Source organism: Anticarsia gemmatalis, chromosome 4 (assembly GCF_050436995.1).
Source record: "Anticarsia gemmatalis isolate Benzon Research Colony breed Stoneville strain chromosome 4, ilAntGemm2 primary, whole genome shotgun sequence".
Taxonomy (NCBI): domain Eukaryota; kingdom Metazoa; phylum Arthropoda; class Insecta; order Lepidoptera; family Erebidae; genus Anticarsia; species Anticarsia gemmatalis.
Window position 1 is genome coordinate 7,884,365 of NC_134748.1, and position 106,889 is coordinate 7,991,253.

Sequence of the window (106,889 nt, forward strand, 5' to 3'; positions counted from 1 at the left end):
TTCATTAAATTTGACTCTAAAGAAACATCTGGTTAACTGTATTTTTTATTTTTAGAAACAAAAATATTTTTAGTTCAAGACTTTGAACTATAATTTCCCCCCATTTGTATCGAATTTTTTATTAAAAGTTTATAATAACTTAAGTTCAATTGTTTTGATTGCGTAGGATGCCCAACTGATAATTATTATTTATAATAAGAATGTTACAGTAAATAAATATTTGAGTATAAAATAGTTTATAGTTTCTTAGCTTTAAGGTAGTAGGTACACATCACCGATTTTTTTGTGATTTTACGCATATTATTTGATTCAAGGTCATAATATTTATATATATTTTTCTTTATTTTTTTATTTCGACAGTGCGAGTTACTCATTACTTTACAATATTGTGTGTTAAATGGATTAGAAAAGCTTAAATGACAAAGCAATTATCATGCCGATCATTTGATAAGTTTCTGGGAAACGTTACTGAATTTGTCAGTCTTAAAGATCTTGGGTTTTCTAAGATAATTCTATATTATAACATCGCACCTCCGCTCAAATAGCGTCATAAGTCCAAAAAACAAATTGTCGAGTAAAATGGGTTTAAAGTTGCTCCTGCCAATTTTTTTTGCTTTTCGGGCCATAACTTAAAAAATATTTTTTTTTGAGTTGCAACACTATTTGAGCGGAGGTGCGACATGTTTTACAGTGAAGTTTAAGTGAATCTATTATTAAAAATAGCTGTAAATATGGGGACCCACTCGTTATCCATATAATCGCAAGATATCTACAAAGTACGTAGGTTTATGATAGCGTGTGTTTGTTTACAATAACCGAGCGTACGAACGTGAATTGTAAGTTTTCATTGAGTGTTGAAGTTGCAATAGGTTGGTAATCGGTCAAATAGGTGGCGTGGTGTGCGTGCGCGCGGGGCGGGCGGAGCTGCGGTGCCACGGCTGGTCGTCGAACCCGACACGACCATAATGCTCCGCAAACTGACTCAACCAACAACCTGTATTGCTACAAATTAATTAAGTCTACATGCAATTTTTCAATCAAGGCCCGATCGATGAGTGAAAACAAAATATAGCTTTTATTCTGTATTGAATTTGTTTACTGCGTAGCGAATATAGGAATATTATTTGCTAAACAACTTGTTTTTGTTTAGATAGCATACGAATTTCATAATACAGACAAATGGTCACGTTTTTCTAAAGCGTAATTTAATTAAGTAAACAATCTGGACATAACATTTTTGGATAAAAAAAATGTTGTTGTAGGTAGGTAGGTACATTTTAATAAGTATAGCTAGCCTTCCTGGTACTTATCAATTCTTGGTACATATTTTTTTCTTTCTACGTAGATATCTTAAGGGACTCTATGCGCAAACTCGGAAACAAGTCCCTAAAAGCTTCTTGAAATTTTCAAGGTCTGTTGTTTTATGGGTGATAATACATATCGAGCTCGAAAATTATATCTAGAAATGAACCCACGGAACCCTACACATGCCTAGAATAGGAACTAGATAAAATTCGCCTCAAAATTACTTTTTAAGAAGTTATTAGGTTTAATAAGGTACATTGCTAATACATTTAGGCGTAATAACTTCATATACGTACACCTAGTCTTAAAGCACACATCGACGAACAATAAATTGTGTAAATACATATAACAGTATTTACTTAAGGAATATAGGTATAGTATGGGGACATCGTGACAGGTTTGCAGTTCGTCACGGGTTTTATTATCTTGCCGTAACAGTAAAATGTCTGATTGGTATTTGTAACCAGAGTGGCATCAAGGTGATGTGGACCTAATTAAGTGGCCATTTTGGCTAACGACCGTCTGGCGAGAGGTTAATCGTGGTTCACCTGCGGTAACTGTCGGTGTGGTGCGACAACGGCTTTGTTCGCCGTTGTTTGGTAGGTGTTTCCGTGACGCTGACCGTGAACGTGGTCGATCACCCGCGCGGCGCGCACTAAACTTGCGAACTTTATAGGGCGGGGGCGGCCACCTGTCCGCAAGATTTGTGTAACGTCCCCTCAAACAGACAATCCATCCACGAGTCGATGTGTGCTGCCACTGAAATAAAGGTAGCCACCACATATTGACTCACCAACTTAACATAAACCTTGTGTAAATAGCAACTCTTAATATCCATACTAATCCGTGCTCAATAATATTGTTAAATATAATTTATTTATTTATTTATTTATTTAAACTTCTTATACATAAATTGTATAAAGGCGGACTTAATGCCAAAGGCATTTTCTGCCAGTCTACCTTGGGGTGATGCAGAGATTAAATGAAGTAGGTGCTTAAATAATAAAAGAGGAAAATTAATTTGAGAAAGAGGTTTACAAATAAATAACAATGGTTCATGTGAGTGTACATAAATATGGATAAGTATATACATACATAATTATTAATAATGATAAAATATTAAATACGAATAAATCAATATATTATCTAAATAGACGATATTAAAAACATACTATAAACTAAATATAATACTTATAAATATATATATATATATATAATTCATAAATACAAACTATGATAAGTGTGAAGTTTCTGCAACTTGTTTTAACAAGAGATCCCGAACTTTGCTCTTAAACGTAAGACGGTTAGTGGACATCCTGATTTCAAGAGGGAGCGCGTTCCACAATAAGACAGATTGGACAGGAAAAGAAGAGTTGACAAACCCAGAAGTGTGTGAAGGGCAGAGAAGAAGAAGATTATTAGAGGAACGAAGGTTACGGTTGTGATTATCACACAGATATTGAAAGTAAGGAGTTAGGTAGGCTGGGGGAGTAGAAGAAGTAAGGAAAGAGAAGAGAGTCGTGAGTGCACGTAAATTACGACGCTCACGAATGGGCAGCCACCTAAGCTGGGAGCGATATGTAGATATATGATCATACTTGCGGAGGTTGAAGATGAATCGAATGCAGTTGTTGAGGAGGCGGTCAAGTTTATTGAGGAGATCTGCATTCAGGTCGAAGTAACATACATCACCATAGTCAATCAGTGGAAAGATTAAGGTCTGCACAAGCATTGCTTTAGTCGTGGATGGGAGAAAGTTTTTGAGACGATACAGAGCCCGCAGTATACCAGTGACCCTCTTGCAAACGTTAGATACTTGAGCAGTCCAGCTCAGAGTTGAGTCCAAGTAAAGGCCAAGATCTTTCACAGTAGGGGTCAGTTCTATTATTGAGCCATCAAATACTACCGGTGGTACTGATACGTGACCTAGCCTACTGATGCTGCGATGACTGCCTACGACTATAGCCTGACATTTGTCAGGGTTAACAGCCAAACCGAACTTCCTAGACCAACACTTAATGTGCTCAAGGTCACTGTTGATCATGCCGACAACTGATGCTATCCCTTCCACTGTTCCTTGCGCGTAGAGTTGCAAGTCATCAGCGTACAGATGATACGCACCCTGAAGATTTTCGGTTAGGAGATTGATGAAAATAGAAAACAATAACGGAGAGAGGATGCCGCCTTGTGGGACGCCAGAATCGAGTTCACGCCAGCTCGATGATGAGTCACCGATGTGAACCGACTGTTGGCGTCCTTTAAGATATGAGGAAAACCAATTCAGTGCACCAGAAGATATATTCAGGTGACGAAGGATGGAAAGAAGGATATCATGACTGACGGTATTGAAGGCGTTCGAGAAATCAACCAAAGCCACCACGGTGACTTTAGTGTCCTCCATGCCCGCCCTCATATCGCCAGTCACTTTAAGGAGTGCGGATGTAGTGCTGTGACCTGGTCTGAACCCAGATTGAAGTGGGTTAAGCAGGTTGTTGTTTAACACAAACTGTGTTAATTGCTTGTGCACACAGGCCTCAAGCACCTTGGAGAGGAAAGGGAGAATCGATATGGGTCGGAAGTGAGCTGGACTCGATGGATTTGGGATTTTAGGTAACGGGATAATGTAGGCTTTGCGCCACAGAGAAGGGAAAGAACCGGAGGTAAGGGAGAAATTTATGATATGGGAAATGGCGGGGAGTAGGTGATCCAATACTGTGACGATCATATGACGACTGACGTCGTCAGCGCCTACTGCATTGGACTTAATTGAGAGGATTACCTTCTTAATATCTTCCGGTGTTACTGGAGCAAAACAGAAGGGATCATAGTTGGGTCGGGGTAAATTATTAACGGAACTGACAGTGTTGCACGTGGTTTGGTGATCTAAAGGTACGGTAGAAGTGAAATGAATGTTAATATCATCCAAACCAACCGTGCACTGTGGGACGTTATTTCGGTCTTTGCCGATACCCAGGGTCCCTAGGAACCTCCAGATATCGGCCGGGGAAGAGGAAGAAAGATTACTTAGAATGTGTCGGCGTTTAGCGTTGCGTACCATCTGATTGCATCGATTCCTTGCAACTTTGAACTGAACCCAGTTGTCGTCACAGCGGTCCCTACGGAACTTTGCAAATGCCCTATCCCTACGTCTCATGGCAATGCGAACTCCCTCAGTCATCCAGGGAGCAGGCGGTCGTTTCCGTCTCACTCTTCTGATTGGCGCGTGGACGTCATACAGCCCAGTGACAGCGGTGTTAAAAATTTCGATTTTATCGTCAATCGTAGGGGCTGACGTTAGCTGCTCCCACTGGACGGTAGCAGCGTCCTTACACAATTTAACTACATCCATACGCCCAAAACAGCGCCTGTACAGAACCTTGGGAGGGGATTTGGGAGGTTTAAGGGTGTAGGACAGATATATTAGGTCGTGATGAGAGAAACCAGGAGCAGGGTATTGACCTAAAAATGAGACAAGGGTGGGAGCAGACGTGATCATTAGGTCCAACCAAGTATCATCGCCTTCGGTGTTGTGATGAGTGGCATTTAGTGGTAGGACATGTAGACTGGCGGACTCAATGATGTCTAGGAGTTTACAGGAACGGAGTGAGCTGGGAGAAAGGAGATTGGTGTTGAGATCGCCCATGATGATGTGATGTGAGTAAGCAGACCCTAAAGATTCCAGTACCAGTTCAATACTGGAGAAGTAATCAATGGATGGGGGACAGTAAACAACGCCGAGAAGAATTTTGGCTCCTTTGACCCAAACCTCTAGGAAGAGAAATTCGGCGGAAGCGGAGTAGTTAGGACAGGAGGAAGCTACAATATGGTAAGAGAGGTCACTTCTGAGATAGATAGCGACGCCACCCCCTCTCCTGTCTATCCGATCATTACGGATAAGAATGAATCCAGGGAGGGGGTAAGAAGTTGAGGGTAGATGAGGTTTGAGCCACGTCTCTGAAATCAGGACGGCATGAACGTCAGCATCAGCGAATGCCTCCTGCAGGTCATTATAATGGCTAGGGACGCTTTGCGCATTTATATGACATACGTTAAAGAGGTTTATACCAGAACTGTCAAAAGTCCGACGCACAAAGTCTCCTAGCGTGCCTGTTATAGAGCAAAAACTATCTTTCGAGGATGTACTAATATCGTCAGCAGAAAAATAAGAAGCTTCATCATCAGACATATATAACAATATAATATAAGTAATAAATTAAAATATAATATATAAATAAATAATTATGATAAAAGATCAACAAAAATACTAAGGTTCAAAATGCATCTCTGCACCACCCGCCAGCTAACATAAGAGGAACAGAAAATACAATAAAAATGTAATACGTTTCCGAACGAAATTGTATGAGTCAAGTTGTCAGATTGACAGTTGACACTTGACAATCATTCAAACCAGTCATTAGCGTCATGTGTAAATAATGAAGTGAACAAAAAATATTAATAAAAATAGGGTATGGATACATAAAAATTAGAAGGTAAACGTTTACTACGTGTTACGTAAGATAGGAAGCGTAACAAGACTCAACTGTGGAGCGCGACACGGTTTCACAGTTCCGACAAATAACATAGCAACAACAATAATGCTACTTGCGTGCTTTCGAGCCTGCCGCAGATGTTCCCGCACTTGCACTGGCTGCTCCGGTCTGGGAAGAATGGGAAGAAGCGGCACCAGTCACCTTAGGATGCTTGGCCGCCAACGCGCTCAGCTCATCGGTTGTTATCAGCTTGTGGCGGCTACCGTCGGCGACCTTCACAACAATGACGCCGTCCTGGGTCCAACAGTCCCTCATGCCGAAGTGCTGACGTGCCTTGGCGAAAACGATTTGGCGGGTCCGCGTCAGGAACTCCTTCACTGCAATCGACGTTCCACGCAGCTTCGCCTTGGCACGCCAAACTGCGCTCCGGGTATCCGCACTCGTGAAGCGCACCAGAATGGGTCGGTGATGCTTACCTCCAGGGGCACCAATCCGGTGACAGTGTCTTATGGAGGCTGCTGAGATGTCCGTCAACCCCATCTTGGAGTTGAGTATGGTCGAAGCGATGTATTGTCGGTCGACCTTGGCTGACTCTGGGATCCCCAAGAAGAGAAGATCCTTTCTTCGGTGCCTAGTCTCCATAGAGTCCACCATCCGGGCACACTCACTAATTTGCTGTCGAAGCAACCCAAGCACACCAAACATTAGTTCGCGGAAGGTGCGGAACTCCTCAGCAACCTTGGCCACAGTGTCCTTGGCAGCCCCAGTTTGCAGCTGCGCCTCAAGTTCAGCCATCCTCTTACTAAATGACTCCTCTAGCTTCGCCTGTGTCATCTGAATGTCACTCAATTGAGACATTGTGTAGTTGTTAAAGGTGTGTAGTGACTTGCAGATTTGGTTAGTGTTCAGCTGGCAGGTGGTGTGTAGTATTACACTAATACTACATGTACTGGGTATGTACTAAATGTAGTAAATACTAATTATATATTGATGTCAATTGATTTAGATTAATAAAAACTGTTAAATAAATTAATTTGCAATTAAAAACTCAGGAGTGATTTTTTGTGTGTCTTACTTATTTTACACCTACCGCCCAAAAAAAAAAGCATATATATATAATATCTGAGTTCAAGTCATTTTCACGTTGATATTTTGTAGAATATTAAAAGAGTGGCACTCATTTTTCCGGGTAAAAACAGTGATCAAATATGTGAATTTAGCAGCAGAGTAATTTGCAGCTACTAACCAAAATTATCGTATTCCGACCAATTTCTTAATCAGTTGAATTACCTTCTCTAATTTACTCTCTGAGGGCTCAATAACAAAAAGTTCAAATGGTTTAATAATTTAGCCCTGGCAGTTTTCCAAAAACTGATAAATTGGTCATATTATACGTAAACAGAAAAAAAATCTGTATTGTTCATAGCATTAGTAACAAAACTTAAAAAGAAAATCCTATGAAAACTTTCTTGTCCTAATTAAATTAGATTTTTTTACCCAAAATAGGACTGGGCGATGAAGTCGGGTTTTATATTATTATGGCTAGCTGACCCGCGCAACTTCGCTTGCGTCACATAAGAGAGAATGGATCAAAATTCTCTCCGTTTTTGTAACATTTTTTATTGGTAGGTACTCTGCTCCTATTAGTCGTAGCGTGATGATATATATATCCTATAGTCTTCCACTGAACTTTAACACTGAAAGATTTTTTCAAATCGGACAAGTAGTTCCTGAGATTAGCGCGTTCAAACAAACAAACAATCAAACAAACTCTTCAGTTTTATAATATTAGTATAGATTGAGATTAGTATTGAAACTCCGACAGGAAGAGCCTAGAATGATTAGAAGGCTATTTAAAAGGAAGAACTAGCTACTATGACTGCTTCAGTGTATTCTCGTGAAACGATACAATACGTAAAGCGACTTCGACGGAACACATCTTACAATACGGTATCCGATCTAGGGTACGTAAAATCGTCACGGTACCGTTACATACCTACTTATGTTGATATATTGTTATGTCTTTAAAACTACAAAGTATATAAATCAGTACAAACTAGTACATCGTCAAATTGAACATACACACGCACTTTCAACACCATTTATCACAAGCTTATGACGTCACAGGCGGATAAATATTTACGTTAGGTTGTAGAATTGATTAACTTTGCAACATAATTAAATTATAGATAGACAAAATATTTATCAGTAGTTTAAAAAGACATCGCGGTCTTTAAATCACATAGTCGTACAGATCGAACATGTGATTTTGAAGTAGAGTTTTAGAAATACACCAGAGTTACCAGAGTTTATGTTAAAACTAGCTGACCCGCGCAACTTCACTTGCGTCACATAAGAGAGAATGGGTCATAATTTTACCCGTTTTTGTATCATTTTTTACTGGTACTCTGCTCCTATTGGTCGTAGCGTAATGATATATGGCCTATAGCCTTCCTCGATAAATGGGTTATCTAACAGTGAAAGAATTTTTCAAATCGGACCAGTAGCTCCTGAGATTAGCGCGTTCAAACAAACAAACAAACAAACAAACTCTTCAGCTTTATAATATTAGTATAGATATGTAATTAATATTAAAACTTTTATTTATTTTCTTAAACAGAAACAAAAAAGAAGAACAAAAAGATATATACAAATGTACAAGTGCGATTAGGGCTTTATTATAATAACCTGATTAATATAATCGTAGCGACCATTTATTTATTAGCAGATTATCTTAGTTATCGATATTGTTTTTGTCTAGAGAAAACAAATCACTACCCTAAACGTATGTTAAAACACATTTTTTTTCTTTTAATATGAAATTTGATATTTCATATTAAGGTCGATACGTAGGCAACCAAAGATCCAGGATAGTTAAGGCTGATAGTATCGTTTAAATATTGGTACTTTACACTGCTGTCTACTTACATGTCGTATGCAATTTTTGTTTTTGGTTACACCCTATCAAAATGTATCATAAAACATTCAATTCTGCACCTCGACATTGCACAAAACGCTAAAGACAACTGAGAAAAATATAGAATTGAAAATGCCTCATCGTGCTACAGTTTACGTAATAACCGTTTGATCTCGGTCACTTCACTGAAAACCTCAACATAGCGGATCAAATAATATGATAATGTATTGGGAGGCAGGCGAGAATCATTATGGAAGATTACTATAGGGAGGAATGAGTGGCGTGGTTGAGTGGAATGGAACCGGCGACCTTGTCAGAGCGAGGTCACACCACCCCGCGCCCGTACCCCGGCACCACCTCGCCAGCTTCTACCTGCCTTTACGGACGTCACTCCGAATCCACATACTGTGCTAACATAAATATCACCAAGTCGCTCTCAACGATCAATCGTTTCATACATACCTACCTATTACCAAGCAGATAGTTGTACTGCTAAAAAATGTTCCTACACTGTCTAGGTCTAGTACTGTTAATGTATTCTAGTAGGAATTACAAAATCTAAATGCTATTTCTTGATAGGTAGGTATGGCCACCATGTTACAGCATCTTACGTTTTATCTCATGAATTCAGTAAAGGCCATTACCTACCTGCAATAAACGACGAACTACGCAATAAGGTTTGTGTTGTATGTAGTTATGATTAGTTATAAACGCGATCCGCGGGTACAGGGCACGGACGGTCGGGTCGGAGTCGGGAGCGATGACGGCGGTGCGCGGCCTTGGCCGTGATCGCGCGCTCGATATAGCCCGGCCGAGCGCCCCGCCTGCCGCCTGCCTCCTTCCTCCCACGTACCATCATCTCCTCCCTACATTCTACCTCATTCCACATTCTATTCCTTCCAAATTTCTGTTTTCTAGTTATTTCCGACTTATAAGATACAAACCTACGACAATTACTTGAAAACCATTCAGCCAGCATGAGCTTGAGACGACTAACATTTCCTGTAATATCTCTATTAAACTGGCCTGTAAACTTTAATACAAGTCTATTAACAGTAAACGAGCCTTAAGTAACTTGTGGAGATCTGTGAAATATTTCTTCTGGAGGTCAAATCCATAGCGATTATACGGCAACTGTGCATAAAGTCGCTCAGTGATACTTAGTAGGCAGACGGCGTAGTTAGAGCGAATCAGAATTAGACACCAAGGCCACCAAGCGAAGTGATATCATTTATATGGCGTGTCTGTCCCTGAACTCCGCCGAGTGACGCACGTGGATTCAAATATCACCCTGACCTTAGTCATAAAAATAATCTTGGTAATGCCACCTAATGGAACTACTTTCTACCTAAACACATTTATCAAGGGTCAACATAATTATAACAATTGCCTACTAATTCATTTACGATACTCAAATGAACTGACAAATTGCTTTAGTGATTAAGTACTTTTTAATTACAGATACTCTAATATCTCGTCATATCGTACATAATATCTTTACTTTTATTAAAAGCATTTGTTATTGATTCTTAGCGATGTAAAAATGTGTCAATAACCCTGCATTTAGACACTGTACCGATTTAGACGGAATTTGAGAGTGTGAATATAAGTCCAGGACGGAAACCAGTTTCTTTTTACCGATAAATATCACGGTCAAAAACTAATTCCTAGTCATTATTTTCCGATATAGCCACACAAGTCATAGTTGGAGTATGTTTTAATAAAATAATATTATAAGCTTAATATAATCACATATATTTTTCAGAAACAAGAGGCTTACTAACTTATCATCTTACTAAGATACATTTCAATTCTGAAATTACTTAGCCTTTTTGCCTTTCTTTTTTGGCGGCGCTTTATTGCTCTTAGAAGATTTGACCTTTTTACCGCGACCCTTGGTTTTTTCCTTGGCCTTTTGCGCGCGCATGTCTTTTTTCATGCGAGGGTCGACAACCTTGTAATGTCCTTTAACTCCTTGAGGTCGTTTCATCCGTTTAGCGGTGTTATGTTTTTTAGCTACCACGTACGTAACTTTCTTCTTTCCATCTGTCTGTGCCTTTTTATAAAGTGTCTTGATCTGCTGAGCTTTCTCTCTTTCGGACATGTCAGCATTTTCCATGACCGCCTCAACCTTCTTTTTAGCGCGTTCCATTTTCTTTATCATGCGCTTCTTCTTCCTAGCTTTGGCTTCTATCACTTTCTTAATAGGTCTCGCATTAATGTCTTGCAACCTGTTCTTGTATTCCTCTGTGTACTTCTGTAATGTGATACAGTCGATTTTAAAACCTCTTACATAAAAAATAACACAAAGATGATAAACATTTTAACAGCATATAAATGACAGATTACAGCTTTGGTTGTGACCTTTGAGCAAGAACCTTATTCTCTCGGAAAAAGTACTAAAATAGATAACCGAGGGGTGGGTGAAACTAAAGTGATGTTTGTGTATACAATATAGATCTGTACCTGAGTAAGCGTGTATACACTTACTCAGATACATGAAATAATTACACACATATAACTAAAGAGTGACATAAATCGTATGTAAAACTCTTCCTAGATTACTAAACAAACCATAAAACTCGTGCAGCCAATATTTCGCTGTTGAAAAACTGAACCGATAATACTTAAGGGCAATAGTGAAATTGTGTTAAACATTCAAATTACCTCTGGCACAATGACAGGTTTCTTCATGTGTTTTTTCTCATCATCAACAAACCAATCTGGCAGATTTTTATCATTGAAGGCATACCGATTCCAGCCGTCGTCCATCAAATCCCTTTTGAACTTCTTCGAAGTTGCTATCATAGTTCCTAACGCGAGGGTCTCGGCATCCATTTTTAAATTTTTCTTGAGTCGCTTTAAATCTAAAAAGTAATGTAAGCATAATATTATAAATATTTATTTTTAAGTGAAGTTTTATAATACGTTTTTCGAAGTTTTATGTAACGACACAAGAGCAAGTCTTAATGCGGGAGTTGTCTTTTCCAAAAGAAAGAATTTGCTTTAATCAATTAAGTCAAGTAAAAGTTAACACTCAATAAAGATCAATTCATAATGAATGTACTATACCTACACATTTTGGTACGCACTAGTAAAGTAATTTTTATAAAAAGTAAAAAAAATATGTTAATTCTATAAATACCTGGGTCCTGTGAAACTACTTCGAATCCATCTTTCTTATTATTTTTAGCACCAGCCTTTCCATCTGCAGGAGTGACATTATCTTCAACATCATAATCACTGTCAGAAGAGTCATCATCTGAGCTCTCTTCAGCTAATTTCCTCTTGATACCATTTGTTTTTCTATCATTAGTATCTTCAACAACCTGTTTTCCTTTTTCTTTGTATGTTTCAGCTAATTTGTCCAGATCAACACCTTCGTCGTCATCCTCATCAATATCCTTGAAACTCTCTTTTTGAAACCACAGCTCAGCTTTCATAGAACGCTTAGATACAGCATCGGTATTGTCCAAATCAGTCAATAGTGGATGATTCTTGGGTATTACTGCCGATTTAGTCAGCTGGCTATTGCGTAATGTGTTCAGTTTTGTGATTTTATCTATTTTTTTATTGTCATTTTCATTATCCGAATCTGAGAATGCTAAAACGAAAATATAAAATAAAACTATTACTTAGTTAAGTCATTCACCTGAAATTCGCATATACTATACAATTCGAAATTTAACTGATGTTGCAAAATTATTTTTACTATTACAACTAGTAATGAAACAGTTGATGTTTTGTGACTGAATAAAAATACTATACCTAATGACTCCTTATCTTGTTCAGTTTCAGAATCTGACTCCATCTCCAATTCACTGTCGGAATCCTTGTAATAAAGTCCTGAAGAGTCTAGTTTAGTTGATTCAGTGTCATATTTCACAAATTTACGCTTTACTTTTAATTCATCATCTGAATCATCACTTGCTTCTGCAACTATATCAGGCTGCTGATCCACCATACGAGCTAACTCCTGATAATTAAAGAAAAACATTAACATATTATAAAGATGAATTCTAGTCAGACTCAATCTCTTAAACCAAACTGGTTAAGCATAATAATATTATCATTTTGAAAATATGGAAAAAGTTCTAATTTTCTTTAAAAAATAAATGCTAGTTATAGGAGGATAAACAACATTTTTATACAGTAGTCTTCATTTACTATTACACAATTTATTTACATATAAAATAAGCAAATTTTCCTGATTTTCATTGCACTATTAATTAACGTTTTTGTGCCAATAGTAGTGTGGGACATTTAATTACAAAACAATGTGCATCATTTTCATATTTCAACGAATCAAACTTTACTTAGCTTACTGATACAGATTTATCATAAACACATAATTGTTCTTACCTCAGCATTCTTAATATCAGAGAGCTTGAACATGTCATGACTCTCCATAATAGGACCATCATCACCCTTGAGGACCATTTTCAAGTTCATTTTTTCTGCCAACTTTTGCCTCTGTTTGTTTAACTGTTTTCTCTTTCGCTTTGACTGTCGCCTTTCTTCATCCTGGAAAATAACACATTGATATTACAAATACATTCAGAAGTTAAAACAAATACATTCACAATATACTCGTAAAAAAAAATTAACCAACTTAAATAGGAAGGCATTCATCCCTTTCTTTATTTAAGCTAGTTGAGTAAACGGGAGATTATTTATAATTATTTCTCTACCTCAGGAATACATTTTAATAGATTTTGAGTGGGTAATTCAGGAGCAACTTTTAAATCCTGCCCAGAACCTGTCAACTACTTGTGCTCCACAAAGTCAATCACATTCAGTTATCAAACAAAAGTAAAGTGTACAAAAATTACCTGAAGTCCAGCAATCTTTTCATCAACATCATCTTCACCATCAGCATCTTTATCTTCATCTCCTTCCTCCTTAGTCTCCTCCTCATCACTCCCCTCTTTGTCTTCTGCCTTTTTCTGAAGAGTTTAAAATTATTTGTATCATACACATGACATATATTTTACAAATTAATTAGTTACATAAACATAATTATGTTGATAAATTAAATTAATTGTAATGTACCTCTGAGGCTTTCCATTCTTTCATCTGCTTAAACCAACTTAATAGGGATTTCAGATCCTTTCTGCCTAGAACTTTGATGTCTTTACAGCATTCCTTAATTTCAGCAGTAGTCTTGGGATGTTGAGCTACTGATTTATCATCTAGCACAATCTGAAAATCAAATACAAATTATTATTATGTTAAACAAATACACTACACTTAAATATTTACTATAAATGAATCTATGGGCTCACAATTGGTGAATCTGAGGGTAAGGCAATTGAGTGTTGATATTAAATCTTGAGTGCTGTGGCCAATAGATCTCCAATAATATTATTGCGCACATTACAAAACAGTAATAATAAATTACCTCAGAACACCCTTGTAGCAAGTCAATTGGGTCTTGGTCTGGATCCAAAAACTGAGATAACATAACTTTGTGGTGTGTGGTGTAATCATTTTCTAGATAACCCTCAGCTTTAGCTTTCTTTTGTTTCTCAGGGTGCATAATATTAAGATGTTGCTTCTTAACAATATCCAAATCTTCAAAGACATGCTTGGGATCCAGGAATTTGGGATCAATACTATCAGGAGCAATATATCCCTGACATACTACGAAAATTTCAGAGGACTCATTACGTGAAGCTTGAGGTTTTGTTGCATGAACTTTCTTGAAAAATTGTTTAAGAACCCATAACAGTGCATGGTAATCCTTTGATCTAAACACTTTAGTGACAAACCAACCACCCTCTCTTAAGAAATGTGTAGCCAATTTCAAGGCACTCAGTGTGAGACAAGCTTGCTGATATGCATCATGAATCCAATTTAAACCAACGTTTGGGGCACCGTCGTTGAGTACAACATCAGCTTTCCACGTTTTTATTTCCTTCTTTATAGCTGTTTTACATTTCTCTGTGGTGATATCTTCGGTGAGGCCAATGCAACCGGGTACTGGTTTGATTGGAAATAAATCTACGCCGATGACCACGCTGGAAACAGGCATATTCTGATGTGCAACCTGCATCCAACCGCCTGGGGCGGCACATAAGTCGATGCATACTCGTGACTTTTGTAAAAATCCAAATTTTCTATTCAGTTGAATCAATTTGAAAGCAGCTCTTGAACGGTAACCTACAATCAGATGAGACACGTTAATACTAATGCACATGAAAGAAGAGAATCATATTTATAATTTAAAAAAAAGATTTACCTGTCTCTTTAGCTAGTTGATAATATTTATCTTTCCGCTGTTTCCCTACTTTTGTTTTCTTCCCCATTTTGTTTTATTTTACTTGTTCCACACCTGTTAACACTGAATAAAATTCATGGAAATCAACAGCATGCAATCATGCATGTTTACAACCACATTTTAAGGTTATAATGATTGTCATTAATGTCAAAATCGTTCCATGCCTTGTTTGACGTTTGACGCACGCTGTCTCAATGCTCCTCATTTTGTTTTGACATGTTTTCTGAAGGCATGGGAAATCAAACTAACTGCGCGTAACAAATTTTAATACATGCAACACTATAGCTTAATCAGGCTCGTGGTGGTTCACGATTGGTCTATTTTTATTTTGAAATTACAGGAAAGTTATTCCCTAAGTGAAATAGAAGAAAAAATAATAACTGAGCCAACAAAAATGCATAAATAACTCCACAACTTTAACTTTATTTCGCACTTTACGTTACTTTTTATAACGAAAGACATAATAATGTTGTTATTAAGATGTACCTACTTCAAATCATAATGATGTTACCTACTTATCTTTGGATCAGCTGTGATAAAAAAATAAGAACAGTTTTCGTTTTATTGTATTTTCTTAGTACTACACAAAGATTTTATGTACCTATTTGAGGTAGATAAAAATTACCTCATGCATGTTCATGCCGTCGTCTGTGCCAATATGGAGAATACAAATCAAACACGTCAGAGTTTCCATTATTTTGTTCTGGCAACTGGAATTTCATCAAAATCACCATTGTTTCGTCAAGAAGTTATGGTTAGTGCGCATTCTAAAAATAATCCAGTTTCTAATCTAACATCGTGATACTCATAGTAAAGTGAATATATCTCACCGTGTTCCTCAACGATACTATTGCAATTGTAATATTTGAAATACCAAAGTTAATCTAATAATTTTTAGAACTCGTCATCATGACTCCTAATCTTCAAACATTCGTCAACAGCTTTCAAAATCGACTGTAAGTATTACGCTATATTTTTTGTTCATATTTTACTAGAATACTCTTAATGCAGAATATACATATAGGCCAGCTTAAATAATTTGTTATGTTTTACAAGGTTACTTCATCGTTCTAGAACGTTATGGTACAATGTACAATCAATACGATCCAACACAAACAATATAACTGTTTATTAATGTAATTTGTATACCTTCGATGGATATATTTATAGATATTTCAATTTTCCTTTTAATTTATACTCATGAATAACTAGGAAATGTATGAATTGGTATGATAATTAAATGGTTAATTGTTTACTTATATTGTGTTTATTTTTAGGGAACCTCCAGTTCGACAACATCTCAAAAATGTTTATGGTACCTTGATGATGACATGTGCCTCAGCTGTTGCTGGGGTTTATGTGGACATGTACACCTGGTTCCAAGCTGGCATCTTGTCTGCCATTGTTGGAGCTGGTCTGATGTTGATGCTCATTGCTACACCTGATAATGGCAAGAACACAAATCTCCGTCTTGGATACCTCTTAGGCTTTGGACTGACTTCAGGTAATTTTTAATGGTCTCTGGTAGCTTTATGCAAATACTAATAACCATTATGTAAGGTATAAATATCAGTCCATCATCAAAAACATTGTCTACCCTACAGACTGCTGTAAAACTGTACAAAAATACTGAAGTCAGCATGTATGATTGCAATTGGAAATTTTATTGAGTCATACTTACTTGCTGTAATTTAAAAAATAACCCATTACTGTCCCTCTACTGGCAAATGTTCTCCTGTGAGAATAAGTGATGATTTCATAACTTAAATAAAGCTGATTGTCTTCATATTACAATAACTATGTGCAATGGATACTTGGATTATCCAGAATGAATGGGTTTATTCTAGGGTTGTCAATAAAGGCTGTGAGTGGCAGAAAAACTAACATAATATGTTTTTGTTATATTCAGGAATGAGCTTGAGTCCACTGCTGGAGTATGTCAGCTTTATTGATCCCTCCATCATAGTGACAGCACTCCTTGGCTCAACACTAGTGTTTGTCTGCTTCTCTATTGCTGCTATGCTGGCTGAGCGTGGTAGCTGGCTGTTCCTGGGTGGAACACTCATGACTTTACTCACTTCAATGTCTCTCATGACTCTGGTCAATCTTTTCATGCAATCTCACTTCTTGTACCAAGTAAGTGTTATAAAAACTATTTATTCACTTGAATTGTATGTAATTAGAAATTTGAAAGACCAATAATCTCATTTGTGTTTTTTTTTATGATAATAAGAAACAGTAACATGACATTGCATTTACAGGCTCACCTTTACCTTGGACTTATGCTGATGTGTGGCTTTGTGTTGTTCGACACACAACTTATCATTGAGAAGCGCCGTATGGGCAGCAAGGACTTTGTGCAACATGCTCTGGAACTGTTCATTGACTTTATTGGAATGTTCAGAAGACTGCTAATTATTCTTTCACAGAAGGTATGTTAGCAAATGAACAATTATTTTCACAATCCATATTATGAGTTCCTAAGAATCTCTTACTTAAAAATGAAACTTAAACCATAATTTTAATAAAATAAACGCAACAAAAGTAGTTATTGTAGTAGAATCATAATAACAATATTCTTTGTTTTCAGGAGGAACAAAATCGCCGTCGCAAACGTGATTAAGTATTAATACTTGAAGCACATTCAATATTTACGCAAGACTTAACATACATTACGAAACAATGACGTGGACTTGTCATACAATACAATTTATTCTTTATTCTAAAGCAACAAGTTAAGTTTTGCTAAGTGAGGGAAGGAGAATATATTTTAATTTTTGTGGGGAGGGAGATTATTTAAATCATTTCTTTATGTTTATGAATTTGTTATGATATGATACATATTTAAGAAATTTACAAGTTATTACTGTATAATATGGATATAATAAATTAGAGCCGATTGTAAGCATAAGTCATTTTATTTTCATGTCTGTATGCCTCTGTCCATTGTCCTGAAATGTTAGAATTATTTAAAAAACAAAGCAAGTTAAAATGGGCTATTTGCGCTCGTAAATTGCAGACGTTGGCCTTCTGACAACCGAGTCATGATGTTAAAAGCATGCTAAATGCAAGCTGATCTTTATTGATTATTGCACTTCCTATACATGGAATTGCAATAATCAATAAATAAAGATCAGCTTTAGTCTTTAACACCCAGTGCAATCCAAAAAGAAAAATATTCGATTCATTCCTACGCGACTAAGTTTGTGTCTCAGCATTTGAAGCAGGAGAAAAGCACTCCTCGGCGAAAGCAGTTATTCTGTTTGTCGCGTGATATGGATGCCTATGTGACTGCTGGCATCAAAGCAGTAGCAATTGATGCACTTTTGGACAACTACCACATAAGTCGGTGGTCTCATCACGAGTCATTTCAAGTCTTAGTAGGACTCGTATAGTCCGCAAGCGCCCAAGAAAGGAAAAATAATTAAATTGAAATGCTTTCTTGGACCCTGTATTCTCTCAACCAAGCATCGAATTGTTTTAATTTTGTTAGCTATGCTATTAACTCAAAAAAATATTAAGGAATATCTTTCATTCTCCCTTAAACCTAAGCTGTGTTTGTGTTTCTGTAGAAATAGCTTTTACGTCGTGTATTAGTCTTAGGTAGGTATTACAATGCCAACGGGTAGGTAAACCTATACAGGATGTGTGGTTTTCATACAATAAGACAAATACATTTTATATTTCAGAAAAGAGATATATTTCATCCATAACAATCAGTATAAGTAAATACATCCCCAATCACACACGTGACTAGAGTGGACGACAATAACAATCTGTGATATAAAAATCATTTTATCATTGCAATGTTTTTATAATAAAAGATAATATACCTACTTAGCACTCGTTATCTTATCAACCACCATTTTCCTCGTGTGGATGTACTTTATTTTTGTCGTACATAAATTTCTTCTTAGCTCTGTCTAACTCGCTGTTTATCAAAATGCTAATAAAATTTATAACATTAGCTTCTCCTTCCTGAATCTCCCTCCGAGGATTTGAAATGTCCAATTTACTTGCTACAGATCCAGTTTCAAGGCTTTCTGGCGATTTTGACTTCTCTTTAGGCTTACGAACAACATACAATGTTTTTGATATATTAAATCTACAACATTTGCAACCATTATTATACTTGTAAGATGGGGCTTCAGGGTCACCACTCCTTACTACATATTCGTATGTTGACACTCCTAATATAGATATATAAACGTGAAAACAGCATAAATGTAATAAGGCACAACCTATTGCCGAGGCTATCACACAAAAAAATATTAAAAATATCAAAAAAGATATCGAACTTCTGCAGTAACTTGAAGTTGTGCTTATTAGAGAACTACAATTAATAAAGTTTTGTGCTTCCGTACTTAAATACATAGGATTTGTAAAAAATATCACAAGGTCTGCTACGCACAAGGAAGATGTAAACGTTGATATCATCAATGCGGTAGTAACACAAGCAATAAACGCTACGTAATTTCTTCTCCCGACGCAATTATTAAGCCACTTGCAGTGATGATCGAAGTAATCCACACATTTGTTGCATATACTGCAATGTTTCGTTTTTCTACTGCTGGTGTGTATGTTGCACAGGTGGCACCTTCCATTTTCAATGACGTGGGCGTGGACATCGCGATCGAACTCTGGCACATTATACACTTCAAGTTTCCGCAGTTCTTTTTCACTTGGATCTATTAGCGACGCAGTCAGATGTGATAGTATGTGACACACATACAACACAATGAATATCACTAAAGATATTGTCTTTAATTCATCAAACTGAATTTCAATAAGTATCGTGAAATTTAATGAGCCAGTGGCTATAAAGACAATCCAACCAATAACTTGCTGGTAGTTTAGAGGCAGCTGCAAACCGTTCAATCTTCTTTGAGGCCTCGGTGATGGATGTAAGGCACAGCATTTGTCCATCGGTTTCGACGATATCAATAATATATTCTTTTTACTAAGAATGGAAACAGATAGATAACTTTTTGTTTTACTTTATAGTAGTCTCAAGATGAAACACATTTAAAATATATTAATTTTCTGTTTACCAGCTAGGTAAGTATGTATAACAATAACAAAGCTATTCGTACAATGGTACGACTCCATAATTAGGAATTGCAAGTTAAAGCTGAATGCGCGCGCAACCTTCCCATTGTTTGTAACGATTTCACCTAATGAACATTTTAGTTAATTACCTTTGTAGGTTCAACACAAGCAGACATTTACTGGTGGTGACGTGATCGTCTCGGTCACATTAGTCATGAACTATCACGCACAGGACATACTACTTAAGAAAACAACACACCACACTTATTTATGTAGGTCGATATTGCCTAGCAAGTGATTCAGGTGGCTATTTGGGACATTTGCCAGACTTAGGATACGCTTAAACAAAAGTCGGCCTTTTCTATCTTATAATTCCCTAATACTAAATAATGCACGTAATTTTTATTTTCCTAAAAGTGCTTTAGTGGACTGTTAAAATGCAATTCACATAAAAATTATCTTAGGTACCTAGTAGTTTGGTTTCCAAGGAGATATTGTTATGGACTGTGTAGCCACAATAAGTGTGAGGTGTGTTGCCGCCTTCAATACAATCGATACCTAGATTTATATCCGGTAGGTAGACCAAGATTAATTAAACAGTAGCACTCAGAACCGCCAGTAAAACTGTAATAGTTTGTGATCAATTTAAATTCATGGGTGGTATAATTTTAGCGATACTAGCGCCGCTCTTTTTACGCATGTTATGGTGTTGCATGACGGAAAATAGAAAAAAGGTTTTGTAATAATTACAAATGTGGAGATTGTACTTAACGTCTTATAAGATAAAAAAAAAAGGGAAGACTAAAATACCTTTGTAAAACATGTAAACATTTATTTGTATAAATTTATATTCAAACTTATACGTAATTTGCTTGTAGCAGTATCGTACATATTCACAATTAAATTAATACATTATAAACAATCAATTACCTCACTCAGTACATTGATTGGCGTCAATTAAGTATTTACAATTTCTGGCTCATTTTCGATCTGTTTTGAAAACTTTTTAGCCATTTCGCGCCGAGTATGTACAAGTATCCTGTGTCCAGTGCAATCTAAGTCCTCTTCATAGCATTTATTTTTACAGCATTTCTTACACAGTTGGTAAACACACTTACCACCCTGAAAAATAAAAATAAGATATTATTGTATCTAGCAACATTAAGTGAGTGTGCTACTGATACAACCTTAAATAATACTATACTCACAAGAGGATTGGGACACTTTTCGTTTATACATATTTCACCACTTCTGCTTGCATTCTGTTGCATGTCTTGTTTTCCAGGTCTCCTCATAATTTTTCTTAACTTTTTCATTTTTTTACGAGATATCGTATTTCCATCAACATCTTCAAATTTTCTTTTAGCTTCAGCAACACTATCCTAGCAACAGGAAATATGCTAAAGTATATGACAAATATATTATAAAAAAAACTTTACAAAGGATAAAATAATATTATGCAATATTTTACCTCATTGTTGTTCAATCTTTCCATTTTTTGTGTGTGCTCTTCAGGAGACATTCTTACATAAGGTTGACAAATCCATGGAGGTAGTATCAGGTTGAAACCATCTCTGGATATATTTTGAGCATCTTCAAATAATATTTTTCCTTGATGATAAGGCAAGTATTTATCTTTTAAATTGCTACACACTGTTTTAAAATCATTGAGATTTTGAGCTGTAGCCAAAAGTTGTCGGTCCTCATTATTTTCCTCAAATAAAAAGCTACAAAAGAAGAAATTAAATTTAAATATTGTTGATCAGCATGAATGCATTGTACTTATCAACAATATTAAATGTTTTTATATTATTAATTCATTAAGTTGTACTTACACTTTATGAAAAATCTTAAACAAATGTCCTCTAATATATGAAGTTGGGCATGGATATTGCTCAACAAGATCCAGATATTCCTCTGCCATCTCCCATGACACTGGGTTGATTCCTTCAAAAAGAGCTGGGTTGGTGAGAACCCCTTCTGCACTCATGATGCCATCTACTTTGGTATAGTCCAAACATCTATACACATCCTCCAGACATTGAATGTTACCATTTGCAAACATAGGTATTGATACTGCTTCCCTATACAGAAAAATAAACACTATACGCACAAAAAATATAAAATATGATATACTAGCTGTCCCACTCAACTTCGCTTGTGTCACAAGAGAGAGTGGGTGAATTTGGGTTTTTGGGTTGGGTTGTAACATTTTTTACTGATTCTCTGCTCCTATTGGTCGTAGCATGATGATATATAGCCTGTAGCCTTCCTCGATAAATGGGCTATCTAACACTGAAAGAATTTTTCTAATCGGACCAGTAGTTCCTGAGATTAGCTCATTCAAACAAACAAACTCTTCAGCTTTATAATATTAGTATAGATTACTAAGCTATACAACAAGCATAACAATACAATGATTGCAAGGGCTCAAATTTATAATACTAAATTAAACTGCAGCTTACAAGTTTTGTGGTTATTTCAATAATTGTTGATGTACACACCTGACAGCTTTTATATGTTTCCAACTAGCAATACCAGTTAATGGGCCTTTTTGTTCTCTTGTCCTTCCGTGGACTGTGAGCAATTTGCATCCAGCATTTTGCAGCATAAGAGCATATTCCACTGAGCGCTCAATGTCCTCAAATATCCTCACCTTGCATGTTATAGGAACAGACACTGCCTTTGACATAGCACCAACTAAAACATAATCATGAAAGAATGAGATACATAGTATGGCATTATTATTTATTCAAAAATGTTTATAAAATTCTTATTTTTTTATACGAGAGAAGCACATGATCACACTCCCCAAAACAAAAAAAAGGAAAATTGTATATATTTTAGACTTGATTCTACAGTACTGTTGTTCTATGTGCTAGGTACACATTAATAAGTAGTATTAATTTTAAACATTACCAATTTCCTGTAGTAACTTCCACTCGTCTTGAAGAAATGATCCATATCTCCCTCTCTTAGCAATTGATTGTGGACATCCGAGATTTACATCAATTGCGTCACAATGTTCCTCTACAAGCTTTGCAGCCGCTGCCATTGTTTCTGGGTTGTTACCACAAAACTATTAAGAATAAAGAGATAAAATTAATAAAACTGCTATCACGTCTACTACTTAAATCATTTAGGATTGGGTTAGTCTCACCTGTACGATAAGAGGGCGATCCTCTTTGCAGGTTACCATGTTATCTTTCCTATACTTAGGATCCTTTGTGAAAACATTACTATGAAACATAGGGGTATAGCACAAAGTTGCACCATGCCTCCGACAAAGAAGCCGCCAAGCTAGCTCACTGGCATCCACCATAGGGGCAACTACAAATCGTGGTCGCCCTATCAATTCAAACCATTTATCTGACATGATAACTTAAACAAAACTTTATGAATAAAACTGACACCAGAATAATTCAGATATGTAGAGTCTAACTGAACAACTTTAATATAAATACTTATAGAAAATATATTTGAAATAAATACATAATTCACGTGGGGTCAATATGTTTTAGTACAAAATTGAAGAAATTCATATCGTCGTAGGCCTTCATGACACTAACGACATTAACATGACATTTGACAGTTAGGCCCTTCTCCCATTACGATACTTGTAGGGTACGATACTCGAGTATAATACTAGTTGGATACATGTTCGCTACCCGATGCTCGCATATTATGCAACTTAAGGCCCTTCTCCCATTACGATACTTGTAGGGTACGATACTCGAGTATAATACTAGTTGGATACATGTTCGCTACCCGATGCTCGCATATTATGCAACTTAAAAGTTACTAAATTCATCATTTGTGCAAACTCGTTTTTTGTAGACTGACGTTATGTCGAGCGACTCCAGTGACGATGAAGCTCTTGCAGTTTTTTTGTTTTATAGAAATAGAAGACGTCAACGCAAGAGTAGAAAATACTGGATTCATCCATATATTGAAAGAAACATAAATTGTAGAGTTTTTGTAGCCGCACAAGAACTACAACACGATGATAAGAAATTTTTATCTTTTTACCGAATGTCTAAAGAGTCCTACTTGCATCTTGAGCCGTTTTCAATCTATACATATTATTATAGGTAATAAAATCGTAGGAAAGTCAAAACTGTAGATTGCATATTTTTTATATTTTATCTCTTGGTTGACAGTCCTAAGCCTGTGTAAAGTATGAAGGTAAATCAAGGGATATTTTTGTCTACATTTATACAGTAACAAATAATGTATAAACTATAAAGCAGTTCTCAATTTCTCACAGTTTCTATAGCACCTAGGAGCTGTGAGGAACTGAGGAACTACCTATAAGTATTATCAAATGTTAGATTCTGTCAAACTTGAAACGTGGTGGAACTATATAGTTCCGCGAACATGTTTCCTGAACATAGTTCCAATTAGGAAATGAATGATTCCATGTTCAATCCGCTCCCGAACATGTTAAGCGCATGTCTACGCGAGACGCGACGCACAAGCGACCAACACGGCGGGTATCGCGAGACTAGTCGCGAACGCGTAGAATACCAGTATCGTAATGTGAGAGTCTCCATACAAATGTATGTGAGATACTTCGTGGCGACTAGTCTCCGAGACTAGAGTCGCGCGGGCGTATCGTAATGGGAGAAGGGCTTTACTGACTGCTGCAGGCGGCTGACCAAGGACAAAAAATAAAGTAAAGAGCCAGTGCTGATAGTCGATTACCAATGTTTAGTTTATTGCCCATCTATAATCACGCATTGCCATGAATGATCTATCGATGGGCTGTATGTATGTATGACAGAATGGATATCATCGATCGCTTATAATAGTCTTAACAGAGCAATAATTTGCTTCAGTGAGTAACTATCGAGACTAATTTCATTTAATTCATACTGGGTCAAAGTCGAATCTAATATCGATAGTACCTACTACATTGTAGAAAAAGTTTGAGAGTGGTTTGGAAGTTTGTAAAGACTACTCGGTTTAGAAAAAAGCGTGATATAATGTACCTACGTATTCATTATAGCAATAGGTTTTAATTTGATGTGATTGTTCTGAGTATATACTTATCGAGTTTATCGGCTATTTTCATAATCTAAAAATTATTACACTTCACTAACTGTAGCTGTCAGTGACAAATTGTCAATTGTGAATCAAATAACCTGTTTGGAGTCAGCCGGCCTTTGCAAATTTGACTGAAAGAAATATATTGACTTATAACTACTTGCATTGCAGTAGCTTCTAAAGTATCCACAATCCGCTGAACTAACTTATTCTTCATTGGTAGACACATTACGCCCTAAGCTATAACGGATCATAGGGCGACAACCTGTCATAAAAAGCACGAGATGTTGCTGCTGTTTTAGAAGTTATTTGAGTGTTTCCCTGGGCCAAATCAGTTTGTGATCAACTACCAGTTAAAAAGAATTAAAACCCTATTAAAATGGCGTACGACATCATGGTAATAACTTAAAATAGCTATATTAATTTAATGTTTACACTTGCCTGGTTTCACTTGGTAACAATAAATTATTATGTTTCAGAGTCAATTTTACACTAGTCTAAATCTACCACTTCAAGAAAAGCTGCTTGAACTGACCAGAATCATTGATCAGTCAAGTCCTAATAAAGATCTTCAAGCTTTGTTCCCTCAACTGATAAGCAATATATTTTCACCATCATTGAATAATGGCTGGGGGCTGAGGACCGTAACATGTGATATAAACAGATACGATTTTGATGCTTTGATAAGTTTCTTTGAACCTCTTGGTCCAATGTTCAGGTTGTGTTATAAACTTCTATCAGATCCACAACTCAAATATAATCTACCTTTGAATGTGTTACCTGTAAGTATTGTCTTTTTATATTTGCATCATTAAACACTGTAATACCATACCTATGCCTGTTGCAGAAAAATGGTCGGCATTCAATATGTGCCCAATAACTTTGGTTTGACTAAACTATTTATATATGTATTCAATTGAGACTATTGAATAACTACCTTAACTATTGCCCACATTCAGCCTAAGTATTTTCTTAGCTGAAAAATTCCAGTTTCATTTAAGATCTTTGAGCCACAGAGAAATTAAAAAAGATGAATTATTTGCATAGTCATGATTTTTAAAGTGAACATTTTTTGTAGCTGGACCTGAAGATCACTTTGGAAAGAGGGAGATGTCCACAGTTCTATGCAGACATGCTGACTACAGACTCACAATCTTTAAATGTTGTGGCACTGGCACTCAGTATCCTTTAAAAAAAAACATATTATGTAGAATATTGTACAGTTAAAAGGGGAGGAATAAAATACATAACTCTGTTTTAGAGTTAGAGGGGCTAATTAAATAAAACTCCTATTTACCATATTTATGTCATTAGTGTGTTCCTTTGAACTATTGCCATATTTTCTTACATAACATCTGATCAGATCCATTTGACTATTACATATTAAACTTTGCCCTGCACCTGGTGAACAACAGTCAAAACAAGAGCACATGGGAGAACTGGAACAGTGTGTACTTTGCTCTCGCATGTGACTACCTCATGCACTTCCTGCCTGCCGACCCAAATGTAACTGTGCTACCTTCCATACCACATTATACGGGAAAAGTGCCTATGGTTGCTCCACTACAGACTGCTAACAGGTTTGCCTGATATTATGTTATCAGTATTTTGTTTAAAGAAGAAGTGGTTTCTGTTGAATTACATCTAAAATGACTATGACTGAGAGTTCTAATTTCTTATGTTCAAGAGACAATTTCATCTAATTAATTATTAGTTATGAATTTACAAACTAATAAGCACTGTAAAGTTATGCTTAGTAGCTATATTTTTGAGATGCTAAATCCAATTCGTTTTATTCCAGGCCCCTGTATTCTCCATCACTGCTGCTAATACCTGATTTATCAGGCAGCAGCATGAGCAATCAACATACTGCACAGAACCAATCTCGTAATGAAGTGTGGAGGTCAGAAACAGTGCTGCAAGTCTTCATTGATATATGGATGAGTGTGGAACAATTTAATGCCAGAAATGTTGAGGTAAAATAAACAAATTTATGTCATTTTATATATTTAACCTGCTTCAGAAAAAGGAGAAGATTCAAAAGTTTTTTTTAAGTTTATTACTTCCTAATTTTGTCAGTTTTTGTTAGGTTGTTGGTTAGACCAAATTTGGTGATTTTTTTTTATTGAAACCATTTATGCATTTTCTCTGCTAATGAATGTGATGTTTTCATTTTCAGTTGTATCAAAGAAACTATCAAATCATATGTTCAAGTCCAGAACGCGTAAGGACAGTGCGAGTTTTAGTCAAACATTTGCACACATTTTCTGCCAAACATCTATCTGACCCTGCAGTAAGGTCGTCAGCCCTTCGTAAATATGCGCGACAGATGATGTGTGTTCGCGCTTATCACTACATCAAACATTTGGTGACCACATGGCCTCTTGATGCCTCCTTCAGGCTTGTGATGGAGCTGTGGTTAAGTTTTATACAACCGTGGAGATATGTAAACAATACAATTTCTCAGGACAGGTTAGTATTGTAAACAATCTTAAAAGTTTAATTTTGTTATCTATACTAATACTTAATATTATAAAGCTGAAGAGTTTGTTTGATTGTTTGTTTGTTTGAACGCGCTAATCTAAGGAACTACTGGTCCGATTTAAAAAAATCTTTCAGTGTTAGATAGACCATTTATCGAGGAAGGCTATAGGCTATATAACATCACGCTACGGCCATTAGGAGCGGAGTAACAAGGAGAAATGTTACAAAAACGGGGAAAATTATGACCCATTATCTCTTATTATCTCTTACTAGCTGACCCGCGCAACTTCGCTTGCGTCACCTAAGAGAATGAGTCAAATTTTCCCCGTTTTTGTAACATTTTTCGTTGCTTCTCCGCTCCTAATGACCGTAGCGTGATGTTATATAGCCTATAGCCTTCCTCGATAAATAGGCTATCTAACATTGAAAGAATTTTTCAAATCGGACCAGTAGTTCCTGAGATTAGCGCGTTCAAACAAACAAACAAACAAACAATCAAACAAACAAACAAACAAACTTTTCAGCTTTATTATATTAGTATAGATGTCACGCAAGCGAAGTTGCGCGGGTCAGCTAGTCCTTAATAAATGAGACGGAACCTGTCCCATTGTTGCAATATCTTTTACAAAATTAAATATGAGGTATATGAGTTACACTACATAATTTTCTTTGATGTTTGAAAGTCGTAATTTTTTGTGCTACTGATGTTTTTAGTGATATAATAATATCAATTATTTTAGATTTCCAGCAACTAATAACAATCAAGAAGATGCAACAAATACTCTGGATGCAAGTTTCACTCAATTTATTGCAGAGAATTTTCCATCATACACTTGTATCTTCCAACTCGTGTTGCCAAGGTTCATGAGGCTAGACTTGACTGCTTATAAGAATGCTGTTATGTTATTCAGACTGGGAAAGGTTTGTATAATTCATTATTTATGTAAACGTATATTAGCATTTTTACGAATTCCAATTTTCATTTGAATGTTTTATTTTGCAGGTATTTTCACAACAGCACCTTGTTCCAATATTACGAAACTTAGAACAGGGTATTACAGACAGTGGCTCGGGCAGTAATAGTCCAGATGTCAGTTTCAATAATTCTGTTATGGAGCAAAGGTAATTTGTGCTACCAACTGTTTAAGAAATAGTTAATAAAGAATATTTAATGGTAGCTGAGAAGAAGCATGAATGTATAATTGTACTGGACAGGATTTTATGCATATTACATGAATCTAGAAATGGATACCTGAATAACTTATCCATTTATTTATTACTCCTACTCTGCTTATGTTATTCACAGCTACACATACAATGGTGTTCCACTGCATAAATGGGTAACAATTGCAAAACAAGCCATTTCTGAATTGAACCTATCAGCTAACTATGAATATGAAGCGATGTGGGGAGAGAACACGCGCCATGTCGCTGCTGCACTGGTAAAGAGAATAGTTTCTGCGAAAATGACAACAGAGAATAGTATACAAGAGTTTAGCAGACGAATAAATCTGCGTAATCAAGGTAGGTCATTTATCTATATCTATACTAATATTATAAAGCTGAAGAGTTTGTTTGAACGTGCTAATCTCAGGAACTTCTGGCCCAATTTGAAAAAATCTTTCAGTGTTAAATTGCCTATTTATTGAGGAAGGCTATAGACTATTATATCATCACGCTACGACTAATAGGAGCAGAGTACCAGTAAAAAATGTTACAAAAACGCTGCCAATTATGACCCATACTCTCTTATGTGACGCAAGCGAAGTTGCGCGGGTCAGCTAGTGTACTGTATTTGAATCAAATAGTATAGAGACTATTAATTTTAGTTCCACCGTTAAAAATGTTTCATGTATTTCTAGGTATATGGGCAGGAATAAAGAATTTCCTGATGATTGGTAGTCAAGATGAAGATGAACTGATATTGGAGGAGTCAAAGAAAGTGCCAACTTATTTGAATACCAGTATTCATCACTTTTCTAACATATTCGGGGTAAGTTATTTTTTCTTGAAAGTTCCTATGTAGGACAAAAAGATACAATTAGTGAAACCATTTTGTCATTGTATAACTTATATTAAAATTTATATTTTTCCACTGGCATCACAGAACAAAAAATAACATTGATTTGTATACAAAATAATTCATTACTGTAACAGCCAGCAAGGCTCTCCTGTTGGAATGATGGAGGAGATAGGCCTTGAATCCACCACCCTGACCAAGTGCAGTTTGGAGACTTTGCAATTCTTCAAGAATTGTGATAAATTTTGATTAAAAAATACTTAATGATTTTTTATATTTTCAGTTGAATGAAAATGTGATGCATATGTCTGAACCTATAATAGAAGACAATTCACTGGAACATTCATCTTATGTCAACTCAACAAGCTTTCCTCTTTCAATTACTAATAAGGTACGTACTTCTATTATCTGGCATGGAATATCGAATGGCAGGAATATTCGTAACTTTATTTAGATATTAATATAATGTTAAAGTAAGTGCTGTTTAATGATAATATCATTTTTATGTGAATTCTTTCAGCTTCGCACCAAACCCACAGCAGTGCAATACATGGGTGATCCAGACCTAATGCCCATTACCTCATATGAAAGCACAATTTTAGTAAGAATGCTGTATCAAATGGCTTCCAGACTGAATGAAATTGTGAGTATAAATCTGTAGAAATAGATGTTAGGTTTATGTTCAATTTGTTCTTTGCTTTTATTGTAGGCGATCTCTTACTTATCAACGTGATCCAAAAATTAAAGCATTGTAGTATATCTAACTTTGACTAAACTTATTTCTTATATTTTCAGTACGGAAGCCAGTTCACAAGACTTTGGAACAGAAACGATTTGTGGGGCTACATGGCTCGTGAAGTATTACAACGTCCGTGCTCTATACAAAGTTATGTAAGAGATATTACCAACCATCAGAATATTGTGAGTCAAGAGCTCCCGCCGCGCTTGTCTCTGCGCCGACTTGGCTCCCACGCCTTCGTGATATGGGTGACTATCGGCTATTTCATCTTCAGGCTGTTTTCCTTCAGCGGCCTATTTTATATTTTTATACTAGTCCTTGTATGGATAACTTTTGTTTTTACAAAAGCAAGTTCTAAAATGTTAAGATTAATCTGAATCAGTCATTTTCATTATTGTAATTCAATAAAATATTTTCGTACAATTGTAATTCGTGCACTTGTTTTATTTATTTGACCCTTGTTTTTATTTTGTTTCTAATTCAGCTATATTAGACGCCATCCACGGCGAAGTGGTTATCGAAATACAAAAAATAACTGTTTTGAGTCCAGTCGCAGATTAATATAATAAATTAATAAATAAAAATAGTAATGATGCATTAGATTATTTTTTGACGCGATGACACCAACTTAAAAATATCGCTTTATGAGAAACTAAAGACGACTACCCACACAAGGAGATCGAATTAAACAGTATGAATAAATAATAAACAAAGTTTTATTAATTATAATAACAAAACGGTAGGCTTAACTTAGTAAGAGCAGATCGAAGATAGCGTGCTAGCAGTACTTCTTGAGCGTGAGCTTGGGCACGATGTTCATGGAGGCGAGCTCCTGGAACAGCAGCTTGCAGGCGTAGGGCATGTCGACGCACGACACGGCGGCCGACGAGCGGCACGCGTGGCACCACGCGCGCGACGCCATACCGCTAGCAGTACTTCTTGAGCGTGAGCTTGGGCACGATGTTCATGGAGGCGAGCTCCTGGAACAGCAGCTTGCAGGCGTAGGGCATGTCGACGCACGACACGGCGGCCGACGAGCGGCACGCGTGGCACCACGCGCGCGACGCCATACCGCTAGCAGTACTTCTTGAGCGTGAGCTTGGGCACGATGTTCATGGAGGCGAGCTCCTGGAACAGCAGCTTGCAGGCGTAGGGCATGTCGACGCACGACACGGCGGCCGACGAGCGGCACGCGTGGCACCACGCGCGCGACGCCATACCGCTAGCAGTACTTCTTGAGCGTGAGCTTGGGCACGATGTTCATGGAGGCGAGCTCCTGGAACAGCAGCTTGCAGGCGTAGGGCATGTCGACGCACGACACGGCGGCCGACGAGCGGCACGCGTGGCACCACGCGCGCGACGCCATACCGCTAGCAGTACTTCTTGAGCGTGAGCTTGGGCACGATGTTCATGGAGGCGAGCTCCTGGAACAGCAGCTTGCAGGCGTAGGGCATGTCGACGCACGACACGGCGGCCGACGAGCGGCACGCGTGGCACCACGCGCGCGACGCCATACCGCTAGCAGTACTTCTTGAGCGTGAGCTTGGGCACGATGTTCATGGAGGCGAGCTCCTGGAACAGCAGCTTGCAGGCGTAGGGCATGTCGACGCACGACACGGCGGCCGACGAGCGGCACGCGTGGCACCACGCGCGCGACGCCATACCGCTAGCAGTACTTCTTGAGCGTGAGCTTGGGCACGATGTTCATGGAGGCGAGCTCCTGGAACAGCAGCTTGCAGGCGTAGGGCATGTCGACGCACGACACGGCGGCCGACGAGCGGCACGCGTGGCACCACGCGCGCGACGCCATACCGCTAGCAGTACTTCTTGAGCGTGAGCTTGGGCACGATGTTCATGGAGGCGAGCTCCTGGAACAGCAGCTTGCAGGCGTAGGGCATGTCGACGCACGACACGGCGGCCGACGAGCGGCACGCGTGGCACCACGCGCGCGACGCCATACCGCTAGCAGTACTTCTTGAGCGTGAGCTTGGGCACGATGTTCATGGAGGCGAGCTCCTGGAACAGCAGCTTGCAGGCGTAGGGCATGTCGACGCACGACACGGCGGCCGACGAGCGGCACGCGTGGCACCACGCGCGCGACGCCATACCGCTAGCAGTACTTCTTGAGCGTGAGCTTGGGCACGATGTTCATGGAGGCGAGCTCCTGGAACAGCAGCTTGCAGGCGTAGGGCATGTCGACGCACGACACGGCGGCCGACGAGCGGCACGCGTGGCACCACGCGCGCGACGCCATACCGCTAGCAGTACTTCTTGAGCGTGAGCTTGGGCACGATGTTCATGGAGGCGAGCTCCTGGAACAGCAGCTTGCAGGCGTAGGGCATGTCGACGCACGACACGGCGGCCGACGAGCGGCACGCGTGGCACCACGCGCGCGACGCCATACCGCTAGCAGTACTTCTTGAGCGTGAGCTTGGGCACGATGTTCATGGAGGCGAGCTCCTGGAACAGCAGCTTGCAGGCGTAGGGCATGTCGACGCACGACACGGCGGCCGACGAGCGGCACGCGTGGCACCACGCGCGCGACGCCAGGCGCCCGCACGCGCCGCAGATGTCCGCGCTGAACGCGTCCGACGCCAGCATCAGCCGCTCCATCAGCAGCATGCTGACGCAACACGGAAACATTATTAACGCACTTACAACTTGACTAGTTTTTAGCGGTAATAATACGACTGCCGATGACCAGGTGTTTCGCGCATAATGCAAATAATCGGGCAGTGACAGTGAAAAACTTTAGAAAAATAATTCCAGGCTACATTCTCTATTTATTTCCGTAACGTTTTATACAGGGTGTCCCAAAACTCAACGATAATCCGAGACAGGATGAAAGGCCAAGTCATACCGGTTCTAGGAAAAATAAAAAAAAAAAATCCATATCACTTAGTTCAGCAATAATAGACATATTTCAAAAAAGTTGAAGTCCTGTGATCACCAATGTCACAATTTCGCTGTGTTTTTTTAAATTTCGTGATCTTCATTAAATATGCTATGAATCGTAAAACAAATTAATGCACAAAACACTGTTAATTTAATAAAAAAAGTTAAGTTTTAGTGAGTCATGGTTCACAAAAATATCGTTAGTTAACTTTGACGCTTCGTATTGAAAAAAAAATGTACTACACTACCCTTGGCAAGTTATTTCAAAAGTTGGCGCATCAAGATTTCAAAATGGTGCAACACTTGCCACTTTTCTTGATTATCGTTGTGTTTTGGGACACCCTGTATAGGGTGGGTTATGAAATATTAATTTCATAACTATACCAGTCTATGTTCATAAAACGACGGAATGAATAGATAATTATATTTACCTAGCACCATAACCGATGAGGCAATCTCGTTCCATCTCGCCCAATCGCAGGCCGCCGTCTCGCGAACGGCCCTCAGTGGGCTGACGAGTGAGCACGGCGCGGGGGCCGCGAGCACGAGCGTGCATCTTGTCTTGTACCATATGCTTCAGCTTCTGGTAGTACACCTAGAAAATAAGAAAAAAGTTACGATGTTACTGCTGATGATGATGATGAGTCGAAGCCCTTTACATACAATGAGCAACTGGCTTGATATTTCTTTCACTTTTACGTTTCGCGGTTTCTTGCTAACGCGTGTATCGGTGATGTTTAAGTGCAATTAATCTTTTTACTTACTGGACCGGAATAGATGTAAGCTTCCAGCGGCTCCCCGGTCAAACCAGAGTAAAAGATATCCTTGCCGTGATAGTTGTATCCGTGTTTTTCTAATTCTTTACATACGTCGCGGACCTTAGATCCTCCGAAAGCAGTTCCTATCAAAAAATCACATAACATTATAAATTGGATTTATTAGCTTAAAACAAAATGTATGTCAAGGACTGTATCAATTTACCATAGTGGAATTTTCCTTCCATGAGTCCCGCTTTTCCAGCTAATAATTCGATAGTCTTTCCTACTGTCATTCTAGAGGGAAATCCGTGAGGGTTCATAATCATATCGGGACAAATACCGCGATCGTTGAACGGCATATCCTCCTGTTGTACAATCAAACCGGTGACACCTTTCTGACCGTGCCGAGAACTGAATTTATCTCCAATTTCGGGAATACGCGTTTGCCGCAGTAATATTTTAATAAGAGATGCATCTTCGGAATTCGAGGAAACCATAACTTTTTCAATATAAGATTCTACAGGCCCCTTATATGTTACTGGCACATCTTTGTAGTCAACTTGCTGAGGTTGTCCCTGAGTGACCGGGTTCAGTGTTGCGGGAGGCATTTGTTTGTTAATTAATACTTGTCTGTTTTCTACCATCTCGCCCGGTGATGCTATTCCATCTGCGTCGAGTATTTCATGAGCTCTTACAACTTTGCCCGTCGCGGCATCTCTTGAAGGTCCCATAATTCTATCTGATGTTTGATTGCTGTATCTTTTCATGGTTGTTTTAGCGCTTTTATATACGAGACAACGGCCGTATCCACGGTCTATAGAAGCGCGATTGAGGATCAACGCATCCTCGATGTCATAACCACTGTAACTCATTACAGCTACTGTAGCGTTCTGTCCGGCCGGCAGTTTATCAAAATTCGTCAGTTCTATTGTTCTCGTTTTGACCATAGGGCATTGAGGATACACGAGATTGTACATGAGAGTGTCGATTCTATTCTTTTGGTTATAACCGATAGTGCCCATAGCTTGTTTACCCATAGCGCATTGATAAGTATTTCTAGGACTCTGATTGTGATGTGGATAAGGCACGAGGCCAGCACAAACACCTAGAATTGTGAAAGGTTCTATTTCTAAGTGAGTTGTTACATAGGGATCTATCTCTGTTTCCACTGTTGCTATGTAACTGTCATTTTCTTCATTCACATCTAAGTATTCAATGAGACCATCATTTAGAAAATCTTGGAACTTTCTAATCCCTCTATTCAATTCATTTATGTGAGACTGTTGAACTAATGGATATCCTTTTTCTACGATAATGTAAGGCCTACACAGTCTGCCACCGTCACTGCAAATGTAAACTGTTCTTTGATTATGATTTGGGTAAATTGATACAAAAGCTGATATGAGACCGCGCCGTCGAAACATTCTAAATACTTTAATTAGTCTCTTGTATTGTCTTGAAACTCCTAATATGTTACCTGAAAAAAAAAGTAGGATTCATTTAGTACGACGATACAATACAATATTATATTATTTCGCGTTTACTATCAAAATTGTATGAAAACATACCATTTAAGAATACCATGTAAACAGCAGGATGATTGATCTCCTCGCCGCCTAACAGACGTACATCTTCAACGCCAGCATTTCTCGCTAATCTAGCTATCGGCTCTTCTGAACATTCTGTAGTGATATGAGTCATCAAAGCTAAGTTCTTCACGAGCCCACAAGCCTCACCCTCAGGAGTATCAGATGGACACAACATGCCCCATTGCGAAGGCTGCAAGGAACGCGGCCCAGAAACCTTCCTAGTCTTTTCAAACTGAGAATTCACGCGAGTCATCATTCCCAGAGCCGATATATAACTCAATCGGCTTAGAACTTGCGTCACTCCATGCCTCTCCATTTTGAATCTTTTGATTGTCCAATTACCCTGAAAACAAAAGCGTAACAATGGTAAATTTGACAGATAAACTACACTCGTTTGTAAGAAACCCAATAACATGATTTTACATGTTAAATTCTTATGGTTGTGTTCTTTTCTCATGTTTGTATTCTACTTACGGAAGAAATTGCAGCAAACAATCCATTAGCTATCAAGTCTGGTCTCATATGTTTTACAACATCAAAAGGCGCAGCTTTCACTTTGGGAATTATTTTATCTGCTATAGATTTTAGTTCCCAATTAAATCTTTTGAAAAGATCTTCAAACATCAAGGCAAGTAGGGAACCAGCAAGCTCAAGTCTCTTGTTCCCATAATAGTCAGGGTCATCAATAGCAGCTTTATTTGTCTCTGCTTCTATTACTCTTTTGACCATAATAGCTAAATAGATCGCTTTCACATAGAAATTGTAGTTTTCCACTGCTACATGAGCCAGAATAGTTGTTGCGAGAAGATCGCGGGCTTCGTCAATTGGTGTACGGCTTTTGGCGTTTCCTGACTGAAACCTGTTAGGTAAAGAGGTATTTACTATGTTAATAATGCTTCTAATCCAGTTAAAAAAAAACTAATGCTTTGGATCACTCCAACTAGTTGGATTCTGAACTACAGTTATCTGTAATTCTTTAAGATTAAAATAATACTCTTGTAAAAATAATCTTACCTTTTCACTTTCAATTTACTTCCTATGTATGCAAGTGCCTGATTTTGAGTAAATATCTTTAAGTTATGGCAGTCCATAATGCAAGGTGCCATTTTCTTCATGGTTGTGTCATCGGTTCCAATAAGCTGCATAATTTCTTGATCACTACAAATGCCCATTGCTTTGAATGCTACTGCTATAGGTATGTCCTGCAAGCAGATAGAAAATAATACAAAAACTGTTCATATTCAAAAATGATGGTAAGAGATACCAAGTGAACTACATAAATGAAAAAGGATCAGAAAGTGACATACAATATTTGAACAGTTAATTATGTTGCTATCATTTTAGTTCTTACACCATATTTAATCAAATCTCTACTAATAATATAGATGCAAAAGTTTGTGAGAATGGATGATGTATGGATGTAACTCTAATACAAAAACTATGAATGGGTTTTGATGAAATTGGGTACACAAATATGGTTTATATTTAAAATGTTGTGAACTTACATCAGACAGAGCATTATGTCTTAGTACATATTTGCTGTTTTTAACAATAACATTGGTTCTTGTCTTCTTCTCATGTGTTGAACTTGTTACTTGACATTGTATTGCTCCTTTAAACTCATCAACTATCATGCGATTCCTGGACAACTGTTCCTGAATCAATATCACTTTCTCTTGACCTGCAAGTTTATATCAGTTATTAATCAAAAGCAATCACCATAAAATTATTTAACACTAGCCATAGCACAAATATCATTAAATTTGATTAATTACTCTCTCACAGATGAGCAAGGGTCTCCCCCCATAATGAAGGAGGGGCTACATCAGTTTATCATATTGGCCAACTATAGGTAGAAGGCTACATCATTTTTTAGTACTTTTTGGAGTGGATGATTTCATCCTTAGGTTTGAAATCTCAAGCACTTGACTGTGTTGGAGGTAACTAACTAGACCACTTGGTTTTCACTGCTACTTGTCATAGTATAAATAGGGCAAGTAATAATACCTCTAATAATGAAGTATCCGCCAGGATCATGAGGGCACTCATTCAGTTGTGCCAGTTCAAAATCTGATTTATTAGTCAAAACACAATTTGAGGATCTCAGCATCAGTGGCATCCTGTAATTATAATAATAAATTGTACTTATGATATTTTTTAAAAATAAAGTAGGTAGGTATACAAAATAATTATTTGATATAAAATTTTTGTTCATACAGTATAGCATAGTTAGACACACAACATTAAGACCAAGACCATATATTATGTTATTAATAACTTACCTTCCAATGAGTTGTTTATTCTTTCTAACTCTTTGATTGCCTCTTATGTACTCTATATCTACAGTAATGGGTGCCGAGTATGTCATGTCCCTGAGCCGACATTCATGAGGGGTGGTGGGTTTTGTAACATTGAACCCTTCTTCCAAGTCCGGAGTACCCACATATGCGTTCAGATATTTTATGTAAAATAATGGGTCTGAATCACAGAACACTTTTTCATTGGCTTGAACTATCTTCTTTATTTCAACATTTATAAAATAGTTGAAAGAGTCTATATGCTGTTTAACTAATCCCTTAATTTGTAAAAACGAAGGGACTAATTTCCATTTATCCTAAAAAAATATGTAAACAGTAAATAACATGCTGAAGTAGGAAATGTAATCTTACAATATGTTCAATTATTTTATATTACAAGAATTACAAGTATTTAAAGCTGATTTTAAACATATATATGTTATAATAGGAAACTTTGTATTGTACTATCAGTCTTCATGAAATAAGATTTATGTTTATATCATTATAAAATGGATAAATGCACAAAAAATGTGAGCTAACCTCAAGAGTTTTAATAGGATCTCTTGAACCTTTAGATGAATCCCAATCATTCTGTCTCTTATTTATCTCTCCCATTTTACCAAAACTGTTTTTAACTAGACAGTACTAAAAGTAAGTCAAGTTATATTTCCAAAAAAAACTTAATTTAATATCATTTTTGACGTTTTGCCGACTGTTTTTGAAACGATTGACCACTGAGTCTGACAGTCCAACTGGGTTGACACATTTGACATTTCTACTGAACGAATAAAAGAACGAGAGAATCAAAACACATAGACAAAGGCTTGATTAGAGATATGTTTTAGCAGATATTATCGATAGGGTTAAAGATAAAATAAGTTCATCACTATTTTTTACAATGGCAACATGGTAAGGTAGGTAACAAAAAAAAGTAAGAATTATTTAGTCTATGAATGTAGATTTGTAAAAAAACTATGTTCACCATCAATTTCGAAATTCCGGCTGCAATAATCGTGAAAGACAAACAAAATAAAGTGTTGGCCGCTAACATTTTCCTTTATAAAAATGAATTGTAAATAACGTAAAAGAATCTAAAAACACAAGATGGTTTACGAGTCCATACCTCGTACAGTTCGGATTCTTCTACTTGGTGAACCTGGTGTCGGGAAAACCTCTCTTATACTTTCTCTTGTAACAGAAGAATTTACTGAACATGTACCACCGAAAGCGGAAGAAATTACAATCCCAGCTGATGTTACGCCAGAGCAAGTACCAACCAACATTGTCGATATTTGTGGTATGTATTTAATTTAGTCTTTCTGGTACACATTTGTGCATGTTAACTGTTCTTTACTATATGTTATTGGGAGGCTATCTTTATTTATTGAATGAAAGTCAAAATTATATGAACAACATTTTTCAAGGTTAAGGATAAGAGTGTGAAATTGTTGGAATTTTTGTGCCAAGTTTTGTAGAAAAATGTTGTCAAACTCTAATCAAACACAACAATGGATTACATAACAGAAATTGTTGATATACATATACACAATCAAGCCTAGATAAAGGAGAAAACCTATAATTACACATCTTGTATCTTTTGAGGATCTCCATGAAGCTGAATTGAACAATGACCTCATCTCTATTCTAGTCTCCAATTTATTTTAGAATATGAATATTTATGAGTTTATTATTAATTTAAATTTAGCTAAATCATAAATCTCTACAATAATGTTCCTTATATTCAGAAATACTTATCATTCTTCTTTAAATTGTTAGCTGCAGAGCAGACAGTGGAACAAGTGGCTGAAGAAATAGAACGGGCCCATGTGATATGTATTGTTTTCTCTGTGGACAGACAAGAGACATTGAACAAGATAGCATCCTACTGGTTACCATTTGTTAGAGAAAACTGCTCTGATGATTACAGAAAGCCTGTCATTCTTGTTGGAAACAAGATTGATTTAATTGATTATTCTATTATTGATGTAAGTTATATTTTTCCTTTCTAACAAAAGATATTCAATTCCAGTTATTATCTATTTAAGCCCAACCTGCACTTGGTCGGTGTGATGGATTTAAGACCTAACCATTGCCTCAATCTAGGATTAGACCCTTGCCCAGCAGTGGGATATAAATGGGTTAAATTTATTTATTTTACTTATCTATCTTCTATTTTAAATAAAATGACAGTTCCTAATAAATTGTTTTTATTTGTAGAATATTTGGGATATAGCTGAAGAATATCCAGAAGTTGATAGATGCATAGAATGTTCAGCAAAGTCGCTTGTCAATGTATCTGAAATGTTTTACAATGCACAAAAGGCAGTTCTGCACCCTATTAACCCTATTTATAATATTGAAGAGCAAGAGGTAACTATTTAGAGCTATATATTACGAGGCATAAGGTAATCCTACTTGGATGTAAGTACATACAAATTGTGACTAACATAATAATATTTTCTAGTTGACAGAAAAATGCAAAAGAGCTTTAACAAGAATATTCAAGATCTGTGATTTAGATGGAGATGGTGTTTTGGATGATTATGAAGTAACTATGTTTCAAAGGAAGTGTTTTGATTCTCCTCTGCAATTACAGGTATGTTTTTGTAATACATTGCAACACTGCAACACATCAAGGTCTTGTTACATACACACTATAAATGTAGCATTATTTCTAGCTGTTTGCTAATTATTATAATAAATATTACTCAGTCAGTTCATAATTAAATTAACATAGGAGTGTGTTTCATGTGAGACTAAGTTTTGACTGAATTATAAATAAACCTTATTTTCTTTTTCCAGGTTTTAGATGAAGTAAAGTCTGTAATTGCTCAAAACATTGCTGGCGGAATAGAAAATGATTGTATAACAATAAAAGGTTTTATTTTCTTACATTGTTTGTTCATACAAAGAGGAAGAAATGAAACTACATGGACAGTACTTCGCAAATTTGGATATGATGAAAGTTTAGAATTGACTCACAGTTATTTGTATGCTAAGTATGTATCATTATAATTCTAGAATGATTACCTCATTTAATATTAGACATACTTACAAACCATCATAATATTAACTACAGTAAGTGTTATAATAATATAATGTACATTGTACATCAATTGAGAAATTGGTGATGTTAAGAATTTTTCGCAAGATATAGAAAAGGTCAGTGGCGTAACTACAGGGTGGCAAGTCGGCAAAATGCCACGGGCCCTCAACCGGAATGGGGCCCCGATCAGAGGAGAATCCCCACTCCCAATTTTTTATTTATCATACATTTAAGTTTTTCATATTGGTGGGAAGGCGCCCATCCAATGAATTTGCCACGGGCCTCGAACGGTATAGTTACGCCACTGGAAAAGGCCATTCTTAGTTCTCATACAAATTAATAAGTATGCATTAATATTTAATGTTTTTATATATAATTTTATTTACAGTGTAAAAGTACCAGTAGGTTGTACATCTGAGTTATCATACAAAGGACAACAATTCTTAACCCAGTTGTTTGAGAAGTATGATAAAGACAAGGATGGTATGTTGAATCCAACGGAACTCAAAAATGTATTTTCGTGCTGCCCAAGAATACCATGGCATAACTTACGATATACTGTGCCCACAAATGATAAGGTATGTTCTGAGAATAATCACAAACACTACACTTGAGCCAACTTATCTAATAAAGTGCTTGTTTCATGATATGGTGTACTGAATCAGTATTATATTGTGTATTTTACATTTGCCTCTTTAGTATGTTTACCAGGGATGAAATGTGAAACAATCAATGGTTGGACAATAAATCTGAGCTCTGATAATGATCCAATAATACACATAATTTTAGCCAAAATCTGATAACAATCGCTGATTGTAATTGACAACTACAAATTTACATTGAATAATTTATCAACCTTGCAGGGATTTTTGACTCTTCAAGGATGGATGTGTCGTTGGACACTGATGACTTTGCTGGATTTGCAAAATACAAGTGCCTATCTAGCTTACCTCGGCTTCAATTTTTTAGAAAATGAAACCCAAAAGTCTGCTATACACAGTAAGTTTAAATGTTAAAACATTACTATATTATCGAATTTTCAAGAATACTGTTCATTCAATTATATTTTTGCAGTTACTCGGGAGAAAAAGGTTGACATTGCCAAAAAACAGTCCAGTCGAAATGTTTACCAATGTCATATTATTGGCCCAAGGTCATGTGGCAAGACGTCTATATGTAGAAGCTTTCTCGGCATAGCACATAAAGTAAGTTTTTTTACTTAATAATTAGCAGATTAATGTAAATAGAGATAAATTCTCATTTTTTGTTTTCAGAAAATAAAGCCTCATGCTAACGAAAGGGGTGATAGCAATACTTTGGAGAATAGTTGTATAAACACAGTATTGGTGTATGGTCAGGAGAAGTACTTAGTTTTAAAAGAGATACCAATCACCCGCGTCTCAGATCCTCTGCAGCCGCATGAAGTAAACTGTGATGTCGCTTGTCTGGTGTACGACGTCGGCGCGAGTCGCTCCTTTGAATATATCGCTAGAATTTATATTGTAAGTAATTTGTATTAACAATAATATATTGTTTAGCAATAAAAATCCATCATGGTTTTGATATACATTCTCTTTTTTACAGAAATACTTTGCAGAAAGTCATATTCCAGTTTTAATAGTGGGCACGAAGGGTGACGCGCTAATCGCCAGACAAGAATATATCCTCCAGCCTGATGTGTTCTGTAATAAGTATCAACTACTGCCACCACAGTTCTTTAATATTAGAGAAAATAAACACGACGTGTTCGTCAAACTTGCCACAATGGCCGCATTTCCGTAAGTAAACATTTGGATATTTTGTTATTTTATCATTATTTCAACATTATATCATACAATACAGTTGTTATAGATTTTAAATTAGGTAACTTAAAACTTATCTTCTACAAAACGAGCCACCTCATATCTATCTGTCAAAACTTAATGTTTATGGTCAGATTCCTCAACAGTTTATGCATCTGCCATGTGTTGTATAAGTTTTACTGTATTACTAATACTGTTTTATCAATGGGATAACCAAGATCACTAGAATTAGGTACTTGTTTGCGATACTGTTATTTTAATTGTCTTTGTCAGTCAATTTCAAGCTGCTTGGATTTTATTCAGCAAGCACAGGTAAGTAAGCCGTATGTCAAAAATTTGTTAAGTTGTCTGGTGCTACCATTCAAGTTATTTAATCGTATCTATGCGTTTCCAGACACTTGAAGCATTTTGCCAGCCTGACGGGAGATACATCGTCCTGGTGGAAGGCGGGTATCGGCGTCGCCGCTGCTACCGTCGTCGGGCTCGTCCTTATTAAGATTTTTAGCTTCCAAAAACGTTAGACTAGAATAGCAGCTGCAGCTACTTTTATTTTGTTGTACATAAGTATTGTTATGTATTAAAAATAGTATTGAATTCATGCTTGAAAAATTATTTAAGACCAAAGAAAGTAAAACTTGAATACGGATAGTATATTTTGTTTTCAGTTGTAAATAAAATAATTTTATTTCATTTGTTATTTTATTAACACGCTAAAGCTACAAGTTTTTGTGGGTCAGATAATCTAATCTATTTCTGCCATCCCGTATGTCTCCCGGAATAGGGTTACTACGGAGGTTTTCCTTGCCTTGAAATACTACATGCCGACTATTTACATTAGTCCCATATAATTACATCGAGTCTCCTGTTATAATGGGGCACGTTACCAACCTCCGGGCTAGTATCGAGAATAATCTAATAAGTAGAGAAATATTATAAAACATTGACTGAGCCGGAATCGAGCCCGAGACCTCGCGGTCATAAGTATACAGTACCACCTGGAGCACAGATTCTGTAAAAGTTTCGTCTATTCATAATATTAAGTGTGATGAGACTGCGAAGATGTACGTCAGGCTGGCCCGGCCCCATGGAATTTAATAATGAGATTGTTATCAATCCAATGTACCCGGGTATACTAATATAATTAACACCTTCATTTTCAATGTAACTCTTTTTAAAAGAAATTACGTGCACTTCTTAGTGGCCGGGCCAGCCTGGCGTTTTCAGCCCGGCCACCTTGTTTCCCACTAATCTACAAAAAATACTGGCAATATTGTGCTACAGATGAAATGTACCCTATAATTTATGCATATGTAACACAAAATCGAATCCTAAAATGCAATAGCATACGAAATATTAGCGGTTGCAGGTGGCCGGGCTGAAATTATTTCGTTAATATAAAACAGTAAAACTGCAACACCTACCAAAAACTAATACCAGTACATAATGAGATATAGAGATATAGAATACATGTAACGCTTTCATTTTAAATTATAATACATATTTAGAAAGAATAATTACTTGAAATTATATTTCAGCCCGGCCACCTAAAAGCGGTAATATTCCCTAAAATCTTATGCCAATTTGTACAGTAAAACCTGATACAGCTATGCAATGAAAGTTACATTCGTTTCGTTTTAGTCGTATACCTTTAAGCCTTCTGTTTGACTAGATTATCAAAATCTGAGAAACTTGCCGAAGAGTGACTATCATTTATTAACTAATTTCAGGACATTTGGTTTGTTGAGTGAAACAAAATGCGTTACTATGATATTTTTATTAATAAACTAAGTAGTATAAATCACACATAATAATTGTTGGATACATAATACCTAAACCTATATATATTTTCTCCGTTTTTGGCTTCACAACATAACCATACAAAGATAATAGTTCACAGACGCTACCACCGATTTTTAGACGGCGCCTGTGTCGCGTCCCAACCTAAGTCGTGAGATATTTTCCCCGAGTAGACAGAATAGATGCGCAAGAGCCGTGTAGTTATCAACACTTCTGACATAATATTTTACGTTTTAATATTACTCTGAGTGTAAAAGGAGAATGCTCAAAAAAAACCCAGGCTGTACACAAAAGTTATGTAACTCAAAAAATTAGTTATACTGTGTAATTGAATTCCCAATGTTTACCTCCATCAAATTCGATGGCTGAACATACTATTTTGCTATAACTTTTCAGTAGGGGTTTTCAATATATTTTTATATTTTTTAAATAAGTTACCTATATAAATGTTTAATCTTTTTTGAGTCACACATTTTTAATATAGGTATGTAACTGAGTTACAAATTAAAAATATTAAAAAATATATTTTTGAAAAATGAGTCATCATCACCAGGTCATATATGTCCCCACCGAGGGGCACGAGCCTCCCCTCTTAACAAAGAGGAGGATCAGGCCTTAGTCCACCACACTGGTCTAATGCGGGTTGGCAGACAATTGGAGGGCTATTATAAGGTAGAAAAGTGTTGTCATGGTGGTAGATTGCTAGCCTATAGCCTATGAAGCACCAAACCCTTCCATCCCTCTACTGACTTTTGCAGTATGCACGGGAAGAAATGCAGCTGGCACCCTCTATGTACTATGTAGTGATAGAATATAATTATTTTATTGTTAATTATTTTTTAAAAATCACAGTTCCATTAAAATTAATTATTTATTAGTATTAGATATTTACTTATACAATTATATTATTCAAAAAATTATCATTGTGATGAATGTTTGAAAAATAATTATTTTTTAAATTCACCTTTTAAATAGTAGATACTTAATAGCAAAAAATAGTATTTAGCCATCGAATTTGATAGAGGCGAATATCTAAAATTGAATCACTCAGTATCACTAAAATTCTGAGTTACACACCGTTTGTGTACGGCCTGGGTTTTTTTCCCATACATTTTGAGCATTCTCCTTTGATCAGTTGTTGCAGTGTAGTTGTTTGTGAAACTGTGATTTTTTACCAAGGTATAATAAGTATTTAACCAAAAATTATCTTCTAATATTCTGAATGAATGAATGTTCGATGTTAAGGTAATATTGATATTACTATAATTTTTTGATAACTGTGTTATTATCAATGTGTAACCTTTTTTTACATTATTTATAATTAACAATTGTTATAGTACCTAATTAATATAAGTACAAAAGTTGTCTAACTAATTTCAAAAATGATTATTAAAAAAATATGACAATTACCAATTTTGTTTCACTCAACAAACCAAATGTCCTGAAATTAGTTAATAAATGATAGTCACTCTTCGGCAAGTTTCTCAGATTTTGATAATCTAGTCAAACAGAAGGCTTAAAGGTATACGACTAAAACGAAACGAATGTAACTTTCATTTCATACCTGTATCAGGTTTTACTGTACAAATTGGCATAAGATTTTAGGGAATATTACCGCTTTTAGGTGGCCGGGCTGAAATATAATTTCAAGTAATTATTCTTTCTAAATATGTATTATAATTTAAAATGAAAGCGTTACATGTATTCTATATCTCTATATCTCATTATGTACTGGTATTAGTTTTTGGTAGGTGTTGCAGTTTTACTGTTTTATATTAACGAAATAATTTCAGCCCGGCCACCTGCAACCGCTAATATTTCGTATGCTATTGCATTTTAGGATTCGATTTTGTGTTACATATGCATAAATTATAGGGTACATTTCATCTGTAGCACAATATTGCCAGTATTTTTTGTAGATTAGTGGGAAACAAGGTGGCCGGGCTGAAAACGTCAGGCTGGCCCGGCCACTAAGAAGTGCACGTAATTTCTTTTAAAAAGAGTTACATTGAAAATGAAGGTGTTACATATATTAGTATACCCGGGTACATTGGATTGATAACAATCTCATTATTAAATTCCATGGGGCCGGGCCAGCCTGACGTACATCTGCGAAGAGAGTCCAGCAGTTTTCTAAGTATCAGAGTGAATTCAAGTGTATCAAAACTAGATCAAGATCAGAAAAATAACAATCTAGGGATAACACTGTTCTCTAATGTTGAGGGGTTAAATAATTACTATTAAGACATTTTATCCTCAAGACGTTACAGTTATCGAGTTTGAAAAATAATAATAAATGTGAGTTCGTCATTTGTATAGTAAAATGGGGATGTTTAATAAAACAAAACAAATGTAAGTTCTATAATATCTTATTTACTAGATGCATTACAAGATTAAAAACACATTTCAACCCTTACATATCTGGTATCAATTGAAACAGACTGCTTGAGAAATTCATTTTAATCAAGATTTTTGGTTCTAACATATTCTCTATGTTAAAATCGTAGTCTGATGCTATATAGTAGAAAAAAGCTCATGTCAACATGTTATATAATTATAACATTATCATAATGTAATACAACCGTTGGTAAGATAGTCAATGAAATTACCAATTGTAAATGAGTAATTCAAATGAAAAGGTGGTGTAATTCATTTTCACTAAGCCTCCTACGATTTCTGTCAATCATTGTGAACAGTAATATTCATAATTGGTATTTTATTAATTCATGAATTATCAAGACTAGTTGTGTATGCAAAATAATTAGTTTTTCGAATTTATTTCTCATGGATTTAAATTTATAATTAGAAAAGACAGTAATCATAAGCGCCTGTGATATTGACTAAAACGCCACTTTACCTACACCCTTTCAGTCAAAAAATATACAAACCAGCTTAATTTATAGAATAGACCTAAGCAACCTACTTATTAATACGGTCTCTGCCGATCCCTTCCTCTGAAACAAGAAATAATGATTAAAATTTTACATCAATTAAAATTTAACCATCCAATTTGAAACAGTCTCTGTACAGTAACGTATAGTGAAATGATGATAATTACCCGCCCTCGCCTCTCATCGCACCGCCACCGCTGCCGCGGTCGCCGCCGCCTCCGCCGTACCCGCGCCTGTCGCCGCCGCGGTCTCCGCCACGGTCGCCGCCGCGACCGCCGCCCCACCCACCGCGGTCACCACCTCCTCGACCGCCGCGTCCACCGCGACCGGGAGGACCGCCACCACCGCCGCGGCCGCCACCACCGCCACCGCCTCCAGACGGTGGCGGACCACCACCGGCTCCTTCAGGTTTTTCCTCGTTGCACCTATTGCAGGACTTTCTCCATGAAAAGTTAGTGTTTCCGCAACTCGGGTTCGGGCATCTCCAGTCTCCTGCTCTATTTCCGCTGGGCGGTCCGCCTCCGCCGCCACCGCCAGCACCGCCTCCGCCGCCGCCGCCACCGCCGCCGCCTCTGCCGCCCGGGCCGCCGCCACGACCTCCGCCTCCTCCGCCTCGGCCGCCACGGAAGCCGCCGCCTCCGCCTCCTTTATTACCACCCCAAGTATTTTGACGTTGAGCGAGAGATACTTTAATCGTAGCTCCGTTGAAATCTTTTCCGTCAAACCACTGAATAGCTGAAGAAGCAGCATTCGAATCTTCGTAGGTGACAGTGGCTTCGCCCTTTGGTTGGCCAGTAGCTTTATCTTTGTACATCCACACCTTGGGTCGTTGAGTTTTCTTGTCGGTCTACAAACAAATACATATTTTTTATTATTTTGTTGTTACAGTATAATATACAACACAATTGCATTTTATGAAATTTGAATTAGTTTAGTGTAATGTCAAAATAAAGGTTTTACACTAAATGCGTATATTTTGAAAGTATTTCCACAATCAACCAAGACATAGCTGATAGAGGCGGCGGATATTTTGTTTTATTTTGTGTTGTGAAGTAAATTAAAGATTAACCTTAATAATGCCGATCGATCCAAAGTGCTGGCATAATTCTTCTTCAGTAGTAGATGGATTCATGCCCTGGATAAAAACGGTATCCTCTTGCGTAACCATATCGCCCCCACCCCGGTCACCACCGTAACCACCGCCGCCACCTGTTGAAAAAGTTTATTTAGCTGCTGTTGTTTTTCACTAATTTGCTATTTAGGACTTACATTGTTTAATTTGTAAATGTGAAATTGAACCGGTAAGGGTATTGCTAGGTGTACAATTCACAACAAGTTATACCCATTCTCAACACTAACGTTCATGTAGCACAGGTATCGAACCCGTGGCAGACGGCGTACATTTAATGTGCCAACCGACAAATTTTACCAACATTTCCACACTTTCGTAACCTTTTTGATATGCAATAAACTGTGTTTATTATTGAAGAATATTTTACCAAATAACCTTAGGAATACCACAACGCAAAATTTATACAATACATCGATAAATTTTCATTTAGTCGATTTAAATTACGTTACCAAAACTATTTTGTATATCCTAAATCCAATTCGTAGATCGCCAAACCATAAATCCCGTAGGACATCATGATATTGATATTTAAAACCCTCATTGTCTTTAAAACACTTAAATTTCAGTTAGGGCTGCCAAAACGATATACATGTTTCTGGTATATTTTAAACCATGAATAACAATATCATTTCTTATAACACTAATACCAGTAACATTGCCGACACAACACTAAACGCATGTATGGTTTTCGGTAAGCACAGGAGCACACGACCTTTGACGGTAGAAAACTGTTTCGTGGACACAAACATTCATTTTCATCCTATTTGAATACATATTCGACGGGATGGTTGGACCACTTGGTTACGCCTGTTGTTATCTGCTGACGACCCTCATGTATCACCTTATTTTTACGATCTATTTCTTTCACCGAATAATAGCTAATATCCTATACAAATGTTATCAGTTGAACTAAAACGGATTTGATTAGAGTAGGTACATTTGTTTTTACGAAAAATAAAAGTAAAAATTATAGTGACGCATAATAACGGCAATAAGTATCTATGTAAATCTCTCATTGCCTTGGATAAATAAAAATATACACATCTTATTGTAACACGTTGTTTTGTCAGGAGACGGAACCTCATCACCACACTTATTACCAGTGAACTAATAGAATACCAGGATTGGCAGCCCTTAAATAATTACATACAAATTAATAAAATGTTAACAGCACCGCTCGCTCATCGCGAGGAGCTTTACCTTTATTATAACCACCCCCCCTGCCGCCGCCACTAAAACAATAAGAACAGCGTTTAGTACACTGGGCAGGCTGGGGACACACTGAACGTAGCACGTAGATTGACCGACACCTAGGTACACTTTATGTGACCCTTAGTCCATGTGTTGCATCCTTTTCTTTACCATAACGTTTAATACCTTGAAAATCTTAGAACATTGTTTGATGATGTTATTATTGCAGTAAGTTTGACACATGCATGCTAGCGGGTACAGTAGTGATAATACAAAAAAAGACTTAAATTATATTAATGCGTAAGTAAAACAATCTTGTCGAAAATTGCATTCAACTGATTGCAATGTTCGCCAAAACTGTGAACTACCATTACGATTAATTTATAATATAATTATGTATACCATTCACTACCTAACACGTGAGAATATAAGTTTTCAGCCACATTTATATCATAATAAAATAATGTGGAAGTATTTCCCTAATGCTCGCTGAAGTATTTCATTCTTAGAACACCAATGATAAATACAAATATCCTTCTTTCAAAACTATAATAACGATAATAAAATATTTCGTTAAATAGGTAGGAATGTGTACATAATTAAATGAACTATTAATACTATAAACCTAAATTTACTAAACATTATGACAAAATGATCGCATATGCTGATATATAGAACTAAATTGCATAAAATAACATACCCTGGTAGGTGCTCAATAGGATTAAACTTAGCTACTTAAACACAAGGTTTTTACTCTTAGGATCAATGGCGTACTCGGGTAACTTATTTGATAAAGGAAGTGACAGCAAAACCATGAAAATTACATTCATCCTGATATGCTAACTGATACTTTTCAGAAGGCAAATGTGGGGCTTAAAGTGGGTCTTAATGCTGTCTTTAATTTGATTATAGTCAAAAAGTAATGTTGGTAAAATTAGTTAAAAACAAATAACTACAAGGCTATTGATTATTTTAGTTGTCCGTCGATGTGATCGTAATTTGAGCTGCAAAGCTAAATTCTATGCAGGTATACACTATGCAACGAAAACTGTGAAAATGCTATTATTTGATAGTCATATCCTTCTGGTTCTATAGCAGCATAGTATCTAACACAACAAGTATTTTGCATAATAATATACTGTACATTGTTTTATGTATATTACACAGTACTTCTAACTTATGGCAATGTATATTAACCACATCTGAACTTTTAATCTAGAGTCAGTGATCAGCATCATAGAATTTCCTCGTGTTCTCTTGTGTTGGTGATATTATCATACTTCAACCTTACAAGGAATGCAACTTACAATACTGATTATATACATAATTCTATATATTATATACTAACACACTTATCACAAGTCTGTTTTTGACAATTTACCAATCTTCAACAATGTGAAGTTTACAGTTGTAAGCCTGACACTTTAAACCATGGATATGCCAACCATTAGAAATACTGATAAAATCCTTGTATAACATTTGTTCTCCCACTATTTTCAATAACCTATCTTCAGTAAGTAGTAATTCTAGTGCATGGTCATGTTAATTCCTATTCCTTATTATTAAATAATTTAATGCATAATAGGTAAAATAACATCTAAACTTACTGAGGAACAGTTGTTTGAATATTGAATGTACCCTAAATGTAATAAAGTTTCACATAATATTTACCAAGTCCCATTACTTAAAAATCAATAAAATCAGCAGACATAATTTTAAGTTCTAATTTCTTGTTTTCCTTATGCAAATGTACTATACAATACACTTAGGGACTATGTATATAAAACCAATTACACCATTATGTTATGATGGATTGTTTTAACCAATAGGCAACACACTGATAATGACACAATATGACTTTTTTGTAACACTAAGCTTCAATAGAAATAAGACGCACAATATTTTATTTTGAAGAATATAGTTGATCTCACCATCCACTCTTTGGACCAATTGTTGCAGTGACCTTCAAGTAGACTTACATCCAGTACCTTGAAGACTTAGGCTGATGATGGCAACAAAGTTTTAAAAAACCATTTATCATAATTGGCAAAATAATTGTAGCAATACATATGGACTCTTTTAAATCACACTCTGAACCTTTTGTAGAATTATCTCTTGATGAATGTAGCTCTTTTTGGCAACTTGAGAGTAAAGTAGAGGTAACAACACAACTAAAGCACTTGTACCACTGCTGACATGTAAGTAGTTATGCTACATACTTGTTGAAAACCCTGATAACAACCTGATATGCACTGGACTAAAATAAATGTTACATTTGTAATGAGGCTATTTTTGGTCTTGAAATTTCTTGATAGCTCTGCAGTACATTTCTATAGGTGGCTGATGTAAGTCTTGGGCACTACATGAGCATAAGCGGTAGATTCCTTTATAGTTCTTTGCCTATGGGACAAGTGCCTTAGTGCTAGTCTTCTTTAATACCATTATCATTATTTAAAAAATAGTAAGCAGTGTTGACACTTACCCATATCCTCCATCTCTATTCCCCCCGTCTCTATTGTAGCTTGATCGGTCGCCACCTCCATATCCTCCCCGATCTCCACCACCAGAGTATCCTTGTCTGTCCCTGTCTCGGTCTCCACCCCCATAGTTAGAGCCTCCGCGGTCTCCGCCACCTCCATAGTAGTTACTACCACGGTCACCTCCACTCACATTATATCCACTGCTGCTGTTACGGTCATAGCCACCGCTACCATAGTTGGAATCATAGCTTTGGCCATAATTATTTCCTGATTGATTGCTTCCATAGGAATTGCCACCTAATAATAAATATATCAGACTTCAATTAATAGGCTTGTTTGCTAGTAACATCATGTTATAGATAATATAATATATAATTAATAATTAGACAACAAAAATTTAATAATAATAATATTATTTGAGATATCCTAGAGTAGTTAAATAATTTTGAATGACTTGTCATGTGTTGTGAGTGATATATAACAAGTAAAAAAGTCTTACTCTAAATAATTATACATTTCTGCCTGCATCTTTTGTCGTACTCTTAGACCAAATAGCTATCTAATGTTTTTGATCTAACAATAACAATAATAACTTGAATTTTGGCAGTAAAAAATTTGATAGCTAAACATGACATGGCGGCTAGGTAACTCATATTGTTATTTAGACGGCGTGCGTTTCCTACATGATGCCTATACAGTTAAATTGAAGAGCAATAAAATAAATGAACTGTATACCAGTCCCATAGCTGTGGTGGGATTCCTGGTACATCATAGCCAGAGCCAAAGGTGCGTCGCAATCATAAGATTTCAGGAAGAGGAAAATACGTACAAAATTGAGTTATAACCTCACCTGAATTTTGTGGATTCCAATCTTGGCCTTGGCTTGGAGGGTAGCTCCCTTGGTTATAGTTTTGTCCAGAACCGTAGTTATTGTCATTAGAAGCCATTGTGGGTGGTGGTACAGAATATTGGGCTGAATAACCGCCACCACTGTAATCGCCGGCTGTAAAATGGATTTCCAGTTACTATAAATTACAGTGTATTGTATTGCAGATTTGTAAAGATAAACACTTACGATCACCCATTCTTGAAAAGCAAGTTTATATTCAACAACTTAAACTAAACTCCTCTAACTTCGGAAATTAGCAGCGGTTCGATCCACGCCACGCTACAGCGAAACAGAGTTGCCAGACTTGTCAGCTGCCATTTGCTGTTAGCTGTAAGACTAATTTTAATTGATGGAAATACCTATAGACAAGAAACAAATCGACTCATATATCCGATTTATATATAAAATTGTATCCGAAAATTAATATCCGACATCCCTAGTTTAAATCATAGACACTAGAAGACAAGTGTCAAAATTGACTTTAAATAGGCAGGCTTCACTTGCGATTTCTTTTCGCTAATAATTCTCTGTTAATTAGTTAGAAAATCTGTTTGTTGGCACAAATTTTAACCGTTTATTATATAAAACTGAATAACGTACACTGTAAACATATCGTTTGACAATAGGGTCTTTTTGCAGCATTGTAATATCGTGATATCACCAGGTCATTGAAATTTCGCGCTTAACAATCAAAATTGGAAAATGTCTTCATATGTTGATATGAGCTTAGAAGATATTATTAAAAAAAAGAGAGAAAATGCAAGGTATCGTAGCATTATTAACATTTATGTTATTGTCTTGCATTTGCGACCCAATTGTTATCTTGTACTTCAGACTTTATAACATACATACTCAATTCTTACAGAGATAAAAGAACTAAAATCAAACCGCAGCCGCAAAACAAATTTAAACAAATAACTGATGCTAGGAATAAAATCATATTGAAAAAACGAACTCAGATAACAGATGCGAGAGATAAACTTGCCGAGCTGGCGAAGCAAAAAGATGCACGTCTCAAATTGGAGAAATTGCGTCAAGAAAGAGTAAGTGGTTTAGCGTAACTACCATGCTATATGATTTTTAAATGTGTAAATGAATTTATAAAGTACCGTAAAACGGGGTGAATAGAAACAATTTTCAACTTTGTCCTAAAAATTTGAAGCGAATAACTTGTTATTTTTATTGTCAGGTTGTTTTATATCATGTCCGGCGCCATGAAGAAAGAGTTAAAACCATATTTGTCCAAAAATATGCATAGTTTTACGATATTTCATTAAAAAAATGGTCAATTTCTATTCACCCAGCGATAGGGGTGAATCGAAACGACCAAAGGGGTGAATGGAAAAATTGTGTTTTAAAACGTTTTTTCAGTTAACAATATTGTATCTTTATAGATAAATATACACCTAAAGAGATAAACACTCCAAACAACTCATTAGAAAAGAAATTCCACTTTAAATCCAAAGTTTTGAAAAAAATGTATGGACCATTAAGGCATTCGAGGACGGTTGACTTTGAAGCAATTTTTTGGGTATAAATATCAATTTAAACATTTAAACAATTATGACACCGCAGAGAAGTAATATCGACGTGTAATCATTTCAAATTTGAACAAAATTCTTAAACGAGGAGTACTCAAACATTGGGCTTGAAAACTTTCCTGATTTTTTTTCTATTCACCCCGCAAATTCTATTCACCCCGTTTTACGGTAATCAGTGCTTAGAAATTGCAATTCTGTTCTATTCACTACTTGTACTGTTTGAATACAGTAATGATATTAGTAACAAATGAAAGACCTGTTAGTACAGTTATTTTTAGCTAATTAATAAGAAGGTACTACTTCATTTCAAAGCAGAAAAATACATATAGCAACTTTATGACAAAACATTGACAAGAAATAATAATCTACTGAGTAAAATTTGTAGAATACATAATATATTCACCATCCTGAATCAACAATATGATTTTTGTGTGCAGGGTCAAATTCCAGGACAAAACAGAAATCTTTTCCAAACCCGTGGAGAAAGAAAGTTTTCCAGGGCAGCACTGAAAAATGAGAGAGGTATTTCATGTGCTCTTTCATAAATTTTCAAAAAGAATAATGATGCATGTGACAATACAAACAAAAGGCTGGAAAGCTATCAACCATCTTTTTTGTCTACCTTATTTATTTGTCTTATGGTTTGTCATCAACCTAGTGTTAAAGTTAAAGCCACCTAAGGGCCCTTGATGGCTTAACAAGTTACTGTAATCTTAATTCAATTGATAATAATCAGGACACCACAGAATTTGAATGAACTATATACATGCTCTAATAAGCATGAAGACTGCTGATTCAAAATCTACTAAGACTGTGGAAAGACCAACCTCAAAACCTATGAATGGTTTTATAACCAATTAACTATTTGTTTAGTAACTAGTGCCTCAAAAATAATTACTGATTTGATTTATTTTAACAAATACTATGGTATATTTTACCATTTTCCATTCAGCATCTGAGTCTCAAATTGATTTAAATCTTTATGGACTATTAACCTAAAACCTATTGACATAAAACCTATATAATTTGACTCAAAACATAATTAGATTTGAGTCTACTATTTGGGGATTATACAAATATTATTTTGTTTGATGTTGGAAAAACAACCTATGCATGTAGTATTATCCAATGTGGCACTTTTTATTTCTTGTTTGTATTATTTCAGTGTTTACAGACTCCTCAAGACAAGTAGTTTCTCAACCTCTGCATGTCTCCAAGTTGGTTCAGAAACGTCAGCTCAATGTTGGGAGACAACTCAATGTGGGAAGGCAACTCAACACTGGTAAGCAGTTCGGTGCTGGGAGGCAGCTCACTACTGGAAGAAACCATACTGGAAGACAGCAGCTCAACACTGACAAGTTTTCTGAAGGCAGATCTATTGGGAAACCAAACTTCCATGGTATAATATTCATAATTTTATCCTATAGGAATTCTAGTTTCTTTTTTAAAATTATGTTATATTTGAGTGATCTTTTACATTAAGCTTTAGGTTTAAAACTATCTAGCCACCTTGCCAAAGTTAAAATAATACTACACAACAATATCATTCTGTCACCAAATGCACTTTAAATATGTTTGTACATTACAATAGTCTTTATTTACACAGTTATTACAACAGATGGAATAATGGCTGAAATGTAATCAAATGGTAATATAGAAACTCTTGAATCATGTTGATAACGATTTAACTGTATTTTTGTTTTAGATTTTAAAAGCTCACAAAAAATCAAACCTATTATTAGAACAGTTGAAAATGACATTGAAATAATAGATGACCCTATGGATGTTGAATATGTACCTCCAAAACAGATGTTAGCAAATCGCCAAACAAGCTTGCAGCTCAAAATTATTACTCACAATAATGATATGCATGAAAATAGGATTGCAACAATTCACAGGTAATTAATAATGTTGCAAAGATAAATTACTTATGTTTATATGTATATTTCACTATTAAGATCTCAATTGTATTTTGTGTTTTAGATCTGCTCTTACAGAAAAAGAAAAAAGCCCACCAAGACCTCCATCTATTCTTAAAAAACGTCCAATGGCAGCTTTAAAGAGTGACACAAAAGTGCAGCCAGTTGAGAAACCTGCCTTAGAGTTCAGAATTATTGTGAGCAATTTAAGGAACACTGTAACTGCAGGGGATATTGAGGTGAGCTTATTTTTGACAACAACATTATTCTTCCCATTTAAAAAATAATTATCTGAACATAGATTTTAGTGTTCAGTATGAAGTTTCAATATATTATTATGTTTGTTACAGGAGTTGTTTGGGGATGTTGGTGGTATGCTGGAGTCCCGCTTGGTTCGAACTGGCACTGCTGAAGTTATTTACAAAACACAAGAAGATGCCCAGAGAGCTGTTGATCTGTATCACAACAGACAATTAGATGGTCAGCCAATGAACTGTCTCCTTGTGACACCAAGATCAACTGCCCCAGCCGCACGGTAAATATCACATCAAAATAAAACTAATATATTGGTTGAAGCCTGTGATCTCACAAGCATTTTTTTATTTATTGACAACTTGTGCATTTATGAGCATGTAAAATTTTATTTGGTTTCAGGAACAGCAGCAAACCTGCACTATACAGCACAAATTCTAATGTGGAACCTGATATCTCTACTTTCCATAAAGTGCTATTCAGTAATTTGTAAATTGTATACTCAAGTATAATTTTGCTACAACAGCATCAGTCAGTGCATAATATGCATATTGTTTATTTGTAATTGTGCAGTATAATAATTAAGATTTGCTGTTTATAAACAATATCTATAGTAATCACATAATAGTAAAACAACCTCATAATTTTCCATAATACTACTATATCAGTTCTATAAATTCTTATTGGATGTATTGCATGGGGATAAGTTGTTGTAATCACATAAAATACCTTTGACTATGGTTTTGTGTTATGTTGTTTGAAATATTATTCTAAAGTTAGGTACCTATATTTAAGATGTACTTAGAGTTTCTTGACACTACTATGATGGTGCGAGTTAAGTGAAACATATTTCTTTACATCGCGTCACTATGGGTAGGCATTAATATTGGCAGCATAAAGCACATGACTTCTTTAGTAGAAAACCTTATTTTGTAACAGCAAAAATGGTTAACATCGTATCTTAATAATTTGTGGTCATAAGATTTCCCCATTGTGTTTTACTACTCAAATCAGCGCCAGCGTACGGAGTGGTGCTGAGTATTCTTTACGACTATCATTCTGCTCTACGCATCGACTTCCTCCGTCTACGGCCTGATACCGTGTATAACCCCGTTTCCATACTCACTGCTACTTTAAAAATCTAGTTTGTATCAATGTATATCACGTAGTTTTTATTATAATGATGTTTCATTTCTGATTGCGTAAATATATGATTTTTGAACTGATAGTAAATAGTGTGTAATATTAGAAAGGTATTTTTAACAATTTAACACTAAATGCCTGGTAAATGAGAATAAAAATATTGAAATGTCAACTTTTTTTTGTGTTATTTCTCCACTTTTACTTTTAAGATGTGTACGCCTAATCATGGAGCCAGTAAATTATTTTAAAGGAACCTCATACCACAATATGATTTTATAAGTATTCAGCTAACAATCTACACTAATATTATAAAGCTCAAGAGTTTGTTTGTTTGAACGCGCTAATCTCAAGAACTACTGGTCCAATAAATTAGAAAAATTATTTCAGTGTTAGATAGCCCATTTATCGAAGAAGACTATAGGCTATATATTATCATGTTACGACCAATAGGAGCAGTGATCATAATGACTCTCATGTGTCACGTAAGCGAACTTGCGTGGGTCAGCTAGTAAAAATATAACTGCACATTTCGCACAGTGGTTAACTTTGTCATCTCGCTGCGATGGTCGTAGCTGTGGTGGGTTTGAATCCCATATTGTGTCTTGTGGGGCACTGAAACTTTTTGTAGGCGTGTGGGCAAGTTTATCTTTTATCGGTGTGTTATTTTTCAACGTTCCAAAGTTTCTGTGGTAAAATCTGTTTCTCATACATACTTACAACAATATCGTTCTGAATTTATAAAATAACCACTTTGTGCCTTATATTTTACGTTTCAGATGGTTTCAGTATTTAGAATAATTGATTGGTATTGGTACCGTCGCGTTCACTTTTTCGGTCATAATTGTTTAGACGAATTGACAGTTATTAACTAGGTATCTATGAAAGGCGTCACATCACTACCAAGCAGTCTAATCACTAGTCTGTCAAATGCCCATCTGTCAGGGACTAGCGTCTGTCTGTCCTGTCATAATCTATTGTCATTCGTTTCGTGTTGATTTGATGAGCACAAATTAAAACGTTTATTAAAGTGTCCATACTTAAATCAGAAAAATAAACCTAATTATTGTACTGTAACCATATATTGCGATATCTTGCGAAAAGAAAATCTGAAATGATGGACAGGGAAGATGGAGAAATGAGTGACGACAATGCAATGGTTGTTGATGATGTAAAAGAACCAATTTCATTTATTGAAAACGACTGTGAAGTTGTGAGTAATATTGGACTCTTAACGGGTTAAGAATCCTTAATGCTAAATAATGGTTTAAAGTTGTAAATCGTAATAAAAGGTTTGGAAATCTTATTAAAATACACGACGTCTAAGAAGGTCAAGGGGATGGTTGCATTTATACTTATGCATGATGTTTAATCGCCTTTGAGTAGAATATTATAACTTCTGTGTGTTCATTTTGTTATTATTGGTGTCCTTCAATATAATTTATAGTCAAGTCATATATTAATCATCATTTCTCATTTTGTTTACAGATTTATAGAGCTGATAAAAAGGGCATAATTATTGAAAAATTGGAAAAGGTTGATGCCTTTAAAATAGAAGAAAGAGCCAAGAGATTTGGTCTTAATCTAACAGGGAATAAAATTATTACCCAAAGACAGATAGATGAACTGTACTCCAACTTTGGTATAGAAAGTGGGAATGAAAGACATTTTCGCTTTGATGCACTTAATTTGAGTGGAGTTGATGGACTCTCAACTAAGGAGATATTTCAATATTTAGAAGATTACAAACCATTGTCCTTAGAATGGATAGATGATATTTCATGTGAGTATGTACAATATGAAGTTACAGTGAATATAAGGATTATTATGTAAATGTAAAAAACATAAATAAATATTGTTGGACAACTCACACACGGTCATTTGATTCCAAACTAAGCAGAGCTTGTACTATGGTAACCAAATAACTGATAAACATACTTATATACTTCTAAATACATACTTATATAGATAAATTGACAACCAGGCTCAGAACAAATACTCGTGCTCATCACACAAAGATTTGTCCCGGGTAGGATTCGAACCCACCACACGCGGCGCAACAGTTGTTGCGGCGAGGTGACCGCTCAATCCACTACGCCAAACATGTCATTTGTTTTTCCAAAAATGCTTATAAGTTTTTGCATATTTGCCTACTCAATGTCTGATATGAATGTGAGGTATTAAACATTACAATGTTGTTATTTTCAGGTAATGTTGTCTGTCAAGATCATATTTCTGCTGCACTGGCATTGTTAGTTCATTCTAGAGAAATTAAAGATGAAAACTTGAAACAAATGCTTTCTGAAAAATCTGATCATAACTGGAGAGAAGGCATGCCACATCCAAAAAAGGATCTAATATTGATGAGGTTTGCAACAAATGGAGATAAAAAAGTTGTCAAAAACAAGCCCAGACAAAATATTGATGAATATTATGATCGAACTATGGACTCTAATAGTAAAAATCCATGGGGTGATTTATGTAAGTCATGGGGTGTTTATGATCATCAAGAAGTGTTTCATAAACCTCTCTACAAAAATGAAGATGATGAAGAAGATGATGTGGAAGAAGAACCTGTAAAAGTAATCAAAATTAAGAATAAAAATTTAGCTAGTAGACTTGGTAAGAGACATATGAGCAGAAATGATTTGAAACACAAGCATTCTGATGATAGCAGTTCAGATTCAGAATGGAAAGTAAAGTCAAAAGCTCCAAGAATGAGGATGCATGCAGATGATGAAGAATCAAAACAGAAGAAGAAACAAGCTTTACAATATTCCAAAGATGTCAATTCAGATGGATATTCACCATTGTCAATTGAAATTGAAAATTCTCGAAATAATTATTCACAAAGAAAGCAAACTTTGTTATCAGACAAGTTTAGGAAGCTTACAAAACACACACCTAAGAATAATGTACAATCTCGCCTTGGAGAAAAAGTTGTTCCGGTAGATAATAGCAACTCTAGTGATGATTCATCAGATGACTCTGATAGCTATGTTACTAGCCGAGTGCATAAAGTGAGCAGCACTATTAAAAATACAAATAGTGTATGGTCCAGACTGGATATCAAACAGAGCAGTGTAAGCAATTCGAGTGTTCAAAGCGACTTGCGTAATATACTGAAAACAAGAAAGCAGAAACCTAACGATCTAAGAGAAAGATTGGGCCAAACAAAGCAGAGTAATTTACGCATTGAAATAGACAATAATTACGCACATGATTTATAGTGACAATTATGACATCAATGTATTTATTACATTAGAATGAAATTGTTCTGTTCTAGGTTATTATTTTACTTAATAATAGGAAAATATTGCTTGTTAGTAGGATACATTATTTACAACATAAATATTATAGTAAAATTGTACAATGATATTGGAAATGAAAAAGATATGTGGGATTATTCCCTGATAAGATGACCACTGTGTGTCATTGGAAAGCTTTTATTACAATAATTTTTACAAGTGTGCTACTCAAATAGCTGCAATAAAAATGTTTACTTAATCAAATAGCTTTCTGATGATATAGGTAAGTTACTATGTCAGTTGAGTGGAATATAATATATATTTTATTATTTATATAAATCATTGCAAACAATCACATTTTTAAAGTACACCACAAATACAGAAATGAATTATCGGGAACTAAACAAATATATTATAATTGTAACATGTTGTCAAGTGTAAGGAAGGAAGTGTGAATGTGTTTTTGTTGTATAAGTGTGGTGGTGTTGTAGTGTTTCTTAGAGCAGTCTTGAGCAGAACAGTGTGTAACATCATAATGCAATAATGTTGTTGCAATTTCTTTGTAGTAATGTTATGTATTAATGTTAAAACTGTTAATTAAGTAGTAACTTACAACAGTGGACCCAGGATTTTGGTTCTGGGATTTAGGTGTTGTGTAAGAGTAGTTTAAGAGGGGGCTTTTGCAGCCCCGGCTCTAGATTTATGGTGGAAACCTTAGTAAGATGCAGTTTGTAAGTTGTAACACATATGAAATTGTGGAAAGTAGTTAATTTGCACCTATTGGTACTTATTTTTAACAGCCGACGATATTTTTATATAATGATGCCTTCATAATAAATTATGTTCCTGAAAAACAGATAAGAAAGTATGCAAGTGACAAGACAAGTTCAAAAAATTATGTAGTATGATGTCATATGATTGTTGTAAAATAATAAATATATAATGTAACATTTATAGGTACTTTTAGCCTGCAAGAAAATTGCCAGTCATGTATAAATAGTTAACCAGATAACGCTCAAATAATGAAATAAGCATGTACATACTACAAATGTATGTATATCCATTGATCTATTTTTATCGAACAGTCAAGAATACTTGCATTGGTAATAAAATAAAATTGGTGAAATCAAAGCTTTGTTAAAGAAGTAAAATGTTACAATGAAATGGAGGTTCGCATTTTATTTTTTTTAATAATGTGAAAGAGGAATAACCATGTTCAAATAAAAAATGTTATAAATAGATAGCCTTTTATTTTTGTGCTATTTTAATGTGCCCTTATACTAAAATCAGAATCAGTAGTACCTATTGTGTCGTCAAAGATTTTAAATATGTGAGGTTAGTAACATACTAAAATAGCGATTAGTAAAATCTGTAATATAGTAAGCCATCGGACTGAAATATATTTCGTCAATTACTATCTGCTATAGGCCTGTTAAATATAATTATAGAAATACTACAACAATTAATGTAACATTATTATACAGAGGGTGCAAAGGACTAGTTTATCATACTAAAAATCTACTTTGTTACCGAATCTTTTCGAGGATATTATAATAAATAAAAAATGATGGAATGTTTTGCAAAATTAACTCTTAAACTCAAACACCTTTGAACACTACATTTCAAGGAATATTAGTATTTATTTTAGGTTCATAACACGCACTAACCACCAACTAGATATAATGCTGCTGAATAAATGATTTCGTGCAAGCTTGATATTTCGCGTAGGTATATTAAAAAATATACCTTCTTATTTTAAAATTAAATGTAATTTGTAAATTGCTGTATGCATCCTAAGCTTGCGACCTTCTTATCTATATTCTACATACATATTTGATAATTCGGAAGACGAGTATTTTAATTGACTACATAATAATATTGCTACAGCCATTAACTTAACGAACAAAGATACATTTACATCATCACACTACAGTTAACAAAATTTTAGTGATATAGAATAAATTACAAAAAAATATTGATAGGTACAATTTTCAATTAATTAGTTTTGTTTGTTTGCAAATTGTGTTCATGTCGTGGTTTTAAAGTAGCATGAGAATAACCATATTTTTAGAAATCACATTATTATGGCGTGAGTATTAATTCGAAATAAGGAAAATTTAAATGCGAAACTAAATGAACTCCGAAATAGTATAAGTATATTAGACAACAGGAATAATTAATTACGGAAATATGATGCAGCAATTAAATAAAAATACACCGAGTTTGAGCTAAGTTTATCAAAGCTGGGTAAGTATAATTGTAAAAGATTTTCATAGGGGACGTGTTATGAAATTATTATTGTTACATCATCTTCGTAGATAGGCCGTTTTAGTCGTTGATTATATTATGAAGGATATTTGTAAAAACAAGCTCTTTATCGGTTTTATCCAGCCCATACAATATGTTGAATAATAATTCTTTGGAAAAGTCTGTAATGTAATGTTTATGTTTGTCGAGACACAAAATGTATTAACTATAATAATATTATACATTGTTTACAAATATGTTCATGCTACATCAAAGTTTAGCGAATGGTCTGGCAAAATCTTTTGTGACGGTCGCACAGTGCGCGTAGGAATTTTTTGGGCCTCTAACTATGCAAATACTTGATTTGTATTTCTGTCTATTTTAATATAAATAAATATAATAAAATAATGTTTTATTTCAATCATTGATTTTAAATAAATAGTTGAAAGATCTATAGACGCGACTTCAAAGCAACCGGCTTTTATAGAATGCAGACTATTGAAGAAGTAGTGTCACAAATGATCTTTCCACTCTATAATAAATGATATTCTCACTTTGTATAATTTATATTTAGACATCTGATAAAATAATAAAGCTACCAAATCAATGAGTTATTTATAATACTGTCAACTTTAGTTGTTATCACTAGGTGCTTGTTAATAGGTTAGTTAAGTACACGCAAATATATATAATAATATTATAAAACTTAATCGATATTGTATAAAATATAATAATATCTTTTGCATTTACACAAGGGTTATTTTATAAATATAACTATATTAAAATTAGTTTCAAAACTTAAACGTATTTTTGTTTGTGAACATCTGCTGCTCAACATCTGTTGCTGTCTACTAAATAGCCACAATTATTGGGTTGGTTTTTCATTTATCTCATAAGAACAGCTTAATCAATCAACCCAGGTTTTATTTTTCCTATATTTTCAGAGTTTAAAAACATTCATTTTAGGCACTTGTATAAATAGATATAATTTGAAATCCTATAAAAATATTTTGGTGCTAATAATAATATTATGTCAAATGTGCTGTGTCTAATAATTTAACTTTTTTATAAACGATGCAAAGTCAACAACAGCTGGCACAAAGAAACATACTCAACTATCTAAGTTTCTAATTCTGGCACGTAATTTTCACATTCCAGTGTAGAAATTGTAAATAATTTTGTATCTAATCAAGATTATTTTTAATAGAAATAAAAATTATAATCATTACAATGTTCACTCATTAAATAAATAATAATATATTAGTGGAATGTTTCAGTCTTCCTTGTAAGTACATACTTTCATGACGCCATCAAAGCGCACCATGTATGCAATTATAATAGATTCGTAAACAAGTTTCACTTTCGTACCAAATATGGTAAAAATTGGATTAAAAAAAATTATGTGTCAGAATTCAAAATTCATTATTTAGCTTTTTTGTCTTTCTCTGTTTTTGTCGTAGTTTTTTCTTCTTTGCGTTCACTTGAATCTTCCTTTTTCTTTGCAATTAATGTATGTTTGGCTTTCTTCAATTGTTTTTTAACTTTGTCTTTTACTTTGTTTTTTTTAGGCGTTGGTAGTACTTCTACTGATTTCATAGACGAACTATTAGATTCACTATTTCTTTGAGCTGAAACAACAAAAGTATAAATATAGACAAAACATTAGAACCGGTATTGCACCGTGCACGAGAAACTGGGTTCATTTGCAGAAAATCTAATCGTCATGATTCTGACGCAAACAAATTCCTACGCCAAAATACAGACACTATTGTAATTTATACTTTTAGGGAAAAGCTCTTAAACCAACAGTGGTAATGGTTTTCCCTAATATAATATTAATTGAAAAATACAGAAATAACAAAATATAATTTATTATTTTCTTACCTCTCTTACTAGCGATTGAAGCAGCAATGGCGAGGTCCTCTTGTCGCTCGCGACGTCGCTCTGCGTCTATTTGTTGCACGAGCTCATCACGCATGCGCACTATTTCTACGAGACGCAATACCAGTTGCTCTTCACGGGCCTAAAACATTAAACGATATTTTACGTCAATATATTAACAAAGAATGTGCAAATGTTCGATTCTCTACCACTATCGAGTGTCGACAACCGGCTAACTATAGAAAAATTCTGTATGAGAACTAGATCAGCGCCTCTAACGGGCGCCGTAGGAACTATTATGGCAGCACATTTTAAATATCAAATTTTCGATGCTTGACGGAACCGACAGAGTATCGCGCTACGAATAAAGTTTGAGTAAGATGCTAGTTTATAATGTTGTATTGTTTACCTTATCAGCATCAATTCGATTGACAGCGGGCCGGGATTGTATAATACGGATTTCATGTTCAATATCAGCTTGCTCTTGTTCTAGTCTTTGTTGTCGTCGACTGAAACAAAATAAACATAATTTACAACATATGTTAACATGATTTAATTAATTAAAACCTTTACTTGAATTTGAATATAACTATAAATAAATGTTATTGGACAACTGACGGTCATTTTGACTGCTAACTAAGCAGAGTTTTTACTATGGTAATTAAATAACAAACTCATTGACTATTTATATTACTCATAATAGTAGTCCCACTAAGGTATAGATTGACGCTATTTTATTATACAGACTCCAATTCACTAAGCACTTTTACTGCGTTCATGAATATACATCTGATGGTGCAACTAGCCAATCTAACCATCAAGCCATATATGGAAATACAACCTAGTTAACATACTATATAAGGGTTTGTAATACGCCTGTCTTGCTAGAAGCTTTTATTATTTACTTTACTAGCTGACCCGCGCAACTTCGCTTGCGTCATAAGACAGAATGGGTCATAATTTTCCCCGTTTCTGTAACATTTTTTACTGGTACTCTGCTCCTACTGGTCATAGCGTGATGATATATAGCCTTCTTCGGTAAATGGGCTATTTAACACTGAAAGATTTTTTTCAAATTGGTCCAGTAGTTCCTGTGATTAGCGCGTTCAAACAAACAAACATTCTCTTCAGCTTTATTATATTAGTATAGACATGTTAGATAGTCCTCTTAAATATATACCTATTCGTCATCGGGTTCAATGAATTCTGTTAGATTAGATCTGTCATTTTTACCTTCACTTATCTCTATATCATCAATATCTTTCTGATTTACAACTAGATACAATGACCTGTTTACCATTTTGAATACCATTGTAGTAACATCATTTATGTAAAATAGCTGGGTTGATAGTAGATATGTAGATGATTTATAAGGTAAATAGATCGATAGCCAACTACTTACAACACAAATCAATTGTAAGATCTTCGCACTACGGAAATTTATAGGCTTGTTTGTTATCGGTTAAGGTAATTACAATTTACAATAATGGCAAAAGTTACAAAACGTCATGATTTTCAACCACAATTATTATTATTTACCCTACACATATTATGTTGTATATGTAAAACAATTTTCCTGCAGATTTTCCGCTATAATAATATTACAAATTATGAAAATTAATTATTCACGGTAATAAATAAGTTAATATAAGTACTTACATGTACATCAACTCAGTTTGTTTTCTGAACAAGTCGTTCTTCTCGTTGACTAGTTCACACAGTTGAATGACTAAATCTTCCACTTCTTCTTGTGGCACGGTTTCCGCTTCATCGCCTGCAACATGTATAATTAATTCATGATATACTTTAACAACTACAGTAAAGAAAAATATAGATGGTAGATCGCGTTCCCATTGTGTCGTTACGGTTAATTTATTGTCGGACGTTTAACGTTTCTAGCTGTTCCGATTGTATCTGATACTCAAAACAAAAAACATATGAATTACAGATAATTGCCTTGTCCTATATTATATTAAAATCTTAATTTAAATATACAACTTTGGTGGTTTATACTGTAAGTTTAACTTTACGACAAAGTAGGAACGCGGTCTTAAAGTTTTCATTGAAAACGGTTAAATAATAGAACAAGATAAGAGAGTGCTTAGTAAAAATATATAAATGTGCGTGACCATGTTTACCCTCACACTTGTCGCGTATCATTCGTTCGATGAGCACTCCCTGCCGCTCGAGGCCGAGCTGCTGCGTCTCCAGCAGGTCTAGTTGTACTTGCAACTCTTCAGGAGACATTTGCATCTTCACTTCCCGACGCTCCGGGAGTGGTAATCCTGGCGCTGGACCTTTCGTTCGGCGACACACTAAAAGTACATTTTTTATGATGATTAACGTGTACGGCGTAAAATAATATCTGCCAAAAGATGTTATTTCTACACGCGGTCTTCGTGAAATTCTGCTAAAATCACAGTCCTTATAAGCGCTCTAGACCAAACTCATCGCGCTACTTCTACAATACACGCAACCTATCCGAATTTCCACGAATGATTATAATATCGTTATGTTCGCATCGCTTTCTCTGTACTTTACGAAATAGTTCGAGAACGAAGGCGGGTAAGAATATATCTATTGAAATGTGGGTAAAACCTTCGCACGATCATGTTTCGTTTAAATTATATCCCTAAGTTACTATTATGAAGCTTATACTAGAGCTCACCATCTGATATAATACTTCTTGTGCCTGAAGTGTTGATTCCCTTCTCTAAGGAACCTCCTCCAACCGATGCTGTAGAAAGACTATCAGGAGGAGTAGGCGCTGGTCGTCGTTTCTTAAGAATAGGGGTAGCCTTTCCAACTGATTTCTAGAAAAGAACGAAGAAACGTAGTTATTTATACACGTAGTTAGTTAAGTATAAGAAATTCTTAACATTATTAGTGAATACTGAGGCAAATTTGATGTGAAATAAGGCAAAGACTAGTTAGAAACTGAATAAAAAAAATATAATATTGACATTACGGGAGGAGACCCTTGCCCAGCAGTGGGACATTAATGGGTTAAATTTATTTATTTTTTATTTTATAATATTGGCGGAAATTTAAGACTGCATTCGCATAAAACATTGGATAGCTTACTTGATCAGAGTTGAGTGTTGAGTTGTATGAACTAAACGAGGATATGCTTGCGACGTCGTCCATAGAAGTGGACGGCTGGTTGAGTTTCGGTGCCTCTGATATTGATATGACTGGCGGTGGCGGCGGCGCTTTCGCCTTTTTCCGCTTAGACATGCTTCCTGGGAGATTCGGTGTACTTGTTGCCATTGAAGATCTATACATCGAGCTGTAAAATATACCATGTGATTATTCCTAAGTTAAGTATAGAAGTACAGATGTAAGTATGCATCGTTTATCTAGTCATTATAATTATTGTGATTTACCATTTTACCATTATGAAGAAATAATGTTCCCCGATTCTTTTGTCTGATTAATATTTACGGAAGTATTACATGTACAAAATACCAATATTTCCTTGGGGAATTTGCAGAGCATAAGTAACATTTTGTTATGTTGAGGAGTCATGTTTATTTACCTCTTACTGTGTGTTTCCTCATCATCCGACGATGGCTCTTCCCCGTCGGACCAGAATGGATTCACGGCTATTAGTCTTTTCCTATACAACACAAATTGAATTTTGTAAATACCATAGCTGGTAATGATGTTGGAGTACATAAGTTAATCAATACGCTTTCTCATTCAGCAGATTGTAAAGAAAGCAATTTTACTCCTAACGTGATATAGTAAGTCAAGATAAGAAAAATTAATATCATTTTGATTGATAATATAGGATAGCCTGTGAACACGTTCTGACATTTCGTTAGTTATTCTAATTTGCATTATGTTGTTTTCGGAGCAGCTACAAATTTTATTTCGAAATATTCTTAAATAAGAACATTTATTAAAGTTTTTTTAAACAGGTAGGTACCTATTTTTCGTAATACGCAGTTGAAAATTAACTTTAATAAAATGAATAATGAAAGAGACTGTTGTATTTATTGTTCTTTTGTTATATTGTTCAGCAGAACGTGATGTAATGCCGTCATTCTGTGTGATCTGAAGGTTGGCCAGTTCACGTCACAGAATGTTTAACGTGATCTAATTTATTGATACTACACAAGTTCAAACACATTGAACTGTAGATAGCCTTACTTCAATATGTTTGCGTTCACACGACACGATCGATTCGCTTAATGTTTTGCTGCAAGTAAATTGATTTTGTTTTGCAAGAATACGAATGTTTCTTACAAGACCCATGAATATTTCTTTCGTTTATGAATAAAGTGTGCGATTTGTGCACTTCTATCATCAATTTTATTTGAGACTTCAGACCAGGAATTAGCATAATTTAAATAGATTTGCAAGATATATTACTTACACAGGTGTGGCATCTGTTGAAGGCGGCTGCGGCGGCTTCTGTATCGGCGGTACATCATCGTCTTCCTCGTCACTGCTTCCAAACGGATTTGTGCTCACCTTTTTAGCTGATGATTGCGGTTTAACATCCTTAAAACATAAAATAAGATTATAGTATAATTTTAAAATGATGTCTAGTGTAAAGCAATTTATTATGCTAGCGATACGTACCTCCTCTTCGTCATCTGAAAACGGATTCAAATGATCTGGATATTCAACCAAATCTGCTTTAGTTTCCTCTTCTTTCTTCTTAGCAGATGCTAGAGCCTTTTCTATGGCATTCTGTTTTTTCCTTCTAGGAGGAACGCATATACTTATTTCTTGATTATTTGGCAACTCTACTGACGGCTCTAAGGACGGAGGATGCTCCACAGTCGACGACGTGTTGTTCGCTATTCTACTGTCGTCTGTTACATTACTAGTCTCTGTATGTACACTGTTACTCATATCAATTTGTTCTTCTGCTTTAATATCATTATTATCAATATTATTTACACAGTCTTTGTCTTTTGTTTCTGTTACTTCTACATTTTCTAAACACTTATCATTGTTGGTTTCTTCACATAATTGTGTTTGTAAGAAATTAAACTTTTCAATATTACTTTTGTATACTTTGTCTGGAATGTTCTTACTAAATACTTCTTCGTTTTCCATTTTCGTATCCACACTTATAAGTACTTGTTTCGAGTCTGTTTCACTTTGAGATCTATTATTGCTATGAAGTTCTTCATGTTTATTGTGAGAGTAGTCTTTTAATGAGGGGTTTGAGTTTCTATGGTCGTTATTTGTGTCTTTTTCTATATTTTTCTCAAACATGTTTATTTTGTCTATAAATAGGAAATTAGTAAATTTTGCCATAATTAGTATACAATAATTAGGTGATGCAACACAGAAACATACAAACAAGAAGCTTTCTGCTGATTCTCTTATTAAACAAAATGTAATTATATTTCAAACATTACAAACAACTAGTAACACACAAGACATGTCTAACGGTGCAATAAGATAACACATTCAGTTTCAGAGAGGAGTAATCAGAGAATTATGAAATGAGAACATGATGCAGAGTACAGAATCAGAAACAGGATGTTTTGATTGCCATAAATTTAATGCCATTTTTAGCACTTCATTGATAATAATAAGCACTACCTGCATTGGAAAATACAGTTGCAAATTTGATAAGATATAATTTTATTTCATGGCTTATATTCTGTTATTTATGAGACTGATTTGGCTAATAACATTATAAATAAAATAAAGCACTCACCTAAAATAGATTGTGGTCTTGACTTGTGTTTAGGGCTAACTGGCTCCTCATTCGAGACTGTTTTTGTTTCAAGCAAGTTATCGGTAAATGCCAGCATGCCCATTTGATCACGATCATTATTGTTAAGATACTTAGACAACGTCTTTTCATTTTTACAACTATCACAGGTAAATTCAGATCCTTCGACTATCTCAAAATTCTTAGGATTTAAATGTCCAGAGCATTTAGAACAACGGAAACATCTCCTGTGATACAGTTTATGTGAAACAAGTAGGCGCTGGGCAAGGTACACAGGAAGGCCACATGCTGCACATTTGTCTAGACCAGTTTTGCCAAACCTTATTGGTGCCTACAAAGTAGTATTAAAGATAGGTTTAAAGTGTCAGACAGAAAGTATTGAGAATAGAAATAAAAGTAGTTTCACTGCAAATGCAAACATTACACAGAGAGAACATAATTTATAAAGCAAACAAAACTTGTAGGTACTAACAGATGACTCCGTCGTTGATGTTTGAGGTGATAGCTTGGATTCACTCTCACTCACTTTTGTATTAACTGGAAATAAAATTATACATTACAGTACTTTGTAAGTCTTTAACCCAAAAGTAAATATGCACACTACCATCAACAACATACCTACTACAATTCTAAAGGAAGGAAGGAAATGAAAATTCTACGTTGAGCTAGTCCTAAATCAAACCTTATACAAATGAATGAATTCAGTTTATTTTTTTCTCATAAAGTAATTTTAATGATTACTACAGATGTTATTAAAAATGACTATATCCCAGGGAGGCAACTATACCTATAAACAAGCAGTTATTTGATATTTATAATTGTGATACCTTGCTTAGTACTGAAATTATTTTTCAATCTTGTTGAACTTAAGTTTTGAATAAATCTAAAATAAGTAATACCTTCTTCGCTACATACTTTGTTATAAAATAACATAGGTCTTAAGTTAAACCTTCTTCTTCCTAGGAAGTACCCAAAAACAATATTTAGTAAACATAAAAATGTTAGAAAATAAATATATTTTGATGATGCCCTATGTATAAAATATTCTCTTCTATTAATACATAGATTGTTCAATTAAGGCAAAAGTATAAATTGAACAAACATAAATCTAAAATCACCTGTATGGCCCAAGCGTTGATAAAACTGGGACAAGTATGTTAATATAGACAATCTGTCAGGCACATCATTCTCCACCATATCCTCAGGGTCCAACAGTGAAGGTATTCCGAGGTGCTTCTCAGCCACACTGTATGCTAATAGATTGTTCTCATAGATATTCTCAGGTTTCAATTCAGACATATCACTGTAAATACATCACAAAACATTTTCATGTAAAAGTGACAATTTTACCCTAATACAGACAAGTTCTTATAAAGACATATATTTATTTAAACACTGTATAAACTTACATCAGATCCGGCCTGAAGTGATGGACTAGAGCACAGAATGCTATACCATCTCTCCATGATGTTGTCATATTATCTATATGCACTTCAGGACAGTCCCTCACTAAGCGCTTGCACCATAATTCTAGAGCTTTAGTACCTTTACGTTCAGACATTTTATAAACTTTTTAAGTGCAAGAACTTTCAATTCCAAACGTTCATTATTTATGACTCATTTTAGAGAATATTATCACTTAAAATAAAAATTCGCCATTATAAAACTTTTTTCTGCACAGAGCGCAGTTTAAATTTTGTCAGCTACTAAATTATCATTAAACTGTAGTCAACCAATAAGAATTTCTATTAGAATAATATTCATTACGAGTTAGTGGTTAGTTGGCAATTTGGCATTTAATAAGGATGGGCTCGGAGCTCTTATTCTCAAATCGAGTAAATATTGTATAACTAAAGCGATATTGATTTTGGTAAGAAAGGCATTCTTTATAAATATCATTTTCAGAATGAATTAATTTTATGTGAGGATATATTAATCATGGTAAGTATATAAAAATTACAACTTTACCAATTATTATAATATTGTTATAATAATAATATGCTTAGGTCAAATATTTTGAATTAGTTATAATATAATATAAGCTGTAAGCTATTAGCCTTTTACTCATGAATACATTTTTGATGATATTCAATCAAAGCTAACGAAGAGTGTTGGAAGTACTATCGTAAAAAGTATTTTATAAAATGTACTCGATTAAATTATATTGGTATAGTTAATCGATTAATTGATTAAGTGTTACATCATTATGCCTGAAATGTCAGAATGGCAAACAAGAAATATTTTATCTGTAGCACGGAAATGTCATTTTATTTTTTAAACTAGATACCGGTTTGTTTGAATACGAGTCTTTTTAGCGATGATATATACATATACTTTATGAAATTACGGTTATTGGTGGAGGCAGAGGTATATGATTTGCGCTGATATTTAAAAAAATACAATGTTAGTCTCATGTAATAGAGAGCCTGTTGCTACATACAGGGCACATTAAAAACTCCGGGCAATAAGTAATAGAATTCAGCATGTTTACCTACCGCACGTTTGGCGCAGTGGTTAACGTGGTCGCAATGCCGCGTGTGAATCGTATCCCACTCAGGACAAATAAAATATATGTGTGAAGAGCATTAATATCTTTTATTATATATTATGTATTTAGAAGTATTTGTAGTTTGTTCATTAGTTGTCTTAAATTGTTACTATAGTACAAGCTCTTATTAGTTTGAAATCAGATGATCTTGTGCAAGCTATTTAATTATAGGTGCAAAGGTACCTATCTATTTTACATTGATTGCCCCGTGGGCGCAGTCGGTAGTGTAATCGACTACAGATCATGAGGGCTCAGGTTCGATTTCCGGCAAAGTATCTACTGTTGATCTTTTTTAATTTATATTAGAATATTTTGTCAATCGTAGCCCGGAGTCTGGTAACTGGCTATAGGTCGCCCCCTAGTACCTGGGAATAACATTGTTAATGGCGAAACATGTGTGTGAGTCGTATAATATTTCCTAAACATTCGCATATAGCAGGCGTGATATAATGTATGTACGTTTATGTAGGGACTACTCGCTTTTCCCTCTTAAAAAATAATCCAGGTAAATAGATGGGGCACAACGGAAGCAATCACATTTTTTTAGACTAATTATGTGTTAGTAATCGCTTCATTAGGTTTTAATAGATAATACCTATCTTATATGATAATATGTTTTTAGTTATTAATATAATTATAGGTCTGACGAAAGTAGCTAGGAAGGTAAGTGCTTATCTACGCAAAAACGCGCAAGTAGTTCTATGACTTTTGTAAAATTGTCCTTTATTTTTCGAATCGTTTGGCGCAGTGGTTTAAGCGGTCACCTCGCCGCAACAACCGTGGCGCCGCGTGTGATGGGTTCGAATTCCACCCAGGACAAATCTTTGTGTGATGAGCACGAGTATTTGTTCTGAGCCTGGATGTTAATGTATCTATATAAGTATGTATTTAGAAGTATATAAGTATGTTTATCAGTTATTTGGTTACCATAGTACAAGCTCTGCTTAGTTTGGAATCAAATGACCGTGTGTGAGTTGTCCATTAATATAATATTTAATTTTTCACAGCGGCTCGCTGCTTGATTCAGACACACTAAGTTAATAAGGTGTAGGTACTATCAGTTATCACCATTATTTCGCCTACACATATCACACAAAACACATGATTACATTTTGGCAGTTCCAACCCCCTACTTGCCCAGCTAATGCATTGTCTGCTATTTTAATATATGTATATTTTTTTACAGGAACCGGGGTAGTATTATCTAGCCGACAATTTAGCTCCGTTCTACGTCTTCTGGTGTATCTAATCAAAACTTATTTATTTATCACAGATGCCTGTTTTGTTAGTTTCTTCACTTGCCAAACGTGTTGTACGCCGGCGGAACCCATCAGTAAATCAATAAGTAGGTATTAAGAAACTATAGGTTTATTAGGTATCTATCAAACATGTGTATTGGTAGTAATAGATAAATATTTATACATGAATAAAAGATGTAAATAATAAAGTATGATCAAGGGTAATCATTTAATTGGGTTATTCATGATTGGGTAAGTTTAAGTTGGTTAGTAGTTAAGTAGGTACATCATGTAATATGCGTATAACAATGTTACAAGATTTTAATAATCATATAGATAGTTAAGTTTAGAATAGTATTGGGCGGCAATTTCCAAGAGCATCGGGCCTGTATCCATCGATGCACTGATTTGGTACATTGATAACGTTTCTATTCCCTGAACCATTGGTATTAAACAGCTCCTCCGTGGTTCCGATTTGCCTTTTTACCCTGTTCGCAATACTCCGTAACTCTTCAAAGAATTTATCGACGGTGTTGTGAGATCTGTAAAGATATCATTGTATTAATGTTATAATTTTGTAACAACATCTGTCTCTGAATGCAGCATGAATACAGGTAGGTGTTGAAGGTCTTGCGTGCTTGCAGTGGAAACAACATGATAAGTAGACATCATTTACCTTACGTAGTAAATACTTAGGAGGTATGTGGTAACTAAGTCCCTACTTATTTCTTATCGTACCCAGATATTTAGAAAAATGTCACCTTTAACAATGAAGGAAAACAGATCGTACGAAATCCTTGCAAACATAAGAGTTCTTTGGAACAGTTCTTGAAAAAATTCTAAATTCCTAACTGGGTCTTGGCTAGCGCGTTGTGGACTCATGAACAATCCTCTTCTTTTTTCCAAGTCACAGCCAGACATATTTTAGTATAGCTTTGGGAGATTAATTGGCGTGTTAAGTACTTTTTATTAGAGCAATGCGACGGTTGATAAACAAGATTGAAGTTACTCATGTTAAAACTTATACATACTGACCTCCATATATCGCGACATTGTCCATTGACTAATTGTTGACCAGGTGGGCAATTAGGAGGAACGGTGATCATATTTTTTGAGTCGAAGATCCTCCAAATATCACGACACTGCCCATTTACGAATTGTTGACCAGGCTTGCAATTGGGCGGTACAGTAACAGTATTCTTAGGCCACTCAAGAGGATTTTGATAAGAATCTCTGAAACAATATCAATAATAAGCATTTGTTAATTTATAAGTTGGGTACTGTTGTTGTTTAATTCAAGTTGGTCTGCCAATCTGCTTTGTGCCGCAAAGTCAACAGGGAAATAGGTACGGAAAGCATATACTTCACCATTTTTAAAGCCTCTGTGGTGCTAACATTCTATATTTTACCAAATCAATAGCGGGGAAATCCCGAAATGAAAGATTACCGCAGAACATTTTGGACTTTTACCAACTGTTTGGTAATTCGTAAAATTTAAGGCACTTCGGGCTTATCAGCTATCCACCTATTGTAGTTACATGTACCTATGTATAAGGACTTACTGCAACGAAATTACTTGAGTACTCCGAAGTGAATTGGTACTTTAATTTTGCTTCAGTATTGAAGTAAGTGTTCCCCGAAAGTCTTCATTGAACAAATCGATAGATAAGATAAGATATAGACAAGACACTTACAACAGACATTACACGACCTATTCTGTACTTTACGGAAGGTGACTCATTGGTTTTTAACAAGGCTTCGATACTATATTGCTACAACAGCTACCGCTACTGCCAAGTAGGTACTAATCATTTGCGGCTTACTGTAAGTGTTACAAATGCCTTGGGAACTCTCTATCACACCTAATGATTGATGAAACAAGGCAAGATAATGGTCCTATTGTAACGAACTTGCCAGATAAACTTGTAATGTTGATAAAACATATAGGTATTGAAAATATTTCGCATTAAAGCAAGATGAGGAGTTTCTTTGTCCCATTAAATGCTTCAGTTTGCCTATTATTATTATTTATTCAGATTCTATACACTCTTACATTATAATTACTGAAAAACCGATGATAGATGTTTTTTGAATGACACGATCGATTACTTAGGCGTGGAATTCACAAGACAAGACGGTCATGCTCACGGTCAAGTCTGCCCCTGGTCTGTACACATGATCGCAACTATAAGTTTGTGCTGATGTTTGCTAGTGTAGGACTGAGCGTCGCAGAGACGCAGACAGTCTGGTTGACACCTTAGCCATGTCTGCAGACATGTTCGTGGGCATGTCTGTCTATTGAATTCATCGCTTTAATTGGAAAATGTTGTGTTGCGATAATTAGAATACAAATTCCGTTTCCATCTCTTTGTTATAAAGTGCTTTGTTGACATTTAATGTTTGCTAAAGGTTTATTTTATCTTTACGACGTAGGTATTATTTTGGCTTCACAATTCGAAATCAAAGTGTTGTTGTTATCATGTTACCTTTATCTAATCTACATCACATTAACATGGTATTGCATTTTTTAAATAGAGAAAAACATCACTTACCCTTCTCCATTTTGCGCTCTGAACCAGATATCGCGGCACTGGCCGTTAACGTATTCTTGTCCTACTGGGCAATTCGTTGGCACTGTCACGATGTTGGCAGGAGCAGCTGTAACAGCTCTCCATATATCTCTACATTGTCCGTTTACCCACTCTTGACCCGGTGGACAGTTTGTTGGAACTGTTACTATGTTGGAAGGTACAGCAGTAACTGATTTCCATATTTCTCTGCACTGTCCATTTACTAATTGTTGACCCTCTGGGCAATTTGGTGGAACTGTTATCATATTTTGCGCGTCGATTTCTGCATTAGGGCGAGCAGTACAAATACTGGCGACAAAGTATAACACCGTTACAAATATAATCATTTTTTTTCGGTCGATTACACAAGTTGTTAGCTATTAGTGCGCCCTCGTATTGGAGAACAATCGGACAAGAAACTTAATTGATTTGTGATAATATTTATCACATCACATGTAGTTTATAGAAAAGATATCTGTGTGACGTAGTCGATAAGGTATCTAAATATTATTAAACCATTCATACTATCTGAAAAGATCTAAGTAATTATTCCAAAATACTTACACTGTTGTGTAGAGTAACCATTTTCATCAATTTCGAAGACGCATTTAAAATTAACCACAGTAGGTAGGTATAGCGGATTTTCGATAAGGGTATTTGCTGAGATCGAGTTGAAGTAAAAGTTAGTAAAGGAAGTTTACCTTCTGAGAATTTACATATGTTATAAAGATCATTATTAATATTGCCTGCCTGCCTAATAGGGAACCAGATGTAAATTTGAGGTTGTAATCGATTATTCTATGCCATCTGATTTACCTATTATCGCATTAAATAATTTGAAGTTTGATACCCAAAATATAACTACCTAGGTATTACATTAATATAGGTGCTTAGGTACTCAGGTAAGTACATAAATGTAAGATCAAATCATTACAGTAGTTTGTTATTCAGCTTGACATGTTATGAACTTTCAGAATAAATATTCTAGATTTATTCAATAAAAAATATCAATTTAGCAATTGACAAATACTTATATCTACTGCGAGTTCCTTTAGTACTATAATTGCAGTATGAAAATAAAATGTAGTAAGTGTTTGTGTCGTAACAAAGGAAAATGAACTGTTTGTGTAGTACAGAGAGTCGAATAGGATTATGGTGATATGCGACGCGGTGGACTTTACTCTGTCCCAGAGGTCTGGTGTGGATCTGGCATTTCCGGCAATTAGCCAATAGATGCCGTGTACGACTGGCCGTCGCACCTATTACGAGCGTGTATTTGTGTGATACAAATACATACATGCTGCATAACTCTTTGTTTCTAGAAACTAGTCGACTCTCTGGAACCTCTTACACAATAGGAATTGTTTGGGTGTAGTTATACTTAGTATTTTTGTTCATACTTTATTTCACAATGTCAATATTTATGTACGGTTTACACCATTTATCTTTGTATGTAAAAATACATCAAAAAGCCCGCAAAGTTAAAAAGTGTAGTTTTAACTAAATCTCCATTGACTTCTGGCTGAAATAAAAGTACAGCTACTCATAACTCATCTGATTTTCCTTTATTTAATAATATTATTTACTATGATAAAACTTCCTTCTTGTGCCATTAAATAGTTACCTACTTATAATTGTATTTAAAAAAATAACTATGTCCTATAAGAATTTTGAATTGAATTCACAGTTTCACTTGGTTTTACTGGTGAAGTACCTACCTACCTGCTTATAAATAAAAAAGAACCAGAATAAAAAATACTTACGCATAACCAGTTATGTATGACAGTACGCTTCTTACCTAAATAACAATAAGTAAGAGGACAAAGTAGGTACCCCCACTTTGCATGTCAAAGGAATAAAAAGGGATAGGTATGTCCTGTACACTAAAAGCGTGGCTAGCATTAACGACGCTATTATATTTATCATTTATCTAACATAATAAAACGCAATATCACCACTTGCTTGTTCAGTAAGGAGGATAACAATTTCCTGCTGAATTAATTAAGATTAAGACTGAAATCTATAGTTCTCTACCTAAACGTTTTTCCCTAAAAAATATTGCGAATTTTATCAAGTGATTACCTGTCTACTTAGTTATTCATTTGTACATTTTACTGAGCACGTAAGCTTTTTTTTACAAAATTTTCCTCGTAGTAAAAGATTGATTTTCTACACAATAATTTCACAACATATTCATGACAGAAAATCTATATTTTATCACCTCTTCATTTAGAAACATGAGTAAGGTCAAAATATGGTTGTAAGTATTGATTAATGTCGACTACGTGCGATGTGAAAGTAAACTTAGTAAGTAGGTACTTACAACTGTTTGTTTGTACCCTATTGTTTGGGTTTCTATGTTGGATTATCGATTCTACGAAAGCGTAGAGGAGTTGTTTGTGTGTGCTCCTGCTAATAGCTTTTACCTAGGTCACAAACACGTCTATTACACGTTACTATACATACCTCGTTACTCAATAGTGCGCAGTAGGGTGGGCGCTTGGGCGGTCACAAATCGACCATATTCTTAGGTCGTATCATTTAGTATCCGAGGGGCAGACTATGACACACGACCGTGTAGTGCTGACGTTATAATTTGTATACGAGTGAACGTAGTGCATAACGAAACTCTGAACCCATATAATAAATTTAGAAGTGTCAGTAACCTACGGTCAAAATGAAGTTAAAAATATGTATCATAACTTTCTGTGCGATATTGATAATATATAGTGCGGAAGGTAAGAGGACTGGAAAGAGTCGAAGTTCTGGATCCGGCCGCGGTTCTAGCAAGAAAACAAACAGTAACCCTCAACCAGCACCGACATCGTTTAGTTATCCACAGCCATCTGCTCCGAAGCCTTCTTTGTTTGGTTGGCAGGAACGTCCCGCTCAAAAACCAAAGCCATCAAATAGCCAAAGTCATTCTTATCCTTCCAGTGGAACAGGGTTGTCGGGCAACAAACCCAAACAAACACCAACTAATCAAGAAAGTATTCAGCGGAGTAGTGCATCTAATAATTTTGCTAGTTCACAAGGGCAAGCAAATCAGCCTGGACACTCATATCCGGCTTCGACAGGCTTGTCAGGCAGCCCTGGAAATGGTTATCCTCAATCGACAGCAAATAAATATCCACAACAGCAAGGATCTAGCTTATCTGGAAGTGCGGGAAGCGGCCAGTCCGGGTATCCGCAATCACCAGGATCTGGAATGTCTGGAAGTGGCCAATCTGGTTACCCACAGTCACCGGGGACAGGATTGTCTGGAAGTGGCCATGCTGGATACCCACAATCACCAGGATCGGGATTGTCTGGAAGTAGCCAGACTGGCAATGGTTATCAACAGCCGCATGGAACTGGTTTGTCTGGAAGTGGCCAACCTAGTCATAGTTATCCCCAGCAGTTTGGCGCTGGGACAGGCGCTGGATATCCACATCAAACCGGAAGTCATGCTCAAGCACCACCGCCATATTCTGGATACGGACCTGGAGGCGCCAACCATCAATATAACGGACAAAATAACTATGGAAGCAATTATCATCACCCTCAAGGTCCGCCACCTCCATACACAAATGTCGGATCTAGCTACGGCGGTTTTGGTGGACATGGACCGTACAATCCTGGTTACGGTTCACAAATGCCAGGTTACTTTGGAAACTACGGCGGCTATGGCAAGGGAAACAGCGGAATGAGTCGAACAGGAAGTGCACTCACAGGTGTTGGAATCGCAGGAGCTGGTATAGGTACGGTTTTAACTGGCTTAGCTCTTTGGAATTTAGCCAGATCTACTGGACGAAGTCATCACACCGTGATATATGATAATAGAGGTCAGCCTGTGGCAGTCGCTGCTGGAAATGACACCACTCCAGTCGCGGACTCTATTTTATCGGATTTAGTTAACTGTAGCTTAACCATTAGTAACGATGACAAAACAGAAGTGCTTGCCATTCCTTGTGCTATTGCTACTTCCTTTACTCCAGAAGCTGACGTGAAGGAATCCGGTATTAATGAAAACGCTAACGACAACACCAAATGCACAGTAACAGTCCTTACTAAAACTGGTAAAGAATTTATGACCACGATTCCATGCTCAATTTTATTAAACACAGCTGCAGAAAACAATGTCACAGAACCACCAATTATAGAGAGTGAGGCGGGTATTAGTAGCAACAGCACGGGAGATGTGGAATTAAAAGACGGTGTTGTAAATAATCCGCCATTAAATGAACCAACAGCTCTGAAGCTTTCAGGTGGCGAACTTGATGTAAATAACAATAGTACCTTTGCGAATGTCAATTGTACTCCTCATTCTGGGGAAATAAGAGACCCTATAAACCCTTGCTACTCTGTTAACCATAATCTGACTGTGATTCCACTACCAACCACGAATGAACCCACAAGTGAATCTAATTAGTACATCTTATTTGTAATAGTCAATCAATACAGGAATACCTACCTGAAATTATAAAGTGGCGACCTACCTAGTTATAACTATATTTTTTGTCATGAAACTAATTAATATAAACAAAAAGGCCATTTATGGCCCAATATTTTTTATTGCAGTTAAGTGATGAATTTTGTGTGATTTCGGGGCAATTACTAGCTATATTGTCCTGCAGATATAGCGATATTTAGTTCAATGTTTGTTCTGCTTTATAAGTCTAGAGTTTATATAAATCGGGCAGAAAATCTAAAAAATACCTACTCTGAGGTAGATTGGGAAAATTAATATTGTCCTATTATTAAATTAGTACCTATTTTTTCGAGGATCAACTGTGATTATATACATCTAGATATTATTATGTATCTAACTATCTACAATGTATTATTTATTCTGTTTTAACATTGTGATGTTGCGCTTGATAATGTTTGGTCGGTAGGTAGGCACTTATCTGATGTGTGTTATGTGTGTGCACAGCAATTAGATGACGTGTTTTATAACGTTCACGTAAAAGCACCAGAAGCACTATGTAAAAAACATTTTATGGCTTTTAATTTTTAAATAAGACTAAAAGTAAATCGCTGAATTTGCACATGTGCACACAGACCTACGAATTTTAGTATCTAGGTACAGACAATTTGGTTGTTTATTGAGAAAACATGCATATAATGTACCTTCCAAAGATATTAGAAACAATAAGATTGTTGTTCCGTATTTCTAAGATTGATTTAGACATTATTTGTAATAAGTATTGTACGTATACCTAAATAATAATGTCATAATATAAAATATTTAATAGGCACAAAAATACTTGTTTTACTATTACCTACCATTCAAATGGTCTTTACAAGATAGAAAATTTAAGCTGCCTGACCAATATAATAATATAAAAAACGGTCGCTAGATAAGTACTTAACCTGTTTTATTATTTTTTGAGTTCATTCATACAAGTAAATAACTATAAAAATAGGTAAAAGGCAGGTGACACGTTTCGGAAAAATAGTAATAGGTATTTACAAAAAGTTCACTTTTGGAATACCCCAAAATAGGCTTAATGCACATTATCATTTCTTTGTTATGACTATCACATTATCATGTCTTTAGGTTATTAAACTACTAAATTCGTATTTATTTTCACTATCATTGGAGCTGTTCTATCAATTAAGACATACGCTGTGATTGGGACCAGATAAATGCTGATTAAAACATAAATGCGAAACTATCAATAGAGCTTACCCAATTATACCGTGGTATTACAGCTTAACTTTATCAAGCTTCATCGCATCGACTTTTAGGTAAGTCTCTGTTAGTAGTTATGTAACGCAAAATCTACGAGAAATATACTTACGCCATTTTACAAAACATTTTAGGTAGATACACCACTTTGTATCACTTTAGTGCATTTAGCTGTAATTATTGTGGATGCATCATGAATTAACAGAATGTAGGCAGTCTGAGTTCATAACACATTGTTACATTCGTACCTTAGTAAAGGCTAAGTAGCTAGTTAATAAGTACTATACTTATGCCGAGTACCCAGAAGTTCAATCAAACCGATTTATCGTTGTTTCATTGTTTTTCTTATTTAGGTCCCATAGGTAATTACTCAGTATGATACTGAAATCAAAGCTAAGGGAGCCACCGACTGTGAAGGTGGGTATTGTGCATTTCTCGCTACATCACGATCATACTACTCCTTAACAATATTGCTTGCACGAAACTCGCGAAAATACAAACATGTTCAAAATCTCCAAATTCAAGATTATGAGAAGTTGAGAACTCTTAAAACCTTCCCAGTTTTCCTCAACGGGGAAAGCAAAATCCGAGGTATATGAGGTATGAGGTATTAGTTCTCGAAGCAGATTACAATATGAAATTTAACATTTATTTTAATATATACACAAAAATAAATACGCCATTTAACTTTGTGTAGTTATTAAAATAATCGGCGCATACTGTATTTTTATCACTAGTGCTCATTTTTTTCATTCTACAGACTGACGTAATTATCACAGTTCTCTGTAGTCAGGTACAGGTACAGAAAAAATCCAGTCTTTTTGTTTTACGATCTTCAAGTCGAATCCTGCCAATGCTATAAAATAATTCACCTGCTAAGCAACATCGTTGAAACAAAAGATTAGATTAGAGTAGAAACTTTGTGGCTAAAAAGTCCATGATCTGATATGTGTCAATAGTGTCACTTGCCAATGTTGACAGTGACACTTGCCATTGTTGACAGTGGCACTTGACAATTTCGGCATTGAAGAAAAAAAAAGCAAAACCACTATCAAAGCAAACAACTAACAAGTTTTACACGGAGTTCTGATGGAGTTTGTTAGAAAAGCCTCATGTTAATACAAGAAACCAATTTACGTTCTCGTAAACATGTCGGATCCTACTATACAAACGTTTTGCTGTCATCACTCCGGCAACAGAGAGGATTTTGCAGTAAGAATTATGGATGAATTCAACACAGACTCATATAACGCAGTATGTTTGGTTTCTTCAACCGTTGGAATTTTGGGTTCAATATATCAGGTAAATAAATCAATATTTTCATGTTTCAATTCAGTAAAGTGATAGATAGTGAATGTAGTTCAAAGCGCGATATTTGATATCTTAGTGGTAATATTATTATGGCTTCTCGCGTTGCAGCGGACCAGTTCTACTGCCTACCTTATACGACATACGTTTGATTGCATGAATTAGAAGTTGGACCTTGATTATAGCTTTTTATTAAAATATTATTCACAACAGTGTTTACAAATCAAGCATAACATAACTTATACTTAGATGTTTTTTAAATGTATTTTTTCAGATATATCCAGATGTCACGAATAGAATACAAAGAGGGATAGGCTCAACGCGAGGACGTCGAATTATTATCTGGTTAGCAGTGGCTGATTTATTGGCATCATTTGGTAACTATATAGTAATTATTAAGTTTAATAAATAAGTTGTAGTGTGATTCAACTCACATGTTTTACTTGATACCAACTCTACTATCTTCTTTTTATCAGTATCCCAATGACATTGAGAGGTTATTTACCTCAAACAATTTTTATGATATTATTTTTTTATTTCAGGTGTACTTGTAAGATCTTCACTATGGCTTAGGTTTAAAAACATTATGCCTCTGCCAGATGATGATGTTAGTGTATTATTTTGCAGCATTACTTCGGTATGTATCTCAGAAAAACTTTTTGACTACAAAAGTATATTTTCACTTTAGAAAGATGTATTGAAAATATATAAAAATCCTACTTTTTAGGCTTGGACACAGTATTTTTATACAGTGACTTGGTTTTGGACGTTATTTTATGCCATAGATACATGGCTTACTATAAAAGGGCGAGATTCTCATATGTTAATGTATCATTCCATGGCATGGGGACTACCTGCAGCCACCACTGGCATTGGTTTATCAATACTCTATATACCCAATGCTACGTAAGTAAATGGCTTTCACTCTAGTCTAATTCTAAATAGTAGATATGTAAACCTGTTCCTAACTACATTTTTATTACACAAACAAACAATACAGCATTGACATTAGTAAGATAAAAATAGATACTTATTTAAGCTTAGTGTCTTGAACTGAATGTGAGTGACCTTAATATATTCAAAATATGTTAATGTTACAAGTTTTTGTATAAATTCCAGGTGCCACAACTTGCCAAGTGTTTCTAGTGCTTTATACAAAATACTACCTAATTATTGTGCCACATATCTGCCTATTGCTATGGTTATGATAGTCAATCCTATCATGTATGTTTTGTCAAGTAAAGATGTGGAAATGGCTGTGGCAGTGCCTCTTGCTCAGGTAACATATTTTTAAAAGTTTGAACCTAACCTTTTTAACATCTAGGACATGTGGGTCAATGCCGTATTTTGTTTGATCCAAGTAATAATTTTAAATCTTAATAAAACCATGTAGGTTTGTACAACCAAACAAAACAAAAATTATTTGAAGTATGGAAGGTGGTTGCCCCATTCATACCACTGATTATATTATTACCAGTCTGCCTACTGCTTTTATAGTTAAACCTCTACACAGATTTGAATTAAAATTCATTATTTAGTTAAAAATTTGGGTCCAAATATAGGCTATATTACTTTAAAAATAAACCTCTTGGTGCTACAATAGAACATGCCAGCTATCAGCTGCACAGTTTATAATAAAGTAAATGAATATATTTTTGTTGTTTGTGTTGTTTCAGTTTACTAGTAAAGAGAGGAGAGTAGTAGACACATTAAGACTGAAGTTTTTCCTGATCAATGTCGTATTTTATTTGTGTTGGCTACCAAACCTCGTCAATGGTTTCCTTTTGTGGACAATGTGGTTCAATATCCCTGTTAAAGTTATTATTACTACATGGTATATAATGGTATGTATTGTTATTCTGCCTCAAGGGGAAATATATGCAATTACTGCTTAAATTAATTATCTGTTTGTGTTATCCTGATCAATCAAAATGTGCCCAAACCTTGCAATAGGCTCGCTTATTTAGCAGAGAACAAAGGGTGTGTGTAGTGTGTTAATGAAATATTGCACTACTTATATTATGGAAAAAAACAGAAACAAAAATAAACTAATTCTTATTGTTTTTTACAGGCATTGACTAATCCCATGCAAGCTTTATTAAATGCTCTTGTATATCGGAAATGGAATACAAATAGATTCAGGCATGTACCATCCTTCAGTAAAGAGACAAGAAAAGAATTCCACTTTTATGATGAACAATCCCCATTATTAGGATCTGAGCCCCCAAGATTACAGCTATCACCAATACCACCTGGTATCAACAACTATGCAACTTTGTGATTTAATTATTTATACAGTAACAGTATTGTTAGCATTTTGTTATTCTTTTTTTATAATAACTTTTTATAATTATTATACATATTTTTAAAACATGTTTTTTTATTATAATGATCCTATCACATAGAAATGTACATGTATTGTTACCTGCCAGGCCCTACTGCTGCATGATACTGAAACATCATTTTAAAAATATGAAGTTGTTGAAACAATGTTTTTTATGAATATCCTATTTATTTATAAATAATGCAGGAGGCGAAGTTATTAATAAAATCAAGTTAATAGACAATATTTTATTAGATGTAAGTATATACATATACATTATTATTAGTTGATTTACAAAATATAATAATATGTAATTAACTGATAACTATCACATATCATCATGATCATTTTCCGGTGGGGCCATTGTTAAATCTGTAACGTCTTTGACGATCATGTGGGCTATTTGCCAGGCCATTTCTTCTTCAACTTTAGACGTATTTGTAGGCACGAACCGGCTCACCATTTTTTTTAACACAGATTTATCTTTTTTATCAGGATCAGGTTCAAATTTTGATTCGAACCTACCCAAGCTATTAACCCTTCCAAGACTTAAACCTTCCTGCCTATTTCTTTGCCATAAAGCATCAGCATTATAAAGCTGATTAGAATCTATTGTCATATCAGGTACAGAGAGATTACGTTTTTTTTTACGGAAGACAGGGTCACCCATGGCTAGAAGAGTATTCTGAGTACTAATACTAAATTCACTGCTACAATCGGAATGAGATTTATAATTAGAAGACCACACATTATCAACAGAGTGTATCATTTCTGACAGATACTTAAAATACAGTTCAGAGTCTAAAAATATTTTTACATATTGAGACAGTGTCTTGAATACAATTTGATAAGGTAAATCAAAACATGTAGGCAGTGGGCCCTCTTCTGTACATATATCACTTTCTATTTTAAGTCTAATGTCTGTTGGAAATCCCACTGGGTTTGTAGCTTGCAAGGAAAAATATTTGTCATAAATTACAATTGCATCCGCTTGAGCTTGGTCAGGACTTGTCATGTTGGCATTTATGAGATTGTCTCTGAAATGCATGACAGCCATTAAGAACTCTAATAGTACCCTGCAAGACTCTTGTTCCACAAATTCCGTAAAGTAGAACAGGATTGTTTCATTGTGTAAAATGTCTTTGAGATTAAGAGAGCCACTGGTTAAAATGTCAATTTGTGCTTTTATATAAAATGGACTATTTTTGAAATCATTGTAATGATTATTTTCAATTTGACTCAATATAATATCTTGCACTGGTTTGAAGCAGTCTTCTTTAATCTGCCCCTCAGGTTGGCAAATGTTAGATATTACAGATTTTCTGTAATTATCAGGTAAATCTAACTTACTAGGTGCTTCTAAAGCAACATATTGCTTAAATATTTTTACAGCTTTTTCAGTATGGTTACTGTATTGAGTTCCTTCACTAGTCAAGCTTGAATGCTGTGTTTTATGTTCAGCTAAATTCACACATGAACTTGCAGAACATTCCTTATGTATGGAGTTACTAGTGCTGGTGCATATATCACTGTGCTCTTTCCAACTGAATCTTTGTGACCTCATGTCTTTGTGGTCCTGTTTTACTAAACACTTGCAATGTAGATCCAAACTTTGTGTTCGACATATTTTGGAATAATTGCTATACTCACTATTTGAGTTGGATAGTATTTTTTTAAAGTCTTCTATTTCCAACCAGCACTTTATGAGCACTTCCTTTCCTATTGATTCCATAAATTGTAACAGGTATTTAACAGTTTTCATGTCTTTTAAAATATCATCCAAACTTAATGACAACTTGGATGTTTTTTCAAACATCTGTTTAATATCTGTAAACAATAACACAATAAGAACCTACCTTATAATAAACAGAGTGAAGATGGGTTTACAAGGTAATTTGTAAATGTATATACATACCTTCATTGTCTTCAAGTAGTAGTTGTGTATTTATAAGACATTTAATTTCAGGCCTTGCTCCTGATTTCACTTCTGGAGGACGCACTGGACAACCAGATTTACCTTTCGCTACAATATAAAAACATTGTTAAGACTGGTATATAATTCGTCATATAAATGGGTTGATACGCGGCGTTTATTGATGTAAGAACGAGTAAATGATGATTCAATACTTTACCTGCACTTTTCCAAAACTTCATCATTTTTGTATAAATGCTTCGTTATACGTGTCGATTGGACCTATGAATATCCGTAGATGTAGCCTACGTAAGATCTTCATAAGTGCGTTTTATGACCATAAGCGTAAACAATAATATGAAAATGAAAACAATTTGTTTATGTGTGCTAGTGGATTACGTTTACATTACAAGTGTCAGTTGTGTCAAATCAGTTTGTATTTTATGTAATCTGTGGGAAATCTTGTTGGACTCCTTCTTGGAAATGAAGTCTTTTAAGAAATTAGGCACACATTATACTTTTTAGCTTTAACAATACATTATATAACAATTTTCTCTTTATTTAATTATTGTTATGACATTTTCAAAGATTTTATTAAATCATACATAATACAATTTAAATAATGAACATCGACAATGCAAGTAGTTACCAAGGTCCTGTAATCCACAAAGGTCCAACTGGGGTAGGAATTGGCCATGCGTTGTCGAGTACAACTAGGATATTTGAAATATTTGAGAAATCAATGCGAGATTTTTACTTCGAAAGCGGGACAAAATTAAGTTTAAAAACCTTAAACTCTTTCAAAAAATATCAACCACTTGACTAAAAATAAGATAATATACTGCCTCCTTACATCTGCGAAAAAGAGTTCTCACGCTGGACATTGCATTTAGGAATCGAAAGTAGGCCGTCCTAGGAAGTCTTCAAAATTGGGACATCTGGCAACCCTGATTGCCACGATTGCAGTCAGCAGTTGCAGTTCCAGCCTTTGTGACTCTTTCTCTACTTACTATTATGTTTTGATAAGTAAGCAAAAAGCTCGACGTAGTAGTAAAAGTTTGACGCAGGTGATAGGGGCACCTGCCTCGAAATATTAACTTGGATAGACGTACTAGTACAGTAAAAACAGAGTAAAATGCAATATGAAAAAAAAATTGGAAGGACACGGGTTTAAAGTCTAGATTCGTATTAAAAGATGCCCTTTAAATTTAATAAAATCATGAATACCTATAGGTATAAAATTTTGCCCAATTGAAAGGAATGGTTGATAGGGCCCGTAACCACCATCAGAATAAACTGTATATGTTTAAAAACGAAACTTCTTAATAAAACTAGTATCGAGTTAAGTTCCGCCTTGTTCTTTAAGGGGCTCAAATCAAGAAAAGAAGTAACTGTTGGTAACTTCGTCTGACTGAATAAATGTGTAGTAGGTATTAGTTCATAAAATAATATGATGTAGGTACAACCTACTGTAAAAGTTATTAAAATTTTTGAATAAATTTGTCCATTTAACTAAGTACCTAATCGCAATGGTTCCCGAGGTATCTATTTATGATTGAGTACAGGACCAAGATAGGTAATCACCATTACTAAGTTTGCCTCTAATCTCAAAATACCTGCCTGTCTTCTAGGTATAGGCATGTTTTTATCTAAAAATAACGCTGACCTATTCAAGAGGTAACGGGACAAAATTATAGGAACATAGGTCAAAATAGTTGTTATAATTTTGAATGGCGCTATTACGCATAAACATTGTTAGGTGCTTACTAAATATATGTTATAATACTAATTCGTGGCTAAGTAACTATCAGCCGCACGGATCCACCCGCTAGCAGTCAGAAGTTTGAAAGTCTGACAACAAGTCTTAACCAAAGGGTAATAGTATTGTTGTATTATAATACAGGTTCACTGGGTTGTGTAATATAAAGATTACTTACACTCTGAGTAAGCTAAAGTGGTAAATGAACAGCGAACCTAAAAAACTCATTGTCTAGCCAGAGATAGCTATCACAGAAAAGTATACTCTCTTGCTTTCGTGTTGCTTACCGGTTTAGATAATATTTTACGATTTTACATGGTAGATACTGTAGATAGAGCCTTGAAATGAAGTATTCTATAAGATGACAGTTATTTTGCTATTCTCGAGTTCTCGACCCGCTATTCAGCAGCAATTCGTTATGGTAGTGTTAGTTACGTTTATTCCTTCCAGCGTTGCTATATCTACGCTTTAAAAATATAAATAGATACATCATAGTTTTCATAAGCGAATTTGAAATTAGTATTTCAAGACTAATAAAATGTTGAGACAGCCTTGAGTTGGAATGTGACGTTATTTCACCAGGATCGTATACTCGAGAGACCAAATGAAGTGTTTACCTAAACCTTACCCAAAATACCCTAGTAATTTGAAAGCGAGATAAAAGGATAGTATTGCTAAGTATTAGGTGTAAACTATGTCCTTATATGTTACATACATTAGAATTGTATAGGTAGGTAAAATGTCTAAATATTCGATGCATGTGTAGGAACCCTGGGCAATCGGCAAAGGTCGTGACAATCTTTCGCTGTTTATCTCTACCTAATATTTATTGCAAACGCCATATCCGCATGCATTCCTCTCGGTACGCGATTTGCTTACAGATTGTGTTACGACAATGAGCATTCTTTAACTGTAACATAAGATGGTGAATTCTTTGTCCATCTGCGTGCGATTTGTATCTTTATCTTTGACTCGAGTAGTTTTAATCGCTTTTTTATGCTGGTGATTTATTAAGCGATTAATGGTTACTGTTATTTATCAGTGCACTATAGTGTAGGTACCAGATACCCCATTAAAATGTCAGGTCTCGGGCACCCACGGCCTATTTCAACCTGTTAATGTCAATTGGTAGATCTACTTATTATGTTGTTGATATGGTGGTGATCACGACCACGCCACCGCTTGTAATAGGTACGTTCGGAGGCGGAGGTCGCAGATTCGATTACCACATGAGACAAATATTATTTACCCATAAATTAAATAAGTAGTGTGTACGTTTCTGCAGTATTTTATTGTATTAAATAAAAAATAGTATAGGTTTTTATGCATTATATGTATAGTATTTGTGTACACAAATAACACATGTTATAGGATACCATTTTATGAGGCGAATGTAAAAAAATAAAGCCTGTCTGTACGTCACATTTTTACAGCTACGACGCTGGACCGATTTAAAAGAAAGATAAGTAGTACATATATTAAAAACTGCGAAAAAAAACATTCTTTTTTCCACAATTAAATCCCAACAGGAAGTAGGTAAATAGGGGATGAAACTTTGTACTCGAATAGATTTGCGGGGGTCAGCTAGTATGAGATAAAATCAAAGTTCGCCAGTGTCACCTACTTTGAAGAAGTGAATCGCCAAATTAATATTAGAGGATGTCTAAATACCTACCTATTCTACTTTTTTTACACAGTCGAATGAGTATTTTGAACTACTTATTTTGTTTTTTAGACATATGTTGTAGACATTGTAGATAGAATATTTAGGTTTGATTATTTTATTTTAGGGCTCCAATGATTTGAGGATTAAGGATATTATATTATGCTTATAAAACAGCTCTATAATAACTAGATAAACCTAGATTTTGGAGACAAACGTTCTTATTCGATCAACTTTATAACATGGAATCGAGATAAAAATGTATATGTTTAAAAAAAGGAATATCTGCTGTCCTTACGCAATCTTGAGACGCACTGCACTGTCGGGGCTATCGACCTTCCACCAGTTACTTGAAATAACTGTTAAGTTGTTGGAAATAACTTTGTGAAGCAGCGCACAGGGCGACCGGTGGTTCAAGCCAGTCGCGCATGACCACGGGACTCGATCGCAATTCCTTCTACAACATTTACAAATCGACAGCAAGATCAAACATGTATCAATTTATAGTGTTCTCGTTCTATTTTGGTTTTTTAACTCAAAGTACAGATTGCACTTCGAGTTTTGACCAAAGACAAACTGGAGATTTAAATGTACAAATTGGATTGAAGAATATACACTTAATTGCTTTACTAAATGGTGGAAATGAAGAGTATGTGGTAAGCATAACTTTAATTAAATATGTTAACAATTGGATAGTACCCAGCTATGAATTAAAATTTGTATTTTTGCTCTGAACCAGTGTTAATATATATTTTATAGTAAATTAATTGCATATCTGCGTACGTAATATAAGGGTAAGGTACATAGTGGATAAGGCACCGACCTGTGTATTAACACTCACATTGACAATGAATATCATGTAAGGTGTTGAACATACGAAAGTTAAATAATTTTGCTGGTCCTCCTACCGCTGAGGTGGTATCCTTATCCCTCCCGGCGAGGAAAAGATTAGTTAATTTTACTACTGTAAAAGTGTTTTACTTGACGGTAAAAACAATTAGGTAGGTACTTACGTTAATTATTTGTTGCTAGTGGACGCAGAAGACTTTAGTAGAATATTGTTGGCTTAGCGTCCCATCGAAGCTTTAATACATTTCGCATTCTTCAACGAATGATAGGTACAATACACACATATACAGTCACAGATGTTTCAAATTTTAACCACTCAGCCACTCTATCTACCGGTACTTTATTTCCCTCTCAGGTGTTAACTTAACTTAAAAATAATAGGTAACCATTTATGTTTGCAGGATTACGACTATGCCTATGATTACTCAGAAATGACAATAAAACCACAAAACGGCACAACTACGCAAAAACCGTTAAACGTAACAAATACGCAGAATACGCAGATACAAAATAATGCGACTCTTTCAACGACAGTTTTAGCAGACAACACGACAGAACAAAGTACAGTTGCTGCAGATCAGTCGATAAATGTTACAAACGTTGTTGCAAATCATACGGAGTCTATAAATTCACATAATTCAGATTCAAATGCAACTGCTACTGTTAAGCCAGTCATCTCAGAAGTGATCGTGAACACAACTACTAATGCCGAGTCTATTCCTAATATTGAACCCACGACTGCAAAGGTGACAGTTGGTGCATCTACGACGACCACGGTATTACCGGATTCATCAAATGATACAAATGCGACATCTCTTGCGTCTGGCAGTAAATGCAGAAGGGGTTTTGTCCAAAATCATCAAGGAAAATGTGAATATAAAGTTCACGGGACCTCTAACGCGTGAGTATTGCTATCATAATATCATTTCTTTTTTCTTACAAATACATTTCGCCGTGCTGTAACATTAGCTTGCGACTTTGCGTGTGCGTATAGCTCACCGCGAGGTCTCGAGTTCAATAAGTTGTTAGTTCTGACTTGTAGTTCATTTTATTGTTATAGAACTAGCCAAACCCTGATCCAAAATGCATGACGACATACCTACCTACTCTAGAAATAAATATTACATGAGTGAAACAAACACGTTAGCAACAGTAGTAACGAGGAAATTGCGAAGCAATGTTATCGCAAATATTTACTCAGTACTACTAAGTACCTACCTAATTTTATAGCGATTTTGCCTCTGCCAGTTTCATAAGTTATCACAATAAATCCATGATGGATTGTAAGTGACTCATTTGTAAATTTTATTATTATTATGCTAACTTTGTCATTTCTTTTTTTTTCCAGTTTACGCAGAATCGTGAAGCTTGCTCAAAAAATCAAAATAGGAAGAGGATTGACAGAAACATAAGACAGTTTTCTCCTAGGCAACATATAAAATTTAGTAATTAAGCTACTTGTATAAGGAAATTAAATAATATTTTACCTATAATTAAAATAACCATTACATGTTGATAATAATGCAAAGACTGCTCTTAATAAAAGAAAAATAATGTGTATATTACTACAAAATCATTATTTCAAAAATACTCAACAAACAGCAATAAATTTTTAATACTCCTATATTATAATATATATTAAGATTAATTTATTAAAGGCTTTATAGAGGTCAGTCACTATTATTATTATAGGAGAGGAAATGTTAATGTGTCTAACTATTTAATCTAAGTTATTTTGATGATTATGTGTAAACTATCCTATGCATTCAGCAACAAATATGTAAAGAACAGTAAGTTGTAATCCCTATTCTCTCCTATTTATTAGTGCAGGTAACTGAAATGTATTTAAGGAGTTGTATTGAAATAAAAGAATATTTTAAATAAACTCAAGTTTTTATTTACATAAAGTGCATCTGTTTAGCACATAGTGTGTGCACATAGTGTAGAATTTATTCAATTAATCTTTCAACATGGGACGGGCACTAGTCATTTCACATTTGTTGGCTTTGTACTATCACCATTGAGCTTGGAAATTATGTGCTTGGAAATATCAAAGTCACTCTGATTTCTCTAAATAAAATATATCATAACCCACAATAAATAGAGATATACTAAACAGCATACAATCACACAAAAATAATACAGGAATTTTAATCATAAGAAGATTATAGCTTGCAAAGACAGAATAACAGGGGAATAAAAGCACCTATTGTTATGAAAACTGGTATGAGTACAGAGCTTTCATCCATAGAATATGGGTCTGGTTGTTTGGGCCCGCTAGCTCGCCTAGACTTAGAAGTCTTGTCCTCAACTTCCTCTCTAGGTTCTTCAGTTTCATTCTCTGGCCACACTAATGGTGGTAGTTTTGGAACCTCATCTATGGTACCTCTCATTACATATAAAGCATTGATTTTGGGATTGTCTCTGTAGCCCTTAATGAACTCTACTTTAATTTTACCTCCCCTAATGTCAGATTCTTCTTCATTGTAGTACAGTTTACCATTTTTGATTGAATACGGAATGTACTCATCATGAGCAACACCACGACCTACTTTATCATAAATGTCCAAGTCGGCAACAATTGTGTGGTCTCCATTTAAAACCACGTCGAATACTTTCATGTTAGGTGCATTGAAGTACACTTCACTGAATTTCAAAACTAACACGTAGTCTCCATCTTTACTAGCAGGAATATCGTAGCCAAACGTGCTGTGGTGATATCTTTCCGTTTGGTATAGTATTTCATCCTTAGGATTCACTCTACCTATCATGACTAGTTGTTTACCATAATCCGATGCGGTGCCAATTCTTCCTTGTAATGGATCTTTTTCATAATGAATTCCGTAAATATCAGTATGCGCCGGTCCTCCAGCGTTTATTGCATAGATTATTTCACCTAAGCCAGTAGCAGTTTTTAACACAGAAAATATTGTAACAACAGTGTAAAATATTAGCTGACACATTTTCTGTGATAACGATTATATCCTTTCGCAGACTTCAAAATAAAAATTACACTCGAGTCTGCAGTCGCGTACAGTTTACTTGTACACTGAGTTTATTTATACATAGTTTCTTTGAAGTAGATTTCTATAAAATTTGTGAAAATTGACACAGTAAGCAACAACCGGCAATCGGCTAACCATGCCATGCCAACTATGCCAAGTGCCAAATCCTAAATCGATTTTTTCGTAGTTTTAATATTGAAGCCAAGGCTTTTGAGAAGCGTTACGTTTATTTTAATTTTTACGGAGATTATTAACTTTCCTAAGTACCAGTTAATTTAAAAATAGCATGCATATTTTTCTGGTTAGAAAATCAGAGTAAGTAATTTATTAAAGTAAAAATTTTAAATTAGAAAAATCGGATTTCTTTGTCCATGCTTTATGAGTTTTTAGTTTCTAAAATAATTCATAAAATACTAAATCATATTTTTGTGTACTTTTAAATAAAAAAAAATGTTGACACTTTTTGCGAATATGCGTTTCTTAAACTCAAAATATACACTTTTCCCATACATAACTGCTAACCAGGCAGCGCAATAAACTGTTCGACGGAAATCGAAATCTTGTACCGCACTAGCAATTTATGTTTCTGGTGCACTTGGGGTGCACTACTGACTGACCACTCTTTTATTTTGGTACTTATATGAGTATAATAAGATTTCTGACATCTAGTTGTCCTAATAACCCCTAATGTAATACTCCCTCCATACATTTGTCCAACAGTACGGGTCATGATTGCGTGCGATGTTTTGTTCGGTCGTGAGTTGGCTAGTAAAGACTAGTTGGGTGTTAAACGAATGTGTAGATGAAGCATTATATATTTGGAATGCTCTGGCATTGTTTACACAGAATGAATTCAATTTCATAAATAGAAAATATATAAGTAACTTGATTCGGCGTATACAATTTCACAAAAGCTCGCGACTCAGACAGTCTCTTAGGTATTATATTTATCGAAATAAAGTAACTCTTCTAGACTACATATTAAGATCGATCGATACCCTTTAAGAATATTGATTTTAATAAGTGCATTTTCCACTGATATAAATATCATTCATTTAAATCTTAAATTAAGGGAAATTTGGTTTCAAAGACACCCTACAAGTTAAGAACTATCTATTAGGTACTTACTATTGTTCATAGTTGCGGTCGCTGTTTGATCCCGCTGCTACCGAACACTCTCCACTAGTATATTGGTTTATAAGCGCATTAATTAAATGAATAAGGCACATATAACTTATTGTTAACTTATTATGAAGGTACTAATGAGTTACCTAGATGAAATACTGAGTTAAAGTTTTAATTTACATCTTGTATACCTCCGTTACTTGGTTTGTGCGTTGTATATCGACTTGTATTCTTTAAAGGTAGAACCTGTGTATACGTGCAATTTATAATAGGTACATTCAGGTACAAGTTTATTAGGCCATGTCACGTTTTCATCACCTGGACGCACCTACTTACTCTGACTACGTTTATACGTACGGATGTATTATTATGCTGGTTCATTAAAAATTGGTTCCCGATTAGTATGTAAGCGAAAATTCTGAAGTTTTATTTTTAAACTGAAAAAAGGTTGTTTTGAATTTTATTTTAGCTCAGGTAATATTATACCCCAACGAATTTTAATGAATAACACCGAGTTACGTTCTTGTTGGAATACTTTGGTCATTTATTTGTTACTCGATAACGAAATTATACACCAAAAACTTTTAATTAAAAGGGTTGAATTTAGGTTTTTCATTTTCAATTATGCTGTTTAAACATTCAACATTCCAACTTACCGATTGAATTGTTTCAACTGCGAAAAAGTTATACTTAATGTTAGTATACCTAAGTTAATATAATATTATAATAATTAGTATACTGATAATAGAAAAAGGATTTCAGCAAACGATTTAAATTAATGTTTGTTAAATTACATTACACAAATGTTTTAATATTACCTACTTCTAATCTATTTGTGTAACTTTAAATTGGTAGGCACAGTTTAAATAAAATAAAAGTCCCTATTGTCTGAGACCCTGCTATGTAAAAGTTTGGAATCAAACATAATTATGTGCCTTGACTTAATTTATATTTATCTACAGCTTGTTTAAAAAAAATGGAACACAATAATGATGACTTTAGTTTTTACGGTAAAATACTTGCCAGCACAACGAGGTTTTAAAAAGAATCCTATTTTGATTTAGGTAGGTAAATTTTAGTATATTGATATCTAGCTATTAATTTTAGTCTTATTCATATACAATTTTTTGTAGCAAAATCATTAACAGTTTAGTTAGGGGGATATTAGATTACCTAGTCCTATATAGAAATATCTTGTTCTAAGACTTTAACGAAACTTAGTACCAAGTAGATGTACACACTTCAATAGAGTTCTAAACCATTTTCTAGAAAGTTAACCGAGCGCACATTTACAATCGTAGCCTAAAGGGTTGAATAGTCTGAAGCAAGATCTAACATTTGAAATACACAAACATAAATTATCCACAAAATTTAAACCTGTTACAAAAAGTGTGTTGCAGACGAGAAAAGTAATCACATACTATAAAATTATAAATTAATTTTAGCGATTAATTAAGCAACTACATAAAGAAATAAAATAATTATTCGGACTTTTACCATTGAGAGTTGGTAAATCTTAGGTTTTACCGGAAAATCTTAGGATTTGCCACAGTTCGGGCTTTTACGGTAACATATATATTTTTTTATCTGTTTTAAAACAACACCCGCATTAAGAATTGATCTTGTGTCGCGAGGACTTTTACAAACATATAAACAATGGACACAAAGTGCAACCACAGTAATTATTTGCGGATCGCAAAAATAATTGTTCCGTGTGAGATTCGAACCCGCGATATCCCGACGCAATTGGTAGCGGCGTGGCAACCTAAACCACTGTGCCACGGAGGCAGTCATTAGAGGTTCGAGCGTAGCATATCCTGATGTACAAAAGCGACTAAGAAAATACAGTATACCTGTTTAATTCAATTAATATGGGGCTTATGTAGCCAGATACGATATAGCCGTGATACCTAATTCTCGTATTTTGTTTAATGTTCAGTCATGTAAACATTTTCAATATTTCTACAGATTAAATCAATTTATTAGGTTCTTACAATATTAATGATTTTAGCTTTTCCTTTCGTCTTGTTCTCAGCAAAATTTTCAATATCGCACTCGCGATGACAGCATGATGAATGTTTTATGGATGGTTCAGGTAGTTAAACGACTTTACTCTTGAACATGAGAGGTTATTATTACACAGGTACTTACTTCACTTAGCGTATAATCTGTTTGTGGGCTCTGTTCAGCACCTAAAACTTATGCTTAATGACAAACTCTTTTTTTCAGTGTTGAATTTGTTTATGGAATACTTATGTAAAGCTTTGTTCTCAGTTTTTTTAAATATCTAGGTATATGTACTATTGTTGTATATAGGTACAGGACTTGAAAACTGTTGACTTTTGAGTAATTTGGATATAATCGTTACATTATATTAATGCCGATACGACTGATTTTTGTCATTTTCTGTGCCCATAACTAATTGTCAACACAACATTACCAATAAAGCAGTACACTGTTTTAGGTAAGTATTTTGTTGAGTTTAATGTATTTACATTAGGTATGACGTTAGAAAACCTACATTTAACATTATACTGTAATGGCTATCGTCATTCCTGAGTGCGTAAAATAATTCTAATTTTACATGACACGTGTAGGAAGTGCCTACGTGGTCAGCTAATGTAACTAAAAAGAAAATAGATTGGTAAAGCTTTACAGTTTTACACATTTCTTATATTGCAATCAATGAGGAATAATATAAGTAATTATGGCTTTTTATATTCAAACATTTCTAAGATAGAACATATAAAACCATGAAAATAAAGCATTCGTATGTTACGATATTATTTTTGAAATACATAAAATACTGAATAATTAAGTCTAATAATAATTGTATCTGACACATAAATACGTATAATAAAAAAGCTAAATAAAACTATTCTATTGACTCTTATTTCCGTAAATGGAGAATCAAGTTCTGAATAGGGTAGAATTTCGATCAGTAACATAACAAAGAGAAGTCCTTTACAGAAAATGGAAAGCAAAATCAGGGGTCCCCTGGAAAATGGTAGACACGAGAGGCAAAGTAATTTATAGCAATGGAACATGTAAAATTCGTATGATGAGAAGAAAGGCTTCAGGTCAAAAGGTTATTTAAAACACGTGGATTTAATATTCACCGAAACTCTGAAACTTAGATATAAGTACTAACATAGGTACTGTTATTTTCAAGATAAGTAAATGATATTATTTCGAAGTCATTATAATAATATAGGTTCCAATTATTCTTTGAATATTTATGATTCTTTGAAACAACGTTATTAAATACCAACTAAATTATTCTCAGGTTGCTTTTATAATTATGTATGTATAGTTTGCAAAAAAAACAAAGCTCGAGGAGGTAAATATAAAAAATACGATAATGATTTTGCAATTCATGCAAATAATGGAAAGGAATCACTGGAGTTGCGATACTAAGGAAACAATCCTGAGTTATCCGGCATGAAGCCGACGGCTGGTTTTGATAAATTATTGGAGCTTTTTGTGACTTGACCATAGTTACGCGGATTACGTCGGGGGCGGCTTGCGACGCGACCAGAGCGCTAAGTGGGCCAAATTCCGAATCGAACAATGGGATTATGTCGACCCATGAAATGCTTAGACGTACACAAGTAAAAATGATACTAACAAGTTTTGCAGATTTTGACTACAGTTTCTGGATTTAATAATAGCCGCTATTATACTGTCTTCTCTTACCGCTGTTAGTTTTAGTTTTTCAATCTATTGCTAGTCTACTCGTCAAAGAGAAATCTTCTAGGAACTTATCCCAGTTAGTGACTCTTATTAGTTATTTATAGGAAATGCCCGTGAAATCATGGAAAATTAATTTTCTGAAGTCGTAGATGCTGCTTTAGTAACACTTAGTAAATAGAAGATATCGTAGTTTTATCCAATTTAACATTTGTTATGATGCTTCAAGTCTGAAGAGTACGCGGTATAATAGGAGACACTGCCTTTTTATTATTTCGATTCCTGTAATGACAGATTTCCCTACGGATGCTCATTATGTTTCTTTTATCAAGTATTTCATGTCTTACTTTTAGTATTGTTAGAAGTTAATTTCTCTTCTTTAATAACCAACATAAACAGTAAACTCAATTTCGGGTAATAGGAACCATATATTAAACAGCAATACAAAAAATCAAAGGTTTAAGTGGCATAACTAACTAAAACAACAGAATTGCTAAATTATATGAAAACGCTAGGTACCATAAAAATATTGTGACCGTATTCTTGCCAAAGGTAAAAAATAATATACGATATACAAATGTTTGTTTTAATTATAAGTAAATATATTCAAGCAATAGACTTCAAAGGCAATAGACACGCAGTTTTCTCGCTTACATATTTATAAGTGGAGAGTTCGGGCCGGTTACTACTTAACTTGAGGCTGGCTCGTATTCGGTCAAGCCCTCCTATCATTTCCTATTTCAAGCAATCAGTCTATGAATAAGTAGGAAATGGTCAACAAAACACAAAATAACTAGCATTCTGATTTATTCGTATACTATTTCAGCGTTCTATCTTTCGATCCAAAATCGGAAGGGAATTATTTTATTAGTCACGCTACGACGCTTTTTCAAACTTCTCAACACCATGAAGCACCCCCGAAAATCTATGGTATGCTAATCACTCACGTCGCCATCAATCACCCTAATCACCCTAAAATATTTAATTTTATGCATCGATTTATCACACAACATAATATAGCCGTCTACTTTTACGGCGGATTACTAGAATGACCGCATTATGTTGAGGTGTACCAAAAATTGTACACCTGCGGCTGTAGGAATAACGCGAATATATTCAAAATATTTTGTACGTGTAGCACCTGCTTCAGTAGCTGCTGTAAATAAAGCCAAATGATGAATATTATCGTAGCCGTGTCGCCGTCGAACATATAAATTGTATAATATACCTAAACTGCAGAAAATTCCGTTCATACATGATTAAGTGGGGTCGATGAGGTCTAAACTTTTTGATATCGGCTCAAAAGCCCTGAGAGATGCTTTTAGGTCGACTAAAAGCAATTAATTATTCGAAGGAAGGTTCCTCGTCATGGCACGTTTTAGAAGTACTTACCTAACTTTCCCCACGTAGTCGTGCATCCCTTACGATATTGTCAGATATTCGAGTCGTCGTTACCGCTTCATGGATAATTCGAGTACTTACCCCTAACGCCAGTGATCTCGAGGACCCTTTTTCCGCTGGCTCCGATACATTAAATATATACCTTACCTAGTAACTACGTAACAGTAAGATGTTATTATTTGTTTATCAGTAAGTAATCGGTAAGTAGGAAACAAAGAACATGTTAGCTCTTGAGCAGAAGAACTCAAAATCTTAGTCTAAGATTGTATAAAACGTCACGTTCGCAGTAAAATACTTCTAAGATATTATAAAGCTCGAGAGACGGTCATTTGCATTCTATTCACAACACAACGTGAGGAAATTTTAAAATTTCTACGGCAAACGGAAATCCATTATACTGAAATACTAAAGAATAGGTATTTTAGGGGTTAAACGCGTACAAACCAGATTTCTGAATTTATATTGTTCCGTCATTTTGTGCTCATGGTAGATGTCATGTGGGTGCATTTTTCGTCTGCTGCCTTTATCCATTCAGAAAAAATATAGGTACCTACTCTGTAAATAATATTATGTAAATTGACATGAATTACGTAATGGTGTACCTATTATGCCATAAAATATTTTTGGTTCGTGTAAATTTTGTACTCAGACTCAGGATATTTAATAGAAGTTTGTTTTTCTATTAATAGAAAGAGTAAGACTATGATGAAAATAGATACAGTAATGATTATTTGTTAGGTTTACATCGGGTACATATTTGCTGGCGGAGTTTCTGAGCCATTAGACATACTCAAATCGATGATGTAAACGCAATTCACTCGTAAGCGAGCATTAGGTAAATGTTTACGTTTGTTTCTATCAAAGAATTTGGTGATTTGTTTCATCAAGTATTTGTTTGAACTTGGTCTCTCTGGTTACGTGCGTACGTGGTTAGTGGCTTCTGGAGAAATTTCTTAGAAATATTTATTATTTCTGCTACGCGGAGGATGTCTTTGTCTATACCGTCCAACGTCCTACTAGATGCAATATCGGGACAGATTCGCTGACACAGACGATTCTATTTTGTCGAAAGCTTCTTGTGTAAGACAAAGAATTTTTATTGAAACTCTTCAGGTACAAAGAAATTGAACACTTTAGCAGAGCTAAGCTAAGTAACAACTTGAGATAAGTAACGAGTTCTAGAACATTTTCACCTTGTACCTATCTTAGTTGTAGAATGAAACGACTTGTTAATGCAAATAGTGTCAAGTCATTACTAAATGAAATAAGAAGTTTCAATTAATAGAATCGTGCGTGCCCAATTTCAATTATATGATAGTACCATAAATATTTTTTACTGACGTTGCGAGTGTTGAGAGTAAACTAAATAAAGAACAATTTAATCTCTGTGCACGTTACAGATAATAATATTTTTCATAAAATAGGCTTATTTATTTGTTACAAAATGAGAATTTTTCACTTAAATCCCAAAGGTAAGATTGACGCCCACTCACTTGCATGCGAGAGTTTGTGTGAAACATTTAAAATGTATGCACGGGAATAACTGTTTAAACGAAATGGCTTCATTTGATTGTACTCTACATGTGACAAATTAAGATTCATATAAGATACATATCTTTTTTATAAAAACGTGATGATACGTTATTAAATTTTAATTCCAATAAAACATTTAAGTATAACGCTAAATTTGCACACACATTTACTAAAATTATATTGCTGGACATTGGATATAAAGTTAAAGAATTAGAGAATCTATACTTCTATACTAATATTATAAAGCTGAAGAGTTTGTTTGTTTGTTTGATTGTTTGTTTGTTTGTTTGAACGCGCTAATCTCAGGAACTACTGGTCTGATTTAAAAAAATCTTTCAGTGTTAGATAGTCCACTTATTGAGGAAGGTTATAGGCTATATATCATCACGCTCCGACCAATAGGAGCAGAGTAGCAATAAAAAATGTTACAAAAACGGGTAAAATTTTGACCCATTCTATCTTATGTGACGCAAGCGAAGTTGCGCGGGTCAGCTAGTCTATCATAAAGCACAAGGGAACCGCTTCTACTCCAACAGCCGTAATCCGTCAAGATAATACAGTCAACCGCTGGAGCAAGCCCTAATCAGTAGCGTGATCGATGCTCTTATTTATCTAAGTATAGCCTGGAAACGGTCCATATTTATATTTGGCAAACACGACCGAAACGTCATAATTAACATATCAATTTATACTCACGGCGATTATGAAGCGTCTATCTAAATAAGTGATTGTGACTTGGTTCGTGAAAATGTCGCTCAAATGATCAGTGGCGTTCTCGAGGCTCCGTGATTAATGTTGGTAAATGATGCTAATTATGTGCCGCTGATTGTTGGGGGAACAAAAGCTCAAGCTAATGTATTGCTCTAGACAGTGGGCCCCGACATTAGAGCTCTGTGTTTATTTTTTGTTACTCAAACTTTATGAAACTCATGGAAGGACCACCGCAGAAGTCGACTAGATTTTATTTTCATGGACAACGAAATGAAGTCATAAAAATATTGCCTTGAGATCTCTACGACGCAGCCTTCGTCGGTAAAAGAGAATGAATAGATAAGCGACAAAAAACCGCTTGTTAATGGTGTTGTCTGGCGATCAAAGGTCATACGAAACTATTAGGTTACCGTTTGAACCGTAATAGTGAGTCATTCTTAACATAAACACACTTGACAATACCTAAGTATTTGTGTAACTAGTCTATATTGGATAAGAGAGTGCCATTCATGCTCTCCTTGCAACTATTTATTAAACATTTATTTACATCACACAAATATTGCATTGAAAATTGGATGGTGGTAATATCCCGTGACACTGATTGACTGGAATGAAGAAATGGTAAGATATAAACTGAACCGTGAAGTTGTAATATTTTTTTAAGCATGGTATAATTTTATTCCATCGAAAAACCGTTGCAAGAACTTTGAAAGTACGACACAAAATTATCTGCTATAGATATTGGTACAGATATCTTGAATATGTCTTTTATTTATATATAGTTTGCTGCCAGTTATGAAATTATAATTATGTCTGACATTTTATTAGTATTCGCGTGCCAAAATCGGAACAATTTAGTGCAGAGCTGATGCATTAAATTTGCAACGGCAAAGTGCCTTATATCAATTAACTTGGACAGACGTGTAGGTGTATCGATCCAGTGGTGCTCGACAGGATATTGAGGTATATATTTCACGCTTTACAGCTTCACGCTAACCGATAGAGTTCCGATCTTGTCCACAAATATCTTACAAAATGTTCTGTTGCTGGGATTAACTGGAGACTACTGTACCTATACATAAACATGTTATCGTGTGAAAACATAACAAAGGACATTCTTTACACATCGGTGATTTCTTCTCATGCATTCATTTCTCTAGATTATAGTAATTTAGTTTAATGATATAAGCATTGAATAGATAATAACAATTTTGTAAAAATGAAATAGTCACGTGAGAAATATATTAACATTATTTTAGATACCTATTAAATTTATTTTTGCAAAAATTAAAAAGAAAAATGTGTTTACGTTTGAATATAAATTGTATCGGCTTTGTAACATTTAAAGGCAGTTGAATCAGGTAGACATTTAAGTATACCGGTTAATTTATAATATTCTTGGCCATGGTAATATTGGACAGATTCTTATTCAATTCATCAATATGTAAACATGAAATATCAAATGATGCTGGTCTTTTCAGTAATGAGTGTAAGTATCTCCACATAATAATATAAAATTGGTACGTATTTTTGGATATTATGTCTACTAATGTATTTTTTAGAAGACAAAACAATCAAAAACGTTACCAGCTATATATTCTGTTTTGTATAATTCTACATCGTACTCGATACATTTTTGCAGGGAGAAACTGTCGTGTGGCCTCCGACATTATCGATATAATATATACAATTTTATTTCTTTATTTCATTTCAGTACAATAATATCTCGTTTGTAATTACCATTACCTTGCTGTTTTAGGAATGAAACGAAAATATGGTGAGGACTCTTTGCTTTGTCTGCTTGTTCAGTATAGTTATTTTAACTTTGAGAAATTCTGATAGTAGTAACAAAGGGAGATCATACAATTATAGGAACTTTGTTTATTTATTGTGGTTTAGCTTTGGACATAAATTATCAGTTGTGGGCACAAATATTTACTTGCCTACGGCGAGCTGTTCCTGGACAATCAAAGGGAATAAAACAAAGTTCAGATAAGCTGCCCTTGAGCCACAGGCGATATGTCATAATCATGTTTTTGATCGGAAACTGAATGTACCTTACATACGAGATCAAATGATACATTATTTGTGCAAACATTCTAGAAAACCTGTTCACGGAATCCTATATTTTGAATTGCCTCATAAAATATCATAAGTTCACTTCAGATTATTTGTCAATGGTAATCGGCAACGTAGATGATATTAATGTCTGTCGCAGTGCTCATTTGTTAAGATCAATATCTATTTAGTTAGATGCTTATCACGATAGACTTAAAAAGGTTTCGTTTAATTAATCAGCCAGTACGAATAGAGGTAACTTTAGGTTTTCAATTTTAATTTGGTAATACACCTAAAATAACATACCTAATAGCCAATAGTATGATTCGAAGATAAAGTCCACAACTAAAGATTTTTATAAGTGATGATGACTTTATTTTATTTTATGCGATAACACAATATTTAGTTTAATTCGTCGTTGTTTTGTTTTATATACAATTTAGCGGATATTATTCGAAAATATGCTGTTGATGGCTTGAAACTCTGCTGTCGC

The 106,889-nt window shown here is 35.1% G+C and overlaps 17 protein-coding genes across 19 annotated transcripts; 8 read left to right on the plus strand and 9 right to left on the minus strand.

Annotated features, from left to right (window-relative positions):
• Positions 1–10,451: 10,451 nt before the first annotated feature.
• On the minus strand, positions 10,452–15,161 carry LOC142972416 (pre-rRNA 2'-O-ribose RNA methyltransferase FTSJ3). The gene is made up of 9 exons (XM_076113522.1): positions 14,954–15,161; positions 14,114–14,874; positions 13,765–13,914; positions 13,545–13,658; positions 13,075–13,236; positions 12,481–12,688; positions 11,858–12,316; positions 11,380–11,579; positions 10,452–10,969 (listed from the first exon to the last, which is right to left on the minus strand). The coding sequence occupies exons 1-9, from the start codon at positions 15,018–15,020 to the stop codon at positions 10,532–10,534; spliced, it is 2,559 nt and encodes an 852-aa protein (XP_075969637.1). The 5' UTR covers positions 15,021–15,161; the 3' UTR covers positions 10,452–10,531.
• Positions 15,162–15,710: 549 nt separating this feature from the next.
• BI-1 (Bax Inhibitor-1) lies at positions 15,711–17,897 on the plus strand. Its single transcript, XM_076113523.1, has 5 exons — positions 15,711–15,948; positions 16,270–16,496; positions 16,902–17,128; positions 17,254–17,424; positions 17,583–17,897. Exons 1-5 carry the CDS (start codon positions 15,902–15,904, stop codon positions 17,613–17,615), a joined length of 705 nt encoding a protein of 234 aa, XP_075969638.1. The 5' UTR covers positions 15,711–15,901; the 3' UTR covers positions 17,616–17,897.
• A 783-nt stretch (positions 17,898–18,680) lies between these two features.
• On the minus strand, positions 18,681–20,782 carry LOC142972420 (palmitoyltransferase ZDHHC11). The gene has a single exon (XM_076113525.1). It carries the CDS (start codon positions 19,916–19,918, stop codon positions 18,848–18,850), a length of 1,071 nt encoding a protein of 356 aa, XP_075969640.1. The 5' UTR covers positions 19,919–20,782; the 3' UTR covers positions 18,681–18,847.
• Positions 20,783–20,848: 66 nt separating this feature from the next.
• Positions 20,849–24,670, minus strand: Dus1 (Dihydrouridine synthase 1). Its single transcript, XM_076113524.1, has 7 exons — positions 23,202–24,670; positions 22,961–23,120; positions 22,546–22,741; positions 21,877–22,125; positions 21,513–21,768; positions 21,250–21,423; positions 20,849–21,163 (listed from the first exon to the last, which is right to left on the minus strand). The coding sequence occupies exons 1-7, from the start codon at positions 23,415–23,417 to the stop codon at positions 20,999–21,001; spliced, it is 1,416 nt and encodes a 471-aa protein (XP_075969639.1). The 5' UTR covers positions 23,418–24,670; the 3' UTR covers positions 20,849–20,998.
• A 482-nt stretch (positions 24,671–25,152) lies between these two features.
• Positions 25,153–30,759, plus strand: LOC142972421 (sphingomyelin phosphodiesterase 4). Its single transcript, XM_076113526.1, has 13 exons — positions 25,153–25,484; positions 25,567–25,869; positions 26,166–26,268; positions 26,451–26,667; positions 26,889–27,063; positions 27,267–27,559; positions 28,312–28,492; positions 28,575–28,693; positions 28,878–29,095; positions 29,434–29,564; positions 29,875–29,982; positions 30,112–30,234; positions 30,387–30,759. Exons 1-13 carry the CDS (start codon positions 25,467–25,469, stop codon positions 30,705–30,707), a joined length of 2,310 nt encoding a protein of 769 aa, XP_075969641.1. The 5' UTR covers positions 25,153–25,466; the 3' UTR covers positions 30,708–30,759.
• Positions 30,760–31,028: 269 nt separating this feature from the next.
• Positions 31,029–38,625, minus strand: Polr3B (RNA polymerase III subunit RpIII128). The gene is made up of 11 exons (XM_076113527.1): positions 38,410–38,625; positions 37,855–38,186; positions 37,580–37,692; positions 37,078–37,253; positions 36,587–36,774; positions 36,047–36,431; positions 35,552–35,915; positions 34,207–35,460; positions 33,990–34,126; positions 33,657–33,820; positions 31,029–32,953 (listed from the first exon to the last, which is right to left on the minus strand). Exons 1-11 carry the CDS (start codon positions 38,482–38,484, stop codon positions 32,737–32,739), a joined length of 3,405 nt encoding a protein of 1,134 aa, XP_075969642.1. The 5' UTR covers positions 38,485–38,625; the 3' UTR covers positions 31,029–32,736.
• Positions 38,626–38,800: 175 nt separating this feature from the next.
• Positions 38,801–43,407, plus strand: Miro (mitochondrial Rho GTPase). Of its 2 annotated transcripts, XM_076113529.1 has the most exons (12): positions 38,801–39,166; positions 39,646–39,854; positions 40,087–40,239; positions 40,334–40,465; positions 40,672–40,868; positions 41,304–41,493; positions 41,779–41,914; positions 41,990–42,120; positions 42,190–42,417; positions 42,500–42,693; positions 42,991–43,029; positions 43,112–43,407. In XM_076113529.1, exons 1-12 carry the CDS (start codon positions 38,974–38,976, stop codon positions 43,236–43,238), a joined length of 1,929 nt encoding a protein of 642 aa, XP_075969644.1. In that variant the 5' UTR covers positions 38,801–38,973; the 3' UTR covers positions 43,239–43,407. The 2 variants fall into 2 exon arrangements, with proteins under 2 accessions (XP_075969644.1, XP_075969645.1); XM_076113530.1 differs by lacking the exon at positions 42,991–43,029 and having other exon boundaries at positions 38,802–39,166.
• A 3,458-nt stretch (positions 43,408–46,865) lies between these two features.
• caz (FUS RNA binding protein cabeza) lies at positions 46,866–53,444 on the minus strand. Its single transcript, XM_076113531.1, has 7 exons — positions 53,284–53,444; positions 53,059–53,211; positions 52,211–52,505; positions 49,738–49,769; positions 48,475–48,614; positions 47,573–48,252; positions 46,866–47,468 (listed from the first exon to the last, which is right to left on the minus strand). Exons 1-7 carry the CDS (start codon positions 53,291–53,293, stop codon positions 47,441–47,443), a joined length of 1,338 nt encoding a protein of 445 aa, XP_075969646.1. The 5' UTR covers positions 53,294–53,444; the 3' UTR covers positions 46,866–47,440.
• Positions 53,445–53,576: 132 nt separating this feature from the next.
• On the plus strand, positions 53,577–58,124 carry LOC142972427 (uncharacterized). The gene is made up of 8 exons (XM_076113535.1): positions 53,577–53,861; positions 53,963–54,140; positions 55,076–55,160; positions 55,804–56,037; positions 56,344–56,536; positions 56,622–56,796; positions 56,908–57,092; positions 57,212–58,124. Exons 1-8 carry the CDS (start codon positions 53,800–53,802, stop codon positions 57,300–57,302), a joined length of 1,203 nt encoding a protein of 400 aa, XP_075969650.1. The 5' UTR covers positions 53,577–53,799; the 3' UTR covers positions 57,303–58,124.
• A 716-nt stretch (positions 58,125–58,840) lies between these two features.
• On the plus strand, positions 58,841–61,540 carry LOC142972426 (uncharacterized). Its single transcript, XM_076113534.1, has 3 exons — positions 58,841–59,162; positions 59,438–59,732; positions 60,158–61,540. Exons 1-3 carry the CDS (start codon positions 59,064–59,066, stop codon positions 61,177–61,179), a joined length of 1,416 nt encoding a protein of 471 aa, XP_075969649.1. The 5' UTR covers positions 58,841–59,063; the 3' UTR covers positions 61,180–61,540.
• Positions 61,541–62,430: 890 nt separating this feature from the next.
• Positions 62,431–72,811, minus strand: MICAL-like (protein). 2 transcript variants are annotated; one of them, XM_076113533.1, is made up of 14 exons: positions 72,439–72,811; positions 72,148–72,332; positions 71,502–71,566; positions 71,012–71,360; positions 69,916–70,571; positions 69,707–69,834; positions 68,864–68,944; positions 68,410–68,614; positions 67,994–68,138; positions 67,470–67,640; positions 66,985–67,099; positions 65,735–65,834; positions 65,329–65,467; positions 62,431–65,072 (listed from the first exon to the last, which is right to left on the minus strand). In XM_076113533.1, the coding sequence occupies exons 1-14, from the start codon at positions 72,588–72,590 to the stop codon at positions 64,867–64,869; spliced, it is 2,697 nt and encodes an 898-aa protein (XP_075969648.1). In that variant the 5' UTR covers positions 72,591–72,811; the 3' UTR covers positions 62,431–64,866. The 2 variants fall into 2 exon arrangements, with proteins under 2 accessions (XP_075969648.1, XP_075969647.1); XM_076113532.1 differs by having other exon boundaries at positions 67,464–67,640.
• Positions 72,812–75,030: 2,219 nt separating this feature from the next.
• Positions 75,031–77,821, minus strand: LOC142972428 (uncharacterized). The gene is made up of 3 exons (XM_076113537.1): positions 77,368–77,821; positions 75,851–76,048; positions 75,031–75,357 (listed from the first exon to the last, which is right to left on the minus strand). The coding sequence occupies exons 1-3, from the start codon at positions 77,730–77,732 to the stop codon at positions 75,162–75,164; spliced, it is 759 nt and encodes a 252-aa protein (XP_075969652.1). The 5' UTR covers positions 77,733–77,821; the 3' UTR covers positions 75,031–75,161.
• Positions 77,822–79,859: 2,038 nt separating this feature from the next.
• On the plus strand, positions 79,860–82,625 carry LOC142972429 (uncharacterized). Its single transcript, XM_076113538.1, has one exon. It carries the CDS (start codon positions 80,063–80,065, stop codon positions 81,794–81,796), a length of 1,734 nt encoding a protein of 577 aa, XP_075969653.1. The 5' UTR covers positions 79,860–80,062; the 3' UTR covers positions 81,797–82,625.
• Positions 82,626–84,058: 1,433 nt separating this feature from the next.
• LOC142972685 (G-protein coupled receptor 143-like) lies at positions 84,059–86,738 on the plus strand. The gene is made up of 7 exons (XM_076113975.1): positions 84,059–84,361; positions 84,642–84,744; positions 84,910–85,004; positions 85,095–85,273; positions 85,487–85,646; positions 86,044–86,211; positions 86,439–86,738. The coding sequence occupies exons 1-7, from the start codon at positions 84,209–84,211 to the stop codon at positions 86,646–86,648; spliced, it is 1,068 nt and encodes a 355-aa protein (XP_075970090.1). The 5' UTR covers positions 84,059–84,208; the 3' UTR covers positions 86,649–86,738.
• Positions 86,739–86,923: 185 nt separating this feature from the next.
• pkaap (A-kinase anchoring protein pkaap) lies at positions 86,924–89,021 on the minus strand. Its single transcript, XM_076113539.1, has 3 exons — positions 88,823–89,021; positions 88,606–88,713; positions 86,924–88,517 (listed from the first exon to the last, which is right to left on the minus strand). Exons 1-3 carry the CDS (start codon positions 88,845–88,847, stop codon positions 87,019–87,021), a joined length of 1,632 nt encoding a protein of 543 aa, XP_075969654.1. The 5' UTR covers positions 88,848–89,021; the 3' UTR covers positions 86,924–87,018.
• A 3,340-nt stretch (positions 89,022–92,361) lies between these two features.
• On the plus strand, positions 92,362–94,749 carry LOC142972432 (uncharacterized). The gene is made up of 3 exons (XM_076113541.1): positions 92,362–92,680; positions 93,275–93,774; positions 94,222–94,749. The coding sequence occupies exons 1-3, from the start codon at positions 92,453–92,455 to the stop codon at positions 94,283–94,285; spliced, it is 792 nt and encodes a 263-aa protein (XP_075969656.1). The 5' UTR covers positions 92,362–92,452; the 3' UTR covers positions 94,286–94,749.
• Positions 94,750–94,938: 189 nt separating this feature from the next.
• On the minus strand, positions 94,939–96,025 carry LOC142972431 (malectin-B). Its single transcript, XM_076113540.1, has one exon. It carries the CDS (start codon positions 95,834–95,836, stop codon positions 95,039–95,041), a length of 798 nt encoding a protein of 265 aa, XP_075969655.1. The 5' UTR covers positions 95,837–96,025; the 3' UTR covers positions 94,939–95,038.
• Positions 96,026–106,889: the final 10,864 nt, after the last annotated feature.

What these genes read in the sequence shown, in the direction of transcription:
- LOC142972427 (XM_076113535.1), top strand. Translation starts at nt 53,800, where the DNA reads ATGTCTTCATATGTTGATATGAGCTTAGAAGATATTATTAAAAAAAAG. An exon ending in AGAAATTGCGTCAAGAAAGA is followed by an intron (nt 54,141 to 55,075) that starts GTAAGTGGTTTA and finishes TTTTGTGTGCAG; the next exon opens with GGTCAAATTCCAGGACAAAA. An exon ending in AGGATTGCAACAATTCACAG is followed by an intron (nt 56,537 to 56,621) that starts GTAATTAATAAT and finishes TTTGTGTTTTAG; the next exon opens with ATCTGCTCTTACAGAAAAAG.
- LOC142972421 (XM_076113526.1), top strand. An exon ending in AATACAATTTCTCAGGACAG is followed by an intron (nt 27,560 to 28,311) that starts GTTAGTATTGTA and finishes CAATTATTTTAG; the next exon opens with ATTTCCAGCAACTAATAACA. An exon ending in AATTCTGTTATGGAGCAAAG is followed by an intron (nt 28,694 to 28,877) that starts GTAATTTGTGCT and finishes TGTTATTCACAG; the next exon opens with CTACACATACAATGGTGTTC.
- Polr3B (XM_076113527.1), bottom strand. Translation starts at nt 38,484, where the DNA reads ATGGGAGAGATAAATAAGAGACAGAATGATTGGGATTCATCTAAAGGT. An exon ending in AATAAACAACTCATTGGAAG is followed by an intron (nt 37,693 to 37,854) that starts GTAAGTTATTAA and finishes TTATAATTACAG; the next exon opens with GATGCCACTGATGCTGAGAT. An exon ending in TGTTTGCTGCAATTTCTTCC is followed by an intron (nt 35,916 to 36,046) that starts GTAAGTAGAATA and finishes TTTTGTTTTCAG; the next exon opens with GGTAATTGGACAATCAAAAG.
- Miro (XM_076113529.1), top strand. Translation starts at nt 38,974, where the DNA reads ATGGTTTACGAGTCCATACCTCGTACAGTTCGGATTCTTCTACTTGGT. An exon ending in CAACATTGTCGATATTTGTG is followed by an intron (nt 39,167 to 39,645) that starts GTATGTATTTAA and finishes TTAAATTGTTAG; the next exon opens with CTGCAGAGCAGACAGTGGAA. An exon ending in CTGTGCCCACAAATGATAAG is followed by an intron (nt 41,494 to 41,778) that starts GTATGTTCTGAG and finishes TCAACCTTGCAG; the next exon opens with GGATTTTTGACTCTTCAAGG.
- pkaap (XM_076113539.1), bottom strand. Translation starts at nt 88,847, where the DNA reads ATGATGAAGTTTTGGAAAAGTGCAG. An exon ending in GAAGTTTTGGAAAAGTGCAG is followed by an intron (nt 88,714 to 88,822) that starts GTAAAGTATTGA and finishes TTTATATTGTAG; the next exon opens with CGAAAGGTAAATCTGGTTGT. An exon ending in ACTACTTGAAGACAATGAAG is followed by an intron (nt 88,518 to 88,605) that starts GTATGTATATAC and finishes TATTGTTTACAG; the next exon opens with ATATTAAACAGATGTTTGAA.
- LOC142972432 (XM_076113541.1), top strand. Translation starts at nt 92,453, where the DNA reads ATGACCACGGGACTCGATCGCAATTCCTTCTACAACATTTACAAATCG. An exon ending in GTGGAAATGAAGAGTATGTG is followed by an intron (nt 92,681 to 93,274) that starts GTAAGCATAACT and finishes TTATGTTTGCAG; the next exon opens with GATTACGACTATGCCTATGA. An exon ending in GTTCACGGGACCTCTAACGC is followed by an intron (nt 93,775 to 94,221) that starts GTGAGTATTGCT and finishes TTTTTTTTCCAG; the next exon opens with TTTACGCAGAATCGTGAAGC.
- BI-1 (XM_076113523.1), top strand. Translation starts at nt 15,902, where the DNA reads ATGACTCCTAATCTTCAAACATTCGTCAACAGCTTTCAAAATCGACT. An exon ending in AACAGCTTTCAAAATCGACT is followed by an intron (nt 15,949 to 16,269) that starts GTAAGTATTACG and finishes GTTTATTTTTAG; the next exon opens with GGAACCTCCAGTTCGACAAC. An exon ending in AGGCTTTGGACTGACTTCAG is followed by an intron (nt 16,497 to 16,901) that starts GTAATTTTTAAT and finishes TGTTATATTCAG; the next exon opens with GAATGAGCTTGAGTCCACTG.
- LOC142972426 (XM_076113534.1), top strand. Translation starts at nt 59,064, where the DNA reads ATGATGGACAGGGAAGATGGAGAAATGAGTGACGACAATGCAATGGTT. An exon ending in TTGAAAACGACTGTGAAGTT is followed by an intron (nt 59,163 to 59,437) that starts GTGAGTAATATT and finishes TTTTGTTTACAG; the next exon opens with ATTTATAGAGCTGATAAAAA. An exon ending in ATGGATAGATGATATTTCAT is followed by an intron (nt 59,733 to 60,157) that starts GTGAGTATGTAC and finishes TGTTATTTTCAG; the next exon opens with GTAATGTTGTCTGTCAAGAT.
- Dus1 (XM_076113524.1), bottom strand. Translation starts at nt 23,417, where the DNA reads ATGTCAGATAAATGGTTTGAATTGATAGGGCGACCACGATTTGTAGTT. An exon ending in GAAGTTACTACAGGAAATTG is followed by an intron (nt 22,742 to 22,960) that starts GTAATGTTTAAA and finishes ATTATGTTTTAG; the next exon opens with TTGGTGCTATGTCAAAGGCA. An exon ending in TTTAAGATTTTTCATAAAGT is followed by an intron (nt 21,769 to 21,876) that starts GTAAGTACAACT and finishes CTTCTTTTGTAG; the next exon opens with CTTTTTATTTGAGGAAAATA.
- LOC142972431 (XM_076113540.1), bottom strand. Translation starts at nt 95,836, where the DNA reads ATGTGTCAGCTAATATTTTACACTGTTGTTACAATATTTTCTGTGTTA.
- LOC142972420 (XM_076113525.1), bottom strand. Translation starts at nt 19,918, where the DNA reads ATGGACAAATGCTGTGCCTTACATCCATCACCGAGGCCTCAAAGAAGA.
- MICAL-like (XM_076113532.1), bottom strand. Translation starts at nt 72,590, where the DNA reads ATGTCTGAACGTAAAGGTACTAAAGCTCTAGAATTATGGTGCAAGCGC. An exon ending in GATACGCGACAAGTGTGAGG is followed by an intron (nt 67,100 to 67,463) that starts GTAAACATGGTC and finishes TACATGTTGCAG; the next exon opens with GCGATGAAGCGGAAACCGTG. An exon ending in TTCAATCGCTAGTAAGAGAG is followed by an intron (nt 65,073 to 65,328) that starts GTAAGAAAATAA and finishes TTGTTGTTTCAG; the next exon opens with CTCAAAGAAATAGTGAATCT.
- LOC142972685 (XM_076113975.1), top strand. Translation starts at nt 84,209, where the DNA reads ATGTCGGATCCTACTATACAAACGTTTTGCTGTCATCACTCCGGCAAC. An exon ending in TGATTTATTGGCATCATTTG is followed by an intron (nt 84,745 to 84,909) that starts GTAACTATATAG and finishes TTTTTATTTCAG; the next exon opens with GTGTACTTGTAAGATCTTCA. An exon ending in TTACTACATGGTATATAATG is followed by an intron (nt 86,212 to 86,438) that starts GTATGTATTGTT and finishes TGTTTTTTACAG; the next exon opens with GCATTGACTAATCCCATGCA.
- LOC142972416 (XM_076113522.1), bottom strand. Translation starts at nt 15,020, where the DNA reads ATGGGGAAGAAAACAAAAGTAGGGAAACAGCGGAAAGATAAATATTAT. An exon ending in AAGAATGGAAAGCCTCAGAG is followed by an intron (nt 13,659 to 13,764) that starts GTACATTACAAT and finishes TAAACTCTTCAG; the next exon opens with AAAAAGGCAGAAGACAAAGA. An exon ending in CTGATATTAAGAATGCTGAG is followed by an intron (nt 12,689 to 13,074) that starts GTAAGAACAATT and finishes TTTAATTATCAG; the next exon opens with GAGTTAGCTCGTATGGTGGA.
- LOC142972429 (XM_076113538.1), top strand. Translation starts at nt 80,063, where the DNA reads ATGAAGTTAAAAATATGTATCATAACTTTCTGTGCGATATTGATAATA.
- LOC142972428 (XM_076113537.1), bottom strand. Translation starts at nt 77,732, where the DNA reads ATGATTATATTTGTAACGGTGTTATACTTTGTCGCCAGTATTTGTACT. An exon ending in AGAGCGCAAAATGGAGAAGG is followed by an intron (nt 76,049 to 77,367) that starts GTAAGTGATGTT and finishes ATATTGTTTCAG; the next exon opens with AGATTCTTATCAAAATCCTC. An exon ending in CAATGTCGCGATATATGGAG is followed by an intron (nt 75,358 to 75,850) that starts GTCAGTATGTAT and finishes ATATCTTTACAG; the next exon opens with ATCTCACAACACCGTCGATA.
- caz (XM_076113531.1), bottom strand. An exon ending in AATAGAGATGGAGGATATGG is followed by an intron (nt 49,770 to 52,210) that starts GTAAGTGTCAAC and finishes TTATTGTTTTAG; the next exon opens with TGGCGGCGGCAGGGGGGGTG. An exon ending in GCGATGAGAGGCGAGGGCGG is followed by an intron (nt 47,469 to 47,572) that starts GTAATTATCATC and finishes TTCTTGTTTCAG; the next exon opens with AGGAAGGGATCGGCAGAGAC.